The sequence below is a fragment of the Dreissena polymorpha genome, chromosome 13, assembly GCF_020536995.1.
Source record: "Dreissena polymorpha isolate Duluth1 chromosome 13, UMN_Dpol_1.0, whole genome shotgun sequence".
NCBI lineage: Eukaryota > Metazoa > Mollusca > Bivalvia > Myida > Dreissenidae > Dreissena > Dreissena polymorpha.
This window is the reverse complement of record NC_068367.1, coordinates 62,446,172-62,590,350: the sequence shown is the minus strand read 5'-3', so window position 1 is coordinate 62,590,350 and position 144,179 is coordinate 62,446,172. Positions and strand designations below refer to the sequence as shown.

Genomic DNA, 144,179 nt, shown 5'->3' with positions numbered 1-144,179 from the left:
TCGGCCTCTGAGAAAGCGGTGTATGTTTAGGTGTTGCTGGACTACTTCTTGGTTGGCCATAGCAGCAACATATTGCAGTTTCAGCGTTGTATATCTTCCAATTGACGAAGAAATAATGATACCTCAACATTATATATATGAAATATAGGCATATGTCTGCACAAACTACTAAAACAATCAGGAGCTCTATTATTCGGATGGATTCGCATAGATTCGCCTATCGTAGTTACCCTTCGGATTGATTCGTTTACGAGCGTATACCGTTCGTTTTCTGAACGTTAACTTATCGTTATAAATCGCTTAAATGCGTCGGATTCAATTCGCTACAATACGCAAACCCTCGCTATTGTTCACAAAAGTTCGCAAGCTATCGCAAAGATTTGTTTTCGGATCGTCCTCTTTCGCTTGATATGCAAATCAAGTACTCATGATATGCAAATAAGCTGAGAGCTGCGACCTCTAACGCCAGTTGACGAACGCTATGCGAAGACTCTCTGATCGGCTAACGTATTGGAACAAATTTTAAAAAACGATAGACGAAACTGTTATTCGCCAACAATTTTTGAACATGTTTAAAATTTTCCGACGAACAAAACTAATCGCAACGGACGCAAAAGCCCACAAACGCATCCATACGAACACCACCAACGATGTGCAACGTACATATACTAATTAGAACGAAGTTTGCTGAAGTCGTATTTGCCAGTACACGCAAGTTGACGTCGGGAGACTTTCGTCTATGTGTGAGGAAGCCTTTACCAGTCAACATCCAGAAAGACAGAAACCAGGAAAAATTCAAAACAGCTATATTCATGATTTAAAAAAGGTTAATCTTTTGATCCGAGAGACAACTTGCATTTCGTAATCAGTTATACCGACACACATGTCGCTTTAATGATTTGATGGTCGACGCGTGTATAGTGCATTTCTGTGTTTTGTTATGCGGAGTGTAGGTAAATTCAAACGAAACACTGTAACGCAATACAACTTGTGAGGAAACAGACTTGATTTTTTTTATTCGCATAAAAAAAAACATTAAATACTTGTTTTACCTCGTCCAGCCACCTGCTATCTGATTATCAAGAAATAATATATAGCGAAATAATTATTAAATGTCTGTAAAGTACATTTCAGAGGCATATCCGATCATGTCGCAATACATCGCGTGATAAATTGAACATTTTATACACCATTTAAAAATAAAGTTACCATCCGAAACGAGTTACGTGACATGTTTGTAAATAGATACGGAAAACTTAACAGACATGATCACTTCAAAGTGGTATAAACGTGGACACATCATCGATATGTTATGATTTACAGACGGAACCTGAACCTCAAAAGCTGTACTTAAGCACTTAATGATAAACTGATACATCGAGCGTTAGAGTTTCTTGATGTGACATATTGCAGTCATATATCATGGACAATAAATACCTTCGCCTAAATGAAAATGCATCGCAGTAAAATGTTGAATTGCTGCAAATCATCGCGGATGATTTTATAGCGACCAATACTTTAAAGTGAAGTAAATAAGTTCGACTTTAAACAGACATGAGAAGAACGTTGTTATGTAAAGTAAATAAACAAAGTTTTAACATTCGTAAAGTTGTGAATAATATTGTTTTGTGGTAGACACGGCCCCTAAATAAAACGTATTGCAGGGACATGTGAAATTGATTGACTAGCACCAAATAATAACCAGAAGTACAAAGTAAAACAGAAGTCAAGCCGTCAACATCAGAATAATTTTAGAGCTGTTGTGATTTATTTAAGAAAACCGTTTTTACTCAAAACTAATAACTAAAGATGAACCATTCTTAGACTTTTAAATGATATTTGTTCGTTTGTAGAGATGGCTCCAGAATATACATCTTTTACAGTAAAATGGGATATTGCCGCTAATAATTGCTGTTGATTTGATAGCGAAGAATATTCAATAGAAGTAAAACCATTAATGAGGCCGTTAACATAAGAATCATTGAAGTACTGCTTTGATTATTTTAAGAAATATGTTGTGTTTCATAGTCAATACTCTGCGTTGGACAATTCGTGATGTTGTAAACAGTACTATTTTGTTCAAGGGAATCGATGCTCATCAATATCGACCATACGGGCCAGCTGAATCATTTCGAAATCAAATAAAACGTGTAGCCGTGATCTTTACATTACTAAGTGTGGATTTATATACATTGTTGATAATATCAGAGACAGGGATTTACAGCATATTCGCTCTTGTCAACAAAGAGGTAATGTTCCCTCTTAAGTTTTATTACTTTATATAAATTTTAAAATATTATAATAATAGCGTCTGATAGACAATACATGTGTAATTATTCGGCGAAGCTACACTATATATAATTAAATTACAGAACTTTCACATAAACATATCGCATAGCATCCTAATAGATTGTAAAAATGTTATATATTAACCATGCAGTACTACGCCCCGTTTGAGAATCGGGTGTATATTGATTGTTTACGTCAGTCCCTATATGTCTCGGTCTGTAACTATACCAAATCATTCAAAGGTGGTCAATTACAAACCTTAGTTGAAGTATTAAATATGTTGTCTAGATCTCTACGACTTAAAAAGTGTGTACATGATCAACCATTTGGGGCAGTAAGTAATGAGCCGTTATATATAGTTCATGTTAAATGGTATGAGTTAAGATACTTAAAATATTTAACCATTTAAATCAGGATGCAAATTGAATGGTCAAGTCGATAAAACGTTAATGAACACTTATTCCGTCACACTTTTCGTTTATATAAGTGTATAAGTCGTAATTTAAATTTTAATGCCCATGTCTTTTCTTATGTTTCTCTTCATCTTTTTAGCTATTTATTTATTGTGTTACATATCCATAGCATATTCAATATTATTGTTTTTATGTAGTTATGAAATGTTGAAGCTTTAACGATAATTCGTTTAAGACTGTATTTCATACATTGATTCATTTATATTAAAAGTCTGGTACCCACTGGTCATCGATTTGTTAGTGTACAATGAGTTTAAGAATAGTTGTTACCCTACTAAAGTGTATGCACACGTGATTCGTATATTAACCTTTGATGCACTTAAACATGCATTAATGGTTTATATTATTACTACATCTAGAAAACCATAGTGAACTCTGGCGTTCTCTATGAGATGGGATATTGAAGAGGAGTTATGTCAAAATCGATTACACACGGTTAACGGATATTAAACAACTGCATCTTGTCAATGCAGCACTAGGAAGGCATTATTTTTATCACATCATGAGAACAATAATTGCAAACTCTGGAACGATGTTTTCAATAGATAAGCCAACCTAAAGGAGTCACAAAACAACTGTTATATTCACGCAAGGTGTTTGTAGCAATGGCAAGAACGATATGATTTCTATTTAAAACCAGCGGAGATATCAAATACATGAGTGGACAACATAATCAATCATTTACTACGTATTGTAAAACCGTTGTCCCGTTCTCCTTTTGTTCCATTATATATAAGTAAGCAAGTGTAGAATATTTATAAAACATAGATAAGTAGGAGCGTTGTTTTTTGTATATAATTAAGCGACGCTGACAAATAGTAGTGACTGACATTTTATTGTTGTTCGTTGAACAAAAAACATTGAGATGTGTCTTCTTATTAAGTTCAAGAGTGTACCATTGTGTAGCATGCAAAGCTTTCGGTATTTAAATGTAACAATTGCATTTCAATTTACCATTGAGCGTTGGCAATACTATGAATCATGGAAGTGATCATGCGTTTTTGTATAAAAATATTGTTTGTATTATACTAAAGTATAACAACAAAGGTTACAAGTTAAACCTCGATTAACTCGGTTAAAATAAATAAGTTGTATTTTTTTAACCATGCAAATATGTTAAACTTATAGTAGCACACTAGTTGCAAATAAACTTTATAACATCTTGGATACGGTTCTTCAGACATTCAAAATTGTTTACATACTGTGAGTCTCAACACTTAACACTTAACACTTTAATTTGAAATGCAAGCTTTAATTAAGTGATTATGCCAAAAAGCAATTCCGATATAACACACAAATATTTGAGAACTTGAAATTGTTGGTCAAACCAATCCTTATACACTTTAAAAAAGTGAAACACGTGTAAATATAGTAGATGTTTGTGTATCTACACCAGTTCCTTTACATAGACCACATGGTTTTTAATGAGCCCTGAATCTCGTAAAAGTCCATTATTTTGTGACTTAATGTGGATCATTTCTTTCTATCGAAATCGCCAGAACCAAATCTGAAACAGCAAGTTATTCTGATTACCAACGTCTCATTGTCGTCATACTTTTTAAGCTATCATGATTATCGCGATCATATGATCTGTCTATAACCCAGGCATCGTGTCTGCCTTACAAATTAAATGAATGTCAGATTAGCCATCGCAGTAAATTGACAAATTATCAATTATGTCGTCATGACATGACAGGAAATGGTAATTATTGGCAGATTTGACAGTTATCATTATATTCTGACGATATAGTCTTGCAATGCTATGTGGTGTATCCATAACTAGGTACAGCACTAATATCGACCTATATTTTTTATATCCAACGTAAATATAACGTCCAAATCATCATGCTTCCAAATTATCAATTATATATATGAGCAGCGCTCTGTGAAAAGGGGGTTCAAAGCATGTGCGTAAATTGTCGTCCTAGATTAGCCTGTGCACTCCGCACATGCTAATCAGGAGCGACAATTTCCGCTTTATTATATGTTCTGTTTAAAGCCACACACCCTGAAATGAAATACATGACATAGAAAATTTAAGTATAAATAAGAAACATATTTGATCTATGCCAATTAGAATATATCTGGTGGTAACAAGGTAATAATACGTCTCGTTTGCGCTTTAAAACTTAAAACTAATCGCGTTTGATGAAAATGGACGTATACGTCTAGAAATCCTAATTTCGGTTTTAAAAACGTACTGTTTGAAAAATAATAAATTACTTGCTAACTATGCTATAGATTTAATTTTATCTACGTCAATTAAAATATATCAGGTGGTTACAAGGTAGAAATTCGTCTTTTTTTGCGCTTTATAACTTAAAAATAATCGCGTTTGTCGAAATGGACGAATACGTACAGAAATCCTACTTTCGGTTTTAAAATTAAAAAAATAAATAAATTACTTGCTTACTATAGATTTAAGGACAATTTTGCACACTTTCAAATTACATCTATATGTATTCATTAACATGTACTTCATTTCAAGGTGTGTGGCTTTAAAGAATGTATCTTCTAAGCAAAAATCCAGTTTAGGCGGAAAGTGTTTAAAAAGGCTTTAGGCGAAAGGCGTTTAATAAAACCTGACGCGAATTCGAATGTTAATCTCTGATCTATTGTTGCTAATTACATACTTTTTTCAATCAATACATCTTATCAAGATAATGGAGATGGTTTTACAAAAACCTCCTTTTAGGTTGATAACGGTCATTTCCTCGTTTTTTTAAATTAATAAATTATTGTTATGTGTTTATTACCAGATTTGTATTTGAAGAAGTTCTTACACTTAAATATCGTGTCGCTTACATGCGTATTATTCTACTAACGTATGGGACAATTTACGAATGAGCAATACGGTATTTGTTATTTACAATGTGGGGATTAAACCAGGCTAGAAAAAGGCAAGGGAGAATTAACATGCCCAGTGTTGTCTTTTTTTCAGGCAAAATAGTGGTATGGTTCATTTTGTGAATTGCAATTGAATTAATTTATATTTATGTCTTATATTCAAGCATCCAACTATTTAAAAAGGTATGACATTGATGTAAAGAAATTTGATGCTCATATGAAATAATACTACACAAAATACTAATTAATAAAAATAATAACTAAATAAAATCATAACTTGCCAATAAAACAAAAATTGGTATGTATGTAATCAAAAGACGATTGCATATTTTCGTTGTAGTTATGTTTGTGTGTGTGTATGTGCAATGAATACGGAATAATTATCATGATCAAACACATCCATTATATGCATCTATAAATTCAATAACCTGGTCATTATAACACGTTACAAACGCGAAAAGATTACAAACTTTGGAACGGGTTTTGTTATCGTTGCATTTTGTGACAATGCGATCACTGCTTATACAGAGAATAAAGTACAAAAAATATATTGTAAGCACGGATGGTCGAGTGTTTTAAGCGCTATACGTTTATTCAAAGGGACAGTTGTTCGCGCCAATGATAACTTTTTTCTTTCTTTAATTTTATGTTTGTTTTATACAGGAACTCTTTAGTTCCGATATTTACATTTGTAAATTCAAAGCATTTCATGACAAACTTCAAATTATGTCAAAATCTGTGAAACTCTCCATTTAAAGTAGTCAAAATATTTATCTATATCAGTGTTTATAAGGTTATTGAAGTAGAATACACACCTGCCGCGTCCTAAATGCTTATAAATGTATATATGTAAAAGCTTATCAATTTTAAGGAATTTCTAGATCAAATAGACAACTTTTTATAACAAAAATGAATGCATAAACTGCATATTGTGTAAAGGTTGTTTGCCCATCAACGTTTATAAATTATTTAAATGTTCTCAAAACAAAAAAGCAGGTACTCAACAAAGTTACAAAAGTTTTAGTGCTAGTTTTGAATCACTAATCTGAGTTGTTTCAATACTAATTTGAGCCATTGTCCAGGAAAGATTATCGGTGTCTTTTATACACGTAGAGAGCATCATTTGCACTGTTCGTTTTTTTAAGATGTCAACATGTTTTGACGAATGCCTTATGTCTTTTCTACATCGTGAGTTTAAGTGTACGAACAACTCTAACTATTAACAAAGACTGCACCCATTTGTTGAATAAGAATAACGGCTTAATATAAGTTATGTCATTTTCCAAGTTTTCTCATCTTAAAGCAACATTTCAGGGTGTACTTTGAGAGCACAACACACTGTTAAAAGACCGTAAGTTTCCTTAAGCCATACATAGGTTTTTAAGACTTATTTGGGACTTTGTACTGTTAAGTTATTTGCAAATAAGTGTTCACTTATTTATGACACTAATTGTTATTCTCAACGTAAGCTTTAACGTTTGCAAACAAAATAGTCATGAATACATAACGTACTAATACGTTGAGTGGCAACAATACACATATATTCTAATAATTGTTGGTTTTACGTAAAATACGTGAAATTTTGATTAGGCTAATTACATTCAACAATAAATCAATAATATTGTATTTAGAACTTGTTAGGTTTAAATATAAACAATAATATATGATACTAATACTACTGTCTACATAACCAAAGTGACACAATTCATTGATGCTTGTGTTACGTGAATACAAAGCAGTATGTAGATGTTTTATAAATGTAGAACAAAGCTTCGAGTTTGAATTGCCGAACACCATGCAAGTTATATCTCACGCATATTACAATAGCATTAGCAAGAGCCATTGCTTGCTACCTAAAAAAATAATTACAATTCAGCATTAATTTTGAAATTTTAGATAAAAAGACGCAAAGCTTTATTTTGCTTTGACATTTTAAAACCAGCAATAAGATGTTCTGAAGTACTTTAGGGTGTACTTATAAATCATATGATACTGTGTTATCACTCGATACTGCTCTTTTGAACTATTCAAGTATTTTATCATGGACCATAAATATTTTGCTTCTGAATTAAACTCATTGTAGTGAAATGGGTTATGATTGTAAATCATAGCAGTTGATGGCATGGGTGACCTATTTTCCATATAAGTACAACCACAAATATTAAGATTTAACTGTCAACATAATAATAATTGTAAGTGTTTCAAAAATCACTGGCTTGAGGTATTATATATCGTCACAACTTTGATAATAAGCATCTCATTTCAATGACTGATAATTAACATTTCATTACAAAGTGAAAACATAACGTTATATATATATATATATATATATATATATATATATATATATATATATATATATATATATATATATTTATATAAAGATTTTATAGTCACGTAACATTATTATCTACTCGTATTTATATACTTGTAAACGTGTAAATGTGCAATTTTACGCAAACTAAATAATTAATATAAAGAACAAAGTAAATATATGTATAAAGCTTCTACGCTTGATACAGCCAAGCAATTTCTACTTATCATTACACACATCTACATGTACATGACAAATTAACAGATACAAATGTGTTTATTACATATTTGTAATAAAAAACTATTTAAAAAATAAATAAATTGTATTGTCCGTACACGATCTACGTGTGTGGCAATTCGATAAAAACGATATGAACTTACGGTTATCTGATGGTGGAAGCGAACTCTTGACTTGAATATCTGGGTGTTGTCGGTATAATACACCACATCTGCTAAATTACTTGCAACATGGCGTTTGAACTGTTAAACGGGTTTTAAACCATCACCGTAATGAGATAATACCATAATTTATGCAAACATATTATATTGTAGAATAATAGTTTTATCACAATGTCATTATAAAACATCATCAACTTACTGGATTGACTGGAGATCTGATTTGTGTTAAAGATGCCCATTGTAATTTTCCATTTTGTCGAAGTGAGTTCAAGGAAATCATTTGTATTGGGGTTATCGGAGTCACTGCGTGAAGAATGTGGACTTTGTTTTTGGCTGAAGGTGAGGATTTTAATTTAAGTAAACAAGGATAGGAATAAGTATATTTTGAAATCTATATGTGTGATCTAACAAAATCGCGTACGAGGAACGCTTACCATAAATATAAAAACAGACAACGCATATTAACACAGGACCATTCTGACATTACTTTGGTTTTAAAACAATATTTTACATTCTTGTTAACACATCAGACTTTCCATGTTGAAATCTCATATACATGGCGTGCGAACATGTCGAACAAGGCATTATATAATATCGCTCTCGCGGTTATCTAAAATTAAAACAAAGGGACACCCACCTACAGTACAGCCCTTAGAAATCATTCATTTTCCGCGGTGTCACCGCGAATGCGTTTTTGGTAGGTTCGCCGCGGACGTCGGAGATTCGACGGTCCGCGATGATCGTCATATCAATCCACGGCGGACGTAATTTACTTCGGAAAAAAACACAGCAGGCATTCGTCCACCGTGGTCCGCGGTGACGATCCGCGGCGTTACACCGTGACCGTAACTATTTAATATCAAAGTAGATTTTAACTATACAAACATGTATTTATCTTTTGAATATATACATGTAGATACATGTATCATAGCGCATGCTATTAATGATGATAATAATAACTATATTGTTATAATTATAATTATAAGCATGTAACATACAACTTATAGAGCCGGGATCAAATTTTGAAATGACAGCGTCGCTACATTCTGATTCCTGCTATATTGGCTTATATTAAATGGATTAAATAATTATCAGTGTTCAGGTTTGTAAAATGTAAACTGTGTTAATATATAAAATAAGTTGGTGTGGGTAGATTACCGATTTTACTTTAAGAGTGATCACAGAAAAATATTGTTCACTCGTGTCTTTGCAAATCGTAAAAATACTAATGTTGTATCACCCGTGAAATAAAATCCAAACAAGCAAATAACCTGTATATCCCTTTAAAGCGAGTATATACGATTTTGTCAAATATGTATTAATTAATATAAAATGTGTAAAAGATTTATTAAACATATTTTTTTTTATAAAATAAAATAAAAGTTAAGAAGAACGTGTGTCAAAAAGTGCTTAATTAACCAGATATTTAATTCTGATATCGAAAAGGGCTGTATAGTCGAATTCGCCAGCATGTAAATCATGCAAGTATGATTTGAATCTAAATTAAGTTTAACGATTATTTTTTAATTCCTGCATCGATATCTATTCATACGACACACGAACACTAACTAAAAAGACGAATGCTTCGGTTATTGTAGGAAAATATGTACGAAATATATTCGTCGCAATCGGCTCGGGGCACTAATTTGTCTTTGCTGAATGTTATGAAATTCGTCTTCAATGTATATTTTGTCTTGCCTATTTAGTGTTATTGTTCACATTTTATCAATATATTACACTTTAACACATATACAAAATCGTATCATCTCGCTTTAAATGTTTTTTTTATCGTTATACTTTTGTTATAATGAAAAACAGTGCTAGTTTTCTATAACATAACGATTGCTAAATTTACATTTTTTGTTGTCGTGAAATATTTCTATATCGACCTCTTTCTATTTTGAATTTTTGAAATGATATTCAAAATTTTGTGAGAGGTACGGGTATTCTATGTTTTGAAATTTTAATACTATCGAGATATGTATGATTGCGTAACATAGAAACACCGAATTACACTTATCACAAATTTACAACCGAATTCCTCATTAAAATGATCGTTGGTATTGATTAGATACGGGTTCTTCACATGACGCCGGGTTATTACCGAATACCGCCTTGACTTATCACTAATCTCTTTCAATTGTTTGCGATTTTTACAGTTTGTACAATTTTCCACCATCTTCATTAATTTTACGCGTCTTTAATCCGCTATTCACAAATTGTTGACACTAGGTCTGATTGGATAAAATAGATAATTGGCTATAAAAGATTACCCGATTTGTTTCATGGTTGTCCTTTTGATTAAATGAAAAACGGATGTTTTAACATTGTTTTTACTCATATGCTGATACTCATTACTTAGAATAAATTGTAATTGTGAGTGTTATTTTAATAAACTATCTAATCGTCTATTAAAGAGTCTAGATTTGTTTGATGATTATCCTTTGGATTTCATGAAAGTCGGATTTTTTAATCGCCTTTACCCGTGTGTTGCTCTCTGATTTATCTTGGTGAATGATTTATTTCGCTGTACCCGTGCTGTTTACAATTGGCAACAGAAGAGGGCAATTTATTCTATCATAGCATTAAGCATGATGTATACAAACACAATATATTTTTTTAACCTGACTTGAATATTTATTAACAATGCTATTGAGACGTTATTGGTAATGCTACTGAGAAAGAAGATGCAATAAATAGTTAGTTTTCCTTTATTTTAACCAAATTGAAATTTTGACTATTGTGTTATCGTTGCACCATTTAATGAGTCTTAAATAAAACTTTACATTTATTGTTTAGGGTTAATTTAATTAATTTATTTATTTGAATTTTCTTATTTCATGTTGTTCAGACGACATATGGCCATTTATTTTATGCTAATCAGGTGTTATATTAGCCCGTGGCAATGTGTGTCGCTAAGATAAGATATTGTCCAGATGGTAACTAACATGATAGTCGTTACAACAGAGACCATACACCACAGGCGGTAAACGATATCAGGATCAATAATATACTGTTTTAGTACCCAGTACATAACTAGTTGACGTGTCCTTTCGCATTTATAGACTTCATAATAGCTGACACGCGAAAGCAAGCTCGATAAAGATTAATAATCTGCAATGTTGTCGTGTGTGTTACTTTTCCCATCGTAATACTGTATTCGAAAAGTGAATCTTAAAGGGATCTTTTCACATTTTGATGAATTGACAAAATTGAAAAAAACTTGTTTCAGATTCGCACATTTTGATTTAGTTGAAATATTTTTTAGGAAACGGTAATACTGAATATGTACCATGGTTTAATATAGCAAGTATATGCATCTTTTGACGATTTTAAAAACTGAAAATTATAAAGCGTTGCAACGCGAAACGTTTGAATAATTTGTATAGTTCTTTTATTGTCGTTTAATTGTGTGAAACTACGAAGATTGCGTATATAAAGTATAAAATAAATCTATCATATATACTTGGCAGGATGGCCGAGCGGTCTTATTCGTTTTAACTCCATGACTCGGGGGGTTACTGCTTCGAGCCCTGCAGAAAGCTACTTTTTTCCCTTTTTTCAATTGTATTCCTGATTTTTTTACAGTGTTTACATTTATCAATATAAAGCATTTAATGACAAACTTTAAAACATCCAACATCTGTGAAAAGGCCCCTTTAACGCGAGTGATATATATATATATATATATATATATATCTTATGTTATATATGTTCGAGGGCGAAGAAAGCTGTCTTATAGTCATCTACAGTTTACTAATCCAAGCTAACATAAGTTGTAGTTTTCTGATCCAAGCCGAGGTAGTTCACAGTTTGCAACTTTGATGATACGCGTGTCACAGTAAATGTAATTACAATTAACGCAATTGCGGAGAGTACAAACCGATAACGCTCACACAAACTGAAATAGGCGTGAAAAATGCTAGTTTTGTACTGGCCATTTATGTGTTTTAAATTGATTGATTGGTGAAAGTGATATTATGGGCATCCAACAGTTTATAGGTGTCTAGCACAACTGTTGTTGTTTTTGGTGTTTTCACTTCATATAGACTTATATTTGTTAATAAAGCATCAACATACTAAAACAATATCTAGGAAAGAGAACAATAATCATGACGAAAAAAATGATTCGATTGACGATGTGAATCTAAATTAAGTTTTAATGCAGATTCATTCATACGAAACAAAGACACTTTTTTGTTTAACGGATAATTTCGGCTTAGAGGACTGGATCAGTCATGTAAAATATTGAATTATATATATATATATATTTTTTGTAAACAACTGGAAGCAAGATGATTTGCAGATAATTGGCCAGTAACCACATTTTAACTAGCTCTTTTGACCTGTAAATTATTTTCATTTCAATTAAACAGTGAAAAACGCCCAAAATATCACTTTAAAAGATTACGAGCTAATGTTAGGGACACGAGATGGCGTAAAACGTTACGCACACAAAGTTAACTATACACGAGTTATATTTTTTATTTGCTGGTATTTCATTGTGTATTCAATTATATTTCCTTATATTTATTATTTTTCACAGATATAGGAACATTTAATTAAGATTATCTTCGGGAATCTACGTAGCCATGCTTTAAATACTTTAAGTTTTACTTCATCATTATTGGGAAAAAGAAGTAAACAATTTTATATCATAGAGAGAATTATATATTTAATGGAATTTTTTTACTCACCACAAACAAAACAAAGGTACAATTTTAACATGTATGTTATATCTTTTTATAATGAACCTTTTCTCGAATGAAATTTTCTTATAACAAACCTCCACAGTGATCCGCCGGGCGTCCACCGCGGTCCGCGAAAAGTCCATGACGATCCGCGGTGGCTTTTAACTATGATAGTGTCCGCGGCGTTTTTGTGAGGACCGCCGAAAAAACACCGCTAACAAGAAACAATATCGCCGTGATTTTTCGCCCTGGAGCGAGTTTGTCCGCGGTGGCAGCGCGGATTTTGACAAATCCGCGCGAGCTGTACTGTATAAAGATTCGGCAGCTTCAATATAAAGAAGTGAAACTTCAGCTGCTGGAGCAGTATTGCATTCTCAATATAAACAAAAATAGTTGTTCCTTTTTTAAGGCAAGTGGCCACTTGCCAAAACAGTTCGAACCAGCACAATACGAAACAACATACACACATAGAAGAATAAAGATGGGGCACCGCCTTGGAACGGTCAATGCAAAGCATTGGGGGCTTACACCGATTTTAGAGCGCCCAACCTCACACTTGACCCAGCAATAAGCACGATACATACACTTGTAAATAAAATTGAACTTCATAGCACTCTCCTTAGGCGCATTCGGCGTCGAATGATTCATCGAGTATGGTTGCGCCGATCCGCATTTATTTTTTAAATATCATTTCAAGCAAAAGCATATTCGACGCTTTTCTAATTAAAAACTATAACATGCCCAGTGTTGTCTTTTTTTCAGGCAAAATAGTGGTATGGTTCATTTTGTGAATTGCAATTGAATTAATTTATATTTATGTCTTATATTCAAGCATCCAACTATTTAAAAAGGTATGACATTGATGTAAAGAAATTTGATGCTCATATGAAATAATACTACACAAAATACTAATTAATAAAAATAATAACTAAATAAAATCATAACTTGCCAATAAAACAAAAATTGGTATGTATGTAATCAAAAGACGATTGCATATTTTCGTTGTAGTTATGTTTGTGTGTGTGTATGTGCAATGAATACGGAATAATTATCATGATCAAACACATCCATTATATGCATCTATAAATTCAATAACCTGGTCATTATAACACGTTACAAACGCGAAAAGATTACAAACTTTGGAACGGGTTTTGTTATCGTTGCATTTTGTGACAATGCGATCACTGCTTATACAGAGAATAAAGTACAAAAAATATATTGTAAGCACGGATGGTCGAGTGTTTTAAGCGCTATACGTTTATTCAAAGGGACAGTTGTTCGCGCCAATGATAACTTTTTTCTTTCTTTAATTTTATGTTTGTTTTATACAGGAACTCTTTAGTTCCGATATTTACATTTGTAAATTCAAAGCATTTCATGACAAACTTCAAATTATGTCAAAATCTGTGAAACTCTCCATTTAAAGTAGTCAAAATATTTATCTATATCAGTGTTTATAAGGTTATTGAAGTAGAATACACACCTGCCGCGTCCTAAATGCTTATAAATGTATATATGTAAAAGCTTATCAATTTTAAGGAATTTCTAGATCAAATAGACAACTTTTTATAACAAAAATGAATGCATAAACTGCATATTGTGTAAAGGTTGTTTGCCCATCAACGTTTATAAATTATTTAAATGTTCTCAAAACAAAAAAGCAGGTACTCAACAAAGTTACAAAAGTTTTAGTGCTAGTTTTGAATCACTAATCTGAGTTGTTTCAATACTAATTTGAGCCATTGTCCAGGAAAGATTATCGGTGTCTTTTATACACGTAGAGAGCATCATTTGCACTGTTCGTTTTTTTAAGATGTCAACATGTTTTGACGAATGCCTTATGTCTTTTCTACATCGTGAGTTTAAGTGTACGAACAACTCTAACTATTAACAAAGACTGCACCCATTTGTTGAATAAGAATAACGGCTTAATATAAGTTATGTCATTTTCCAAGTTTTCTCATCTTAAAGCAACATTTCAGGGTGTACTTTGAGAGCACAACACACTGTTAAAAGACCGTAAGTTTCCTTAAGCCATACATAGGTTTTTAAGACTTATTTGGGACTTTGTACTGTTAAGTTATTTGCAAATAAGTGTTCACTTATTTATGACACTAATTGTTATTCTCAACGTAAGCTTTAACGTTTGCAAACAAAATAGTCATGAATACATAACGTACTAATACGTTGAGTGGCAACAATACACATATATTCTAATAATTGTTGGTTTTACGTAAAATACGTGAAATTTTGATTAGGCTAATTACATTCAACAATAAATCAATAATATTGTATTTAGAACTTGTTAGGTTTAAATATAAACAATAATATATGATACTAATACTACTGTCTACATAACCAAAGTGACACAATTCATTGATGCTTGTGTTACGTGAATACAAAGCAGTATGTAGATGTTTTATAAATGTAGAACAAAGCTTCGAGTTTGAATTGCCGAACACCATGCAAGTTATATCTCACGCATATTACAATAGCATTAGCAAGAGCCATTGCTTGCTACCTAAAAAAATAATTACAATTCAGCATTAATTTTGAAATTTTAGATAAAAAGACGCAAAGCTTTATTTTGCTTTGACATTTTAAAACCAGCAATAAGATGTTCTGAAGTACTTTAGGGTGTACTTATAAATCATATGATACTGTGTTATCACTCGATACTGCTCTTTTGAACTATTCAAGTATTTTATCATGGACCATAAATATTTTGCTTCTGAATTAAACTCATTGTAGTGAAATGGGTTATGATTGTAAATCATAGCAGTTGATGGCATGGGTGACCTATTTTCCATATAAGTACAACCACAAATATTAAGATTTAACTGTCAACATAATAATAATTGTAAGTGTTTCAAAAATCACTGGCTTGAGGTATTATATATCGTCACAACTTTGATAATAAGCATCTCATTTCAATGACTGATAATTAACATTTCATTACAAAGTGAAAACATAACGTTATATATATATATATATATATATATATATATATATATATATATATATATATATATATATATTTATATAAAGATTTTATAGTCACGTAACATTATTATCTACTCGTATTTATATACTTGTAAACGTGTAAATGTGCAATTTTACGCAAACTAAATAATTAATATAAAGAACAAAGTAAATATATGTATAAAGCTTCTACGCTTGATACAGCCAAGCAATTTCTACTTATCATTACACACATCTACATGTACATGACAAATTAACAGATACAAATGTGTTTATTACATATTTGTAATAAAAAACTATTTAAAAAATAAATAAATTGTATTGTCCGTACACGATCTACGTGTGTGGCAATTCGATAAAAACGATATGAACTTACGGTTATCTGATGGTGGAAGCGAACTCTTGACTTGAATATCTGGGTGTTGTCGGTATAATACACCACATCTGCTAAATTACTTGCAACATGGCGTTTGAACTGTTAAACGGGTTTTAAACCATCACCGTAATGAGATAATACCATAATTTATGCAAACATATTATATTGTAGAATAATAGTTTTATCACAATGTCATTATAAAACATCATCAACTTACTGGATTGACTGGAGATCTGATTTGTGTTAAAGATGCCCATTGTAATTTTCCATTTTGTCGAAGTGAGTTCAAGGAAATCATTTGTATTGGGGTTATCGGAGTCACTGCGTGAAGAATGTGGACTTTGTTTTTGGCTGAAGGTGAGGATTTTAATTTAAGTAAACAAGGATAGGAATAAGTATATTTTGAAATCTATATGTGTGATCTAACAAAATCGCGTACGAGGAACGCTTACCATAAATATAAAAACAGACAACGCATATTAACACAGGACCATTCTGACATTACTTTGGTTTTAAAACAATATTTTACATTCTTGTTAACACATCAGACTTTCCATGTTGAAATATCATATACATGGCGTGCGAACATGTCGAACAAGGCATTATATAATATCGCTCTCGCGGTTATCTAAAATTAAAACAAAGGGACACCCACCTACAGTACAGCCCTTAGAAATCATTCATTTTCCGCGGTGTCACCGCGAATGCGTTTTTGGTAGGTTCGCCGCGGACGTCGGAGATTCGACGGTCCGCGATGATCGTCATATCAATCCACGGCGGACGTAATTTACTTCGGAAAAAAACACAGCAGGCATTCGTCCACCGTGGTCCGCGGTGACGATCCGCGGCGTTACACCGTGACCGTAACTATTTAATATCAAAGTAGATTTTAACTATACAAACATGTATTTATCTTTTGAATATATACATGTAGATACATGTATCATAGCGCATGCTATTAATGATGATAATAATAACTATATTGTTATAATTATAATTATAAGCATGTAACATACAACTTATAGAGCCGGGATCAAATTTTGAAATGACAGCGTCGCTACATTCTGATTCCTGCTATATTGGCTTATATTAAATGGATTAAATAATTATCAGTGTTCAGGTTTGTAAAATGTAAACTGTGTTAATATATAAAATAAGTTGGTGTGGGTAGATTACCGATTTTACTTTAAGAGTGATCACAGAAAAATATTGTTCACTCGTGTCTTTGCAAATCGTAAAAATACTAATGTTGTATCACCCGTGAAATAAAATCCAAACAAGCAAATAACCTGTATATCCCTTTAAAGCGAGTATATACGATTTTGTCAAATATGTATTAATTAATATAAAATGTGTAAAAGATTTATTAAACATATTTTTTTTTATAAAATAAAATAAAAGTTAAGAAGAACGTGTGTCAAAAAGTGCTTAATTAACCAGATATTTAATTCTGATATCGAAAAGGGCTGTATAGTCGAATTCGCCAGCATGTAAATCATGCAAGTATGATTTGAATCTAAATTAAGTTTAACGATTATTTTTTAATTCCTGCATCGATATCTATTCATACGACACACGAACACTAACTAAAAAGACGAATGCTTCGGTTATTGTAGGAAAATATGTACGAAATATATTCGTCGCAATCGGCTCGGGGCACTAATTTGTCTTTGCTGAATGTTATGAAATTCGTCTTCAATGTATATTTTGTCTTGCCTATTTAGTGTTATTGTTCACATTTTATCAATATATTACACTTTAACACATATACAAAATCGTATCATCTCGCTTTAAATGTTTTTTTTATCGTTATACTTTTGTTATAATGAAAAACAGTGCTAGTTTTCTATAACATAACGATTGCTAAATTTACATTTTTTGTTGTCGTGAAATATTTCTATATCGACCTCTTTCTATTTTGAATTTTTGAAATGATATTCAAAATTTTGTGAGAGGTACGGGTATTCTATGTTTTGAAATTTTAATACTATCGAGATATGTATGATTGCGTAACATAGAAACACCGAATTACACTTATCACAAATTTACAACCGAATTCCTCATTAAAATGATCGTTGGTATTGATTAGATACGGGTTCTTCACATGACGCCGGGTTATTACCGAATACCGCCTTGACTTATCACTAATCTCTTTCAATTGTTTGCGATTTTTACAGTTTGTACAATTTTCCACCATCTTCATTAATTTTACGCGTCTTTAATCCGCTATTCACAAATTGTTGACACTAGGTCTGATTGGATAAAATAGATAATTGGCTATAAAAGATTACCCGATTTGTTTCATGGTTGTCCTTTTGATTAAATGAAAAACGGATGTTTTAACATTGTTTTTACTCATATGCTGATACTCATTACTTAGAATAAATTGTAATTGTGAGTGTTATTTTAATAAACTATCTAATCGTCTATTAAAGAGTCTAGATTTGTTTGATGATTATCCTTTGGATTTCATGAAAGTCGGATTTTTTAATCGCCTTTACCCGTGTGTTGCTCTCTGATTTATCTTGGTGAATGATTTATTTCGCTGTACCCGTGCTGTTTACAATTGGCAACAGAAGAGGGCAATTTATTCTATCATAGCATTAAGCATGATGTATACAAACACAATATATTTTTTTAACCTGACTTGAATATTTATTAACAATGCTATTGAGACGTTATTGGTAATGCTACTGAGAAAGAAGATGCAATAAATAGTTAGTTTTCCTTTATTTTAACCAAATTGAAATTTTGACTATTGTGTTATCGTTGCACCATTTAATGAGTCTTAAATAAAACTTTACATTTATTGTTTAGGGTTAATTTAATTAATTTATTTATTTGAATTTTCTTATTTCATGTTGTTCAGACGACATATGGCCATTTATTTTATGCTAATCAGGTGTTATATTAGCCCGTGGCAATGTGTGTCGCTAAGATAAGATATTGTCCAGATGGTAACTAACATGATAGTCGTTACAACAGAGACCATACACCACAGGCGGTAAACGATATCAGGATCAATAATATACTGTTTTAGTACCCAGTACATAACTAGTTGACGTGTCCTTTCGCATTTATAGACTTCATAATAGCTGACACGCGAAAGCAAGCTCGATAAAGATTAATAATCTGCAATGTTGTCGTGTGTGTTACTTTTCCCATCGTAATACTGTATTCGAAAAGTGAATCTTAAAGGGATCTTTTCACATTTTGATGAATTGACAAAATTGAAAAAAACTTGTTTCAGATTCGCACATTTTGATTTAGTTGAAATATTTTTTAGGAAACGGTAATACTGAATATGTACCATGGTTTAATATAGCAAGTATATGCATCTTTTGACGATTTTAAAAACTGAAAATTATAAAGCGTTGCAACGCGAAACGTTTGAATAATTTGTATAGTTCTTTTATTGTCGTTTAATTGTGTGAAACTACGAAGATTGCGTATATAAAGTATAAAATAAATCTATCATATATACTTGGCAGGATGGCCGAGCGGTCTTATTCGTTTTAACTCCATGACTCGGGGGGTTACTGCTTCGAGCCCTGCAGAAAGCTACTTTTTTCCCTTTTTTCAATTGTATTCCTGATTTTTTTACAGTGTTTACATTTATCAATATAAAGCATTTAATGACAAACTTTAAAACATCCAACATCTGTGAAAAGGCCCCTTTAACGCGAGTGATATATATATATATATATATATATATATATATCTTATGTTATATATGTTCGAGGGCGAAGAAAGCTGTCTTATAGTCATCTACAGTTTACTAATCCAAGCTAACATAAGTTGTAGTTTTCTGATCCAAGCCGAGGTAGTTCACAGTTTGCAACTTTGATGATACGCGTGTCACAGTAAATGTAATTACAATTAACGCAATTGCGGAGAGTACAAACCGATAACGCTCACACAAACTGAAATAGGCGTGAAAAATGCTAGTTTTGTACTGGCCATTTATGTGTTTTAAATTGATTGATTGGTGAAAGTGATATTATGGGCATCCAACAGTTTATAGGTGTCTAGCACAACTGTTGTTGTTTTTGGTGTTTTCACTTCATATAGACTTATATTTGTTAATAAAGCATCAACATACTAAAACAATATCTAGGAAAGAGAACAATAATCATGACGAAAAAAATGATTCGATTGACGATGTGAATCTAAATTAAGTTTTAATGCAGATTCATTCATACGAAACAAAGACACTTTTTTGTTTAACGGATAATTTCGGCTTAGAGGACTGGATCAGTCATGTAAAATATTGAATTATATATATATATATTTTTTGTAAACAACTGGAAGCAAGATGATTTGCAGATAATTGGCCAGTAACCACATTTTAACTAGCTCTTTTGACCTGTAAATTATTTTCATTTCAATTAAACAGTGAAAAACGCCCAAAATATCACTTTAAAAGATTACGAGCTAATGTTAGGGACACGAGATGGCGTAAAACGTTACGCACACAAAGTTAACTATACACGAGTTATATTTTTTATTTGCTGGTATTTCATTGTGTATTCAATTATATTTCCTTATATTTATTATTTTTCACAGATATAGGAACATTTAATTAAGATTATCTTCGGGAATCTACGTAGCCATGCTTTAAATACTTTAAGTTTTACTTCATCATTATTGGGAAAAAGAAGTAAACAATTTTATATCATAGAGAGAATTATATATTTAATGGAATTTTTTTACTCACCACAAACAAAACAAAGGTACAATTTTAACATGTATGTTATATCTTTTTATAATGAACCTTTTCTCGAATGAAATTTTCTTATAACAAACCTCCACAGTGATCCGCCGGGCGTCCACCGCGGTCCGCGAAAAGTCCATGACGATCCGCGGTGGCTTTTAACTATGATAGTGTCCGCGGCGTTTTTGTGAGGACCGCCGAAAAAACACCGCTAACAAGAAACAATATCGCCGTGATTTTTCGCCCTGGAGCGAGTTTGTCCGCGGTGGCAGCGCGGATTTTGACAAATCCGCGCGAGCTGTACTGTATAAAGATTCGGCAGCTTCAATATAAAGAAGTGAAACTTCAGCTGCTGGAGCAGTATTGCATTCTCAATATAAACAAAAATAGTTGTTCCTTTTTTAAGGCAAGTGGCCACTTGCCAAAACAGTTCGAACCAGCACAATACGAAACAACATACACACATAGAAGAATAAAGATGGGGCACCGCCTTGGAACGGTCAATGCAAAGCATTGGGGGCTTACACCGATTTTAGAGCGCCCAACCTCACACTTGACCCAGCAATAAGCACGATACATACACTTGTAAATAAAATTGAACTTCATAGCACTCTCCTTAGGCGCATTCGGCGTCGAATGATTCATCGAGTATGGTTGCGCCGATCCGCATTTATTTTTTAAATATCATTTCAAGCAAAAGCATATTCGACGCTTTTCTAATTAAAAACTATATGCCGAAACTTTTTAATTTCGAACAAACCGTGCATTTAAGAAAACTGAGTTAGTTTATCAAGAAAACAATTTCAAAATGCAAAAATGAAGACAACCTTATTATTTACATAACGAACATTTAGTAATTTTCGTTTATTATAGTTTGACGCTAAATATTATATAACAGTTAAATATCCTGAAAGACTTATTGGGAAAACCAGGCGAAACATATTTCGTTTGACGAAGCGTTCGTACGTTTCATGCAAACTTTGCAGTGTGTTTTTTTACCAGCCATCAACCAGAAAGACGGAAACCAGGAAGAATTCGAAACAGCCATACTGCTGTATTAAAAAAACGATAAATCTTTTGATCTGAGAGACAACTTACACTTCGTAATTATTTATAACAACACACGTCGATTTCATGATTTGATGGTCGACGCCTGTATGATGCATTTCTTTGTTTTGTTATGCGGAGTGTAGGTAAAGGCAAACGTAAATACAAACGAAACACTGTAACGCCATACATCTTGTGAGGAAACAGACTTGTTTTCAGGCTCCTCCTGAAATGTAACAGTAAATTAAACTGCACGGTTTACGTGAACATCCGACGATGTGTTATTCCGTCGCTGCAGTGTATTTAAGAGCACTTGTAATAATTATCTACCTTATTTTATACTGGACGCAATTTATAAACAATATCGTTCCAATATGTTTTACCAAGACGGTCTCATTGTTCTACATACTTTCCCTATGAAATGTTATACACTTAGAAATATACGCATTAAATGCATTTGGACGCATAGCTTGACGGTTATTAATACATCTTTGGTATACCAAATATGGACCAATAAACCGAACTCAAAAAGAACAATACAAAAAGCCATTCACCCATAAAACACTTACATAATGAACAATCAAACACAATGTGAAAATATGATGTGTACGAAAATTCGTTTCTCTTAAAAGTCGTGGTGCGATTCTACAAGCACTTACAGGACTGTTCAGTTTGATTGTCCAAATATTGTTGCGCTCCGTACAACCGAAGGATGCCAATCTGTAATTAACGAAAATAGCCTATGTTGCATAAATAATCTTTTGCGTTGCCTTTTTAATTTAACCAATGGCGGGTTCAATCGAAAAAATGGTCGTCTTCTAAACGTGTTGGTCACGGTCGAGCGGCTTTGGATTTTCTCTCATTCCGATATGGCAGATTTATATAGAATATATAGGAGGGTCACAAAGTGCATATTTAATTTCCTCCTAGCTTTGCCTCCTACAGTCTATTACGTTTGATTCTACATATGCGCACTGTAAACTTATGATAATATACATGATTACTGACACAATAACATTTTCATTACTTTGTTCGCATATACAACAAATTAAATACTTGTTTTACTTCGTCCAGCAACCTGTCTATCCGATAATATAGAAATACATCTCACAATTATATTTTTTGTATGTGTGCTTATTACATTAAGATACATATGCTTCCCCGTTTCACTGCATCACGTGACCAACTGGATATTTTTCCAACGTTAAAATCTCAATTCAATTCAAGAGAAGTAAAACTCAAAACAACAATGAGGCCGTTAACATAAGAATCATTTATGTAGTGCTGTGATTTATTTAAGAAAAACGTTTTATTTCAAAGTCAATAATCTACGTAGGAAAATTCGTGAAGTTGTAAATAATAGTATTGTGTTCAAAAGAATTGTTTCATCAATATCGACCATACGGGCATTGCTGAACCATTTCGGAATTAAATAAAACTTGTAGCCGTGATGTTTACATTATTTTTTGAGGATTTATATATATTGTTGATACTAGCATGGACGTGGATTTTCAGCATATTCGCTCATGTAAACAAAGAGGCTATGTTCCCTTTACGTTTTATTCCGTGATACAAATAATAGCGTTGGATGGACAATACATTAGTCGATAAACTATGTCCTAGCTTTTGCGTTGAAACAACCGTTTGCAGTATTCCCGCTAATGTCTTTATATGATTTGGCGAAATAGCACTAATTCAATAACAAAACTTCCATATAAACATATCATTTTGCATGCTTAAAGAATTTTAATAATGGTATATATTTATCATGCAGTTTGAGAATTGGCCGTATATTGCTTTTTTACGTTGGCCCCTTCATTGCTAGGTCTGTCACTGTACCAAATATTATAAAGGCAGTTTGGTAAAAACCTTAGTTTAAGTATTAAATATGTTATCTTGTCAAGATCTCTACGAATGAAAATGTGTGTACATGAGCAACCATTTCAGGCAGTACGTATGGATCCGTTGTACATAGGTTCTGGTTAAATGGAATGAATAAAGTGTTGCATGTGATCAGTAGTTAGGCGTAGACACTTTACATATTCAACTAATTCAATCAGTATGCAAATTGAATGGTCAAGTTGGTACAACGATAATAAACACTAACTTCGTTGCACTTCTCGTTCTTACAGGTTTGTTAATGAGTAATTTACATTTGAATGATCATGTTGTTCCTGTACATCATTCCAGCCATTTATTTATTGTGCTACATTACCTTAGCATACTCAATATGATTGCGTTTATAAAAATATGAAATGTTGAAGCTTTAACGATAATTCTTTCTGGGCTGTATTTTAAACATGAATTCATTTATATATTTAAAATATCTTTCAAACGTGAATTCTGTTACGCGCTGGTCATCGATTTTTTTCATTATACAAGGATTTTATGTATAGTTGGTATGCTACTTAATTGTATACACACTCTATTCGTTTGTTAAATATTAATGCAATCAAACATGCATTCGTTGTTTATGTCAGTAATACAGCGAACGAACCATACTGAACTCTGACATTCTCTAAGAGACGGAATATTGTAGAGGAGTTGTTTCAAAATCGATTACACACGGTTAACGAATATTAAACAACTGCATCTTGCCAATGCAGCACTAGAAAGGCAAGATTGTTAGCCCATGATGGGGACAATAATTGCATCCTCTGGAACGATGTTTCTAATATTTATGCCACCCGTAAGGATTCACAAAACACCTGTTATACTCACGCGAGGCTGTTGTAGCAATGGCAAGAACGATATGATTTCCATTAAAAACCAGCAGAGATATCAAATACATCAGTGGATAACATAAGCGATCATTGACTACGTATCGTAAAACCGTTGTTCCAGTCTTCTTGTGTTGCATTTCATATAAGTATATATAAGTAAGCAAGTGTATAATATTTATCAAAACATAATTTAGTACGAGCGTTGTTATTTGCTTAAGATTAAGCGACATTGGCGAAAAGTAGTTACTAACGTTCTATTGTTGTAAATTGAACAAAACATTGAGATGTATCTTCTTGCTAAGTTCAAGAGAGTACCATTGTGAAACATACAACGCGTCCGGTATTTTAATGTCACATTTTCAAATGAGTGCTGGCAAAACAATGAACTATGGAAGTGAGTATGTGTTTTTGTATATGAAACAAAAATTGTATACATTATACTTAAGCATAACAACAAAGGTTACAAGTTAAACCCCGATTTACTTGGTTTAAATAAATATGGTGTGCACATTCACATATATTCAAGCAATTGTAGCACAAAAGATTCAAATGAACTTTAGAAACACTTCGATATGGTTCTTAGGAATTTCAAGATTATTTGGTGCACGTTTTTATTACGTAATAATGTCGATAATGTCGTGTTTTTGTATATGAAACAAATATTGTATACATTATACTTAAGCATAACAACAAAGGTTACAAGTTAAACCCCGATTTACTTGGTTTTAATAAATATGGGGTGCACATTCAAATATATTCAAGCAATAGTAGCACAAAAGATTCAAATGAACTTTAGAAACACTTCGATATGGTTCTTAGGAATTTCAAGATTATTTGGTGCACGTTTTTATTAAGTGATATGGTCGATAATGTCGTGTGTTTGTATATGAAACAAATATTGTATACATTATACTTAAGCATAACAACAAAGGTTACAAGTTAAACCCCGATTTACTTGGTTTAAATAAATATGGTGTGCACATTCAAATATATTCAACCAATAGTAGCACAAAAGATTCATATGAACTTTAGAAACACTTCGATATGGTTCTTAGGAATTTCAAGATTATTTGGTGCACGTTTTTATTAAGTGATAATGTCGAAACGCAGTTCCGATATAACACACACACATATGAAAACTTGAAATCGTTGTCAAAAAGCAATCCTAATAGAATAAAAACAGAGTGAAACAGGTGTAACTATAGTAGATGTTTGTGTATCTACACCGGGATCTTTACATAGACCACACGGTTTTTAATGAGCACTGAATCTCGTTTAAGTCCACTATTTATGTGACCAAATGTGGATTATTTTTGCTCTAGAAATTACCAGAATCCCATCTAAAACAGCCAGTTACTCTGATTACCAACGTTTCCTTGTCGTCAAAGCTATCATGATTATCGCGATCATATGATCTTTCTATTCCCAGGGCATCGTGTCTGCTTTACCAATTAAGTGGAAGTACGATGTTTCATCGCAGTAAATTGACACATTATCTAAAATATCGTCATGACATCGCAGGAAACTGTAATCTTGTGCAGATTTGACAGTTATCATTCTATTCTGACAATATGATCTTGTAATCCTATGCGGTTTATCCATAAATAGTTACATCACTAACATCGCTCTATATGTTTATATCCAACGTAAATATAACGTCCAAGTCAGCATGCTTCCCAACTGTAAATCATATATATGAGTCGTGCTCTGTGAAAAAGGTGGTTAAATGCATGTGCGTAAAATGTCGTCCCAGATGAGCCTATGCGGTCCGTACAAACTAATCAGTGGCGACTATTTGCGCTGTTATAAAATGTTATGTTCAAAGAAAGTATCTTTTCAGCAAAAAATCCAGTTATGGCAAAAAGTGCCGTCCCTGATTAGCCTGTGCGGAATGCACAGGCTAATCTGGGACGACAATTTATGCACATGCACATAAGGTGTCATACCATTACAACCTATCCGCAATCTAGGCAGGGTTTCAAATCGGCAGGGTGTCAAGTTCGAAAAAGACAGTTTTGATTGCCACAACATGCCATATTAAGACTGTTGGAACGTTGATAATTTCTAAGTTGTTCATAATTTTCTGTTGGCGTCTACATTAAGGACAAGGTGTGCATGTTCGTTTGAAACACTTATACGATTTGTAAACGGTTTAACTATTGCGTAACGTACAATAACACATTTATATTTGTATACAAGTTTATATGCAATCCCACATAATTAGCTGCATCTTAGTTTTATGTTGTGCTAAAAGTTTTTGGTAGATATACACATACACTATTTGCCTTTTCTTATAGCATAATACATTGGAGCAATCTAAACAACAGTCTTTATAATAACATTATTAAAGTCAGTTCGTGTAAAATAATTCAAAACTGGTTGCTGAATGCTGTTCTACCATCGCTTTATTTGATAGGTGTTGCCAAACACCATGTCAATTATTACGCACGCATGTTTCAATAGCTTAAGCATGAGTCCTTGCTTGCTACCTAAATAAGAATCATAATTCAGCATTAATTTTGAAATTTTAAATAGGACGACGCAATGCTTTATTTTGCATAGACACTTTAAACAAGCAATACGATGTCACTCGATACTTTTCTTTTAAACTATGCAAGTATTTCATTATGAACCATATATAGTGCGCTTCTGAATTAAAACTAATTGTTGAAAAGGGAAATGGTTGTAAATCATTGCTGTTGATGACTAAATAATTAATTTAAAGAATCAAAGAAAATAAATGTATAAAGTTATAAAGCTTCTAAGTTTGATACAGTGAAACAATTTCTGCTTATCATTACAAACATCTGCATTTGCATGACAAATTAACAGATACAAATGTGTTTATTAAAGGGACCTTTTCACAGATTTTGGCATGTATTGAAGCTTGTCATTAAATGCTTTATATCGATAAATGTGAACATTGGGTCTAAAACTATTCAGTAAAAAAACAACAAGAATACAATCAAAGAATAGAAAAGTAACCCTAAACAGGGCTCGAACCACTGACCCCTGGATACATGGAGCAAAAGTCTACCGCTCTATCCACTAGACCACCCGCTCTCCTGCCATGACGCAATACTTTTTCACTTTAAATATGCAATCCTCGTAGTATCAAAAAAATACAACGACAACAGAATTCTCCAAATTATTCAATCGTTTCGCGTTGCAACGCTTTATAATTTTCAGGTTTTTAAATCGTCGAAAGATGCACATAATGGATATTTCAGAGCATGGTACATGTTCAGTATTATTGTTTCCTCACAAATATCATAACTTCAAGAACAATTTGCGAATCTGAAACATTTATTCAATTTAAATTTGTCAATTCAGCAAATCGTGACAAGGCCCCTTTAAATATGTGAAATAAAAAAGACAATTAACACAAATAAATTGTATTGCATACACGATCAACGTGTGTGGCAATTCGTTTACAACGATATGAACTTTACGGTTATCAGATGGTTTGACATCTGACTTGAATATCTTAGTGTTTTCTATATAATACACCACATCTGCCACATTACTTGCAACATGGCATTTGAACTGTTAAGCGATTTTTAAGCCATCACCCTAATGAGATAATACCATGACTAATGCACACGTATTATATTATATATTATATTATAGTACATGTATTAGCAAAAAGCAAATATAAAACATCATCAACTGACTGGATTGACTGGAGACCTGATTTGCGTGGAAGATAATCATGGTAAATTTCCATTTTGTCGAAGTGAGTCATTTTATTTGGGTTATAGAAGTCACTGCTTGTAGACTGTCTATTTTATTTTTTGCTGAAGTTGAAGATTTTAATCTAAGTAAACAAGGATAGGAATAAGACGAGTTTAAAATATATATGTGATCTATCAAAATCGCGTACGTGGAACACTAATCATAAATATAAAAACAGAAAACGCATATAAACAAAGGATACTTCTGACATGACATTGGTTTGATGACATTAATTTTACATTCTTGTAAAAAGATCGGACTTTCCATGTTGAAATCCTATATACACGGCGTGCAAACATGTTATATGTCGCACAAGGCATTATTTAATGTCACTCTCGCAGTTAGCTAATCAACGGGACACCCACAATTAAAGATAGGGAAGCTTAAATAATTATATCACTCCTTAGGCGCATTTTGCGTCCCATTATTTGGCGTGTATGATAACGTCGATCAGCTTTTATTTTCAAATAATATTCCAGAAAGAAGCATATTACCGCTTTTCTGATGAAAAACTACATTTATTTTTATTTCGAACGAACCGTTCATCTCAGAAAACCGAGTCATTGTTATCAAGAAAACAAAGTCAACAAAAAAATATGAAGACACAATTAGTATTGACATGCTGCACAGTTAGTAAATTTCGTGAAACGGAGGATCTATCTTAAGCTACAGATTTTATAACATTGTATTCAGTTGGAATACTTATCGCGAAAAAAAGCGAAACATACCTTTTTTTGACGGAACGTACACATGCATGAGGCGAACATTTGTAGTGTGCTGTTTTACCAGTCGACTACCAGACAGACAGAAACCGGGAAGAATTCGAAACGGCCATACTGCTGCATTTAAAAACGATTAATCTTTTGATCTTAGACACAACTTGTATTTCGTAATTGATTATAAAGACACATAAGTCGTTTAAATGATTTGATGGTCGATGCGTGCATGATGCATTGCTTTGTTTTAATTTGCGGGGTGCAGGTAAAGGAAGACATACAAAAACATTGTAAAACAACGCATCATGAGACAAAACAGGCATGTATTCCGGCTCTTCCTCGTGGTATAACAATTTCCGTAAATTAAACTGCACCCATTTGCTGTATGTGAGCTATGGGTATACGACGACGTGCTATTTCGTCGTTGCACTGTATTTACCAGCACGTATTATATCTATCTAACTTATTTTATATTGTGTGCAATTTATCAACTTGAAAACCTTAAATATTCTAATATAGTACTTTCATTGGCGTTTTGGACAGTGGCATAAAAAATCACTTCAGTATGTTTTACCAAAACGGTCTTGTTGTTTTATATACTTTTCCTATGAAATGTATTAAACTGTGAAATATATGTATAAAGCGCCATTGTACGCGTAAATTTATGGTAATTAAAACATGTTTAATACCATTAATTGTACAACAAACCGAACTTAAAGAGACAAATATAAAAGCCATTGACCAATAAAACAGATTTATAATCAACAGTTTTAAACAAAATGTGTACATATGATGTGTAGGAAAATCCGTTTCTAATGAAAGACTTGTGATTCTACAATAATTTATAGGGCTGATTAGTTTGTTCGTCCAGTTATTGCTGCGCCCTGTACAAGAACACAAAAGTTGGAAATCTGTAAATAAGAACAAATAGCATCTGCTGCATAAACAAGTATGACAGTGCCCTTTCAACGTAACAAATGGCGGGTTCACTAAAAACGGTCGTCTGCCAGACGCGTTGATCGCGGTCGAGAGGCTTTGGAATTTTATTCCTTCCAAGATAGCGGATCTATACAAAATATATAGGCTGGTCACAGAGTGCATATTGTCTATACTTCTAGCGTTGACTACTACACTCTTTCACGTTTGACATTAAATATTCGTACTGAAAACACATGAGTATGTTCATCTTTCCTGACACAATAACCTTATTATTAAGTTGTTCACATATAAAAATCAATAAATACTTGTTTACTTCGTCCATCCATCTATCTTACCGATAATCATCAAGAAGAAATATATCGTGAAATTATTCAAATGTCTGTTAATTACATTTTAGATACTTATTTTACCATGTTTTTCTGCATCGCGTAATAAAAGCGAAAACAGAACGAGTTACATGACATACTTGCAAATATATACGGAAAACTTAACAGACATGATCATATTAAAATGGTATAAAAATGGAAACAGCATTGATATGTTATGATTCACAGACATAACATAAAGCAAATAATAGTACTTAAGCACTTAATGATAATCTGATAAATCTAGCGTTACAGTTGCTTGAGAGATATCCTGTTTGACCTATCGCAGCCATATATAATGACCAAACAATATATTCGCATTAATGATAACGCATTGCAGTTAAATGCTGATTTGCTGCAATTTATCGCGGTTGATTTTATAGCGACCAATATTTAATAGAAGACCAACTCAAAACATAAATGAAGCCGTTGACAACATAATAAATGTAGTGGAGCTTTAATTTATTTAAGAAGAACGTTGCTAGCAAAGTAAATAGTTAACGTTTAAACATTTTTAAAGTTGTGCATAATATTATTTTGTGGTAGACACGGCTCCTGAATAAACACCTATTGTAGGGTAATGTAAAATTGTTGAATATAATAGCGGTAGATTTTCTAGCAACACATACTAAACAGTAGTACAATGTAAAACATAAATGAAGCCATCAACATTAGATTTAAGAGGTGCTGTGGTTTACAAAAACAACAACAACGCTGTTAAGCAAAACTACTAAATAAAATTGAACAATTCGTAGACTTGTGAATTATATTTATTGGTTTGTAGAGATGGCTCCTGAATATAAAAATTAATACAGTCGAATGGGATATTGTCAAAAAATTCGCCATGGATTGTATAGCGTCTAATGTTCAAAAGAAGTACGACTAAAAACAGCAATGAAGCCGTAAACATAAGAATCATTTAACTAGTTTTGTGATTTACTTTAGAATAACTTTTTCTCAAAGTCAATTATCGACGCTGGACATTTCGAAGTTGAAAATATTAGTATTGTGTTCAAGAGAATTGTATTCACCAATACTACCTTACGAGCATTGCTGATTCATTTCGGAATTGAGTACAACCTGTAATCGTGATGTTTACATTACTTAGTATAGATTTATAAATTGTTGATATTTTCATGGACAAGGATTTTCAGCATAATCGCTATTGTAAACACAGAGGTAAAAATCCCTCACTTTGTATTAATTATCACCACTATTTTCGGAGAAAGCGTGGGTTTTATGCGGTTATCTCCGCCGTCTGTCCGTTCGTCCTGACCACTATATCCTCTTTCACTATTATCAATAGAACTTGGGGACTTACACACATGGTAGCTATGGGCATGTGTGAGACAGTGCATTATTCGGAATTTTGATCTGACCCCTGGGTCAAAAGTTATGGTGTTTGGGGTGCGGCCGGTCAGAGATATTCACTCATTTTACTAACAACATGCGGCGAGGGGATACGCGTCGGCCCCTACCGCGCGAATTCTGGTTGATATTGATATAAAAACATTATAATAAGGTAATCTATACTCAACGCTCGACGTAAATGTAATATAAAAGACTTGAACAAATGATGATTGTAATATGAAGTAATATGTAACAATATCTAGTTTTCCGTGTATTTCACTGCAAATTATATAGACCGCGGAAGTCCACTGCGTTCCACATTTGTTCACGGTGTATCGCGGTGAAGAAAGTGTACGTTACACTGAGCTGATTCACGGTGATGCGTGGCGAAAGACAGAAATCGCGCTGGCCGTAGTGTATAGTCTGCTAAGCAGTGCATTTGTCGATAAACTATGCTCTATGTAGCTGTGTCTTGCTACCATTTTGCTACATTACACTATATATTATTCCGTTACAAAACCTCCACATAAACATATCACATGGTTAAATAGTTTTAAAATGTTATATATTAATCATGAATTAATACGCCCCTTCGGAGAACCGAGTGTATCTTGCTTGTTTACGTCAGTCCCTATATTTCTCGGTATGTCATTGAACCAAAGCATTCAAAGGCGGAAAGTCACATACCGTATTTAAAGTATTAAACATATTATATTGCCCAGACTTCTACAAATTAAAGTGTGTGTAAATGACCAAACATTTCAAGCGGTTAGTATGGAACCGGTGTACATTGGTTCATGTTCAATGGGTTTTAGCAAGTGATACACATAATTGGTAGTTTGACGTAGATACTTTACATATTCAACCAATTCAATCAGTATATAAATTAAATGGTCAAGTTGATAAAACGTTTATGGCCACTAATTCGTTGCTCTGTTCGTTCTTCAAGTTCGCATTATGCGTACTCTACATCTGAATGTCAATGTCTGTGTTTAAGTACCTTCGTCGTCATGTCAGTCATTAATTGGGTGTTGCGGTACCATAGCATATTCGACATTAGTGCTTTCAGGTGTAAAATTATTAATGTAACGTTGAACTTTAAACAATAACTCTATCCATACTATATTTCAAACATGATTTCGTCTGCAAACCATTAAAGCACTCAAACAATCATGAATGCTTTTTGTCATTAATACAGCGAAATAAATGTACTGAATTGTAGAAGAGTTACTTCGACCTCGCTCTAACACGGTTAACGGATATTAAACAACTGCATCTCGCTTACGTAGCACTAGGAAAGCATGATTGCATTCCTATTATGATAGCAATAATGTCATAATCTGAAGCGATGTTTCCAACACTTAAGCAACCTTGAAGGAATCGCATAAACCTGTTAAACTTACGCGATGCATGTATAGCAAAGGCAAAAATGATATGATTTCTTATTTCAGTTTTATTCCAGCGAAGAAATCGAATACATGCACATGAGTGTAAAACATAAGCGACCGGTGCCTATATGATGTAAAACAGTGTATATTTGCTCTTTTTGTTGAATAATATACATGTATTGATAAACATGAGTTTAATATTTATTACATTTAATTTAATACGAGCGCTGTAATATCCCGAGGTGTGTCGACTACTGCTAATAGCGCGAGCGGCGAATAGTACTGGCATACTTTTCATAAATGTTAGAATTAACACAGGACAAACTGAGTCCTGAGTATTTTCTTGTTAAGTACTCAATTGTACCATTTTTTATATAAATTATTTTTTATTATTTCAGAAAGCAGCTCAATACCCCATTTGTTAACCAAGATCCGTTTCATTCATCTGGTTTGAGTTATTTGAATAATTACTACAAAATACAACTTTGTCAATAACATTTGTATTACAATTCTTAAATGTGTTACATGACGTTAACACAATTTGATATTCTATTGTTGAACCATACAATATATCACAGGAACAATACAAAAAGATAAATGGAATTTATTGGCAAAATGGCGGAATATAATTTACACCAGACTAGCACTAAAGTAAATAACATCTCAGCTATAGACTAGCACTACAACTGAGGCATGTCGCGGAGACAACCGGAAGTACTGCCCTAAAGGTAACCCCCAACCCAGTTGCACTATTAATTTAGCTTTTCGTTTATGCAATCACCGCCACCAGACAATGCACCGCATTCTATGCTATTTTGCATGAGCTCCGTAACGTGCTCACATTTATTTATGCAATTCCTATTTCATCGAACACCTGACTGTTACGGAAACATATATCATTATACACGCGCAATTGCTAAGGCCAACGCAACCGGTCAACTAAATTCTATGTACGCAGTACCTGCGATTGTCAAGTGCAACATATAATACAATATTCTTAATGCGACAATTTCCAAAGCCAAAAAGAGCTATTCCAAGTACGCCTAAGCACGCAGTGCCATCGAGCGAGTATCAGAACACTCTTACTATCCCGAAAATAATTTTAAAAGCATTCCTGCCATCCTCACACAGACTTGCACTACGTGATGGATGACGACAGCATGCACACTTTACCTCCTCTAGACATATGTATGTTATCCTATATTCAATTATTTATACCTTTAATACTGCCGATCACCTCCAAGACATAGACTTTTTGCCACAAAAATACATTTATATATTTTCCCCCTAATTCAGTGACGTATTTGAGACTAAGCTTAATAGACACTCGCGGATTGAATCTATGTACATGGCGAGCCCAACGTCAGACAAATGAACGCCACCATTAAAAAAAAAAACCAGGTGTTTTTAAATATATGTCAATTTTTAACTCATGCCCTTCCACAACGCGCATCATTTTATGGCCAAATTGATTTACGCGTTTCCGTTTTCTGTCAATTTGCTTGTTTTCTGTTTCTGGAGCCCTCCAATTAAATCTTGGCAAAATGTTTGCCCAGACTATAATGCTCGCCGGAAATGCCCGATGTAAATATTCAATCGAATCTTAAAGAGAAAAGAAAAGAAAAACAGAATAATAGTTATGAAAAATGATGAGTTGTATAAAGTCGGAAGAAAGCATACTGGATTTGTGTGTTTTGTTGTTGATTCACAATGATCTTATAAGATTGAAAAAAATATACAAAAATAATTTAGAAACATAAACTAACATTAGAGTGAAATATATATATATTCAATCGAATCTTGAATGTGTTTAAAACAGACCTGAAGGTTATGCCGGACCGAATCATTACCCCCCAGGTGGACTACAAGTACCTTCGGTGGCATCCGGAATAGAGCGGGGAGCTGCATGTGGTGTAGGGCGTCTGCCCACCTCATACCGGAAATGCCCATCCTTACCACTCGTGTCCCACCGGGAGGTTAAGGTCCGGCATCCCTTGCAACTCCGCCCGCTGACCGGCCAAATAGGGGATCGAATCTCCCATAATCCAAACTTCTAAAATAATATTTATACAGGAGCAGTTACCTAATATTTGACATATACGCATTCGAGTTCCACCTGCCCATCCGCATTATTTGATCGTTTGGCACCCCTGTACTTGCTACATGTGTCTCTCTGCCTATTCTAAAACTGTGTGATTTAAAGACATTGCAATCAAAGCCAGACTGAATTAAACATTTTTAAGCACTGCTAAAAATTGATAACGCGTAAATGGTCTATAGTTATTGTGCACAAAAAGCCGACTCGATGTTACGGGCCGAATGCCAAAGTATAGTTTGAGGTTGCAAACTGGGCATATTAATTTATTTGTTTCACAAGAAAGTCTTAAAATAATAGGATTTCCAAACTGATTAGTTTTCGACTGTCTTAAACATTTCAAAACCTGCTGATGACCGGCGTCCATCAGTGAGCCCCTCGTGATAGGGGCTTTTTTATCCACGACAGGCCTTTGCCTGCGACAACCCTGGAGTATTTTGCTAACAACAAATATGTCCGAAATGCAGTACCAACCATTAATCCTATGATAAAATGACAACCCAGATATGTATGTTGTTATAGAAGACGGTGAATAACGCTTCTCGAAACAATACGTAACAAACATAATTACATGGCTACATGGAGCTGGCCATACTACAGCTAATCTATACAACTCCCTGAATTTATTAAATGAACATATCGCCGTTTTATATGCTAATTGCGTGTTTTTAGAAATGCCTGCGAGTACCAATTCGTTAGTTCTATATTGAATATATTCCAGAGATAGGCCGGCATTGGAGTTGCTGTCGTGTCCGCCAACGGGGCCAGTCTCCGAAAGCGCTCTTTCTGAAACTGTGATAATGCATCTGCAACATCGTTTTTGCTACCGGGAATATGGTCCGCTTTAAATACACAATTGTGAAAAATTCCTTGCATGGTCAATACTCTCAATAAAGCAAGAACGCGAACCGACTTGGGCGACATAGTATTCAAAATGTAAACAGCGGCCTTATTGTCACAATGAAAGCGAATTTTCTTGTTAGTCATATGTTTACCGAACACGACCGTGGCTACCACTATAGGAAACAATTCCAGCAAAGTTATATCTTTAGTTAGCTCTTTCCGAACCCAATCTGCATGCCACTTTTCTTGACACCAGTGGCCATTAAAACAGATACCAACACATATACCACCCGAACTATCAGTAAATAACAGGATGTCGTTATTTGATGGCCAATATCGATCGTGAAAAACGGAAACCCCGTTAACATGTTCAAAGAAATCCAGCCACATAATTAAGTCACGCCTCATGGCGTTTGTGATTCTAACCTGATGGTGTGATTGTTTTATACCGCATGTAGCGTTAATCAAACGTCTGCAAAATGGTCTTCCAATAACAACAAAAATTTAATGAGCCGATGAGAGACTGCATTACTTTCAACTTAACCTTTTTGCTGTGAAGAACAACGTGAATTTTTTCGACAACCTCTTTTATTTTATAAGCGGGAATCCTAACAACCATATTAACAGTGTCAAATTCGAGCCCTAAAAAATACTAAAACGTGCGTCGGTCCATCCGACTTCGCGTTAGCTAATGGAACGCCTATTTCTTGCATGGCTTCAGTAAATATTTCCATATTCCGAAGACAACCCTGTTCTGATATGTGCCCAGAAAGGAAGTCATCCAAATAATGCAAAAGCTTCCAGTTTGTTAAACGGGCCTTGATAACATAGTCTAGAAATGTCGAAAACGTTTCAAACAATTTAGGTGAAATACTGCAACCAAAAGCCGTACATTTATCAAAATGGTATTTCTCATTAAAATAAAATCCAAGCAATTCAAAGTCACAAGGATGGATTGGCAACAATCTAAATGCACTCTTTATGTCCATTTTAAACAAAAAGCAATTTTTACCCAGATCCTGAACCAAATTGCTTCGTCAAAATTCAAAAAATTAACTGAACATCAATATAATCATTTACTGAATTACCAGATGGATATGACAAATGATAGATTAATCTGTACTCGCCCGGTGATTTTTTCGGTACTATTCCTATTGGATAAACTTGAAGATATTTTAGTGGCACTTCAAAAAATGGACCTGCGACACGACCCGCCCGAATTTCCTTATCAATTTTTGTTGTACTTCTGATGAATATTGAGCCGCAGATTTAAGGTTTTTGGAAAATCTGGCCTTTCGTTCGCCTTCATAGCTTAGCCTAAAGCCATCTTTGAATACTGACAATAGTACATGTTTATCAACTGAATTATAATTCTTTAGCCATGACTCTAAAACTTCTTATTCGATTGGCGATCGAGCTAATGAAAAGGCCCGGCTATTAGCGACCAAAGCCGCCCCTTCCGTGCCTATGAAACGGCATTGACCTTGGGGCACCACGTGGTTGACCGCGAAGGCGACTGACCTCTAGACTTTGAACGTTTGGCTGGCGATATATATTGGACAAATTTACAACTATGACCAAATCGACATGAACTTTTGAGAAAATCCCGACAAAAGTACCGCCCCGTTTTCATTTGTGCGACACCCGTTTCTCTAAATGACATGCATCTAAGCCACAAATCCTGATTGAGCGCCGACCATGAAGAAGGCATGACCGCCTGTCTAGACCGAAACTGGTGGTCATATTCCCTCCAAGACATTCCCCCCTGCCGTGCTGCACACTCTCTTATTGTATAGAAATAGTGTAACAATTCGTGAAGCCTCTGAGGTTGCGCAGATAAATATATATCCATGAACATAATAAATGCATCTGACCAACGTTCGATTGAACTAATAACATCTTTGCACTCCTTTGGACGACTTTCTAACGACCCATTATTCAAAACGAAAACAGAACTCCCGTTTGTGTAGTCCGCTAGTTCAACTGGTCCCTTAAGCAATAATGCAAGATTTATGTATTCTCCACGACAAATACGCTGTTTAAGCGACGCAGGCACGTGGATTGAAACATCGTCATTAGCTTGTCTAGGCAGTATAGAAATGCTCTGAAAGTTATTTATTCGAGACAGACATAAATTATCGTTTGCATTGAACGTCGCCTCGTGCTCATCCACGTTGTGGCCACGTGGTTGACCATCGGCTGTGCTAAAAATGTCGCAAAAATCAATTATCTCACCATTTCCGGCGCTCTCGTCTGCGCGTAGACGCTTTGCAGGTGGCGCTGCTGCGGTTGCCGCCTCTGGTTCTGGCCCAGGAACCGGGGTTGGTGCCGGATCTCGTACCGGCGCCGTTTCCGCTGCAGCCCTTCTACGCCGTCTGGCCATTGGTTCCACCGTCGGTGCCGGATTGACCGCCGCTCGCATCCCCCGTTCCCCTGTTCGTCCCCGTCCCGCTATGAACTTTCCTGTCCGTCTCCGCACGCCTTTGCCTCTACCCGACATTGTAGATATATGAATGTGTATACACAAGTTGTTTCAGCGACAGCTATTTCGAAAAGAATGAGAAGGCATAGTGCTCTGGTTTATATACCTATGAGTGACGTCAGAAAGTCACTGAGTGACGTCAGAATGTAACTATTAAATCGATTTCGTCATGGATTATTATCATCTGCTAGTATCTTATAATCGCACGAGATTTAAACATTTCTTACCGAAGACATGTATTCGCTACTTCAAATAAATTAAATTAATTTTTTATATAAATTAATTTTTATTTGTTAAATGCACATCTTTTTACACGAACAGGTCCATAGGGGAATTACAATTTACAATTTAGTGTTACTCATACAGTCGATTATGGAAAATGAGTATGCGTTTTTATATGTGAAAAACACACCGTTTCAATTATTATAAAACATAACCACAAAGATTTAAATATTAAACCTGACTTACTTCGTTTGAAAATATATATGATTGTTTACAAATGCGAATAAATTCAACTTACTTGCAGCCGGTATTCACATAGTTGCAAATCAACTTCATACAAACTTGTAATCGATTTCTTAAGAAATTCGAGATAGTTTACACACTGTGAACTTCTGTTAAACATGCATGTACTACTCAAGTCATTATGTCGAAACACATTTCTGAAATTTCAAAGAAAATAAAATCGTTGCCAAACACAATTCTGCATGTTAACGTGGAAAATATTAACATAGTTAAACACGAGTGATTGCAACATCATGGGATTATTTTATCAACACCAGGCCTTTTACGTAGACACATGCTGCTTTAACATAGCAGTTACCGTCTTACTGTCCTTACTGACCATAATTTAAGTTATTTGACGGTTTCATTTCTAGCTATCGGAATGACAAAAACAACATCCAAAACATTCAGTTACTTTGAACAATCAAGTTTTATTTGTCTTCATTAAGGTTTTAATAGCTTTCATGATTATCGCGATCATTTGATTGTTTTATTTCCATAGCCTCGTGTCTGCCTAACTCATTAAGGGAAGTTCAGATTCGCCATCGCAGAAAATTGACACATTATCAATTATGTCGTCATGACATGAAAGGAAGTGATTATTTTATTGGCATCGTGTACGTTTTATCCGTGACAAGTAACAATATAAACGTCCAAACAAATCTTATATTTACAACCATGATGATATGTGAGTAGTAACCTTGTGTTTTGAATGTGATAAGGATATGTCATTATTACACACTAGCATAAACTGTTAATTGGTAATGAAAAGGCAGGTGGAAAAGTGTTTTGTGCGAACTAGAACGTGTTAATAATCATTAAGAAAAGAGACTTTTAAAATGTGGTCTCTGTTCTGCTAATGTACAGTATTTATTATCGTGAGTCTGTATTACACCATTTTAAGAGTATTCTCGGGAACAATAAAATGCTGCTTATTTCATAGCACACTATTCACACAATCAGTCCCTAACATGTTGAACATGGATGGTTTTCGTTTAGCTTCTTGCCAAGAGTTCAGTAACGTATTACTGCCTTCTTTGATAATCGAATAAAGCAACTGCAATGTACGTGATTTCTTGACAAATAAGACATTTATTTTTATTTTGAATTGGGTATTGCTCATTTAAAGTAGCTAAGAATTATATATCGGTTTGTAAAACATATAAACACTTAATGTAGTTGTTTATCAAGTTCTTTTTAAAATGATCACGTTTGTATTGGCTGACATCAAATCATCTTTGAATAATTTTAAAGAAAAGAGTTGTTATTGGGGTTCTTTCGTCCTAAATGTGTACTTTTTTCGCCTTACGTTGAGCATTTAATATTACATTATAACAGGCTCTCGCAATAAGTGTAATTAGACCTAAACATACGCTTAACGATGGGTATAGACAGGAACAACTAAGGCAAACTCACACTTTAAATGGATTTGACATTGATTTAAACTACTTGTAAAACATCTGAATGGTGTATTTCACTTGTAAGTTGAACATTCTGTTGGTAAAATAGCACAATTTATCGAAATCACAGAGAATGATGTAAAAACGTTAATTATGATATATAGGTGTTAAATATTGAAATTGATCGGTATTCCATTCTACATGAACAGTTACTGATATTTCGACCAATTTGTGAAATGAATTTTTTTTCCGCGAAAATTACTTGTAAAGCACGAACGACAAATGAGTTGTTGTAATTTTCATACAAAACTTTCATTAAAAAAACTGTTTTTGCAAAATCTACTTTAACGAGTAATTTACAAAATGTTGCAAATTATAATCGTCATTTAAAGCATAAACAAAATATTTTTTCTTGAAAATATTTCAATAAGTTATCACACATCTGTGTCGTGTTTTAAGTAATCATTAATAAACACACGAAGACTTACCTGTGCTCTAAATGAATAAGATGATTTATTTGATATCCTCACAGCATCTGTTATTTTAATTGCGCCTGGTATTCCTGCTAGTTTTATTTCGTTTGCGTTTTTACTGATTACAATGTAAATGCTTTTAAGGTCAGTAAGTACATAACCCTAGGCGTATTGTATTTCAAAAGGTTATCGTTTTTATATGAATACCAATATAAATTATTATATATTAATTAATATGATATTATCTTTGTTATTATTGGTTCAATGAAACAATGAAACCCTTTAGCCTTGTCTAATTGTTAGTACAATGTGGTTGTCTATTGATCAACATCAAGCGATAATTGATTGTGATCACTAGGAATATATATGGGAAAAACTTAAAATATAACATACAGTTTTCAATTTAATTATGACTTTAACGTTTTGCTTGAAAGGTAGCTCTGTCTCTTTATTGCCCATATCCGTTCAACATACATTTAATTATTGGTCATTCATCGGTTACACATCGGTCCATTTAGTTTCGATGTACAAATTACTGTAACACATGCTCGTTAGCCATTATATAACGATAAATCATAATTGCTGAATTTTACTATTTTCCCTTTTAAATTCCAAATGACATTTGGAATGCTGAATTCAAATGATTTATGAGGCTTAAAGTCAATGAAAAAAGTTAAATACAATAATATATACCATTTAACATGTACACGTCCTGCTGTTTAAGAAACATATTGGTATTTAGGACACACCTTTTATCCTGAGTCGGACTTCAGTAGGAAGAAGATAAACCATACACACGCATGATTCATCTGTATGCATTAAACCTTTTTATAACCACATGGAGAGGATTTTTTTTACATTTCGAGGGTCTTTTACATCAGGAAAGTGCCTTTAATTTGGTCAAGCAGAACATTACAAAATAACAACATGTAGGAACAACTGTTGCAAACAATCATTTTATGATAAACATTGCAGATTTAACCAGGTTAAACGCAAGCCGTTACTTATACGTAACGTTTATTCACTCATGATTGTTTTGCTTAACCCCTGTTTAATTCCTTTTCGATTATAACATTTTTCACCGTCAATAAACTTATGATTCATGTTTTGAATCACTCTATTGTGAAATTGCCGCCTTAACATTGACATTCCGCTGTTTATGAGATATTAAAGAAAACGTATTGCAAAATCGATTACGAACACTTTACGGATATTAAATTCGTGCTTCCTTCTGATGCACCGCCAAAACGGCTTCATATGCAGGCCGATTGCAGTACTCGCATCCTCAGAATATTATTATATAGAACGTGAGCACCAGTAAGAGTTCGGGCAGCTTCTTTAACACATAAACAGGAACGATGTTTATTATTATTTACATGTTAAAGCTCGAGGCGTATTATTTGTTGGTTGCGCCATAACGGCCATTATAAACGAGTTTTATTGAAAAACCAATGGTATAATGGTCTTTATTGTTTTTAAAAAGAGTGTTGTTTTTTTGGTTATAAATTTGAGCCACACGAAGAAATTCGAGTTCGATTTCAGTTTAACACATTCGCATGAACGCTTAAATTAGATAACATCGTTTAAATATGAATGAGTTAATTTTAAATAACATGTCTTTAGTTACACAAACATTAGAGATTTAACATACCACGTATACGTGTACGGTTGTCCTGTCAGATATTTCTCTTTAGTGCAGGTTATTTTATGCATAACATTTATTATGTCGTCGTTTGATTTGCTTCATCGAATGAATTTAGAGAACATTCCTAGATAAATACCTAAAGACATTCGAACAAGATTGTTATAAAGCAATAACAAAATCTTTAACCTATTAAGTACTGCCACCGTACACTGTTGTGAATGAGACTTGTTCATCAGTTGAATGATGGGTATTTCAGAATAAACGAATCTAAAATAGTATGTACTTGATTGACGAAACAGTTATCCGTAGTTTTAAAACACAGGTATTTATACAAGAGGATATCAGATACGGAATAAGTCATACATTTAATACATATTGTATTTTCAATGTTGTAAGTTAAACATGTTGAAATGAAATTATGCTTTAAGGTATTGAAATCTTTCTGTTTATATTATAATCATTTAATTTGTCTTTAATTTTAGAATGTTAAGATAAGCTATCACCTTGTTAAAAATCTAAGTAATGCATGTTACGTGCCTCTTTTTCATTCAAAGTTTCTTTAGTAAATAAACCCGTTTTGATGGAGTTTTGATGTCTTTACTAAAACCTCTGTGTAGCAATTTAAGAGAACTAAACATATCATTGATTAGTAAGAATGTTCAATTTTGACGGAGGGGAATAAATGAGGCTTTCAGTTCTACCTTTGTATTCCTCTTAGAACAACATTTTATGGTCTATTTTGTTGGCTAATATACATTTTTATTACAGCGTATTGTTGCATTGAGACCTGTTAATCCAGTCATTTTTGTAATGATTCCTAGACTGTCATCAATCGTTAACAAAATGAATTAATTGCATATGGTAACTTGTTACAAACTGTATATTCCTACCACGATGTGTTGATACAAACTTGATTGTATAATAAGCTTTGAGAAACATGCCATGTTCGTCAGTTTCGATCGTCATACAACGCAAATTATTATGTCTCTTTTTAGATAGCAATATGTAACTAATTAAATGATAAATTGCAATCACAAGCGATATATTCACGAAATATAATCGTATTAAATTGCACTACATTTAATGCTGTTGATTCGGTTTTTCATAGTTGATATCATTGTTTAATACAACCATATAATCTAAAAATAAACTGGTGCCTTGGAATAAGTAAATGCCAATATTCTATAATAACGTCTCTTTCCTGCTGGTATAGTTTCCGCTTCAATTATCCGCTAATGCTGATAACTTCATTATCTTAACTTAAAAGACAAACAAGTCAACCTCACAACGTCTATATAATAAATAAGAAAACACTAAACAAAACGTTTACTATTAAATTTTATCCAATTTTCAACGCGACATTGACGGTATAACACCTTATGGAATATACTAGCCTGTATTCAACACTGTGGAATATACCTGTCACGTGCTTGGACTACTTTTTACTTTACCACTGAATGATTTTCATAATTAATAAAGTCGAGAAATCTTTAGCTTCAAAATTATACGACCTTCAACTTTTAAATCTAGTCATATGACATAATTTTTCGCCATCCGTATAATGAATCAGCTTATTGATGGCGTCATAAAATGACACTTATTTCCCAAAAAATATTGACGATTTATTATAAACGCGACTTATTACACATGTACATGTACTGTATATCGACATACGGTATTTGAATTGTCAATTAATCACATTTTCCTTATTTCGTGTAATGTGCATTGTTTATAATCCATGCATATACTTTTGACATTTAAGAATGTACAACAAGCCATACAAATATCGCACAATTCATAAATAATCTGCAATGTTTGCTTTGCGATTTAATTCACGTTTAGCATAGAGCTGTGTTAAGTATAAGATGGTAAAAGTAGCACCACACTGGAATTCGGAACGTCCCATTTCGTACACGGGTATTATCCACTGATTAATCTGTTGTGTACTGGAATGTTTTCCATTCTTTGTGTATTTATATATTAAGTTATTTTCTTGTACACAAAAAGTGCATTTATCATAGACAAATAATCTTGTGCAAGTTTAAACATAATTATGTTTGTATGCAGAAATCTGCAAATGCATCAGAGCTTACCAACGGCTATTATTTGATAAACTGCTCCGGTTCATTTTAACAGCAGTAATGTACATAGAGTACATGACGTAGCGTTTGACGAATAAGAAAGTTTATCGAGTTCATAAATTCATTTGAAAATAGTGATAGGATGGCATAAGGGTCTTTATTTAACTATGCTAAAATAATTATTAAAGACCATAGATGCAAAATCGCCAAGTATTGAGTTAAATGGATTATTAGCTGAATTTTAAAGGATAATTAAAGGTAAGATACTATTCGAACGTGTTTTGGTTTTTGTTTGTACTTTTGTCGTTCCCTGTTCTCGGGGGAATGATTTTAACATGGGTTCATTGGGTCACACACGGCATACCCATAACATTATATAAAAAATACGTTATGCGCGTCCTTAAATTCGTCGTCCGAATTCGGAAAACGTATTGCCCTGCATATTAAGTCAAATAAAGTGTCAGTCGCTGCAATTGTCTGTTTACTCGTCGATAGTGTACATGTATAATCTATGTTGACATCGACATCATTTTGTCAGGAACAATCGCCGCCATATTGGATTTTGATAATTTTCTTTCGATAATAAAATTAATTATAGTAAAGTAAAATCTTCTTTTCGCGGTCGTAATGTGTTACAATTCGCATGCTGCGTAAAATTTAATCGAGGCATATGGTGATATTTTTACTAGTTTTACAGTTTGTGTGTGAATTTTTTAAAGACTATTTTGCGTACCAGAACAAATACATTTATATCACTACGCATGGTAATATTCGTTAGATTTTAAGCGATTTTTAAGAATGAATTAAAATAATTGTTAGGCTAAGGTTATTAGATCTAGTTATGTTAAATGTCACGTTGAAAAAAATCAAATGGAATAAATAGAATACTAGGATTAACGTTGAATACAGAGAAGGCTCGCGCTCCCGGCGTTCTAAGCCTCGCAACATAAACTTCTTTGTATTCAACGCTAACCTAGTATTCTCTATGTATATGCTAAGTGTGTGGCTTACGTATTACTTGAATAGTTTTGTTATCAAAATGAATACAATTTTTCTATAACCCTCTTTGATATTATGAACGGAGTTGTTGTTGTTGTTACATTTGCCAACATTGTGTTCAAATGTTAATATGAGCACTGGCGTTTTAGCTAAACCATTTTGTGACACATTATCTGTTTTGTAAATCACAACATACCTACGTTGGTGCTTTATTTAGCCGATAAAGTTACTACCATATTTATGTTTATGCTAAAACGTTTTAACTCCCTATTTGTAGGGACGCACAGTGTCTAATCTAAATATAATAATTGTACTGACTGCGCTTTCCGATAACCGCCTTTTAGTAACTGTGATTTCACAGTCGGTCAGTGAAACCGCCTTGAATATACCAATAACCTTCGGCGAGTACTTTTATCATCTTGCTGGTATACCTCACTTCACTTTTCATGTTGAATTTCCATATACATGCGTGCGAGGCATGTTATATGTCACCTGAATCATTATATCAGGTCACCCTCGCTTGGAACTCAAAATAAGACGAGACACCCAAAATGAAATATTGGGAGACTTCAATTTTACTCCTTAGACAAATTTGGCGTCTGATGATTTTGCAGGGATAGTTACGTCGATCCACTTATCCACTTTTGGTATCAAATAATATTCCAGGAAGAAGCATAGTGGGCGTTTTTTCTAATTTAAAACTATATGCCAAAACGTTTTCATTTCGAACGAATCATGCATCTGAAAAACCGAGTCAGTGTTTTTAAGAAAACAAGCTAAAATGTAAAAATAAAGACATTTTATTGCCATGACAAACGGTTAGTATTTTTCGTGTAATATAGGAAATATCAGAAGCTACATATTAGTTTACAGTTTATTTCTTGAAATACTTAATGCGGAAAACCAGCGAAACATACTTGTATTGAACGAACGTACTTAAGTATGATGCGAACTTTGCAGTGTATTGTTTTACCAGTCAACAACCAGACATACAGAAACCGAGAAGACTTCGAAACGACCATACTGCTGAATTAAAAAACGACTAGTCTTTTGATCTGAGAGATAACTTGCATTTCGCAATTATTTATAACGACAGACATGTCGTGTCAATGATTTAATGGTCAACGCATGTATGTTGCATTTCTTTGGTTTGTTATGCGGAGTGTAGGTAAATGCAATCGTAAATTGAAACGAAACACTGTAACGCAATAGATCTTATGAGGAAACAGACTTGTTTTCAGGCTCTTCCAGGGGGTATAAAAGTAACAGTAAACTAATCTGTTGACCTGAACATCCGACGAAGCGTTATTTTGTCGTTGCAGTGTATTTTGGAGGACATTAAATAATTAATCTACCTAATTTTATTTGGGTGCAAATTATAAACTTGAAAACCTTCAAAATACTAATATAGTACTTGTGTAGGCATTTTGGAGAGTGATTAAAATTTCGCTCTAATATGTTTGATAAAGACGGACTTGATGCGCTATATACTTTCCTTATACAATGTGATATAAATAGGAATATACGCGTTAAATTCCGTTGTACGCGTTACCTAATGACTAGTAATAAATCTTTGAGATACCAAGTATTGTACAATAAACCGAACAAAAGTTAAATAAAAAAAAAATCCAGTGACCCATAACAGTTTTATTATCAATAATATAGAAAAAAGGTGTAAATATGAGGCATGGGAAAATCCGTTTCTATGAAAGGTCGTGTTGTAATTCTACAATAACTTGTAGGACTGTTCAGTTTGGTCGTTAAGTTATGGTTTGGCTCTGTACAACCGACGGTTGCCAATCTGTAATTAACTTAAGGTTCATAACCTCTGTTGCATTAATAAATTTGGCGTTGCCCTTTCCATTGAATCAACGGCGGGTTCAATCGAAAATTGTTCGAGAGGCTTTTGGATTGCCCTCATCCCAAGATGGCGGACTTATATAGAATATATAGGAGGGTAACATAGTTATAGTGACTATCCATCTAGCCTTTCCTACTTAAATCTATTACGTTTGATATAACATATTCTCACTGTCAACGTATGATAAGGTACATTATTCCTGACGAAATAACCTTTTCATTACATTGTTTTCGCATTTAAAACATATTCAATGGTTTACTTCGTCCAGCCACCTGTCTATCGGATTATCATCAAGAAATAATATATCGCGAAATTATTATTAAATGTATGTTAATTACATTTAAGATACAAATTCTACCATGTGTCTCTGAATCGCGTGATAAACTGTATCTTTTTCCAACATAAAAATCTCAGTTTAACAGGTGAAACAAAACGAGTTACAGAACATGTTTGCAAATAGATACGGAAAACTTAACACTCGTGATCCCATTCAAAATGGTATACAAGTGGTCACAGCATTGATATTGTATGATTTACAGACAGAACCTGAAGCAAAAAAAGATGTACTTAAGTACTTAATGATAAACTGATGAATAGCGTTACATTTTCCTGAGAGGTTTCTGGTTTTACCTATTCAAGTCATATATCATTGGCAATAAATACCTTAGCCTGAATGAAAACTGCAGTATGGTGTTAAGATGCTTACAATCATCGCGATTGATTTTATAGCGAATACTACTTAATAGAAGTACATCAGCAGAATACTGTTAGAGGTTCTGTAATTTATTTAAGAAGAAAGTTGTAATTCAATGTAAATTAATTTAAGTTTAAAAAAAAATCGTAAAGATGTGAATATTATTATTTTGTGGTAGACACGGATCGTTAGAATAAAACGTATTGCAGGGAAATGTGAAATTGCTGAATATCATTACGATTGATTTTCTAGCAACATCTAATAAACAGACGTACAAAATAAACAGAAGTGAAGCCGTCAACATAAGAATCATTTTAGAGGTGATGTGATTTATTTAAGAAAATCGTTGTTACGCTAAACTCATAGCTGAAGTTGAACCACTCTTACATGTAGAATTGTTAATTATATTTGTTCGTTTGTCGAGATGGCTCCTGAATATAAACATATAACAGTGAAATGGGATATTGCTGAAACATTATCGCTTCTCATTGTATAGCGACTAATACTCAATAGAAATAAAACTCAAACCAGCAATGAGTTTGATAACATAATAATCATTTAAGTAGTGCTGTGATTTATTTAAGAAACAAGTTGTTTTTCAAAGTCAATAAACTACGTTGAACAATTCGTGTATTGTAAATAGTATTCTTTTGTTTAAGAGAATCGTATACATCAATATCGAGCAAACGGCCTGGCAGAATCATTTCGGTAGTAAATACAACGTGTAGCCGTGATGTGTACAAAACTTCGTGTGGATTTATATATACTGTTGATAATATCATGGACGGGGAATTTCAGCATATTCGCTCATGTAAACAAAGAGGTAATTTTCTATTTACGTTTTATTACTGTATATACATATTAAAATATTTTAATAATACCGTCTGATAGACAGAGCATTTGTCGATAAACCATGCCCAAGCTTTAGCTTTTTCTGAAACAATCGTTCAGAGTATTCCTACTTGTATCTTATATAATTTCGCCAAATTACACTATATATTATTCCATTAAAAATCTTTCATATAAACATATCACATAGGGTGCTTAATTTTGTTTTAAAAATGTTCTATATTAAGCATGCAGTAATACGCCCCTTTGGAGAATTGAGCTTGTATTGCTTGTTTACGTTTGTCCCTATATTTCTTGGTCCATCATTATACAAAATCATTCAAAGGTGGTTAGTTATATACCTTAGTTCAAGTATTAAATATGCTATCTTGCCCATATCTCTACGAATTAAAATGTGTGTACATGATAAACCATTTCAGGCAGTAGGTATGTAGCCTTTGTACATAGGTTCATGCTCAATAGTTGAATTGAGTGCTACATGTGGTAAGTAACTTGGCGTAGTTACTTAAAATATTCAACTAATTCAATCAGTATGGAAATTGAATGGTCAAGTTGATACAAAGTTAATTAACACTAATTCCGTTGCACATTTCGTTCTAACAAGTGTGTGTAATGAGTTATGTACATTTCAATGGCCTTGTTTGTTCTCTTCATCTTTTCAGCCATGCATTTATTGTGTAACATTACCCAAGCATATTTAATATTATTCCGTTCATGAAGTTATGAAATATTTAAGCTTTAACGGTAATTCTTTCCAGGCTGTATTTACACCATGATTTCATTTATATTAAAATTACATTTGAAACTTGTCTTCAGTTACTAAATTGTCATCGAATTGTTCAGTGTACAAGGATTTTATGTATAGTGGTTATGCGAACTAAATTGTATGCAAACGCGATTCGTATGTAAAATAATATTGCACTCAAACATTCATTCATGGTTTATATCATGTATACAGAAAACGAAATTACTTGTATTTTCAAAGAGATTGGTTATTTTAGTAAAATTATTTAAAAATCAATTACACGCGGTATACGGATATTAAACAACTGCATCTTACCAATGCAGCACTAGGAAGGCATTATAATGTTATCACACGATGAGAACAATAATTGCATCCTCTGGAACGATGTTTCAATTATGAACGCCACCTTAAGGATTATAAAAACAACTGTTATACTCACGCAAGGCTTGTGTAGCAATGGCAAAACGGTATGATTTCTTTTTAAAACCAGCGGAGATATCAAATGCATGAGTGGATAACATCAGCGATCATTGCCTACGTTTTGTAAAACCGTTGCTCCATTCTTCGTTTCTGGCATTGTATATAAGTAAGCAAGAGTATAATATTTAAAAATAAAATAATTAAGTACGAGCGTTGTTGTTTGTATTATTTTAAGCGACATAAGCGAATAGTAGTTACTTTAATTGTTGGTCTTTGAACAAACACACACTGAGTTGTATGCTATTGTTAAGTTCAAGAGTGTACCAGTGTGTAACATGCAATGCTCTTGGTATTCAAATTTAACATTTGCATTTCAATTGACTATTCTGTGCTGGCATTACGATGAATTATGTAAACAAGTATGTGTTCTAATTAATATGTTGTTGTTGTTTAAACATGCAGCGATGTTAAACCAATGGTAGCACAATAGATGCAAATCAACATAATAAAAACTTCCATACGTTTTTTCAGACATTTCAGATAGTGTACACACTGTGCATCTTATTTTAACACTTTTATTTGAAATGCACTTTTATCCAAAGTATTATGCCGAATAGCAATTCCGATATAACACATACATATATTTGAAAACTTTGTTGAAATTGTTGGCCAAACCAATCCTTATAAATATTAACAGAGTGAAACACTTGTAACTAGGGCTGCAACGAATCCAAAAAAATTGTTCGGATCCGAATCCGAATCCAAATATGGTTTCTTGCAGTTTTTCGGATCCTGATCCCTCAGATAAGAGAAAATTAGAATTTTCTGTCTAAATTAAAGTAACCAATGTTTTAGAAGTATAATTTGACTAAAAAACATTAAACATTTATTAACAAAAAACATAACACATTTCTCGCTTAACATTGTAGTGATGTCCAAATAAAACGAAACCTTAACACTTATTTTCTGAATAGTTTGCTCGTTAAAATACATTTTTCACTGTCCAAAATTTTGATGTTTGTTTTCATAAAATTTAACATATAAACATTGCCCGGGTCCAGGCAAGCCCTATGAGCACTGACAGGGTCTCCTGCTCTGGAGAAGATTCCCTCACTGGGCACTGAGGTTCCTTGCATCACAAGATAGCATTCAAACTTAGTATATGACGAATTATGCTTTCAAGACAATACATTATGCAGGAACACAATTTGACAGGTCGCGAAATTATGCAAAATTTACCTGAATTACCTTCTAGTCGCACTGGATCCACTACCGTTGTTTTTAATACAACTCAGAAAGACAATAAGGATTGAAAACTAAATAACTTATTGCCATTAGGAATTTCATTTGTAATGTGTAGATCCTCCATGATTTCAAATTAGTTTTGCTTTCGGGGCTCATTACGGAATGCCCAATGAAAATAAAAGCCGAAGGATCTCGAATGATCTGCTATTTGATTGTCACTCGTCAATAAATATTGACTATTACACGTATATTTTTTCTTTTAAACAGAACCAGTCTGTATAAAAAACAATACTTGTGAAAACAGCGCTAGGATACATACAACTATGAAAATAAATATCCGGAACCGAAATTTTCAGTGGTGGATCCGTAACCGCGAATCTGAAGTTGGATCCGATATCATCGGATATTTCGGGTACCCGTTGCAGCACTACTTGTAACTATATTGGTTTGTGTATATCTACAGGACCATAACATAGACCATATGGTGTTTAAGAGCACTGCAACTCGAAAAAGCGAACTATTTTTGTGACTTAATGTGGATCATTACTTGCTTTCGAAATAACCTTAACCCCATCTTCAACAGCCAGTTACTCTGATAACCAACGTTTCCTTGTCGTGATTTTTTGTAAGCTATCATGATTATCTCGGTCACATGATCGTTCTTTTCCCGGGCATCGTGTCTGCCTTACAAATTAAATGAAAGTCCGATTTGCAATCGCAGTAAATTTATAAATTATCAAATGTGTCGTAATGACATGGCTGGAAAAGGTAATCTTGGGCAGAGTTGAAAGTTATTATATTCTGACAATATGTTTTTGCAATCCTAAGCGGTGTATCCATAGCTAGTTACAGCATTAACATCGACCTATATTGTTTTATATCTAACGTTAATATAAAGTCCACATTATCATGCTTCCCAACTGTAAAATATATAGATGAGTCGTGCTCTCTGAAAAAAGGGTTAGATGTCGACGCATATGTGTATGATATGCTCTGTTTAAAGCAAGTCTCTTCTTTGCAAAAATCCGGTTAAGGCGGAAAGTTTCGTCCCTGATAAGCATGTGCGGGCTGCACAGGATAATCTGGGACGAAACTTTACGCACATGCATTAAACCCAATTTTCATAGATCATGGCCTATATATAAACTTGCGCACATCATGTCTCATACCATTACTACCTATCCGTTATCTAGGTAGGGTTTCAAATTTGCAGGGTTTCAAGTTCGAAAGGGACAGTTTTGAGTCTCACAAAATACCATATAAAAACTACTGAAGCGTTGTAAATTATCAACTTAAAGTTGTTTATTATTTTCTGTTGGCATTTATATTACAAATCAAGTTTGCATGTTTTATTTAAACACTGATAATACAAGCTTATAGGCAATGCCACATACTTGCATCTTAGTTTTATATCTTGTTAAAGTTTTTGGTACATATATACATATATTGTTTCCTCTTGTTATATCACAATACACTCAGGCCAATCTAAACAACCGTCTTTATAATAGCATAACTTAAGTTCTTTTCGTGTAAAATCATTCAAATCTTATTGCTGAATGCTGGTCCACCATCGCTTTTTTGAGAGGCAATACCTAGTATTGATATTATAATGGGATGTGTAGGAAAATATGTAATAATGAGACTGAAACAAACTCGGTAATATATAGGTCGCTTAGTAGTTCTGTATTTACATGGTCACAACTCAAAGCTATAATAGCCGGTGATATATGAGTGTTTACATTGCAATGTTATATCGACATATTGATGATTGGCTAGTGTTTGTTTGTTAAAAACGCATGTTTCTTCCACTACACACATTGCGTTTATTAAAACCTGACGCAAATGTAAATGTCATATCACATCGTATTACGATCATAAAGATGATTTCACGAAAACCCTCTTTAGGTTGATCTCGGTCCTTACTGCTTTTCTCAAAAGTTATAAATCCTTCTTTTCTTAAAATTAATTAGACTTTGTTATGAGTCTATAACCCGACTTGTATTTGAAGAAGTTCTAATATTTGAATATCGTGTCGCACACATTCTTTATGTCCTACTAACGTATGGGACATTTAACGAATGAGCAACACGCTATTTGTTATTTACCAAGTAGGGATTGAGCCAGACTAAAATGGCAAAGGAGGTAGAAAATGCACAATGTTACCTCTTTCATGCAAAATAGTCGTATGGTTATTTTTGCGAATTGCAACTGATATAATGTATAGTTTCGTCTTATATTCAGGCATTCAACTATCTTAAAAGCTATTACATAACTGAAAAGTAATTGAATGCATCTAACGAATAATACTGAGTTTAACTATATAAAATCATAAATAGCCAATGAAAACAAAAATTTGGTGTGTATGTAATCGAAAGAACATTGACATATTAACAAGCGACAAAGCGGTGGGATATATGCAATGGTGGGTGCATTAAACAAGATTTGCAATATTCGTTTTTTAAGACATCAACATGCTTTGACGAATACATTATACCGTTTCTACTTCGAGTGTTGAAAGTGCACGAACAACTATGTCACTATTAACACAGACTGCACGCACTAGTTGAAGAGAATAACGGCTGCTGTCATTGTCCAGGTTTACTCATCTTTAAGAAACATTGCAAGGTGTAATTTTGAGGACACAAAACATTTTAAAAGTCCGTATTTTTCATTAAGCCACACAAGTTACCCTATACGTATAAAACACTTAGCATTTGATACTGCTCGTTTGAAATATTCAAGTATTTTATTGTGGACCATTAATATGTCGCTTCTGAATGGTGAACTTTAGTGGATTATCTTCCCCTGTCTTGCAGGTGCCCGTAAAGGTGGCGCTGTTGTCGAATAGGTCCATTGTTCTTTCCCATTGTTTACTTCCGCATATTTTGACAGGCGATTAACCGAGTTACACACAATCTTTTACGATAAGTTTATGACAGTTTATACGATAAGAATTTAACTATGGCTTCACAATTTAGCAGCTTATCTTTAGGACAACTTCGAACAGAATTACGAAAGAGAAATGCAAAGTTATCTGGACGAAAAAAAGAATTAATCGAGAGGTAAAGTGAAACCATTTTTTAATTTGATTCATTTTGCGAAAAATTCCTGCGCGGTCTTTTGTAAAAGGCAAATCAGCTTAAAGGATTTGAAAACAAACATACAGCATTCATTCTTTTATAATTTACATCACTGTTTAAAAGGTTTATTGTTTAATATGTTATTTACAAGTTAATGTAAATTCTGGTGAAAGGTTGGGTTGGGAAAAATACATGTATACATCTGTTGTTTTTTAGAAGACAAAACTTTTTACAACAACGCCCACCCTTGTTCTAAATTAAATTTAGGGGACTCTACAAATGTGTAGGGTCTTTGCTGACTATGTATTACTTATTGTTCTGACACATATTTTTTTACTTATCCAAGATTTTTATGGTTACTTAAAAAATATTGTATGTTCATATTTGATCTTTCAGACTTGCATAATTGTTTCAGGCTAGAGGCCTATGACCGAAACCAGAATTTCAACAACTGTGAGGACCTATAATTTAGAATGAGCCTCCCAGTGACCAGTGAATACAAGGACATTAACAGTGACATGAAGATGGCCCCCATTGACCACCAGAAAGCCACTGAATATCGCAACGCTTTTAAGTTGAGTTTGATGAGACTGTAACTGCCCTGTATAATGACAAATTTTTAATGTATCTTCGACTGATTTCCTCCGAAAGTCTTGACTTTGTAAAAATGGCATGCAGGGCAGAAATGAAAAAAAAGATAAATTATTTGGTAGACATTTCATTTACAAAACATGGAATAGTGCACGAGGCTCAGTGTGAATATGGAGCAGGCGAGGGTCCCTTTGGACATTGCAAACATATAAGAACTGTTCTGTATGCATGCCTGAAATTTGTTAAAACAGGAGATGTGAAGGCGGAGTCTTCGTGTACCGAGCCACTACAGGCATTCCATAGAGCCAAGAAACGTACAGGGTCCCCTCTGAAGGCCAGAGATCTGAACATGGTTGGGGCAGAAAATTGTGACATTAAGGACTTTTACACCCGACCTGTTCATTTTCGAAATGCCCCTAATTATCAGGACCACTTTTACAACACGTGCATGAAATTTAAAGGAATTTAAAAAACGCCAATTTTTCAGACCTTTGTACCAGCCAATATGTATGCAGTAAACAATGATCACGATTATTTTGAAAATACCCATGAAGAAAACTTTCTCAAGCGGACTAAAATAACTGAAATAACAACAGAAGAGTGCTCTGAACTGGAAGTTTTGACTAGGGGACAAAACACAAATGATCGCTGGTTTGAGGAACGTGGCAAAAGAATCCAGTCGTCCAACTACCACATTATATGTAGTGCAACAGAAAAAAGCCAATTTACCCGCACTGACATCAACAATGATCTCGGGACAAGTTAGCAAACAAAATGAATCAATGCGCCATGGTTGCAAATTTGAAAAAACTGCAATTCACATATATGAAAGTGCACGAAACGTTAAAGTTCAAGCGTGCGGCATCACTGTTTCAAGGACTCATCCATTCTTAGGAGCATCTCCTGATGGAATTGTCAGCAAGGACTTGATTATCGAGGTGAAATGTCCTTTCAGTGCCAAAAATAAACTCATAAATTCAGTTACTGTGCCATATTTGAAAGAAGTCAATGGAAAACTTGTCCCTAGTAAAAAATTATCCATATTATTATCAAATCCAGGGACAGTTGTTCTGCTCTGGGCGGAAATATTGTGATTTAAATGTGTATACTTTTACTGACATTGTGGACATCAGAGTAACAAGAAATGAGGATTTTATTTCTGAGATTGTGTGCAAATTGGAGTTCTTTTTTATATTTCAAATCAGCACTTTTGGACAAGTTGTTTTATAAAAAAGTGTAAATAAATGTTCCAAAAAAATATAAAAAATAGTTATTACCTGGTATTCAAATTGTGTAAATAAATGCATTTTGTAATGAATGAAATATCATGATCTGTGTTTTTTATTATATGTGTCGTGTTCTGAGAAAATTGGGCATAACATATGTGCGTAAAGTGTCGTCCCATATTAGCCTGTGCAGTCCGCATAGGCTAATCAGGGACAACACTTTCCGCTTAAACTAGATTTTCAGTAAAAAGGGACTTCCTTTAATCAAAAAATGCCACTAAAGCTGAAAGTGTCGTCCTGATAAGCCTATATGTGACACATATATGTATATGTCATTATGTGCGTCCAAATTAATTGTTTTATTAAAAATTGTGTTGTTTGAAAAGACCTGCATGAGTATAAAGTTTGTTGTTTCTGGTAAGCGTTCATACATAACCTCAAGAATAATTAAAATTTAATCAGAAGTCTTTTGCTTTTTGTCTACAGATGACTTTTTGTTTAACATTTAATTTAGTTTTAGTATTTTGGCATGATAACTTTTTTTCAGTCTTCGCAAAAGATTTGAATCATATTCCAAGAAACAAAGCAAAAAGGGTGAAATTAAATTAGTAGTTTTCTTGTAATGTTTTAAACACAGCTGAAAACTTCATGTCAGGTACCTGTTGTAATTGAGACTGGAATAACAAGATAAGCATACAGTGTGTGGGTGACCAGAAATCATTTAAGGTCAAATCTAGTCTTGGCCATGAAAGTTCAAATACATATTGGCGTTATAACAGCTGTGAAAGTAACAAAACAATATTTTAGAACTGGTGTAATACACCAACTTCAGCATAATAAATTACCACTAAAAACAGATTACCAAACACATGTCCATAAGCTCTATTACTGTCATTAAATGTAATTCTTAACACTCATAACCAGAGTGCACATCTGACATAGTTAAATAAGAATGGTTATTTACAATACAAAATTGGCAATTTAATACTCTTAATAGCTACATATAAATTTACTGTAGCAAATATTTATGCATATGTTGACACAATGCCATTTCTGAAATTGCATAGCATGAAACAAACAAATATGATCTCAGATGACAACTTAGTCTCTGTGGCAGTCAGATGTTCAGTTAAAATTCTGTATGTTTTTCCTGAATCAATAATTCTTTCTACATGAACACGTTTACTTGTTTTTTTTGCTATCTTTAATAACAGTTTCATTCGACATTCTGTTCTGCTTCTTTAAAAGGTTGGTATATTAATATGCACATCATGTGGAGCAAAAACGTCCTGCACATTGAAACCTTTTATAGCCATTATGCTGTCATTTTTGGAACAAAGCCTTGTCAGTGAACTCCATTCAACTATTTGCCTATCACTTGTAGCACCTCCAGAGGCTGGAGACACATAAGAAATAAGACCTCCAAGGGTACTGACAACCGAAACCTTAAATGTATTTCGGTTCGTGTAAGTCGAAAAAGTGGCTTGTTGAGCTGTTGGATTTTTGGGCTTTTTAATTGAGCACTCAGTACCATCAATTATAACCTGTGTTTTGGGGTACAGTCTTTTGAAGCTGCTTGGGGCTAACTAGTGGACTTAAGTTTGAGATGGCCATATGTTTATTTATTTCTACTGTTTTTCCATGAACAAGACTCATGTAATAAAAATGCTTGACACAACACTTTTTGAAGTATAATATTAATCGCGACAGATCAAAGTTTGTCATGTATCGCCTTAATTTAATCAATGTAATAAAAATTGATCGGCAACACTTATACTCGAAACATAATGATACACATAATTAAGATGATATGCTGCTGGTCCAAGTGTGTTCAAAATGAAAAAGAACTTCATGTAATTTTCGAGTCCAGTGTAGAAATGGACAGCTGGTTCATCATCGTCAAAATTGTGGATGCTAATTGCACGAGTAGTTGTTGTCTGGATCGCCGCATCTTCCATTTCACACTATGTTTGTACAAATAAATCCATGAATGTCACCTTTCCATCTGCGATTGAGATTATTTGCTCGACACATTCCTGCTGGATCACAACTTCTTCGCTTGCACCCGCATCAATATCAGAGGCAACAACGTCGATTTTGGTGGCAATGAACTCCGGTTCAAAGCTTGTGTTTTCACCAAACTGTTCCATATTTGTAAGATCTTCAAACAGCTTACGTTTCCGGTTTTCTCTTTCTAGACGACGTTCTTTTCTCTCCTGGTTCTAAGCAACAGTCGCCTTGTTCGTCCAGGAAAAAATACAAGGAACAGCTGTTTTTCGCAGGGCCCGCTTACGTTGTTTATTGCCTGAAAAAAATAATGAAAAAATAAGTATGCTAGAAACAAATGCATATATTAGTTTGCTGCAGTTGTAATGTTTAATGGATCACAGAATAAGTAAAAACAAATGACAGAAAGAAACTCTGAATGATTGATACTTATTGGTTTCAATAAAGTAAGTTTTAGAAACACCAAAATATAGTGTTAAGTTAATAAACTCAATATGTCAATATCACATAATTCATATTCAATAAATCTACAAAAACTATATATTTTGTAGAAGAACTGTCATTGTTGATACAGAATATATGGAAGGAAAAATAAGCCAAGAAACAAATGAATTTAGTATATCCATGTACACATTAACCATATCCATACACGGAAAAATGATACATGTGTAACGATTACCTAAATGAGAGAAAACACAAATTCAGCATTACAAGCGCATGGTTTTATATTTATGACGTTTTTCAACTTGAATAGAAAAACAAACAACCTACCAGCATGTGTAAGTATGTGGTAATCATCTTCGGTGAAGTGGTTTTCACGCACGTACGAGTATTCGGATGGAGTCCAGATTTCGAACTTTGTTTTCACCCGTCGAATAGCTTGTACCCATGCTGCTTGACGTTGTTTGTCTTTTGGGAACTTGTGTCAACCTTTTCGTGAACAAAATGTAACGCAACACGTGGTTTGAGGCATTTTATTTTATGTTTCAATTGTCAAGCTGTCAAACGCATCGATGAATAACAATGGCGTCAATCTAATGATAAAATCCGAACATATCCGCATAGAAGGAACTACTCGACCAGAGCGCCACCTATATTGGAAACAGGGGACATTACTCACTAAAGTCGCTCAGTAAAACTCTTTGTAGTGGAAAGGGCTGACCTATGTTCAATAGAAGTAGAAATAGAACTTTATTTGGGTATTAATTATCGAAGACATATATAGAGATATAGAGATATATATATATAGAGATATATATATAGAGTATATAATATAGTATATATAGCTGATATATATATATATATATATATAGTATCTATATATATATATATATATGTTAATTACTATAAAATAATATATCCTATATATCTATCTATATTATAATATAGCTATTATATATATATCTATATATATCTATATATAATATATATATATATATATGTATATGTATATATATTCTATTTTATAGTAATGTAACCTTATAATCAACTGTAATTTATATACTTCAAAATGAGTAAACACCTTAATTGTAAATGAACGGATACAAATGTGTTTATTAAATATTTGTAATAGAAAACAATAAAAAATAATATATAAATTACATTGTCCATAGACGATCAACGAGTGTGTCAATTTGTACACAGCGATATGAACTTACGTTTATCAGATGGTGGGAGCGAACTCTGATTTGAATATATAGGTGTTGTCTGTATAATACACCACATCTGCTAAAGTACTTTCAACATGGCAAATGAACTGTAAAGCGGTTTATAAAGCCATCACCTTAATGAGATACTACCATGACTTATGCACACATATTATATTGTATAATAATAGTATCAGCAAAAAGCCAATATAAAACATCATCAACTGACTGAATTGACTGGAGTCTGATTTGTGTGAAGATACTCATTGTAAATTTTCATTTTGTCGAAGTGAGTTCATGGAAATCATTTGTATTGGGGTTATCGGAGTCACTTATGAATAATTTAGATTTTAATTTTGGCTAAAGTTAAGTATTTTAAAATATACAAGGATAGGATTAAGTATATTTTGGCCACTGTATGGGCACTCACAAAATCGCATACGCGGAATGCATATAATTTATATAAAGAAAGAAAACACATATTAACAAAGGCAAAGGCAACATTAATTTACACTCTTTTAAAAACATCGGAAAGTGTTCTGAAACCTTTAAATTTATCTCTGTATTCATTAAATTGCCTAATGTATTGAAATCATGGGTAATCATGGAAACGGGTTTAGTATAATACATATTTGTATTGTACTGATATTGATAGGCAAGTTATTCGACATGAACCGTCATAAGAACCAATTCTTTGAAATGAATTGTCCCTTTCAGTGAAATTTCTTGCGTTTTAATAATTTTCATAAAATAATGTTCTTGCACATCCTAAATAAATCTAGTTTAAGTTTTAATATATACACATGAATCAAGTTTAATTATTGTTGAAGACATTTTGAAATATTATCACAAAACGCTGCTGTTTTGCAAGAAACAAACAAAATCGTTCTTGTGCTCTGAATTTAATATATGTTTTCCTTGATATCTTCACTGCATTTGTTAACTTTATTGTGCCTTCATTGTCATTTTTTTTTCAAATGGTCTCCGATTTTACTGATTTATATTCAACATCTTGTGAAAACAGGAAATTAAAACCCTAGTCGTATTACAATTTCAAAAGCTCATCGGTTTCATATGAAGATCAATGGAAAGTATCTGTGATATTATTGTGTCAATTAAAACCGTACACATTGGGTAATTGTTCGCATACTGTGGTACACTATTGAAATCATGCAACGAACTTTCATTGTGATCATTGTGCACATGTATAGGACAAACGCATCAAATAAATAATTGTTTTACTTTCAGATTGAACGTTTTGCATGGATATTGCTCAGCCTCTGGAAGCCCATATCATTCCATCACACATCTTCTTGATAACTTATCTGGAACAAATCGTTCCATTAAAGTTTGTTTACAAATGTATGTAACACATGCAGGTTAGCTGTTATATAATCGTATACCATCATTTATATATCGAACTATTTTTAATTCCAAATTCCACTGGGATCGCTGAATTTATATGATTTGTAAGGCTATAATGTCAATGAAAAAAATTCAATACAAACACTGTATGATTTAACACTCACCGGTGCTGCTGTTTAAAGCAATCTTTCGGTGTTTGGGTTAAACCTTTCTTTCTGAGATGGACTTCGGGATGGATGTGCTTCTTAACCATATTAACATATTGATTTCAGATGAAGACTAGTCATTCAATAAATATAATCAATTATTTAATTTTTTATTATCCAAGTCATTTAATTCAGAAAAGCGACCAAAATCTGTTCAGAACCGAACCTTACAAACACTCAACATTAAATGGGAAAGTGATTGCAGAACGACTTTGATACAAAAAGGGAGTTTAAACCACTTCTAAGGCTAGTCGAACATCATATATAAACATTTAGACGTGCATAATTGGCTTAAAGATTTTTAACAATATTCATCGTTAAAGAGAGTTCATTCATACAGCGAATCCGTATCATGTACAAATGCCAACCTAATTCTTACATTCCGTCATTTATAAGATATTGTTAAAGAAGCAAAGTTATTGCACAATCGAGTACGAACATTTGACGGATATAATAACCATGCCTCCTTCTGATCCAACTGTCAACACGGCTTCATCAGCAGGACGAGGGCAGTATCTGCATCCTTTGAAACAATATGTCTAGTACTTGAGCACCCATAAGAGATTACGCAGCTTGTTTTAAACATATTAAGCAGGAAAAATGTTGAGTATTACTTAAAGGTAAAAGCGCAATTGCCAGTATATGCTTTGTTTGTCATTATGGCCAGTATAAACGGTGTTACTTTTTAAATTCCATGTGTCGCATTATTATGTTTTAGCATAATTTAGTTTATCTAAAACGCAACTGAATGCAACCTGATTAAATCTTCATGTCAGACTTCTTTTTGTAATGTTTACCAAGCCGCAAGAGTTTTCGCAGTTTGCGATGTTGATTGTTATTAAGAAGCAGATACGGCGCCGGTGTGAAATCGACCCATACAGACACATTTGATCAATCATCGCCCGATGGCTCTATCCCATCCCTTGGGAAGTTACTTGTAAGATGTGCAATCATGTCTATTATCGGCGTATTTTAGCACGTGCATTAAAAAAATTCATGTTTTTCATGGGAATATTGTAACAAACCTTTACGTTGAAATCGGTCTTATACAAAGTTGCATACTATTTTAATCAAACAAGTACATATAGACGGTTATATCATTCAGTGTTTGTAGATATAACAATTATGAAATAATCATTTTCTGTGAATATGAATCAGATTGAATAATTTGATACCATGAATTATTATATTCTAGATACAAAATGCAGTAATACAGCAAAACACGTATTTGCAAATATTGAGCGAAATTTATCAAACCGCTATTATTAATACGTAAGACTTCATACAACATATTTTGTCCCCTTACAAATATATCGTTACATATATAGTTTATGATTTCATAGAAAATGCATGCACGAAAATATCATATACAGAAAAAGGCAGATTTATGCCATATCGGTTTGTAATATAGCGGGCTCGGCAAGAATACGTAAATTACTCGGCACGCATCGCAGTTATTTTATTTTAAGCCCCCGTTTATTAATACAACACAGCGATAAGGGAATGAACTTGTTGTTATTCATGTATCCATCTGATAATGCTAATTAATTTCGAAGAAGAGTCAATAACATGATGGTAAGCTAACGCTTAATTTATTTCTGAATAAGTATAAATCCATTATATGAAACAGTCAAACCCAACAAACACAATCAGAAGAGAATATTTCGTACACATCACATGGTTCGTTATCAAACGCATGTGACCATTTGCCTTTGTAATACATAACATGATAAACACATCAATAATACACATACAGTGCCTGAAGAAAGTTATTTTAAGAGAATAAATGCATATACAAATTAAATTGAAATTGATAATTATTCAAATAAATCTTGGAAAAATGTGCAGATATGACTTGCGATACGAGACACATATTTTGTCTAATCAACAAACACTACACAATCTAACAGGAAAGCCTACGCCAACTACATACACAAGTGTATTATCAATGTGACTTTATTGTTGAAATATTATTTGGAATCATATCACGACTCATAAATGGATCGTTATAACAAAATGACGTTGTTTATATGTTTATCAAGTGTGATGCAATATTGCAGTTACTGATGAAAGACACAACATATCTAACATTAGTAGGACAGTATTATTACTTATTAAGCCAGTAAGCCAGTATCGTTCGAAGCCTTAGTTTGTGTTGCCCTGACGTTTGTCTTAACAAAATGTATTACAACGAAGTCGGTTTATCCCAAACTTTAATGGTTCAATGGCAACACAACATCTCGGCGCCCATGATTTGAAACAGTTAAAAACCTAGATAAATAGTAGACCACTTGACCCATATCTAGAAATAGGTCTTATCATATCTTGTGCATTGCAGGTGCTTGGTAAAATAATTAAGTAAACATGGTTATAAATGATGTTCATGATAAAAAACATTAATCAAGATATACTTCGCGATGAAAAGCATTTAAACGGTTAGTTCAACGCGTTGGAGTGTTAACAATGACTTTATGTAGCTCTGTTACAACCTGAATTTTTATAACGACGTGAATTGTAATAAACTTTATTGCATTATTACAATTGCGTGACAACCTGAATTGACATACCGCCCGAAAGTGTAATAAACTTTTTGTTGGTTTAATATTGCATCTGATCGCATTTTTAAACACAAATTATTGCAAAATATAATATATATATATATGTATATAAAATGTATGTTAATAGGGCAAAACGACCTATGAATGACAAAAAAGCTGGTCTCATACAACCTCAATTGTAATAAAGTTATTACATTATTACAATTGCTTTACAAATTGAATTGTAATAACGCCCGAAAGTGTAATAAACATTTTTCTTGGTTTAACATTGCATCTGATCGCATTTTCAAACACAAATTATGCAAAATGTAGTGTATACATGTATACACAATTGTATCTGAATTGGGTAATACGACCTATAAATTACAAAAAAGGCGTTCTCATACAAACTCAATTGTTATAAAGTTGTTACATTATTACAATTGCTTGTCGCCCTGAATTTTGATAGCACCCGAAAGTGTAATAAACTCATTTCTTGGTTTAAAATTGCATCTGATCGCATTTTCAAAAACAGATTATTGCAAAATATAATGCAGACATGTATATAAAAAAAATATTAGTATGACAATACGACCTTTGAATGACAAAAAATTAGTTTTTATACAAACTAAATTGTAATAAAGTTATTACAATATTATAATCGCGTGTCGCCCTTAATTTTGATAACACCCGAAAGTGTAATAAACTTATGTCTTGGTTAAAAATTGCATCTGATCGCATTTTCAAACACGGATTATTGCAAAATATAATGCATACACGTATATTAAATGTATCTTAACAGAGCAATACGACATATGAATGACAAAAAAATTGGTATCATACAACCCCAATTGTAATAAAGTTATAACATTATTACAATTACTTCACAACTTGAATTGCAATAACGCCCGAAAGTGTAATAAACTTATTTATTGGTTTAAAATTTCATCTGATCGCATTTTAAGCACGGATTATTGCAAAATATAATGCATACATGTATATAAAAGTGTATCTTAATAAGGTAATACGACCTATAAATGACAAAAAAAATGTGTTCTCATACAAACTCAATTGTTATAAAGTTATTACATTATTGGAAATCGCTTGTCGCCCTGAATTTTGATAGCACCCAAAGTGTAATAAACTCATTTGTTGGTTTAAAATTGTATCTTATCTCTGTTTCGAATAGAAATGATTGAAGCATATAATGCATACGTGTATATAAAATGCATCTTAAAGGGAGATTATACGATTTTTATATGTGTTAAATTGTAATATATTGATTAAAAATATGTAACAATAACACACAATAGGCAAGAAAAAGTATACATTGAAGACGAATTTCATAAAATGCAACAAAGACAAATTAGCGCACCGAGCTTGTGAATAGGATATTTCGTACATATTTTCCTACAATAACCGAAGCATTCGTCTTTTTATTAGGATCGGAGTTAGTGTTCGTGTGTCGTATGAATATATATCGTTGCAGGAATTCAAATGATCCGCAAAAATAAATTTAGATTCACAACGTACATGCATGATATATATGCAGGCGAATTCGACTGTACAGACATTTTCGATTTCAAAATTAAATATCGGGCTTATTTCGGAATGAGTTTATTACACTTTCGGGTGCTATCAAAATTCAGGGCGACAAGCAATGTTATAATGTAATATATTTATTACAGGATCAGAATCAGAATCACAATCGTTTATTCAGACTTAGGCGGTACAAGCTCATCGTCATTTACAATCGTATACAATAACAGCATGAAGTAAATACAAACAAAAATATACTCATTTCGAAGAAACATCAATTTACAATATAAGGAGTAAACATGTTAATGTGTTTTCGTGAGAATGTTATAACATAATTTCAAACGTAGTTTAATAATTGCGGCACTAATTGTATTATTCTGCAACAAGTTGCACTGGTGAATAGAATTATTGTTTCAATCTTCATATGGAAGATATTACTCGTTTTGTGTATGCCATTAAACCTGTGAGTCTTTTTAACAAGGAAAATACATGAATATGAATTAGTATGATGGGCATATATAACCGCATAATCCAACTTTATGTTTGAATGCTATTTTTCATTCGTAGTTAAATGAAATTTATACTTATCGGATAGAAATGCTGATAACTTTAAAGCTGTTTGTAATGAAAATCATATGTCGAAATGTGTTACGCTTACTTGTAGTTAAGAAATGAATTAGTATTAATAATAGTTATTTCCCCTTTGTCGACCACCTATACGAAAAACGAAACTATAGTTTGACTATAGGGAAATTGCTCCTTAGTAATTTTAAAATAGTATCAGTTAGAGGGCAATCTTAGTTTTAAAAGTAAACTCTCCATCTATATACACTAGTCAATTAAATTTAAAATGTATCATACCCCAGCGTCGACCATCCATGCGAAAAAAGAAATATAGATGATCTAGGAGTATGTATGCGACAAAATTACTTTCGTAGCAGTTACACAAAGCTTAAAATATTTGATAAACAAATAAAAATACAAACAGCACACAAACATGCACAAACATGATACAGGGGTATGTATGCGGCATGGTTACTTTCGTAACAATTACATTGTGGTTGTATGAGACCAACTTTTTTGTGATTCATATGTCGTATTGCCCTGTTAAGATACATTTTATATAAATTTATGCGTTATATTTTGAAATAATCTGTGTTTGAATCCGATCAGATGCAATTTTAAACCAAGAAATAAGTTTAATACACTTTCGGGCGTTATTACAATTCAGGATGTCACGCAATTGTAATCATTTAAAAAAGTTTATTACAATTCAGGTTGTTATTACAATTCAGGTTGTAACCCTGCACAGGCTAATCTGGGATGACATTTAACGCACATGCATTATGCCCAGTTTTCTCAGAACGCGACTCATATATGAGTTGTCGTTCCAACCTGATGATTTCTCGTTCTGACGTGTCGTCATTGTGATGTCTTTCAAAAGGCCAATCCTTTAACAACAAAAACAAATTCAAGATATTTGATGAATCGGCGCGCTTAGTGTCGTTCAGACATGTTGTTTATTTAGCAATCTTCATGCCTGATAGAATGACAGACAAGAGGCGCCATCACGAAAAAAAATACAACCATAACACATATTTTGAGGTTCGGTGTTGTCGTTTCTGCGTAAACAGTGTTAAAATATGTAGAAATAAACACTTTTTAGGCTGTTATATTTACTTGTTAATCAATTGTTTGATAAGGGTTATTTTCCAGAGACCTGGAAATGTATTTTAAACGATAATGCAATATATGTGAACAAGTGCATTAATTATTTTTATATTAAAGGTGTCAATAGTATGACGCACGAACAAATTTTGGTTCTAACATTAGGAATTGGTTTAAACACTTAGTAGACAGAATAAGCACACGCTGTTTGTCAGAGGCAAGATTGTTTTCTAACGCAATACTTGTCAATAATATAGGCACCAATTTTATATTTGTAAGTGACATATCTTTTGCTGTGAAAATTCGCTATTATTCTGCGTGTAAAACAATTTACATCTTTTCAATTCGTATGTGATTTAAAGTGTAAGAATTGTATTTCTCTGTAAAGCTATCCGACCAAATTTAGCACCCAATATGAGTTTGCTTCGAAAATTGTAAAGTGTTGATCCAAGAATAAATTATTTTGGTACGAAATCGTGACACAATATTGCGAACAAAATATGCGAACTTACAGATACACGTTAAACAATTATTAGCCGTCTATCCTCATAGCCACGTATAACAAAACAGTGTAATATATATAATTCTTTGTTTTCCAAAACGCCTCAAGCTATCAATGTGATATATGTGGTTTCCTCGTGCAAAATGTGCAAATTAAAATAGGCGAATACTTTTGATTATCGCATAAAAAGTTTGTTAACACATTCATTTCAAAAATAGCGGGTTTGAATTAAGACGTAATCAGGCTTTGCTATCGTTCAAAAAGCCATGTGTTTGAACATCAGCTATTACCGAACACAACAACACATTCGAATTACAAGTATCACAGCACAAACATTTGATCTGCCAACAGCATCACCCATTCTTATATCATTGAATTGTTTTGTAACAAATTGCGATTTGCTACAAACATGAAGCCCAGTGGACCCTAGGAAAAAGAGAGCAGATCCATATTCCGGATGGATGATTATTCCACGGGTTTCATCAGGTACATTTGGTTTTTAATGAGATGACTGCGCGATCTTGTCATCGAAGCGAAACGTTGACATACAAAAAAAAAACATAAACAAATACTTATTTTGTGCAAATTCAATTTTAATTAACTGTTAAATTCAGATGTTTCCATGATGTAACTTTAATTTTAAAGTGATAAATGCCTGTTTAATGATTTTACAGAGCACTTTATGACACCATCACCACCATCATCACAAACATCACCACCACCAACACCAGCACCAACACCTCAATCAACACCACTACAATAACCACATCACAACTATCACCACCACCGTCACAACTATCAACATAACCATCAACACTACCATCACAAACACCATCAACACCATCATCGCCTCCACCATAACATTCACCGCCATCATCACCGCCATCATCAAAATTACCAGCACCATCATCACAGCCATCACCATCACCACTACAATAACCACAAGCACCATGTATTTTGGATGCTTTTTGGCGGCGCATTAATAATTCATTGATGTGATCTTCCCATGGTAGATATTTATCAAATGTCATCCCCTGGAAAGTAATTTTGTTAAGGTATGGAAGAGGAGTACCGCATAACGTTAATTGTGGGAGGTCTGCAATTTTCTTACATGGGGTTGCTTTACATGCTTTGTCGAAAAAACGATTGCGTGTGTTTTTGCAGGATTAGTTTGGACACCATATGATGTACTCCAGTTCTATATAGCAGTTAGGGCTTTTTTGAATTTTATATATTGCTTATTTAGGTGATTTTGAAGTGGTCCATATTGACCTTTAATCTACAAAAAGAGATATGTTAATTTGATAATTGTCATTTTGAGAATTATGGACGTTAATCGTTCGATCTAGGGTGTTCGTTGTAGCGGAAAATAATAGTAAATTTCTTTGAAGGCCGCCGTTTATAGTATCGCAGTGTCGGATGTCGCGTCATGAAGTCTCACTTGTATGCATTATATTTTGCAATAATCTGGGTTTGAAAATGCGATCAGATGCAATTTTAAACCAAGACATAAGTTTATTACACACTTTCAGGTGCTTTCAAAATTCAGGGCGACAAGCGATTGCAATAATGTAATAACTTTATAACAATTGAGTTTGTATGAGAACACTTTTTTTGTAATTTATAAATCGTATTACCCTATGAAGATACTCTTTTGTATACATGTATACACTATATTTTGCAATAAAATGTTTTTGAAATTGCGATCAGATCAATGTTAAACTAAGAAATAAGTTTATTACACTTTCGGGCGTTATTACAATGCAGGTTGTCAAGCAATTGTAATAATGTAATAACTTTATTACAATGGAGGTTGTATGATACCAACTCTTTTGTCATTCATGAGTCGTATTGTCCTATTAAGATACATTTTATATACATTTATGAATTATAATTGGCAATAATCTGTGTTTGAAAATGAGATCAGATGCAATTTCAAACCAAGAAATGAGTTTATTACACTTTCGGGTGTTATCAAAATTCAGAGCGACACGCGATTGTAATATTGTAATAACTTTATTACAATTAAGTTTGTATGAAAAAACATTTTTGTCATTCATAGGTCGTATTGCCATATTAATAAATATTTTTTTATTTATATTTATGCATGATATTTTGTAATAATCTGTGTTTGAAAATGCGATCAGATGCAATGTTAAACCAAGAAATGATTTTATTACACTTTCGGGTGATATCAAAATTTAGGGCGACACGCGATTGTAATAATGTAATAACTTTATTACAATTGAGTTTGTATAAAAAACACATTTTCGTCATTCAAAGATCGTATTGCCATATTAATAAAATATTTATATACATGCATGCATTATATGTTGTAATAATCTGTGTTTGAAAATGCGTTGAGATGCAATTTCAAACCAAGAAATGAGTTTATTACACTTTCGGGTGCTATCAAAATTCAGGCGGCAAGCGATTGTAATAATGTAATAACTTTATAACAATTGAGTTTGTATTAGAACACCTTATTGTAATTTATAAGTCGTATTATCCTATTAAGATACACTTTTATATACATGTATACACTATATTTTGCAATAATGTGTGTTTGAAAATGCGATCAGATGTAAGGTTAAACCAAGATATGAGTTTATAACACTTTCGGGCGTTATTACAATTTAAGTTGTCAAGCAATTGTAATAATGTAATAACTTTATTACAATTTAGGTTGTATGAGACCAAATTGTGTCATTCATATGTCGTATTGCCCTATTAACATACATTTAATATACATGTATGAATTATATTTTGCAATAATCTGTGTTTGAAAATACGATCAGATGCAATTTTAAACCAAGAAATGAGTTTATTACACTTTCGGGTGTTATCAAAATTCAGGGCGACACGCGATTGTAATATTGAAATAACTTTATTACTATTGAGTTTGTATGAAAACACATTTTTTGTCATTCAAAGGTCGTATTGCCATATTAATAAAAAAAAATATATATACATGTATTCATTATATTTTGCAATAATCTGTGTTTGATAATGCGATCAGATGCAATTTTAAACCAATAAATAAGTTTATCACACTTTCGGGCGTTATTACAATTCAGGTTGTCAAGCAATTGTAATAATGTTATAACTTTATTACAATTGGGGTAGTATACAAGACCACTTTTTTGTCATTCATAGGTCGTATCGCCCTGTTAAGATGCATTTTATATACATATATGCATTATATTTTGCAATAATATGTGTGTGAAAAATGCGATCAGATGCAATATTAAACCACCAAAAAACTCTATTACACTTTCGGGCGTTATTACAATTCAGGTTGTCACGCAATTGTTATAATGTAATAAAGTTTATTACAATTCATGTCGTTATAACAATTCACGCTGTAACAGAGCTCCGTAGCTCAAACTTATACATATATAAGATAATTTGAGATGAAAGGGAAACTTTATAAACATTTACAGTGTTTCAACTCTTGCTTAAGAAACCAGTACGCTGAATATCCGAGTGTTCCAATCTCGTAAAGTGATTATTTACTATCATAGTCATCGACATTATAGGACTTTATATTCATTCATATTTCGCCTGCCTTTTAAATTAAGTGTTTGCAAGCAAACGAATGATATGTTCATGTCATGGCATGTTAATGGCAATATTGTGCACATTTTACAAGTGGTAATATATGTTGATCATATTTCATTTTCTGGCAATGTTACACAATTATCCATTACGTGTAACATGATCAACTACTGTATATTGATACTAATACATGTATATGGATATTCACTAGCCTTACTGCTGCCAAAGAGTAAAATCCTTTATCTATATAACACGGTGCAACGGCTTTTTATTAACGTTATTCAATAATTCAATATTAATACTTACAGGAAAGTCGCGAATGACTTAGCTTTTTGCTATTTCTTGAATGCTATGCTTAGAAAATCAGGCGTGGATATGTTTGCAATCAACAATGAGACATTGTTTAGCTTCAAACACTACAAAATATGCAATAACCGTTAGTCATTTTAATTGAAATAACTTTTGGCCATGTTATTTGAAAAAGAAAAATAGATATATCCATTCAGACTCAGTTGCATTGAAATTTTATTTAGTTACCATTAAAAACGGCAGATATAGAACTATAATGTCAATATTTAATGAGGTTAGTGAAATATGTATGCTGATTATTCAACAAACACACTATTAAAACTTAGAGCTGATATTTTATACAGGTTAAGTGTTGTTTTATCAACAAAATAAACGGTCGTTAACTTGTTATATGAAAGGTCGGATCGACTGTACTTGAAGTCGGAAGGCAAAAATCAAAAGTTTGTTTCCAATAACATCTAAATAGAATGGATCGATTATACCTTTTTTTATTAACCTTTTTGTATTACAAATGCTTTTTCCATTTAAATAAGAATAGGTTCAAAGTCGTAAAATAAACAACAGGAGGGAATATTTTTACAACACGTGATTCTTTCTTAACGACAATGAGAAACGGTAAATTAGTGATACTCAAATCACATATTTTGGTTGATGAAAAGTAGAACAAAATAAAAAAAAACTCAACTTGTACTAAAACAAGTTAATGATCGGCACTAACACATGACGTTTGGTCTGATTAGTTTGACAAAAACTATTTAAGGCGTTATATTCAGTGATGTATATATACAGGTCAGGGTGTAACTTAATTCTTATTGAATGCCATTATACTGTCAACTTAAAAAAATAAATATTAATTGATGTAAAGTAGAATAAAAATGATAAAAAGCTTAACATGTTGTTCCAAAATAAGGTATGATCGGCACCAAAACATGAGGTTTGGTCTGATAAGTTGGAATCAAACAACTATTTTAAGCATTTTATCCAGTGATACATGAGTAGAAGGCATAACTTTACAGTGAATGACATAATACTGTCAACTTTAAGAATAATGTATGGTTGACATTATCTTCTTTTAGCTCTCGTCTAATTAAAGTTACACATTGAATTTAAAGAATCTTGTGTTGATGAAAATATATGCATTAAGTTGAGTTTAATAATAATAATATAGTCAAGAAGTCATTTTGCATTTTACTTCTTTTTTAGTAATGTTATTAATTCCGTGCTGATTGTTGATTGTTTTTGTATACATCTCGGCATTGTTTGAAACCATTGATAGTTTAGAGCGCCTTGTATCAGAAGAAGTGTTTTTTTTAAACATCATATATATACATGACTGATCAATACTTTCTAATAAGATTGTCTAATGTTGCGAATAAGTCAGGTTTGCTATCGTATACGATATTATCTGGTTTCTCCAGTAATCACCTTACATACTTTACAAAACTAATTAATAGTTTTCCCTGAATTTACTTAAACACCCTTGAATCTTCTTTTTTCTTAAAGAGTTATAACAGATGAGATAAATTTCTACAATGCCAGCTTTAAGGTTAATGGGATACTAGCATTAAGCACTATATAATGCGTACATTACTTCGGGGAATCATACTAACAAAGCACATAGTTTAAATGATATTAGCTGATACGTATAAGGAATGCATCATTATGTATAACATCTAAATACCTAAAAAGTATGTTTGAAGCATTATCTAACTAATGACATGTTTACCATATTAAAAGAAGCAAACGTGTATTTACTACCGAAAAACGTTTTAAAGTAACATAATAACCGGAATAAAAAATTCCTCCTGTATAGAGTTTATTTTGAAGACCTGCATGCGTAATTATTTTTGAAATAACACAGTTTTCTGTGTTTATGTTTTTACAATAGAAAAGATAGCGTGGCGATTCGTTTAATTTTACAATCCGTCGTTAGGAGAACAAATGTTGTGTTGAGTCCCTGTTGTTTAATATTCTTGTTGTACGAGTCAGAAGTACTTGTGTTGGAAAAACCGTTTAAGCCAAAAATATATGGTACTTATTGCAAGTACGATTAAACATGTAAAACAAAACCGTGCCGCACGAGTTTAATATATTCAAATGCACATCACGCCATGCAAAATAGAAACAATAATCACACAAGTGATGTTATGTGTACATACACTGCAAATTATACAAGATTGCGTTGTTTTTGATTTCATTTAATGTCTCCTTGTTTTGTACTCATCATATGGTCTGGACATTACCTTTTATTATGCTGTTCAATTCGTCAATCAAACTGTTAGTAAACATTAGATTATTTTAGCGGAATTCCCATTTCAATGAAATTAATAATGTTGGTATACCGTTTTCACAAGCCCGGATCCGTAAAATAATGCCAGCAGCAAAAAAAAAATAAACCAAATTTCTATTACACGAACCTTATTTGTCACTGAACTAGTTTGTCCTATTTGTAATTTTAAAAAAGGTATTTTCGTTTCTCTCTAAAAATTATGTTTTTATATTATTATTTGAAGAACAGCATATTGGTTTTATTGGTGCTGAACGCCCAGTAATATGTGGTATCAAGGCACATTACTTTCAGTGGCATCATGGTGTATTACTATCAGCCGGGGAGAGATATTGGTATTTATGAGCACAGAAGAGAAGCTGCCAGCTTCAACTCATCATTTCCATTAACTTATTGTGCTATACTTCGACATGGAGTTTTACGTTGTATGGAAGTAATATCACTTCTGTGCTGGCCAGGAGAAATAAAATATGCTTGTAAAATGGCTTAATATATAAAAATAGTCTTGTTTTAAATTGTGTTAATGTATATTTATTGAATCTTTGAAAATCTACTATGGAAATAAAATATAAATCTTTAATTAACATAAGTTGCAAACACTGTGGCAAGAATGTATTTCTTACAATTGATTAACTTCTTTGTTAAAATCGGACATTTGTTTTAACCAGACCGAAAGATCATGTCATGGATATAGTTAACAATTCACAATGGATAAGTGCTATCATAAAAACGTCTTGAATAAGTAGTACTAAACATTGTTAAAATGATTGCATATCGCCAACCGATTAATACTGGTGTCATGACCAAACTTACAAAATGTTTGAAGTTGTAATTTACAATGAAGTGTAAACAATTCTTTAGAGGTTACGGGTTGATAAGCGGATGGATTTTAGTTTTTAAGTTAAGTGTCACAACAGGCTTTGTCACCGAAACGGTAAGAATATCAATTATTGTATATTGATTAGTCAAATGCTACGTTTATTATGTAAAGAAGAAAATAATTTTCTTACTTTATTCTGACTTGTACGGCCTCTATTGATACGAACCATCATATAGTTTAGTTCATTTAATTGGATGTCAATGAGCTAATTAAGTGAAGATATCTTATAAATAAAATCACGCGTCATATACTGTTCATTGCATGAATTGTTTATTATATGTTAAAATACGATTTAGATTTACATTGACTTCAGACGAAAACCAGTTCGGTAAATGGTTAACATAATCAGCACATGTCATAGACTGATGACGAGCTAAACTTACATTTACTTTTATTTTATAACATTTCGGCACATGATTAAAATGCGTAAACTTCTTTATCACATTTGGTGCATTAAATTATTATCTCTCGATAAGACCAATATGCAAATGATAAGGCTGCATTAACAACTTAAATACTAGTTTCAAAAGCGATTAAATATCTGATCTTTATCAAAACGTTCTAAGATGTTTACTACAAAGTAAACCTACATCAAACACAGCATTTTGGTTCAAAATAAGTCTCTCATAAATTGTTTAACCTGTTTATGTTTTTGAAACCAAATATTCAATGAATAATAAATAAATAAATATATATATATATATATCATCATGAACTTGATATTTCCCTTTTGAAAGAAGCATACTTATTCCTTTGGGGGTTTGTGGACTCGTGATAATGGTATGCTGACGTTACCCTTGTTTCTGTTTTGTCTCTGTTTTGTCTTGCTGATCATTTTACTCTATGGTTACTGTGAATGTTTTTTACGTAGTACTTATAGTTTAAGTTTTATATTTTATTGCTTCTTTAATTGTCTTATAGCTATACACATAGGGTAGTTTTATAGTGTCTTGTTGATCTTTCTAATCTATGGTTACTGTGCATGATTTTACATAGTACTTACAGTATAGGTACAATAGAGTAGTTTTATAGAATAATTGAGTAGCTTTGATCGATTTCTTTTGAAACAGTGATGCAAAATTTATTCGTATCTCCGATACGTCAAATGTTCTTAAGTAAAGCGCCCTTGAACGTGCACTCTTGCATGAAAAGGGCGCTATATAAATCCGGAAATAATAATAATATATTTAGTTTTAGTTTTCAAAAATGCAATTTAAACAGGTCAAACTATCTAGTGATAATGAGTTCACACATTCTTTTTAATTCAAAGCTTGATACTTTGTGAATACCATTCGGCCAATAAGCAATTTGGACGTAAATAAAATCGGTTAAAACGGAAAATTATTTGCCTTCAACGCTCCCATGATGGCAATGACCCCTTTTTTATACATTTTAGTTTGGGATTGTTTCTTTTTGCAAGTCGAGTTCAAACTGTGAGACTCACAGTCTGGCATTTATACCCTACGTGTTTATATGTTCAATATAAATCAAGCGAAAAAGAGTTAGATCTGTTACTAAAGGATAAAACGCATACTTGGTCACAAAACTGTAAAAAGCATGCAGTTAAAAAAGTCGTGTTTTTTATTATTAAAAGTAGTCATTAACCAGTTTAAACCCCGAACGAGTTGACTGCGTACATGTTTTGACGCCAGCTATAATAAATGTAGTGGTCTTTTGTTTGACTATTTGACTATCAAATGTTATTTTGATTATATAATGTGCAAAACGTGTTCGGTTCTTCTGGACTTAAACCGATATAAACCACTATTGTTTTGAATTGACCGTTCCTTTGCGATGATCCCAGTTTTAATCAGATTATTTTTAAAGTTGGAGTCGTTTTGTACAGGTAAATTATAACAACAAGTATCTCTTGATAAAATTCCTGTACGAAAGTGTATGCATGTACGTGCGCAATATTATATAAAAATGGCCTTAATCAATTTAATTGTCTGTTGATATTTTATAAGTGAAATGGTTTGATACTCAAATAATTGACTGGAATATTGAAAAATAAAATGTATTTAAAGGGGCCGTTTCACGGTTTTGTAAATTGACAAAATTGATAAAAGTTGTTTCATATTCTCAAATTTTCGTTTTAGTTATGATATTTGTACGGAAACCGTAATACTGAACATTTACCATTCTCTAAAGTAGCCTTTATATGCATCTTTTGACGATTTACAAAACTGAAAATTATAAAGCGTTGCAACGCTCAACGATTGAATAATTTGGAGAGTTCCGTTGTTGTCGTGATATTTTGCGAAACTACGAGGATCGCTTATATGAATTATAAAAAGCTTCGCTTATTGTAATTGGAAGGATGGCCAAGTGGTAAAATGCGCAGACTTTTTACTCCAGTACTCCAGGGGTTAGTGGTTCGAGTCCTGCTGAGGGTTTCCTTTTTATTCGTTTTTCAAATTTTATTCTTGATTTTTTACTGGAGGTTTTTAGATACGATGTTTACATTAATCGATATAAAGCATTAAATGCCAAACTTCAAAACATGCCAAAATCTGTGAAAAGGCCCCTTTAAAGTGTAAACTCATTCTAAGGAATTCCATTATAGCAAACAATTTAGAGCAATATTATACTAAATTTAATTATTACGAGACAAGGCATTTGGGGCAACTGGCGGTAGTTGTAATGAGTTTATGTTCGGTGGTGTGTTCTTTGTTTTGACCTCTATTGTACTGGCAAGTGGTCGATGGCCTGACTGGCGGATTGTAACAAGAATTGCTCCATTGGCAATTCATCAAGAAATTTAGTGTATTCTAGTATTTGGAAGGGCAAACATTCCACATGAGGTTAAACAGATACAAGGAAGTTAAAGTGTAGCAAATGAGTAAAAGAAATGCTCAACAAATAGCCTTTCTAAAAGTCATGACATTGTCTCAACATTAATCTTGGCGTGTTATCGCTACCATGGGGTTCATTTAAACGGCTTGACAATGTTGAATGTTTACATTTGGAGACCACGTAAGTCTAAGAAAAGTCTAATAGTTTAAAAAATGTATAGAGATTAATCTTTAATAAAAAAATATATGTGTTAAAATGTCGGAGGCAACTTAATGTGTGTACACGCTTTTTATGGTATTCGTCAGTGCAAATCACTTTACCAAATCACTTACCAAATCACTCGGCTTACCAAATCACTCGGCTTACCAAATCACTCGGTAATACGTATCCGATCATTATTCATACAATGTTCACTCAAAACTGCATGCAACGAGTTCGACAGCCATGATCCTAAGGCAAGTATTTTAAATTTAACGAGACATCAAAATGACTGAAAGAACACATGTTTTCTGTATATGTATGTTGATAAGGCGAATTTGTTTCACACAAGTTGTTCATAAGCTTCATTTTATTAAAACACAGACTTAGGAGTCGTTCAACTAGAATCATCTAAATAAGTATGCTTTTATATATTGTGTTTAGGAAAACCCTTATATGGTTACAAACATCAATTGTTTTAAAGTATAAACAAAACCATTGAATGAGAGATTTGCTTCTGAAGGTCTTAATATTACGCGACACATACGTAAGTGTTGATGTTGTTGGTGATGTTGTGCTACATTTTAAGTTATCGTTTGCCTGTAACACTCATTTTAGTGTGAACGGGATATGAGTTCACGAAAAGAAGGTTTTTCCACATTCTTCGAAATATGTTCTACAAATTCAGTAACACATCAATAAATGATTACGCTACAATTAAAATAAAAGATTTGCCTGTAATATTTGAACTTAGTATGTTCTACATTATGCTGCTGATTGATAACATCATTTACATTCCTCTTTTAAATAATAAACCACTTGAAAACATTTGATGTTTTTGTTTTTACAAATGGAAGCTATGCACTGAGATAAAGCATGCACATATCAATATCGAATTATCTAACATAAACGTCAAAGCTTAAAAACACTGTTGACTGATATTTACGTTTAGTTTGCCTGTTAATTAGATTCCTACCGTTTCGCGTTTTCAATGATAAAAATATAACCTTCTAAAACACAAAAAATGGAAACTTACTTCCTGACATTAACTTAGCGTCAAATATCGAGATAGTAAGTGGCTAAGAATAAATGTATGAGTTTTTGTTGCCTATTCACAATCGACGAGCGCTTTATTTTATAAAACAAAAAGACGGAAATATATTTCCGACCTCTAGGAAAATCACTCTTTCAAACGCAATGATTTTTATAACAACTATTGTTCGTGAGCAATGTGGCTTTTTATACAAAGCTGCATAATAGTTTCCACTTAAAGCGATACGTATCCAATATCTAGTGCAACAAGGACGCATTTGCAATCTTAGTTTTTCCTTTCATTTGTTCAGAATGATACATTTTTTAAGTGGGGATTTATGATCTTTAAACTTCTTAAAGGTGCAATGAAAAACAACAACACGTGCGTGAGTGGTTAAAGGTATGCGTTGAAAAACAACGACACGTGCGTGAATTGTTATATATATGTATGTTTAAACAGTTTCCATATTACCAATAATTGTTTGTTTTATAACTACACTTATATGTGTAGTGTTCAGCAGATACCGACACTAAAATGTGTTTGTAAGATTAATTTATATATGTTTAAAGTATCTGGCACATTCTATCATTGATTTCACAGTATCTACATATGATATGTAATGTATTTTGTACGGAGAGGTATTTGGAATGTTATCAACATACCATATTCAAAAATGTAGCTTTTACCGGTATATAGAGAATACTAGGTTAGCGTTGAATACAGAGAAGTTTATGTTGCGAGGCTTAGAACGCCGGAAGCGCGAGCCTTGGCGAGTGCTTTCGGTGTTCGAGCCGAGCAACATAAACTTCTCTGTATTCAACGCTAATCCTAGTATTTTATTTATCCCATTTGATTTTTTCAACGTGACATTTAACATAAATAGATCTAATAACCTTAAAAATAATTTTAATTCAGTCATAAAAGCGCTTAAAATCTAACAAATGTAACCATGCGTAGTGATAAACATGTATTTGTTCTGGTACGCAAAATAGACTTTAAAAAATTCACACACAAATTGTAGAACAAGTAAAAATATCACCATATACCTCGATTGAATTTTACGCAGTATGCGAATTTTAACACATTACGACCGCGAAAAGAAAATTTTACTTTACTATAATTCATTTTATTTTCAAAAGAAAATGATCAAAATCCAATATGGCGGCGATTGCTCCTGACAAAATGCTGTCGATGTCAACATACATGTACACCATCGACATCCTAGTTCTAGCTACCATAACTTTAAATGTCGCTTTTTAAGATTTTTGACTGGCGCTACTTTGTACAGGTCTGTCAATACTATATAAACTGTACGCTGAAGTTTCTTTAGCTATCGACGACCTTGACAATTTTGACGAGTAAACAGACAATTGCAGCGACTGACACTTTATTTGACAAAATATTCAGGGCAATACGTTTTCCGACTTCGGACGACGAATTTAAGGAAGCGCAGAATGTGTTTTTTATATAATGTTATGGGTATGCCGTGTGTGATCCGATGCATCAATTGCGCCCATGTTAAAATCATTTCCCCGAGAACAGGGAACGACAAAAGTACAAAAAAAAAATCAAAACACGTAAGAACTAGTATCTTACCTTTAATTATCCTTTAAAATCAATCTAATGATCCATTTAACTCAATAATTGACGATTTTGCATCTAGGGTCTTTAATAATTATTTTAGCATAGTTAAATAAAGACCCTTATGCCATTCTATCACTTTATTCAAATGAGCTTATGAACTCAATAAACTTTCTTCTTCGTCACATGCTACGTCATGTACCCTACATTACTGCTGTTCAAATGAACCGGAGCAGTTTATCTAATAATAGCCGTTGGTAAACTCGGTTGCATTTGCAGATTTCTGCATACAAACATAATTATGTTTAAACTTGCATAATGTTTTATTTATCTATGGTAAATGCCCTTATTGTACGAGAAAATAATTTAATATATAAATACACAAAGAATGGAAAACATTCCAGTACACAACAGATAAATGAGTAGAAAATACCCGTGTACAAAATGGGACGTTCCCAATTCCAGTGTGGTGCTATTTTTACCATCTTATACTTTACACAGCTCTATGCCTAGCGTGAATTAAATAGGAAAGCAAACATAGCAGATTATTCATGAACTGTGCGATATGTGTATGGCTTGTTGTACATTCTTAATTTTTAAGTTAAATATCAAAAGTACATGCATTGGTTATAAACAATGCACATTACACGAAATAAGGAAAATGTGATCAATTGACAATTCAGATATGTCGACATACAGTACATGTAGAAAACATGTGAAATAAGTCGCGTTTATAATAAATCGTCAAAAAAATGGGGAAAATGACGCAATAAGTATGTCATTTTATGACGCCATCAATCAGATGATTCAGTATACGGATGGCGAAAAAATTATGTCATATGACTAGATGTAAAGGTTGAAGGTCGTATAATTTTGAAGCTTAAGTTTTGTCGACTTTGTTTCTTATGAAAAATCATTCAGTGGTAAAGTAAATATAAATAAAAAATAACTAAACAAAAATCGTGTAATTTTATATTTTATTTCAACATTTCTTTTAGTGAATATGTCATATATATATTTTTCTGCAAAATATGCACACTTTCTTCCAATGGGCGACCTTAAAATTCGATCAATGAACCAAACAATATCGACCTAATTTTAGCGCATATCGCATGACGTCATTTAAAAAGTTGTCCGTGCACGCGACAGGTATATTCCACAGTGTTGAATACAAGCAAGTATATTCCACAACGTGTTATACCGTCAATGTCGCGGTGAAAATGGGATAAAAATATACCCGAACAGTTTCGTATGATTTAACTACAGCTAAATAATATGTAGAATGTGTGTTCACACAATCAATGTAACAACCATACACTTATTTAAAATTAAGTGCATGAAAATACACCAATACTTATCCGTGTAAATCGGAGTTTAACTTATCACTTGCAAATACAATCCGTAATTTATAGGTCAATTTATCTTCATGTCAATGATATAAATATATTGCTTAATTTGAACCACATATTGTTTTGGTAAATGGCATTTCTTGTGACACGGTTGTTAATCACTGACGCCAACTTGTGTTTGCCATGTATTTGAGCAAATGCTGCTTTTGAGGTGCCACTTAGGACCAGTTGTTTTGAATTTCACGGATAATTCTACAGGGTGAGTAGTTTAAAACAAAACATATTTTGCATTATTTTAAACATCGGATAGTGCTTTTCAGCGAAGATTTATTAATCCACAATTTTACAGAAACATGTAATGACTGTAACAACCGATTCGGAAACTTGATTACCTGTATTAGTTTTGGCATGGTGAAGTTTTTAGAAGTCAATTGATGTATTTTGCCTATTTGACCAATTTTCACCCAATGCAACTGCTAAAGATATCAAACAATTGCTTTGAAGATTTATCAGTATTGTCCTCAATATCTAGCAGAGCGTATTACCAGATCGCTTGTCAAAACTTTAGTATTATGTTACCGTAATCGCCAATGGCTAAAAATGATCTTATTCTCAAGTACCAACATTCGCGCGTCGGCCTCCAGCATACATTAATGTAAATAAACTAAATATTTGTTTGAATATGTCATGGACGAATTAACTTTATTTTGAACGAAGAATAATATTACTACATTACAATGTTTGCCTACATGTATTGGAGTATTTTGTCTTTTACGTACGGAAACATATACTATGTTCGGAATAAATATGGATCTTCAATCTGTTCAAACATAACACATTTGCTATAGTTCTACGTATGTGTTGTATACAAATATTGTAAGAATATTTAATATAGGTCGTTGTACTGCGTTTGAATATCGCAGATCGCTTTAGTATATAACAGGACAGGATACGTCTCAATGCAAGGATGTGTTATATATAAAAGCGAAAATAACGTTAACACAATACTATGAGTGCTACGGGCGGATAACTGGGTTGATATACGTGTGCTAGTTTGGCTTATCCACTGGATTAGTGAAGGGAAGTGGTAAGATATACATAATTTAATAACCTTCGCTATGCCATTATGCATTCTAAACGACTTCTACTTAGGTATACATACATGTTTTCAGATAAAAAAATATACAATAATTTAAAAATAGGTTGTTAACCTGTTTATAGTTAAACATACGAAAGTATGTATACAAAACTTGTAACAACGTTTTCAATATTGTTAAACGGTCTATATCCTCATATATCAAATTACCACGAAACTCTGATGATTCGTGTCAATACCGGAGGCGTATTACAGTCATGCAGGCACACGGGCAAAGGCCATAGCACACCAGCTTTTATTGGCTGTCTACGAAAACAAGTTCATGCTTATATAAGGTACTTGGCATTATACTCTTAAAATTAACACATTGAAAAATATTAATACGATCATTAATATTAATTGCATATATTATATTACACTTACTATTTTCGATGTAAGCTTTTGAAATGCGAAAACTTAATTTTGTTCATGCTCATTCAACGCCATAAAACATTTGAATTTACATCCAGATTGATAACGACTGAGACAAGTTGTTGAATATATCCCCAGATTATGTTTATGGATTTTTATTTAAGTTGTTCGATGGTGAGCAACTTTTGTTTCCAGACAATTTAAACAAGGTCGAACTGCTGAATAATTTATGTCAGACATTTCTGTTATATAACATACCGCGAGATGTACAGCTTTTTCACATCTCGAGGTTTGCAAGAGGCATGCTATGAAAACCATACTATGTTCACATTCTTTAAAGATGCAAATGTACTGAACACTAAGTAAAATATAATAAACTAATAAAGGAACAAAATATGATTTCTTTATACATTATATTAAAGATATATTATTAGTTACACTGTTAGTAACTGATGGTGTATGGGATACACAACCTCAGTTATTTCATACCATACGAGAGCGAAGCTCGATTACTGAGGGTGTATTTCCCATTCAGCAACAATTACTAACTGTGTAACGATTATATCTCAACCGACTACTCGATTACTCGGGGAGTATGGAAATTACTCGGGGTGTTTGGAAATACACCATGGACACGTGACCGCTCTAAGTCAATCGGATTTGGTAATTTTTGTAGGAGGTGTCATATCAATGCATACTGTTTTTCTTTTAAATAACGCTTTTTTCTGTGTTGTTTTTTTCCATTCGACACTCTAGCGTCGTGATTCAAGTACAGAAACTTTGAATGCCGTTGTCGATACAGTTGCGTACTAGAATAAATATATGTGTGCTGTAATTAATTTGTATTGTTTGTGCGATTAAGAGTTTCCTATACAGGAACAAACAAACAAATAAAAGCCCATTCGATGAATAATATACCGGACAGAATACAAGTATACTAAATATGATGTATTGGGGCTAAACTACATAGGACATCATGACATTAGTATATTCACAAGCGAATCACGAAAATCATAACAAATATAATCATTTAATGTTTGGGGCATTTATACTTATTAAACTATACACCATTTGTTTGATTGTAATATACTTTTCGCGATGAAACGCATTGGAACGGTTAGTTCAACAAATTGCAGTGTTAACAATGATTTTTTTTAGCTGCATACCTCAAACGTATACTAACATAGTTAAGATATTTTGAGATGAAAGGAAAACTTTATAAACATTAACCTTTTTTCAATTGTTGCTTCATAAACTAGTTTGCTGAATATCCCAGTTTTGTTATATCGTAAAATGATTATTTACTATCATAGTCATCGCCATTATATGACCGTTATGCTCAATCATATTTCGTCTGCCTTTTAAATTAAGTGTTTGCAAGCAAAATAATGATATGTCTATGTCATGACATGTTACTGGCAATATTGTGAACATTTTTAAAAGTGGTTATATATTTTAATTATAATTCATTTTTGGCAATGTTACACATTTTTTCCATTACGTATAACATGATTAACCTCTGTATATTGATATTAAAAATAAACATATTGCACCAGTCTAACTGCTTCCAAAGAGAAAAATCATAAGTTTAAACAATACGAAGTAAACGGTGTTCGAATAACGTTATCACAACGTTAACTAATTCGATATAAATACTTACGGGTAAGTCGCAAGTGACATAGCTGTTTGCTTTTTCTTGAAAGCTAGGCTTAGAAAATCAGGTGTGGATATGTTAGCAATAAAAATGAGGCATTTTGTGAGTTACAAACACTACAAAATATACACTAACGGTTGGTCATTTTATTTGAAAAAGAAAAATAGATATATCCAGTCCGATTCAGTTGCACTGAAAGTGTATATCTGCTTCAAACTAAACACGGCATATATAGATATATAATGTCAATATTTGATGAAGTTAGTGACATGTGTATGCTGTTTCAACAAACACATTATTAAAAACTAGAGCTGATATTCTATACATGTTAAGTATTATTTTATCAATACAATAGAAGGTCGTTGACTTGTTATATGAAAGAATCCGACTGTACTTGAAGTCGGAAGGCAAAAATCAAAAGTTTGTTTACAATACTATCAAAATAGAATGGATCGAATATACCTTTTTTCATTAACCTTGTTGAATTACAAATACTTTTTACACTTTATAAGAATGCTCTCGGTTGAATGAGATACACCGTCGTAAAAAACAGCAGGAAGGAAATATTTTTACAAAACGTGATTCTTTCTAAACGACAATGAGAAACGGCAAATTAGTGATACTCAAATAGAATATTTTGGTTGATGTAAAGTAGAACCGAAAAAGAAGAAACTTGTACCAAATAAGTAAATGATCGGTGCCATCACATGACGTTTGGTCTGATTAGTTTGACAAAAAACTATTTATGGTTATGTTCAATGATGTATAGATATAAGGCATGTTTTAAATTAACTTCTCATTTAATGCCATTACACTGTCAACTTTTGAAAATTATTTTTTGATGTAAAGTAGAACAAATATGATCAAAAAAAGCTTAAATTGTTGTTCCGAAATAAGTTTATGATCGGCACCAAAACATGAGGTTTGGTCTGATTAGTTGAAAACAAAAAAAAACTATGTTAGGCATTTTATCCAGTGATATATGAGTTAAAGTCATAACTTTACATTGCACGTCATAATAATGTCAACTTTAAGAATAATTTACGCTTGACATTATCTTCTTATAGCTCTCGTATAATTAAAGTTACACATTGAATATAAAGAATCTTGTGTTGATGAAAAGATATGCATTACGTTGAGTTTATATAATAAACATTGTAATAAAGAAGTAATTTTACTGTTTACTATTTTATTATTAAAAATGTAATTAATTCAGTGATGATTGTTTTTTTTGTATACATCTCGGCATTTTTTGAAACCGAAGAACTGTGAACATTGTGAAAGATTGTATTCATGCCTAATTATGTCTGTCTAATAAGATATTGTGCTGTTGCGAATAAGTCGGCTGTATTTTATCTTGTTTCTCCAGTAATCATCTTACATACCTTACACAATTAATTTATATTCAGTGAATTTCCAGATGAATCTACTTTTCTCTTAAAGATGTAAAACAGATGTGTTGTACATACACAGCAAGTTTTAAGGTTAATGGTATATAGGCATTAAGCATTATATAATGCGTACATTACTTCTTTAAATCATATTAACAAAGCACATAGTTTTAAATGACATAAGCTGATACGTATTTGGAATGCATCATTATTTATAGCATCTACATACCTTAAAGTATGTTTGAAGCATTATCTAACTATTGACATGTTTACCACATTAAAAGAAGCACACCGTGTGTTTACTACCGAAAAACGTGTTAAACATTATAAGAGGAATAAAACACTACTCCTGTATACAGTTTATTTTTAAGACCTGCATACCTAATTCTTTTTTTAAAAGTTACAATAGAAAATATCGCGTGGCGATTCGTTTAATTTTATAATCCGTTGTTAGGAGAATAAATGTCATATTGAGTTCCTGTTGTTTATTGTTAATGTTATTGTTGAACGATTCAGGAATTTGTGTACTGGAAAAAAAAACTGCGCAGCAAGCCATGCACAACTGAAATAATAATCACACTTTAGAGAATATATGCATACACTTCATATTATACACGATTTTTTTTTATTTTTTTTTAAACCTCATTTAAAGTTTTCTTTTTGTGTATTCAATGTATTGTCTGGACATAGCAAGTGTTATGCAGTTCATTTCGTCAATTAAACTGTAAGTTAACATCGAATATTGTTACGGAATTCCGCTTTTAAGTGAAATTAATAATGATGGCATACCGTTTTCACAAGCCCGGATCCGTGAAAAAATACCAGCAGCAAATTATTATATCGAGCGAAATTTCTATTTCACAAACCTAGTTCGTCACTGAACTAGTTTGTCCTATTTGTAATGTAAAAAATGTATTTTCGTTTCTCTAAAAATGACTTTTTAATCTTATTATTTGAAGAACAGCATACGGGTTTTGTTGGTGCTGAACGACCAGTTTGATGTGGTATCAAGGCGCATTACTTTCAGTGGTATCATGGTGTATTACTATCAGCCGTGGAGAGATATTGGTATTTATGGGCACAGAAGAGAAGCTGCCAGCTTCAACCAATCATTTCCATTAACACATTGTGCTATCATACGACATGGAGTTTTACGTTGTATTGATGTAATATCATTTCTGTGCTGGCCACGAGAAATAAAATGTGTTTGTAAAATGACTTTATTTATTAAAAATAGTATTGTTTTAAATTTGGTTAATGTATGTATATTGAAACTTTGAAAATCTACTTCGGGAAAAAAAGATAACATTTAAAACACTTACATTTAGAGTATCTGTTGGATACCACTATTACAAACACTGTGGCAAAATATATTTATTGCAATTGATAAACACCTGTGTTAAAATTATACATTCTTTTTGACAATACCGAAAGATTATATCATGGATATAGTAAACAATTCATGAAGGATAATTGTCATAAAAAGGCTTAAATAAGTAGTGCAAAACATTATTAAATTGATTGCATATCGCCAACCGATTGATACTTGTGTAATGACAAAACTTATAGAATGTTCGAAGTCATAATTTACAATGAGGTGTGAACTATTCTTTAGAGGTTACGGGTTGATAAGCGGATGGATTTTAGTGTTTAAATTAAGTGTCACAACAGGTTTTGTCACCGAAACGGTAAGAATATCCATTGTTGCATATTTATTCATCACATGTTCAGTTTATTCTAAATTTTAAGTAACTTAAGGTTAATATTAAACCACGTTTGTCTTACAATAGATTGACAACGAGTCATTTAATACAATTAGGCAAAATAAACATAATCTAAGAACTATAAATATGTTTTTATGTTAAAATATTATTAAATATACAATACTTATGTATCAACTGTCTGTAAAACACATATATTTACTAATCAACATGTGTGTTTATGGACATTCATTCAACTACGAAATTTATATCTAAAGCTTTACATAAATCTTATAATAAGCTAATAAAGTGAACTACTGTTTTGTAAAATGAGGTTATGTTTATAGTCAGAGTCCTTTTATAAACGTAAAGCATGACAACAAAAAGTATCTCTTGATAAAATTCCTGATTTTGGGATAAATTAATTAAACGTATTACAGGAAGGTTTCTGTTATACAACGATGCGATTTGCCTTTTGTGGCTCGATGTAATCTCTAAAATGGTTAACATTATTGTTGTACAGTAGAAAATAAGTGTAGTATTAGTGTTAAATAGTTTTGGTTGCATTTATTTTATACTTTTGTAAAATATATATGTATTGGAATTAGGCTCCAACAACATAACCACAAGAGAAAATAATTGTTTGATAAGTTCAACCAACCGCGCGACTTTTATTTATGATAAATGTAAACAGCAATATGTAGTAGATGTATTTAAATGCACAAAATAGTATACCGATTATAATATACGTAAGTTTATGCATGTACATGCGTGATATTATAAAGATATTTCCTAAATGAATGCAATTGCTTTGTTGATATTTTATGATTTATATGGTTTGATACTCAAATAATGGTCTGGAAAATTGAACAGAAAAATGCATTAAAAGCATTAAACGTATTCTAAGAAATTCCATTATAGCAAACAAATTAGAGCAATATTATGCCAAATTCACTTTACACTTCACTTCACAAAGACACTTTATTTTGGGCAACTGGCGATGTGTTCTTTATTTTGACCTCTATTGTACTGGCAAGTGGTCGATGGCCTTACAATAAAGACTGGGGGATGGCAACAAGAATTGCTCCATTGGCAAATTATCTAGAAATTTAGTGTATTCTTGTATTCGGAAGGACAAACATTCCCCATCAAGTTAAATAGGTACAATGACGTTAAAGAGTAGCAAATGAGTAAAATTAATGCCCAACAAATAGCCTTCCTAGAAGGCATGACATTGCTTCAACATTAATCTTGGCGTGTTATCGCTACCATGGGGTTCATTTGAACGACTTGAAAATGTTGAATGTTCAAATTTGGAGACCACGTAAGCCAAAGGCATGCTTAATAGTTTAAACATTTTTAGAGGTATTTTCAATAAAAAATATATATGTTACTATTTTGGAGGCAACTAGTGGTGTGTACGCTTTTTATGGTACCTGTCAAATTCGACATACTAAAATGCTCAGTAATACGTATGGATCCAATCGTTAATCATAAAAAATGATCTCCCAAAACTAAATGCAATAATCTCGACAACCATAATCTTAAGAAATGTAAAGTATTTTCACATTTAATGAGACATTTAAAGAACTAGAAGAACGCATGTTTTCTGAATGTATGTTGAATAGGCGAACTCATTACACGCAGGTTGTTCATAAGCTTCATTTTTATTAAAACAATTACTTAGAAGACTTTAAACTAGAATCATTTAATAATAAGTATGCTTTTATATCCTGTGTTTAAGAAAACCCTTATATATTTACAAACATCACTTGTTTTAAAGTATCAACACACCATTGAATGAGAGATTTGCTTTGGAAGGTTTTAATTTTATGCGACACATACGTAAATGTTGATGTTGTTGGTGATGCTGTGCTACATTTTAATATAATTTACAAATTCAGTTACACATCAATAAATGATTGCGCTTCAATTAATATAAAACATTTCCATTAAATATTTGTTTGCTCTACATAATGCTGCTGATGGATACCATCGTTTTTTTCCTAATATTGCAAAGAAACCACTTGAAACCACTCGATGCTTTTGATAAGGCAAATTGAAGCTACGCACTAAGATAAAGCATGCAAACATCAATATCGAGTTATGTAACATAAAACGCAAAGCTTAAATGTGCTGTTGACTGATGTTTCTATTTACGTTTAGTTTGTCTGATTATTAGATTCCTACAGTTTCGCTTTTTCAATAGCCTTCCAAAACACACAAATGGAAACTTGCTTCTTGACATTAACTTATCGTCAAATATCGAGAGTGTAAGTGGCTGAGAATCATTGTATTAACTTTTTGTGCATATTCACAATCAACGAGCGCCGTATTTTATAGAACAAAACAGACGGAAATATATTTCCGACCTCTGGGACAATCACTCTTTCAAACGCAACGAATTTCATAAGAATTATGTTTTGTAAGAAAAGTGGCTTTTTATACAAAAATGTATATTAGTTTCCACTTTAAGCGAAACGTATCCAATATCTAGGGCAACTACGTATGCATTGCACGCACGCAGGTTGCAACCCTAGGTTTTCCTTTTATTTGTTCATAAGTTGATACTATTAAGTGGGGATTTATGATGTTTACACTTCTTTTAGGTGCGTTGAAAAACTACAATCCGTGCATGAGTGGTTAAATATATGAATATATAACCAGTTTCCAATGTTGGTTTGTTTTATAACTACACTTATATGTGTGGTGTTCAGCAGATACCGCCACTAAAATGTGTGTGTAAGAGCAATTTATATTAGTGTTATGTATCTGGCTCATACTATCAGTGATTTCACTGTATGTACATATTATTTTAAATGCATTTGGTACGGATAGGTATTTTGAATGTTTTCAACATACCATAGTCAAAAATCAAGCTCTTACCGTTATAAATATACCCGACCAGTTTCGTATGATTTAACTACAGCTAAATAATATGTAGAATGCGTGTTAACACAATCAATGAAACAACCATACACTCATTTAAGTGCATGGATATACACCACCACTTATCCGTGAAAATCGGAGTATAACTTATCACTTGTAATGTAAGAGCAATCCGTAATTTACATGTAAATTTATCTTAATTTCAATGATATAAACATATTGCTTAATTTGAACCCCATATTGTTTTGGTAAATGAAAGTTCTTGCGACACGGTCGTTAATCACGTCGCCAACTATTTTTGTGATGTATTACTAATTGAGCCAATGCTACTACTGAGGTGCCTCTAAAGACCAGTTGTTTTGAATTTCACAGATAATTCTACAGGGTGAGAAGGGTTTTTTTTACAGATATTTTGCATTACTTAAAACATCGGACAATATATAGCGATTCAGCGAAGATTTATTTATCCACAATTTTAAAGAAACATATATTGAATGTTACAACCGATTTGGAAACTTGAAACCTGTATAAGTTGTTGCATTGCGAGGTTTTTAAAAGTCAATCGATGTTTTTCGCCTGTGTTACCAATTTTAACCCAATGAAACTGCTAACGACATCAAACCATCGCTATGAACATGCAGAAAAACATTGGTTTCTTGTCAATCTTATAGATAATTTTGCGATGGTTGTATTTATTTATTAATGCATCGCAAAAAAGGGGTGGCGCCCGTGTTTAATGTCCGTGTGGGATGTATGCCTTCGTCAGACCAATGGTATTGGCCTGAATGTCTAGCAGAGCTTATTACCAGGCCAATGGTCGCTTTTCACAACTTAGTATTATGTCATTCTAAAATCCAATGGTCAAGAATGATCTTATTTGCAAGTACCAACATTCACGCTACAGCTTCAAGCATACATTACTGTAAATAAACTCAATATTTGTTTGGATATATAATGTACGTGTTAACTTATTTTTGAACGAGGAATATTATAACTAAATTAAAACTGTGTGGCTGCATACAAGTGTTGGAGTCGTTTGTCTTTTACGTACGGCACCATATGAAATGTTCGAAATAAATATGGATCTTCAATCTGTTCAAACATTATAAATGTAGTATATTCCGACGTCTGTGTTGAATACAAATCTCGCATTAATATTCAGTATTGGCAATTGTAACACGTGTGAATATCGCACACCGCTACATAAATTACAACGAAGGATTGGAGAGAATGTAAACATGTGTTATATATAAAAGCGACAGTTACGTTTATACAATTATATGGGTGCTATGGGATGATTACTGGGTGGATAAAAGTGTGCACGTTTGGATTAGTAACGGACATGGTAAGATACACATAATGTAATAACCTTAGGCAAGACATAATGCATTCTAAACGACTTCTGCTAAGGTATACACACACTTTTTACACATCCCGCAGTTTAAAAGAGGCATCCTATGAAACACATACGATGCTTACTTTCTTTAAAGATGCAAAGCGAGTGAACACCCCCATAAAACGTTTTATAGAAAACTTATAAATGAACAAAGTATCACTTCTTTATACAGTATATTTAAGAGATACCAAATCATACATGTTTTCTTGTAAAAATCGCTGTTTTATTTTTTATTTACATCTGATACTCTTGTGTAGTTATTTAAGTACAGAACCTTTGAATGTTGTTGTTGATACAGTTTCGTACTAGAATGAATTGTTTTGTTTGTTATTGATTTATTTGTACGATTAAGATGATTTTATTTAGGACAAAACAAACAATTTAAATCCTGTTCGATCCAGAAATATACAGGTACATATTGCAAGTATTATAAATATGATATATTGAGGCTAACATACAAAGTGTATCATTACAGAAATATATGCACTATCGAATCACGAAATCCATAACGAAAATGATCATTTTTTATTATTTTTGTTTGGGGGAACGAATTTATACTATTTAAAATATACACAATTTGTTTGATTTTAATGCTATTTAATGTGTTCTTGTTTAATTTTTATAGTATGGTCTGTTCAATCAAAGGTATAATGCTTTTCAATTTTAACAAGGGTTACCTTGTTTAGCCCTTAGCCACTTGACATAAATAAAGGACATTTGGGTTACTGTATGTTTTCTTAACTGCTCTTTGAGCTTTATTTAGTTTTAGTCTGTGTATATATGATCATTATCAAAATGTTCAGCTCTCTTTGAAAGCAGCAACGAAGATGCAAACATTCATTATGAATATCTACAAAAATATAAGCGTACGATGATGCCAATTTATCGATGGTGATTTTGACTTGTAATTTAAGGACAATTATTGGTCACACAACTGTTACGAAATTGTGAGCGTGTTTTGTTAAAGCCATGCGCTGTGTGTTTAGATATAGAAGTAGTAAATTACTAGTTTGTACCAAATCTGAACTACATCGCTTGGTGCATGGCGGATAATTATACCAGATGTGCTGCTCTTAATGGCATTTGATTAACTATCAAAAAGTGAAGTCGTATTTTACGATTCTTTGTTTTACAACATTTTGTTGCGTTCATTTCTTCATTTTTACGTCTGCATTGATGGTAATTATTACACAGGTATTCATCCTTTTTTCTTTCGTGCTTAGATCAATATAACGAACTCTACTGTAATGAATATACTGTTCGTCCGTCGACTCGACGATGACAACTCTAATCAGTAATAATGTGTCTAGAGTTTCAGTGTATTAATTTATTGGATAGGCCATACGTGTAACATTAAGTACAGCTGGTGCAGTTGAATTAATAAATGCATAACATTTGTTGACTAGACCTTTTCATCGAATAAGGCGTGAACTACTATCATGGGGTTAATTCGAAGATATAACTGCTCTTTTTACCGCCTTATACAATGGCACGACCAGTTTTGTTGCTTACCGCTCATGCGAAATGCAGCAATATCGAGACAACGTAAGTCTCAGGCATGCACTTTATTGTTTACATTGTATATCTGATTGATCTATATTTTAATCAATAGCATTCTAACGCGACGACTGTCGATGAAATGAGGTATCTGCCAATTATTAACCGTGAACAAAGAGATGTTTTATTTAGAAGTGGAATGATTGCACTGGTAAAATCAAAAATATATGCGTGATTTTTTAAACAATAAATGGATAACCAATGTCCATATTTACAATGTTCTTTGGAATATAACTGCAATTATTTTCAAAGTGATGCGCAGATATTGTCAATTTATTTATTTGAAAAATTGATATTGTGTTTTTCACAGAATATCGGAAAGTTTGTTTTATTTTAGTGTATTTATTTGACTTTGTTTTCGACTTTACAACGGCAAGTATTTTGAATGCAAAACAAACCCAAACTCCGAGTTTTTGTATGATACCAGTTATTCTTAACTAGTCAATTTTGATTTTTGACTGTTTTGCCAGTACGTTTAAATTCTATGAGATTGTACATGGTCATTATACAACTGATTTTCCATTGTTTATTTAATTTTAGTTACTCAGACATATTCCCACCTGGTCTGCAATTTCCGGGTTGAAACAAAACAGTTACAAAGCAAGAATCAAAATTCTTTCGAAACCTTAAATTATAGTTCTATATGTTTAATAAGGTGTTTGATGTATTCTCTTAAATTCCGGTATAAACAAAATACGTTCGTTTATTATTCCCACGTTTTTCGGAGAAAAAGTGCGGATATTGTGGTGATGTGCAGTCTTGCCGTTCGTGCGTCCTGGCGACCTGCTCCTCTTACACTATTAGCACTAGAACCTTGAACCTTACATGCATAGTAGCTATGAGCATATGTGCGACGGTGACAGTGACGGAATTTTGATCTGACTCCTGTGTCAAAAGTTATGGGGCTTGGGGCGGGGCCAGGTCAGAGATTTTCACTCATTTTCTTATGTAATTTTACATAAACTTTTTCATTTCTGCACCGATTTACTTCAAATTGATACAGAGCCTCTCTTATGAAAATACGGTCAATCTCAATTATGCATGGCCCCATTACCAACACTGGGGCGCCCCGGCCACATAGGCCACGCTCACCAAAAATTTCCTTTTACTATAATTTCTTCATTTCTACACCGATTCACTTCATATTGATACTGAACCTCTCTTATGACAATACGGTCAATCTCAGCTATGCATGTCCCGATTACCCACCCTAGAGCTGCCCGCCCACATAGGCCACGCCCACATAGGCCACGCCCACAAAGGCCACGCCAACGCAAAATTGCCTTTTACTATAATTTCTTCATTTCTACACCGATTCACTTCAAATTGATACTGAACCTCCCTTATTACAATACGGTCAATTTCAGCTATACATGGCCCCATTACAAACCCTGGGGCGCCCCGCCCACATAGGCCACGCCCACCCAAAATTGCCTTTTACTATAATTTCTTCATTTCTACACCGATTCACTTCAAATTGATACTGAACCTCTCTTATGACAATGCAGTTAATCTCAACTATGCATGGCCCCATTACCAAGTATGGGGCGCCCCGCCCACATAGGCCACGCCCACCCAACATTGCCTTTTACTATAATTTCTTCATTTCTACACCGATTTACTTCAAATTGATACTGGACATCTCTTATGACAATACAATCAATCTCAACTATGTATGGCCCCATTACCAACCCTGGGGCGCCCCGCCAATAAAAGTCGACACCCACCCAAAATTATCTTTTACTATAATTTCTTCATTTCTACGCCGGTTCACTTCTAATTGATACTGAACGTCTCTTAAGACAATACGGACAATCTCAACTATGCATGGCCCCATTACCAACACTGGGGCGCCCCTGGGTCAAACACGCGGCGTGGTGATTCGCGTCGGCCTCTGCCGCGCCATTTCTAGTTAAATATTACGCTTTGTTTAGTTAATACATATTTACTTGTTTTAGAGGGTAAAATCGACTGTATTTTCTCAAAATCTAAACGAGTTACTAATTTTTTTTAAATGCGCATAAGTATAGAGGTACCCGCTATGCATGTACTTGTAGTACTATATACATTCAGATGTATTTTATTTTTAAAAATACGATTCTTTTTTAAAAGAGAGGTTTAAAAACTTAATTGAATGTCTTGGTTACATAACGTTTTGATTTTCATTATAGGTTTCATTTTGTTCAATGAGTACATAAAGTATCTTCAAATTTGTATCTCTCAAGTGTCTTACTATTTGTTTTTCAGTTCTTATTATGTGTTATAATGAATGTTATCTCTTACATGTAACTAATAACTTTGCATGTACAAACTTCATATTTACATGCAAATTCATCTCTTTGTTACCATTAACCAACCAGTCATAAATTAGAACCAATGACAGTTCTTTTGATGTATTCCTTCGTCGGCTTATCGATATTGGTCTCAATTCGAACCAAACACTCCTGTTGGTCAATAACGGTTCTTTTGATTTATTCTCTCGTCCGGTTAGCGTTATTGGTCCAAATAGGAAGCAGGGCTTAGTGCCAGATCAAAGTTTTCCTTGCACAAATTGAGTATCATGTCATCCAAATGGTCAATAACTATGCGATCTGTTTAGTAACAACATTTTTGCGCTTGCTTCGAATAAACAGTACTATAACTTTACGAAATATGTATTTTTGTAAACCATGGTAAATAAAAATTATAATTTTAATGTTGTACTGCATTCAGAAATTATAACTGTTTGACAACCAACGTTATATATTTATTTCATACTTTTGCCTTTAAAATACGTAACGAAAACATCCGTAATAGATAATAATCTACTTAAATCTGTTCTAACATTACACATAAAGTCTTTTTCTATGGCTCTTTAGGGTTAAAATTGCGTTTAAATAACCATTATTGAAAATGATAATAGCAAATGCGAATATCGCACACCGTTTTATAACAACAAAGGATTTGAGAGAATGGAATGTTTGGTTATACATAAATGCGACAAAGATGTTCACACAATTCTAAGGTCGCTTATGGATGATCAGCGGGTGAATGCTAGAGTGTTAATTGTGCTTTTAAACTGGCTTCGTGACGGACACGGTACGGTATACATAATTAAAATGTCCCAGTAAAGACATACTGTACTTTGTACGACTTCTACGTAGGTGTTCTTAATTGTGTTCAGTTAAAACATATGTGTTCATGCTCCTTATAGTGAACTATATGAAATGTTGTGTGCAAAATAGTAACTCCATTTATAATATTAATATACGGTCAACTATAATCTATCAAATCACAACGAAATTGTGATGATCTGTATTAATACCAAAAGCGTTTTAAAACCATGTAACAGATTCTAAATAGCACAGCAGTCAAGATACATATCATCATTCATATTCAAAGCAGAAGAGTACGTATTTTCAGAATAAGAAATACTGCACGATGCTACTTCATCGGCGTATGGTATTACCGCGCAACCTAGGTAGTCTTTAAGAATCTGAGGCTGTACAATATGTCAGTTAAATTTGCACTTCTGTCAGCCAGTACAAACCGCGTTAGAATATAAGTAACGAGTGTTATTATAATTTGTTGAATGTGTCAACAAACATGTCCAAGTTTTAGCGGTTGATTATTGAATTGTATTTTGTGGCATCTCACATTGGTGTCAGCTCATTATTGTCGATAAGGCCAAACACGTTACCATTTGAACGGACTTTACTGTAAACCAGTCCTTGATATTGAACACCTTGCAGTGTGTTCTATGTTTGTTGTAAGTGATCAAAGCATTAAAGCGGATTACAGTGGTACAATATCCTTTTCATAGCCTAATTTTTTTATTCTGAATCGTCCTCATCATCAGCTGCAGAACTGCACCAGCATCATCAACAACATCCACAAAAAAAGAAACTAACATCGCGGATTTTGTTCTTGTATCACTAGCAACAAAAACAACAACAACATGCTACCAAATCCGCCATACCCGCCATTGTCTTCGCCATCGATATTGTATCGTTTTAAACTTTTGACCGTCAACATATCGTTTTCATGTTATCGCTATTCTCAGCATAAACATCACGATGCATACATCATCATTATGAAAATATTAATCAAAAGTTTTAAAGCAATAATTCAGTCATCGGACACGCGTATTCCTGATGTATTCATATCAAAGCGAATTGGAATTGACCGATGATTGCAATATTGATATTCTGTTGATGACAAAAATCCTGAGTTTTATGTTTCGGTTAAAAATTACGTTGATGATGACATTGGATAAACTAACTCCACGACAATAGTTCATATGGCAAAAGTTTTATATGCATACTTTGACACATACATTACATTGTCCCTACTTTATTCTGATTAGCGTACCATGGTTGTTACATACTTTTGCCAGACAGGACATTGGTCAACATACTGTATTGACACCTCGAACAAACATTATTGCTGCGCCGGATATTCGTTTGTTAGTGAAATGTGTTTGTATTATTATTGCAGATTATTTAGTGAAATACCATATGATAACAGAATAAGGAGTTGATGTGCTTAACTTCATTTAACTGTTTTAGCTCATCTATTTTTTGAAAATAATGAGCTATTGTCATCACCTTGGCGTCGGCGTCTGCGTCGGCGTCAGGGTCTTAGAAAATTGAAAATTTGGTTAAGTTTTGTGTTTAGGTCCACTTTATTCCTAAAGTATCAAAGCTATTGCGTTCATACTTGCGAAACTATCATAAGAGGACTGTGCAGGCATTTTTGACAGAATTATGGCCCCTTTATACTTAGACAATTGAAAATTGCGATACGTTTTGTGTTTTGAGCCGCTTTACTAATAAGGTATCATAGTTATAGCTTTCAGACTTGGAACACTCACAAACTATCATAAGGGGACTATTCGGAACAAGTTGCATATATCTGGTTGTCATTTTGACGGAATTATTGCCCTTTTTTGACTTAGTAACGTTGAATATATGGTTAAATTTTGTGTTTACATCCACTTTACTTCTAAAGTATCAAAGCTAATACTTTCATACTATGATGAGGGTACTGTATCTGGCAACTTGAATGTTACCTTGACATTTGAATGACCTTGACTCTCAAGGTCAAATAATTATATATTATAATTATATTTGCAAAAATTGCCATGACTTCGTTATTTATGATCAGATTGGATTGATACTTTGAAAAAAAAATACACTCTTACATGACATACTAAAATAGACTCCACCCAAACCATCCCCCATCCCCCCCCCCCCCCGAATCCCCCCCCCCCGCAAAAAAAAACTAATTTTATTTTCATTTTTTATTAAGATAATCCTATAAATAACCACACCCTCACACTATTCCCCCCGACCCCCATTTTTTTTTGGAAACATGGTTTAAAAACAAAAATATTTATTTTTATCTTTTTTTTTTGAAAGACCGTCCAACTATCCCACCCAAGAATCCCCCCCCCCCCCCCAAAAAAAAATATATAATGTTTTTGCATTTTTATTTCTTATTTTTGGAAGATAATGTAATAAATGGCCACACCCCACACTATACACACCTCTGCAGTCCCACCCATCCATCTTTTTTATTGAAGTATTGAGATAGTTCCCTTCACCTTTAAAAAGAAAAATAGATGAGCGGTTTGCACCCGCAATGCGGTGCTCTTGTTTTTTAATATACAAGAACGTACAGTAACGCAAAAAACACTTTCATTTACTTACATATACACACAATTAAGTATGCACATACAATAAAAAACACGAGAAGCAATAAAGTAAATATATCTACCTGAAATAATTATGACACAACAATTTTTATCAACACATTCTAGTGATGAAAATATAATCAACTTTATGGTGAAAGCAATGTTACTTATTTTGTAAAAGTTTAATTCAATTAGTGTTTCTGGCTAATTAAGTAGCCGAATTGAAACTTAATACTTCGTTTAATTTATCGGCTAATTGTGAGGCAATATATTTTGATAGGCGTTAATTGTGTGGTTAAGTTTGATATCTTACAATAGGACCAAAATGTCCAGGTTATCATTGTATTGTAGCATCAAATATCCGGGTTGTCATCATAACAATTGGAACCAATGTACAGCTATCATATGCAAAATCGTGGGAGCAGTTGTCTAATGGTAGAACGCTGGCGTAGGGATCGAGAGATCCCGGGTTCGAATCCCGCCCCGACCACTGGAATATCCTTGAGCAAGAAATTTATCCCACATCTGCTCCTCTCCACCCAGGTGTATAAATGGGTAGCTGTGAGGGAAAAGCCAATGTGCCGTGGCTGCATACTGCGCCAAGATGTTAACGGACGACTTATGATTCAGTGATCAGGGAAAAACTGTAAAGCGCCTTTGAACGCACATCTCGAGTATGAAAAAGGGCGCTATATAAATGTGGTATAAAACAATCAATCAGAAGGGATTTATTTAGACCTAGTCAACATATGTTTAAATAGCATTGTCCGCTGACGTCATTGATATCATAAATCGTGGGATTGATTACAAAACGTATCTTATCTTAATTAAAATTTAATACATTATTCAATTTTATTTAGTTTAAAAAATTAAAGTCGAACTATTTGCAATCTATCATTCAATCAATCGATCAACAAACTAACCAATCACTTAATGAATAAATCTATCAATACCTAATTATTAAGGCAGGTACATACATCTAAATACACACCGAGTTATTTGCATATCGTCAATGCTTAATGAAACATTGAAGAAAATTTAAATAATGCTACAGATGTGTATGGTATGTAACCCTATATGTTTCCACATGTTCATAAAAGGTTTGTATCGGTTTTTATAAGTTTTATACAGAATTGTGATCCGAATATGTAACTCATTGGTTTGAATGGTGCTTCTCCTTGTTAAAATGGTTAAAACGCTGTTTCAAGCACGACGTTCTTTTCTTTTATAAATGTCGTATAAAGATCTAATTATTGAAGTAAAAAAAAACTTTAATAAAATGTTTAAATGGTGTTCTAGGCATTACCTGTATATTAGCATAATATGGTAACTATAGTTCAATCATATTCTTGTTGTTATGTTACTGTTTTCCGTTTGAAAATAAGTTCGATACATATAATTGGAAAATATCTGTATTTGACGTTTGAGGCTATTTTACAGGTTGCATCACGATGCATTGCAATGACAGGTACACGGTAAATATAACGCATATACTGTTCAATAGTATTTAGTTTGATTATTAGCATTTGTCATGTGTCTCGGTGTTTTATTTGATCACTTGCTTACTTGCTTGAAGCAAAGAATAGCGTGCAGCCATTAAGTATTTCTAACGGGACAACGGCTGGCATTTATTCAAATAGTTTGTTCTCAATTATATTTCTTTTATGTGTTTAATAAAAAAGTCAGTATTGCTATTACTGCAACTGTCCAAGTGACCCTTTGACAGATGTTATGGGCATGCGGTTACTTGACTTCAATAAAATGGCTGAACGATGATAATGTCTTCTTGTAAAGTGTTCATGGTTACACAATTCTTAAATTGATAATTCATAACTTTGATGATTTCTTGTTATAAATAAACCTATGTTTACCAGGGAATTCCTTTGAATGTCCATGCACATATGAAATCTATTTCAATTGTGTTCATATAATTATATGAAATCTTATATGGGGACGTTGTTCAATTGAATGAGATGTGCTTTGATATTCCTTTATTGTCTGGAGCTTGCTACATTGAATCACCCTTTGAAAAAAAGAGAAAAAAGAGAATATATTCGTGAGAAAGAAGCAATGCTCTATAAAGCTTAGTTTATATCAAATGGGGACTTTGGCAGCTTTGTCGTCGTCTGGTTATATGCAGTTCGGCCGATCGGCTTATGGTGAAGATTTATAATACTGACACTTATTATTTAAATCCTAAATATTTAGATTTTCCATTTATAGTTTTGGCCTGCATAGGACAGCAAATCAAACACAATATGTATGTGTAGTTAAGATTGCAACAACTACGGTTTTTGGTAGATTGAAAGGTCGATTATAACAATATGTTAAGCTTTATATGCTGCAGTGACGTCATGGTCAAACATATTAAAAAAGCAAACGGAAAACTTTGTATAACCGAACTTTTGCATACTCTAGTACCCTTTGTCATGCAAATGTTATTATTAGGTATGCGATTATCGTCTTATGTTTTAATTAATATTTGATTATTTTTGCTTAAAAACAAAAAGTTTATCCAAAGAGATTTTCAAAAACAGGTATGTTTATGCTAAGTAATCTTATTCTAAGCATTGTAAATGCATGTGTGCTGATTTTCGTTAAATTTTCTTTGATAGAAAAAACACACTCGTACCGTAGTAAATACAATTGCATTGTTTTCTTATTTAAAATCCAGCAGCAAAAGAGAACTTAAAACTATAATTATTCATATGTGCTTAGATAAAACATACCCTTTGCTTAATATGTGGTACAGAATGCACCGAACTATAGCCTCTCACTATTCAGATACAATTACTTTAAAATAAATGCACGGAGTCCCGTCAACATAAGTATGCTCAAAATGAGATTTCAATTGATACGGCTACACTTTCCGAAATAAAAATAACGGTCATTATTAACTAAAGCGTTAATTCTAACAAGCAAGTTTGCTCTCATACATACTTTTCACAGTCAACCGCTGTTATTTTGAAAAGCATGACTTAGAGCCTGTATTAAGTTGAACACCAGTTGTTTTTGCAGCGCATGCTTTGTAGAATCGTGATGATCTTAATGAAATACTATTTCTTTAATGATTTTATTTTCTTGATGTGTCCTCGGTAAAACATAATTAAAAGGAAATATGGAAGTGTTTCATCATGGACTGCAGACAGTTAATCAGAATATCAGTCACAAAAACGTGTTAAAATAATCCGTCATTTCCATAATCATTTACATTAATTTTACCTTTAAAAATAATTTTCCCCTGAACACACGTTATTGTTTCTGAATGTCCGCTAATATGATGAATGACTGCAGTAAGAAAGCGATATTGAGATCGACGATTATCCGTAGACGAGTAACAGTGCGTAGACGGGTAACAGTGCTTAGACGAGTAGCAGAAAAGATATCACGACCAAGTCTTGTCGTGCATATAATGCTTATTGCGTTGTCTGAAATATAAATCAAAATGATGTTTGTTGTTTGTTTGTACAACAAATACGTGCTTGAACCATACAGTGATAATACAAACTAATAAACCATGGGTCTTCGTTATGTATTAAATTACAATAAAGTGGTATATTCAACGCTTATTTCTTTGCATTATTTTGGTATGTTTTAATATGTTATTGACTATGAAATAGTAAAGAGAACATTGTGCATTTTACAACATATAAGTCATTTACATGATCTTTTTTAGATTTTGTCATGATGCTATATAGCGATGTATAACAATAACGAATTCAAATTTGACGTTTATCGTGGACAGTCGATGTAATGGATTGTTGTCTGGATTGGTTTTAAAGTCAATATGAGTGATAATGACCAGATAAGTAATAGAAACATGAAGATCCATATCGTTTTACTATTTTTATATATAAAACGGTATAAATGACTCTATGCAGACTGGAACCGGATATTTTGTTTTGCAAATAGTACGCATTATTATCCATTACTTTTAAAGCTTCCCGTTTACTTTTGTTTTCATAGTTTATTTTTCATTATTTTAATTTAAACTGTTATACTTGTTAAGTGTAAAAGAGAAACGCAATTTATATAATTACTGAAACTGACATTTCATTAAATTCCCACAGCGTTGCGAAATGGAGTGTTGCTGTAGGAAAGCCGCTGTCAGTCTGTCCGTCGGTATGTCACTAACATGTTATTGAACTATCAATATCTCATATACACGTTTTCATTAAATATAAAAAGGCACAGCGGCAAGGCAGAGAGGAAGTCGGTAAGTACGTAAGGGGGATTCCCAATAAGATTGTATAGTCATTGTGATGCAGAAAACACGTGAAGGTCAAATGTTCGTGTCTTCAATTTCTCTCCGATCCATACCAACTGTGTCATTGAAAAGATTACAATAAAGAATGAATATTTAGGACGTTCCGTGTGTTTTCGGCATGTCAATACATTTACTGCAGACTGCGATTAATTTTCTGTATATTAATAATTTTGGTTTGAAACTGAAAAATATTTGAAGACGCTGATGCTGCATTATTTTGTTGTTTTCCACAACAAATGTATTTGACTGATTTAAATGTCTGTTTTCCATAACATTACTTGTAAACACTCAACCAAACTACGCATTATTTGTGTGCATTTCACTTAATTATAATAATAATTCCTATTTCTGTATGACAACGTGATGATATTTACTGAAGTCATTAGACATGAAATACCTGGTAGTTCAGTCATCTAGTTTACTGAAAAACCATTGCAAGAATTTCAAACCCACCAATATAATAACTTGAAATAAATTCCGAGGTACGAAGTATTTTCTTAGTATGAATTGGTTTTATAATTTTGGTTTCACTCTCTGCGGAAGCCCTTAATGGTTGATAGTGATTTTCTACGTATCCTGTTGTTTCCTTTGATTAAGGTTGACCATCTTTTGACATTTTTTTGTTTTTATAAACGTTTTGTAAAGAAAATTGTAGTGTATGTTTGATACTCGTTCAAATATATACAAACTTTAGTAGGAATATAATTGCCTGCTAATATAATTCCGAAGTTCTTTATTTATGACCATGGACCTTTCGATAACAACAAGACTCATTCCGAATATATGAGCGTAAAACACAACTCACAATAATGAAAATTGTGGTTGCCGCCCTGGGTTGGCAAATGCAAAACATTATATTTTTGAATCCGTTTAGACTAAATGGTAAATATTTCTTTATTTGATTAAAATATTACCATATGGGCTTAATCAGAAAATCCTAATAATTGAATTGAATGTGTGAAAATGTGACGTATCTGTTCAACATTAGGACGAACGTTGAATTTGTAGTGACTTATAATCAGTTTTAGCTTACGTGTGCATACATGTAACAGCTACAATTAATAAAACGCTTAAAAGAAACATCAACAACAAAATAAATAAAACGTCAAACCTTTGCTTTTGAAGTTTAGTCGTTCATGCAATTTTCAATAATTGCGTAATAAAATATATTGACAATATTTATTCTACGAAGTCTACTTTACATGATGATTGTCGCTTAAAATATGATTTCATTAACTATTTTTGTTTTAAGTTGAAGATAATTTTGACTTAGTTTCTTAAGCTGTTAATAACCACCATACCATTTAGTTGTTCGATAGCAGTGTTTATACTACATCAATAAACTACATATTTTTTTGCTAATTTATCAATGTTGACGTTCCCTTTCGTTTCTGTGCCTTTTATTATAAACCAGTTATATTGTCTTCCAGATAAACCATCCCGTGTGTTTGCTCAGTCCATTTCATCAAATGCACTAAGACGAATCATACAAATACCCCCAATCGAATCTGTCCTTATGCACATAGAAGGTCATAGCATTTTGGAAAGATAGTAATTTGTTCTTGACAGGCATTACATAAACAGATGTCCTAATATTGAGTGTTCACGTTTAAGACGCTACCAAATTAAACACATACCCTTTCGAAAAGACCTCGAAGGTGTTTTGTCAGATTTATCTAGAAATTTGGAGTTCGAATGTGCGTAAGAATTGATGCATTGACGTTTTGGCTTCTATGTAAAGTGCGCGTCGTTAACAGGTCGAGGAACAATTCACAACAAACTATATTTTCGATCTGTTTGACAAAACTGCTTCTCTAAGCGACACTTTTATGAAAGTGTGGGTTTCAAAGCTCCGTCCTTTTTATTAAAACCGGAAACGAGGCGTACAAAAGAGTGTAACTGTTGTTTCTCTTTGTTTAAGTACTAAAGACGTTCGATTGTTACAAACATGATTGTGCATTCACTTGTTAAGCGCAAAAAATGTATCGCTATTCGTGAGTTGGTTGTTTTTTACGAGTATATGAATAGCTCATTCGTAATATTTCCAAACTATCAAATGAATAGCTCAATCGTTATGATTCCAAACTATCGACACTGGCGCCGTTGCAATTACGTCATTTATACGACGTCCGTTTGTGAAGATTAGGGCTGCAACGGGTACCCGAAATATCCGATGATCTCGGATCCAACTTCAGATTCGCGGGAACGGATCCACCCCTGGACATTTCGGTTCCGAATATTTATTTTCATAGTTGTATGTAACCAGGCGCTGTATTCACGAGTATTGTTTTTGTACAGTCTGGTTCTGTTTAAAAGATAAAATTTACGTATAATAGTCGATATTTATTGACGTGTGAAAGTCAAATAGTAGATCATTCGAGATCCTTCGGCTTTTATTGTCTTAGAGTGTCATTGGACATTCCGTAATGAGCGCAAAAAGCAAAACTAAGTCAAAATCATGGAGGATTTACACATTACAAATGCAATTCCTAATTGCAATACATAATTTTTAATCCTTATTGTCTTTCTGAGTTGTTTTAAAAACAACGGTAGTGGATCTAGTGTGGCTTGAATGTTATTCAGGTAAATTTTGCATAATTTCGCGACCGGTCAAATTGCGTTCTTGAATCATGTATTGTCTTGAAAGCATCTTTCGTCATATACTTAGTGTTTAAATGCTATCTTGTGATGCAAATAACCTAAATCCCCAGTGAGAGAATCTTCTCCGCAGCAGGAGACCTCGTCAGTGCTCATAGGGCTAGCCTGGACCCGGAAAATCGAAAATGTTGATGTGTTAATTTTTGTGAAAACAAAGATCAACTGCATGAACAGTGAAATGTTAACGAGCAAACTATTGAGTGAATAAGTGTTGAGGTCTCGTTTTATTCTGTTAACAATGCTAAACGAGAAATTTGTTATGTTTTTTTGTTAAATAATGTTTAATGTTTTTAGTCAAATAATACTTCTAAAAAACTGATTTCTTTAATTTAGACAGAATTGCTAATTTCCTCTTATCTGAGGGATCCGGATCCGAAAAAATATCCGAAGAAACCTTATTTGGATTCGGATTCGAATCCGAACATTTTTTTTGGATTCGTTGCAGCCCTAGTGAAGATACACTCGATCGCAATTTGTTTCATTTTCTTTTGTTAAGGATTGTATGTGATCACCATCATTTAAATTGCAAGTTTCAACAAAACACCCAGAGTCTTGTTTAGTTTAACTTTTAAAACACGTTTTCAAAATAATCAACTTGGAAATTACTGACACTAATTATTGGTTGTATACTTTCAGGATCAAGTTCAAATTTCCGAATTAAATCAAACGAATGCTGTTGCCGCAGAGAAGAAGAAATGCCTAGAATATCAGCCTGCTGTGTCTCGTTTAACGGGTAAATAAGACACCTTGTTTGTTTAAATTATATTTTGCCTGTTTTTTTCGATTTCCACACACCTATATTACCGCGTTGTTACTTTACAACCGAAAGATCAAGGGTTTGATGTTTGCTTTCTTTCTTTCAAAGCGTTAGAAACTGCATGAGCCTGTTTCGATAAACATGTTTTTTTTTCAGTCCTATGTATTTACGAAAACACTTGGTTATCTTTCGGTGATGAAATTGATGGCTCAGAAATTTCTAGATGTTTTGAACATCTGAAGTATATAACATGCTTATCTATATATTTTTTAATTATTATTATAAAAATTATGTTAACATTCTTAAATCAAGTTTTAAAACATGTGGATTTAACAAACATTTTGACATAAATCTTTCGAATTATCCAATCGATGTATACCATACATACACATACGCCCGCGTGCTCAGGCAAGTACAGTCACAATCTATGAACCTTCTACACGATATACCACTTAATGGTGTTCGTGAAGGAGCAATTGCGAATGAATGTGTTTGCACAAGGGTCTCGTTTTTTTTCTTATTGTCGCTTGCATATTTGTTATGCTTTTTGTCATCATTGGCTATCTATCATGTTTTATTGTTCTTGTCCGTTACATGTATGTTACGTCTTTGTAATCGATTGCTATCTGATTTTTTTTGTTCTTTTCCTTTACATTTATGTTATGTCTTTGTGATCGATATCTTTCTTGTTTTCTTGTTGTCTCTTATATGTGTGTTACATTTCTTTCGTCATCAGCTTTTGTGTGTGTTTTTGTCTCTTGAATTTATGTTTCTGTCATCCATAACACACATGTTTCATTCTTCTTGTCTTTTGCATTTATTTAATAGCTTTCTCATAGACACATATCACGTGTTCGCCTATTATCTATTACATTAGTGTACTCATTTTTGCCATCGGTAGCTGTCTCTTTTATTGTCTCTTAAATGTATGCATTTTTGACATCGATAGATTTCATGTTATTTTCTTGTTTCGAACATTTGTGTTATCGTTCTTGTTCACAAAAGCAATCATGATGCTTATTGTCATTAACATTTTTCAAATGGTTGTAAATTGTTGCCAAGTGTTTTCCTTTATATTACTTACCTCTTACTGATTTGTTCCCTTACATTTATGATAACTGTTTTGTCATCGATTGAAATCATTTCTTTATATTTCTGTTACCTTTATGTGGTGTTTTTTAGTCATCGATTGCCTTTGGTTTTGTAAAAGGTACTATTTGCTATATATTTATTGAATGGTTAGGATTATACAATATATGCTTTTATTAGACACGTTGTTTTGTAGACATATCCTAACATTTAAAACCAATCTTTTGGTGTTTGGTGTTTTTAAAAAAAAACACTGGATAATAACATGAATATCTCTTCTGATATAGTTTCTGGAGATTAATTGTTCTCTTTACTAATTACTACACAATTTTAATTTGTGTAATGTGGATGAATCGATGTTGTCATATTTCAGTATTAAGGGGCTGTTGGCTGTGGATCTATATCTGGAGTAATGTGGATTAACTTCACGATTTTTATAACACCTAATTTGATCTACATTTTAATAGTCAATAGTGTAATATAGTTTATATATGGGCAATATTTTCCTGCATAGTGAAAACGTAAAAACATATAACCTTATATATATTCTAGCAAACACAGACACGCTCCAGTTCGAGGGTAGGACAAGTTTGTTCTCGGTCGGGTTCAAGTTGTTTCACATTTGATCATGATAGTTGTGTTTATGATACAATGTGCCAGGAAGTAAGCTTTGTACATCTTTGAGGCACACGATACATATATTCTGTATTCCTATGTAACGAATTTTAAATATTATTGTTAGCAACTGTGTATGTACACCTGTTTATTTGATCGGGAACGGTTGATCTTTTTCAATACTTCTATAATGAAAGAATTTAAATGCATTCATTCTTAACATTTAAGTCTCAGTTCTGTTGAAAGATCCATCGAGCATACTGTTCTGAAATTGTGTCGAAATAATAATCTACAATATACTTTAATCCGACGAGAGAAAAAAAGTAAGTATTTTAACAATATAATACATTCATTAAAACTTTATTTACTTGAGAAAACATGCTAAAGATACAAAGTCCTGGCAGTGGTATCCAAGCCACACATAAACCATGATTTTTATTGACATTTACTATCTGATGTCCGCAATACTAAATTTGTTTTATCTGCGGTCCGCACTACTAAGTGTCTTGATCTTTAAAATACAATGACCAGTTACCTTACACCATTATTGTTTACCAACACATGTTTTGACAGTTAATATTGATAATATTGGCTGAACTATAGAAACATAACCAGATTGTGTTTTTTTTTAATACGCCCATCTGTTATTTAATGCAAGACCGATCATACATGTGTTTAAACGTTTACTTACCTAACGGGTATGCACATAATATATAACTGTTATTGAAACCACCACATCTATACTGACTAAATCGACTGGTACAGCTAGCTCATCGAGTAGTAAAAACAGTCGTAAACTAATTAATTAATTCTTTGACTTCTTATTGTGAGCTAGTGGTTTATACATGTTTTTGGCCGTTGAATGGCATTGCCCACTTGTAATTATGTGTTTCAATAAAAGTGCAGTATTCTTGATTATAGTGACCTTTATTGTACAGACTATAGGCTATACCTTAAACAAAGGTCTATCTGCATGTAATCTCTTGACATGCAATATACAAGTGTACTTTACCATACATATATTCCGCATATTTGATTTACGCAATATGTTCGTTTCATAAATACCTTAAGACTGTGGCTGTTTCATACCTTTTTAACAGTTTCGTGCTTTAAATAAATAAGTATGACTTGTTTGAAGTATTTGCATTGTGCACACGCAAATTCGCCAAATTCATTTTGGACATTACGTTTTCAAACACCATAACATTACATGAAAAAAGGATTCTCACAATACAACGTTGGTGATATACACTTCATTAAGTTAAATACAATTGTTTATTTCAAACAGCAGCTCAGTACCCGATTCGTTAACCAAGATTTGATTCATTCATAGGGTCGAGTTATTCGGATTACAAAGTGTAACCGTCCTTTACCTTTTGTCTATATCATGCACGTTCGTTTAGTGTAGCCTACTTATCAAATTGATCCCCGATCCTTTGGCGACATCCACTTTTCTACGCGAATTTATTAACAAGAGCAATGGCTGATGAATAGTTACACGAAACGCCAGTTTTGTTAGTTAAATATGTATTATAATGTTTTAATGTGATACCGTACGTAAACACATTTTATTTTCTATATTTGAACAATAGAAAAACATATGAGAAGAACAATACAAAAATATAAATGGAATTAAATGGCCAAATGGCGGAATATAATTTACACCAGACTAGCACTAGAGTAAATAAACCTCAGCTATAGACTATCACTATAAATGAGCCATGTCGAGGAGGCGACCGGAAGTACTGCCCTAAATTTAGCCCCAACACCAGATGCACTATTGATTTAGCTTCTCTTGTATGCAATAATCGCCAACAGACAATCCACACCATTCTATGCTATTTCGCAAATGTATGTAATTCCTATTTCAACGAATACGTTGCTGGTTCGGAAATAGATATTATACAAGCGCAAACGCTAAGGCCACTGCAACAGGCCAAATAAATTCTCGGTACGCCGTACCGTGCAACATTGTATACATCCGCAATCGCTAAGTGCAGAATAACATACATGCGCCATCTATAAGGCCAACGCAACCGGCCAAATAAATCCTCGGTACGCTGTACCGTAGGTTTTCAAGCCAAAAAAGCTATTCCAGGTACGCCTAAGCACACCGTGACATCGAGCGAGTACTAGAACACTCATACTATCCCGAAAATAGTTTTGAAAGCATTTCTGCCATCCTCACACATACGAAAACTACGTGATAGGACTGGTGACAACAAAATGCTATTTTCCTCCCCCGGACGTATGTACTTCATTATATAGTTACCTATTTATACTTTTAATGTTTCCGATCACCTCAAAGACATATCATTTCCGCCTAAATAACATATTTGAATGAAGTATGAAACAAATAAAATGAGTTAGTAATGACATATAAGCTGTTGTACAGATAGTCATAGATCTAAACAATTTACTGCCGTGATAAAAACAATATCTCCCACAATTTTGCAGCAACAAAATTACCTAATAATACGCTTTCATTTAATTTCAAGAAGACACATGTCACATAAATTCTACATGGCGCGTTTTGTAGCCGAAACACTCCAACACACTGGGTGACACTGTGTTTCCCATAATGGCTTCACACAACTAAGCTAAAACCATAACTCGTTTTGCATTGGACAAGACTTGCGATCAGTTAAGTGGCATCATACATCTACGAATATTACATATTCGTAATATATCACAAGCAAGTATAATCGTATGATAACATGACAATACAGCTTTGATATATAAAGTTATTACACAATACAACTATGATTTGTATACATCAATTCTATTATTTTTCCTTAAATGTTGTTTTCACGGCCAGATTGAAAACCAGAGATAAAACTTCATCCGAAATCATCAGATGCTCAATGTTAAAAAAACTCTGGAAACTGTACCAGAAAATAACCAATATTAACATGCTACTGTTAACATTGTGTAACTCATACATAACGGGTCATTTTAACAAAGTTATAAATGCGGTTCGAGTTTTAAAAGTAAAAGGTTTTTTATCGAGGTATAGCGTAAAGCTGACCAAACAATGAAAACCCCGTGCACAGTACCCCTATGTTCGCCTGAGAGACATCTGACAACCATACGCATGAACGAACCGCACATATACCTGTTGTGTGCATTGTGTTATTTTTAGACCTGCGTTCTGTGCTATACTCCATACCGCACAGAACTAAAAATTCCATTGACTGATGTTGCGTCTCAGCGACAACCTGGATATTGACCTAGTTCTGGACAATAGCTATGTATCCATGCAATGGCCGCTTTCTACGGTTTGAGGCCCGACGATTAAACCGACGTCTTACCGACGAGTCGTGTACAATTGGTGAATGTAACCAGAAAATTTTCCGTTGTCGCCCGCAACAGATTAACAGGCCTTTTAAAAATACACATTCATATCGTTGCAAGAAGGCACACGTCACAGCACTTTTACACGGTACGTAAGTAGCAGAACCACTCAAACACATTAGTTGACACTTTGTTTCCGGTAATCTCCATTCACTGATGTTGCGTCTCAGCAATATACTGGATATGGACTTAGTTCTTGACGATTGCGATGTATCCAGACCATTGCGCTGCCGCTATCCACGGTTTGAGGTCCCGACGATTTAACCAACGAGTCGTGTATAGTTGGTGAATGTAACCCGAACGTTTTCCGTGGTCTCCCGCAACAGATCAACAGCCATTCTGTAATAAATAACTCGGCAGTGCATTTGAACATACAAAAAGGTTTAATATAATTACTAACAATCTCTTTGAGCGGGTAGGAGGGGTTTCTCATTCAAAGCTATTTCTAAAAAGGCACGAGATACGTGAAACTCGAGCTTATCTGCCGAATTAGTGACGTCAGACAGCCACTACTGAAATCGATATCACGCATGGTTTACTGTCGTCTGCTTGTATCTAATGCTTTATACGAGATTTAAACCTTTATCTATCGGAGACATGTATTCGCTACTTCACATGAAATAAATTAATTTTTAAAGAAACTAATTGTTATTATATTGATTGATACTCATTTCCAGAATAATATCACTCTTTGAAATATTTAAATACATCACACGTAATCAAGTTCGCGTAAAATATGTTTTTAATTTGTGAAATAAGGGAAAACCTCGGAATTTAATGAACACTTTTTGTTTTTGCCCTTCCCGAAAATAATTTTGCGTTCGAAGTTCCATAAGATAACCACATCAACGTTTAAATCGCCAAATAATTTTTAAAATATCTGATTATTTCCGTCCAACAAAACAAAGAAGGAAATAAAATGCACTCAAAATAATGTGTTTTTTTCATGTATAAACTATTTGTTTCATGCATACAATATCGCGCACGCGTATCTTATTTTGCCAAATTTCTTTTCTTCATGCGATGTTTCTAAGAGCATAAATTATGTGGTTGTTAAACTATAACTGTTAGTGCATGTTTTTTCGTACGTATTTTGGTATGACCTAATTCCATGCAAACACAATTTATTATCAAATAAGAAACGTTTTACTGTATATTATATTTTATACATTATACTATTTAAGCTCGAACTAAGCTTTGAGATAAAGAAGCATCAACATGTTTTCAAAAAGTTTTCATATGTTCATAATATTTTTTCTATAATGTGGTTTTCTCGATAACGATGTGTTCTTTTGTGAGAAGGAACTTGTATACATGTTACATTAATCATCCTCTAAATTAATCATTCATGTTAAATTAATCATTTTCTAAATTAATCATTTATGCGTAATTAATCATTCTCTAAATTAATCATTCATGTTAAATTAATCATTCCCTAAATTAATCATTCATGTTAAATTAATCATACTCTAAATTAATCATTCATGTAAAATAAATCATTCTCTAAATTAATCATTCATGTTAAATTAATCATCCTCTTGCCTCCTACATGAAGCTCCATGTGCAAAACTATGCAAACTTGATCGAAAAAGAAACGCATACGTTGATGAAATCATATCTGTTAAGTGTTTGTGTCTTATTGAATAATGACCATATAACTGCCGCTGATAGTGGCAACGGAAAACAAGATTGACTAAACAATCTGTAGAGCATTTTATCTTTAACCTTGCATTTAAACAAACATTTATTAAAAAATGGCCAGTGCCTTGTACAATGGAAATACATTTTATACGACAACCTTTTGGATCGTGTCAATGTAACGACGCTGCAGCGTGTCAAAAGACTTAAAACTATTTGTGCACCGGTAAAACAATATCGCGACATTGTATTATATGTAAGAGAAATATACGCATTTTATGTCAGGCATTGTGATAGAAAAACACATTTGCGAACTCATGTCATTCAACGTCTAATTCTCATCTAAATATCTATTGACCGATAAGTGATCGATACATATTAGAGACGGTTGAAATTTGGAAACTTAATTTCGAGGGTTCCCATTATTATTCAACGAGTTTTGTTTGATTTCTTCATACAAAAGCGTCAATGAAATATGAATTAACGATGTCAATGTCGTTTATACTCGGACAGTATGTATCTAGAACTATTAGTAGGAAGCGTTGAACTGATACCATTTCCAACGCCGAAACGTGATATCAAATAGTGATAGTGGAAGCTTCAATATGTAGAATTACCAACATATATGTAAATAACAATAATGTATTTCAGAAATGAACTTATTTTGAGCAACACTTTCCACCATACAACTTGGCAAAGGGCATGTCATCAAACAAATATCAAAATGGTTGTTATCGACTTTATAGGTAATAACATCGGGTATTTTGTAACCTGCTAGGCGTTACCAAAATTCCAGTTATAAATGTCTAGTATGTGTAAAAAAAAACAAGTGAAAACACTGTCGTGTTTATTTTTTCATCAATTTAATCAGAAAAGTTAATTTTTCAAGTGCTATTTATAACTTACACAACCATTACAAGTAGCAACATTGGGCATGTCGGTACCCTATATTCAGTATGTATAAACACCAACTTTTCCATTATAGAACATTCATTTGTTTCAGAAAAGCACCACGCTGATTAAGTTGTGTTTGAATTTTCATTACAATCAATATTATATGTAATATGAGCAATGTTTTATGTTATTAATATCATCTTTCCATGTAATTACATGGGGGATTGCAGTACCCACGCTTAGCGAAACCCAAGTTATAAATCGCTATATACTGTTAAATACAAGTAAAAACAATGTAATGGTAATATTTCCATTGATAACATCGGTGAATACTTTTGTGGAAATATTAAATTTTACCAATAAAATCATTTCAAGAAGTATTTATGAGGATTTCGGTGCACGTGCATGCCTATGATGGCGTGTTTAACTTAATGTTAAAGATGGCTAATAGTATTTATCAACTAATTGGTTTTCCATTTTCGTAACCAATAAACGATAAATAAACCTATCGCCAGTATAACAGAGGATAAAGCACTGAAAAATGATACCAAAATCATTCGGAATATAAAATAATCTAGAAGTAAAGACAACACTTTCGGTAGCTTTTCGAGGTTTCCCAAGCCCTTGTCCACGTGATTAAGTGGATTGACCAAGTGTCATCCAGGCGAGATGCTATTTTATACAATAAACTGCTGTGGATGTTTTCGGCCATATTCAATATCATTATGTAATTTTAAACTTGAAGCATTTTTGTCTACCAGCCTACTCTACTTTGTTAGGAGAGTATTAAATTGTATATTGTTTTTTTTAATCGAATGTTAACTGTTATATTGATTTTTTTTTCAAATATTTAATTAGAAGCACTTTGATTAACTTATTGTTAATAATTTTAAGCGATAGGTATACATATACATGTTTTTTATCTGATTATCTCTATATGCAAACTCATGATTTGGCAACTAATTTAGAAAATTAATAATAAATTTAACAGTAATTAATAAAATCAGAAGTCCTTCTTTATAAATTAGTTTCAAATATCGGATGACAGTGTAATTAAATTTAAGAATGTCATAATTATATAGAAAATATTATATCAGAACAACAAAATGCTTTGATTCAAAAAAGACCTTTGATGAGTTTGCAATTCCCTGAATCTAATACGTTCATTTACTTAATAACCCCTAGAAATAATAGTCTGCCTTTGATGCTGCTGAACTTACTAGAGGGTAATGACATGATCATAGTAATAAACATATGTGTAATGAAAGATAAATACAGCGGCCATGACACTGCTCCAAAATAGGACAGACAATGACACATAATAAACATAGAAGTAAGCATGCGTCATTAATTAAAACAATAATTTATTATGATAAAACAGTACACATAATTCATGCATTACAACAATACAATTCAAGCTTAAATACAAAGGGTTGCTACACTGGCAAAACAATCAAGCAAAACGTTATTTTATAATGATTATAATGCTTCTTAATATCATACATATAACATATCGTTAATGTTGTGTTTGCTTCATATATTTTCAATTTGCATAGTTTATGTCGCATATTATATTAGTGATTAAGTACTCTCAAATTTAAGTATATTACATTCATGGTATGTATATTGCAATGTATTAATGTAAATTATATGAGGAAAGGCTAATGTTGACGTAAACAATTTTTGGTATCTCTTGGTTGGTCCGAAATACATATCTGCACTAGCTGTAAGTTGACAATCATATGCATAAGCCGATTGCATTTAGCAATTCGCCTCCATCTATGACCATGCGATAACATGTCATCATTATCAAATTTATAATTTGAATAAACAAATAAGCTTGCTTTCTAACAATACCATGCCCTGACATACTGGTAATGCCAGTGATTGTGCGCATCCAATTTGCTCATTTAAAAGCATGTGATAAAAGTCTGGCACTCGTTGTCATTTCATACCATATTTTATTAAACTCGTCCAGGAAATTCGTTAGTAAGCTCGCCAAAGGCTCGCTTACTAACAAAATTCCTGAACTCGTTTAATAAAATATGGTATGATATGACAACTCGTGCCAGATCCTATATGTATGCTATATATGGGACGAGTAAACAATGTCGACACGTCTATGGTCAACATGGCTTAACATGACATGAATGAATCTAGCATTATTCTACACAATCCCGTCACAAAGAAATTCACTTGAAAGCGATACGTATCGATTTTGATTGAATTTGAATTTGCTTAAGATATTATGTAAAGTCATTAATTTCCGTTGGCACGACATTGCATCTATTGATAAAATCTGGCTCTTTCGACTGAGCTTGATATTGTTTTACTTGTTCATAATGTCTGATATATGACTGTATACTTGAACTTTCGTTGTACATTTAGTTTTGTAGTTGAAAGGTCTCACGAAAATCCACTGAAAATTAGGTTTCGATTGAACGTTTTGGTATCACAGTTTTCCTCAAAACAGAAATGGGTGAATGGATATAAATGGATATTAGAGCAATTTGATTTAACCTGATTTTGCTGTATAGACTTTGACATTTGTTTTAACAACACATCGGTTGCTTTTCTTTATTTGCATCTATACATTTATATTTTATGATTGAAAAAAGTCCACATATATACATTTATCGTATTTAATTCGGTGCGATGTATCGTGATAATCAATTATTGGGTGTAATGAGTTACAAATATTAAAATCAGAAAAACTAGCATATACATCGTCTATATTATAAAACAGTTTGCGAAGTCAAATTGTTTTTGCAAAAATGAGCTATTTTAAATTATTAAGTTAGTTTATTTGTTAAATATACCCATTTCAGATATTGTTTCATATCCATACATAATTAACAACATGCAATCACAATTTAAACCGACACAGCGTGGTTCTCGAAGCTACATTAAACGGAAAACTATAAAGACTGGTAATTCCATATATTAATTATATATTAAAAATATTTTTTCTAATAACCTTTATGCGTGTTTTTTATGACTGCTTAAAGTTGGAAGCATTCAGAACAGATGATACTTTGTTTAATAAAGTAAATATCAACTGTCGGCTTTTGTTTCAATCGCAACATTATTGTTGCAATAAAAGAGATTATATTTGTTTAATCAAGAAAATGTCAAGCTTCTGAAGCATAGTCAGGCAGAAACCGAAACAGGGTGGTTCACGAACTAAATTAAACGGAAAGCTATACAGACTGGTAATTTCACATATTAATATGTTCAAGATGTATTTCTAATAACCTGTATGCATTTTTTTATTTATTCGTGCTTAAATGTTGGAAGCATTCAGAACATTATACAGAATACTTTAAAAAAGTAAATGTCACATTCCGGCTTTTGTTTCAACCGCAACATTATTATTGCAATAAAATAGATTACATTTTAAATCAAAGAAATGTCAAGTGGGATGAATCGTCTGACTGAGTTTCATGAAAATCAGACTATAAATGTGGCCTCTAGAGTGTTAACAAGATTTTACTAAAGCCTTATATAGCCATATAAGGAAAAATGCCCCGCCCCTTGGCGGCCATGTTATTCATGCAAACGTAACAATTTTCGAACTCATCTAAGATATCAATAAGACAAATCTTCTGACCATATTTTATCAATAGATTACATTTTAAATCAAGATAATGCCAAGCTCCTTAAGTATAGTCAGGATGAAATCTTGTGTTACCATCCGCTAGTCCTTACGCCGATGAAACACCATCGAACAATACTGTAACGTCACAAAATACACTACGTTACTAAATGTATGTCTAAGCGCACTTCTCGAATGTGCATACACTAGGATATTGTCCATGAAATAATTAAATTGTCCCATATGCAGTGTTATCGATAATTGTTCCCAAAAGGGAAGGCTAAAACACGAAACTTTCCCAAATACTGAAAACGCCCAGTAATTCGATAAAGCGTATAATTCGAAACAAATAACTATTTATTCAATATACTCATTAAAATTTCCCGGCGTGGTTGCCTAGATCTGGCAAATAGTGCTGATTCATCATATTGCATCCATAGGCAAACATGTGGACGCAACGAAGTGAAACATTGAATGAATACAAAGACAACTGTTTTAAAGAAGCTAATGCAAATGACAACATCTTTCTCAACTGCAAATCACCTAAAATAATGTTTACTCCTTCACGAATACAGATAATAGACCAACAAAAACTGCTTTGCGTGTTAAATGATGTTTACCTGTTTGTCATTTGAGATAAATTACCTATGTTATAATGGAGGGAATTTTATTACAACTGCATTTCTGTCACATTTAATATCGTTTTCAATATCCTTTTCTGTTGTGTCATTATTATCATTAAATTAATAAGTTGGTGCTTTTTTATTACGATGTTTAAAGTGGATACATAAGTACAAGTACTTACTTTTGTCAGTGCGATTGTCGTCAAAAATTATAATACTCATTCCTAGACGGAAATACGTAAGGTTTTGTATCTGTGATTTACCTTATTTTGTTTGATAACTTTAAAAAAATATTACATCAAACATTGTATCTGTATAATGATGGCACATTTCATAATACCATTATACTAATTTGAAACTAAATTTCCATTCTAAGAACAAAATGGCATGACATAATATCGCAGAAGGCGACCGAGTTTCCTTCGAAATTTCCTGACTCTAGATACGGTATCAACACAACGATAGATATCTGCATTTAAATCAGATGATCATTTTTCTAAGGACACAACTAGCGATCCTAACTCTAGGATCGAAACCGTTGTATCATGGACCGACTATAACCTTGTGTGTGTTAGAAATGTAATAGCCTAATTCTTTCCACATGTGATTTATATTAAAGTCTATTCTTAGTATCGGAATTAGAAATCGCTCAATAATTGCTTACTTAAATTATCGATGTGAGGCAGTTTGACCAACAAAATGAATAGGTTTTGATTGTCGATTAATATAATTGGGAAAAAATATATTCAAAGATATGCGTTAATTAACAATTTCACATACTTAACATAATTATCAATATTCGCGCCGCGGTTTTCCGCAAAATCACATTGCTTATGTTTCCCTTTTTTTAATTGAGTGAATGTTTTACACGGGTGATAAGCGGAAAGCAGCTCCTTAATACCGATTTAAACAACGAGTGATTGTTATTGACAGTTTCAAAATTGTAACTCCAAGTTCACGCTTTTGTGTCTGTCATTTACGTGTGAATTTGATGCTTAATTTATTGTGGATGTTGCGTCGTTGTTTGTTTCCTTTATACCTTTTACAGATAGCATGTAAATCTTGCAATTTATCAAATTTTGCAGGCCTGTACTGTAACCAAACATTTGATACCATCGCCTGTTGGCCTATTACTCCAGCCGGGACAACTCAATATCTACCTTGTCCGAACTATATACAAGGGTTTTACACAAGAGGTAAGAACATAATATACAAATATGTAATATTGTTTCCAGTGATAGACAAATGATAAATATATTACATGTTCGAAATGATAATACACAAGTGGCTGATTACACAATCCAAAGATTTGAAGAAATCCCATACATGCATAACGAATACGAAATAGATCATGTTAAAGAATAAATAATTCACCTTAGGGTAATACTATTTATTATGGCCATTATTTTTACAGAAAGATATACTAACATACCATATTCAAAATTTATGTAAACGGTGATGCGCAAAAACAATTTACGGTGTTACCATTCTTGTTTTATCGTAAGGTATATACAATAGTCGTGATCACCAAACAACATTCTTGCAAAACCTAATCCTAAAACGTGTTTCTGTGTTAAATTGTTACTTTTCGTGATTTATAGAATAAAAGCTCAAACGATCGTTGTGCAATATCTCAGACTTATGCCGTCTTTTTTGCAGGAAATGCCACACGACAGTGCATGCCTGAAGGGAGATGGTTCTTTAACCCTGATACAAACAACACGTGGACTGATTATAGACAGTGCTTTAAACCCATACCTACCCAACAAACGATTTCTCCCTTATATACGGTAGTACATCTATTCCAATAGTACACATGATGTTTGTGATATTGTGCTAGTTTAAAAGAACAATGCAATAAACGGCCATTAAATTATTTCAAGAGTCAAATATAGTGACTTATTTTAATGCACATTACACGAATATTACTCAGTGCACGACATGAGTATATTGGCGTTTCACAAAGCGAGACGTCTTATTTACTAGTTTCATCTTAACGCCAGTTTCCTGGCTGGCCATGCCCCTTTCTGATTTCCGAGTGCAAAATATTTATAATTTAAACACGAAAGAGTCATGCATTGCAAAGGTTGCTTTACTTAAAAAATCGAAATGAATTATTTGATTGTATCAAATAAACTGATAAGTTACAAACACACTTCTAACATTTGGTTTTTGCAAGATTTGTAAGCGTAGAGTCAGTTATTGCATTAAAACATACGTGCATACGTATGTTCCTTCTGTTATAACGTTTAGTACATGCATTAATAAATGAAATATTTATCTTTGCTTAAGCAAATACGTCAGTCACTGGCAGGCGAACATAATTTAAGTTAAATTTAAAAAACACATTCGAAATATTATTTGTATATTTTGTAAATGCAAAATGGTACGTAGCACGTGAATTGAAAAATGTGCCTGTAATTATGACAATAGTCAAGTAAATTTGACAATGTTGGGATAATAATGATAATGAAGAATTGTACTTACAGGTGTTGTGCAGTGTATATATCGAAAGATAACCTTGTTAAATGATTGCATAAATAGTTCAAGAAACGTATTGTAGTACGACTTATATGATATTAAAGAGAACTTGCTCTACATTTTATACATGTATTAAGAAAATGTAACAACTTTGTTAATGGGTTATTCATAGGCCGTTTTACATTAACATATATGGGTATAATCAGACCTTGGCTAATAAAAAATAATAAAGACATGACATATCTTACGATTACTTCCGGGCTAAGTGTTTGTTTAAGCTAGCTATCATACCGGTTTAATACGGTGATCCGGCATAAATTAGTTTAATGTTACACGTTGTGTTTACGTTTTACTGTCATGAATTGTATAAGTATTTGTTCACTTGTCTTAAAAAAAAGATTACTGGAGGTTCATACAAATTCAGCTCCTGAAAATGACTCTGGGTACTTTTTTTTGCTAATATTCAATAATAACAAGGCTAAAATATACACAATTCTCCTTAATATCATTCACGCTTAAATTAAAATTTTCAGAGTTTCTAAATTTCATTTTGAAATATATTGTGATAAATCCGTTTCAAGAGTTGGTTTGTCTTCGACATTATTTGAATGTTTATTTTTTTGGATTGACGTATTCATTGCTAAGACTCTCAATCCTATGAATATATGGTTTAATTTTGGATGTTATCGTTACATTTCATGAATCAGCTTTGCACATCCTGGGTTACGAAATACTCATGCGTATTTGAAAACCTGTAATATTTGTAATTTGTCTATATTATAGCACTTAGATATGTTATAAAAAAACATTTTAAGCAGCTACCGGATCATGATTTTAATGACTTTTCTCGTAAATACTGACCAAACACGTTTGATTTGGTTTATAACGTGGCTATAGAGATTATCAAATGGACAGACGAGAAGAAAATAATAACGCTCACAGATTTGGCGTGCACGTTTGATAGTATAAGGAGTATATGTATTTTTTTCAGGTTCACATAACCCACATTCGTGTGATGTCTACCACAGGGTATGGGATTTCTTTCTGCTCCCTCTTACTTGCCGTATTCATCATGCTTTATTTCAAGTAGGTATTGGTTTGATTGCAGTAACAAACATCACAAATAATATCCATTGATATTTCTGAAAGGACATTTCTTAAATGTAATTCTTAATGAAACATCTGAACTAATGAGTACAGTTTAAGTATGACATATGCTTTCGCATAGGCGCCAACTAGTACATTAGCTTTACAGTCAGTAATATCAACAACATATAACTTGTACACCTAAATACTTTAATTCAGATACATTACCAGGACAAAAACAATAGTATCATAATGTAGTAGACTTTTTTATTTAAGCACTAGGTCTGATCATTTAAGAATTACATTATTTATCACAACACTTAACACAAACAACAATACAGCTTGTCACACCGAATAGGAACAGTCAATGCGATGCATTGGGGATTCAACCGGATCAAAAACTCACATCAGTTATGTGAAAATGACAAACGTGTTTTTTCTTTACTTACAGACGTCTTCATTGTCCTCGCAATACGGTTCATTTGAATATGTTCTTCTCGTTCATTCTGCGGGCGATACTGACTTTTCTAAAGGACATTCTTTGGGTTCAAGGACTTGGGTTCCCTTTTGACCTTGAGACCACGGCGAATAATGAGATTGTCTTCAGAGAAGACCGAGTGGTATGTACCTTGTCTAATAAATGGTGTGTGTTTTCTATTTCGGTTATAGTAATTTGTGTCGTCCGTAAGCGTTCGATTGTTCATTGATATACATGTAGCAAGCTTAGCAGTTCTTAGTTGCGAGCAGTATTAATATATATTGAACTTGCATGCAATAGTAACTTTAAAAAGCCCTACTTGAAACTGAAATAGATTGAACGGTCGCAGACATAATTCATGGAAATATTCATACGCGGTATGCAAATAGGCTTATGGATAGGTTTAGTTGATTTTAACTACTATTATGTGTTGATTCATGAGTAACTACAATTTAGATTAGATCCAGTCTGTGCACTGGTCGTTTAAAAAGAACATTTCCTATTTTACTTTAGTATATAATGTTTGAGGCGTTTGGTTATCTTAGTGACGCATTACCAGGAAATCGGCAATGACATTTTACAGGAAAATACAACTTCTTTAAATGTGTATATCATGTAATTAAATGCATAAGCATGCTATAAAGTATACATTTCTTCGAATCGTAACTAAACACAATTTAATATTTGAGATTTTATGCTGTCGTTTTATATTTTCAAAATAGTGTTCCTCATAATCACAATCAACAATATATTGAAACAAAACCTATTTATGCGAAAAACGTAGTCAGATTAGTTTTACAAAATAATAGGGCTGTAAATTTAACCAAATGTTTATTTCGACATAATGTGACATGAAACTGTCAATTAGCTTAGATCATATTTCTCACAAAGCTCTTACCGTTTAAAGAATAATACAATTATATTACTTACTTGACTTGTATGTAATCGTTAAAAAATCTGTCTAGGAAATAACGTGAATTATTATTAGCCATACATTTAACCGAATATTTATTTCGACAAATTGTGACATGATGTAAATGTATTTTTAATGTTTATTGCTCGCATCGTTCGTACAATGGTATAAAATAATATAATCATATTGCTCATTTTACTTCCATGTAGTCAAAAAACGCTCCGTCTAGGAAACTACATGAATCACTACAAGCTTGAAATTTTACCAACTATTTATTTCGACAAATTGTGACGTGATAATGTCAATGTATTTTTAAAGTGTGTTGCTCACCGCGTTCTAACAATTTCACAAAATAATACAAATTATATTGCTTATTTCACAACTTGGTAAACATAACAAGTTTCCGTTTAACAAAATACGTGCTGCATTTTGTATTTTTCTTTTCATTACAGGTTTGTTCCTTAACATAAGCATGACCACCCATCTCAATTAAGAGGACATAAGCATGACCACCTATCTTAATTAAGAGATTCAAAATAACAATCAAACACGCGAATGTTTCCTTACAATACTTTGCCTCCATGGTGTTTACGACAAAAAATTACAAATGCCACAGGAAAAAGTGCCGTATGGCATAATGGGAAGCATGACGTATATACCTGTTAACTCTGTATTGCTATTTACTGACAAAAAGGGTTGACGTAATATGCAATGGTTGTGCACGCGCCATTTGTGATCACAACAGCTTAATGAATACGTTGTTTCAGATATTCAGATCCATGAAGTGTTTCGAGAAATGCTCCGTTAAAAAAACTAAAAGTGTTAAATAAATAGTAGATTCTTGATTAATGTTATATTTACAGAAACATTTCTCCATACTGAACTTTTTTTAACGTTACATAGTTTCGGAATATTTACCGAATACTCAAATAATACAATTAATTAGTTTTTAATTGTTGAAAAACATTAACTATTATTAGAAATAAAATGAACAGCGAAAGTTGACAATACTGTAGCAGTTTTAGTATGGTATGAGCTCTTCTTTAAATAGCCGATGTATCAACGTTTGTTACACTATACTTCACCATTCAGATAACCACTGCTTGTGTCGGAAAAGTCAGGCAATAGCAATTGTCCGTCACGGAAGAAAGTATATGTTTTTACTATTGCAACACGTAAAAACGTCATCAAACATGTATGTTTTTGCCACATGTGACAACATTTATCGGCTTTAAACCATACATTTTCCGACAAATATGAGTTATAGGCCTAGGTTACTTAATATATTTTTTTCAAACAGGGTTCAGTAATGATGTGATGTGATTTTGTGGATAACCTGTCAAAATCATTATGAGAGCCACTTTGCTTTAAAGCATATGATCATGTTGCAATTGACACATTGTCCGATACAAATACCTGAATTATTTTAGTTCATGTGAGCAACAGTACACTATCGCTTCATAGACAAAGAGTTAAGGTGAAATAACACAATTTTACATACCGTCCATGTGTGTTTTGATTGGTTACCTTTCTTATGGAAGGAGACGTGAGGCTTGAATAAATAGCTCACATCCCAGAAAAGTTGATATGTACATTTAATAAATGGTCGCGAAATACCTGTGCGTGTCGAAATCACGTATGTTTTGTATTACTTTGAATTATTAATACATGAAAATAATTATGTCTGTATATATGTTTAGTTCATATATATCTTTACTGTATCAACCAGGTTTTATAAATGTTTTGTGGATAATTACAGACAATGTTGACTTTGTAAATTTTAAATATTTAATTATTAAGAAATTAAGACATCGCAACAGTGCCATGAAGCAGTTTGAAAAACTTTGGATATCGTGATTTGTTAATCACAATTTTGTAGACCGTGAACAAAAGTACTTGTATGTACATGTAATATTACACCGATAGACAACAAATCAAATATGAATCACACATCGCATCAAAGTGACATCATCAGAAAAGTTGGCTTTCCACAAGCTTCTCACCTATGCAATTATGCTTGAATTTGTGGGTACGGTTCAACATTTATGAAGTTTTTCACGGTATTGGTCTCTTAATGGAAACATAGCTCTTGAAATTCGATCACGAAACAATACTTTATATGTAATCATAATGATTGAGTTTACGTATTCTGTAATATAACATCTGCAATAAAGTGGTCAATTAATGCAAAGCGCCAATGAGTTACTATAGGTGTATAGATTCGTGAAACATAACGTTGGTATTGTTTTAATAAATGACAGTACATTTTAAATTCCATGTCAGTGCTTCTTAAAGGCTGAGTTTAATAATAGCTGGTCCACTCAGTGTATTTGTCTACCATGAAATGTTTGATCCGTATATTTAATCAGGTCTATGTTGAATGAGCAGTAACGTTTTGTAATTTGGCTCTACTGCAGTGTATTGATTACAAGCTGGTATGGGTCCGCTACTATTTTACCAATAGCAGGTTGCCAATAGACACTGATATTATATTCCAGATTGGCTGCGAGTCAAACAAGGAAAGATAAGACCTTAAAACAGCACAATCCTCAACATTGATAATGCAATAATGCAACCTAGCTTAACACGCATATTGAAATGCGTATATCAATGTTGTTAACGTTTTGTGTGTTATTTCCGCGCTGCTATTAAAAGCACGGGTATGAAATCGGCATATCAGACATGACTTGACACAATGGTAACACAACCATTGATCATGAACTTAATTAATGGAAACTTATTATACTATAAATTGTTTTGATCCTATAAAAGCTACATGGTTAGACAATTTGTTGCATTTGAAAAAGCAAATTCAATATAAAATATTAAGCAAAACTAACACTCTGATACTAAGTCGTTTCTCCTCTTCGTTTGTGTCATTTCGTTTCATAAAGCATGTCTCTAGTTTTAAGTTCGATGTGGTTTCGAGGCTGTCCTTGTTTTGTTTTTTGCATTTAGCTGGGAGTAAGAGTTAACATTACACAATCATGATTGTATTTTTCTTCCTCTAGCATTGGGAATGCAAGCTTCTTATTACTCTATTCCACTACGTCCTTTCGGCGAACTACATGTGGATCTTGGTGGAAGGCCTGTATCTACACACCCTCGTCTACGTGTCTGTCTTTTCCGAGAGGGGTAACGTTAAGTGGTACTACGTGCTCGGATGGGGTTAGTTGTTAGTTATTGGCGTGAAGCCTTCGTACAAACCCGCTCAGTCCTTCATGATATTTTATAATAATATTCAGCAAATTTGTATATTGAGCAATTGGTAATAAATTTCAAAACCTCGCTGCGTGCATTTGGTTAAACATTTAACAGCTGTTCAAATGATAATACCCGAGAGAAAAAACGCTGTATATAGTGGACGGCGTATACGATACTAAATCGTTAACCTTTTTCGAATTGAACTATTTAATTTTATTTAAATATATTGTTTAACACTTAATGTCGGACATATCATAAGGTTCCATGCAGGATTGTTCATGATCGCAGCTTTTATGAGACACGTTAGTTAGAAGAACTACCTGAATATTGTGTTCTTAGAATTACATCAAGTAACCGATAGCTTTGTCAGTAGCTTGACAATTTATTCTTGAATACAAGCTTACACGCTATGTCACGAAAAAGACCGAGATGAGGGTCTTATCTTGAAATGAGTTCTTTAAAGGCATTGCTGGGGTATTGTTTGTTTTCATCGGAAGTATCTAAACAACAAGCATCGCATGATATAAAGCCACATAAATTGATTTTTAACATTGAACGGTATATGTAAATTGGAATCGTTCGAAGACCTTGGTAAATATATATGGAAAGCGAAACTCTAGGAACAGTGTCAATACACGCATTTCCCCTATCATACGTTTGATTTTAAGGAAAGTTACCAATCGTCTATGCAATTAAGTCCAGTACATACATTAGAATACCTTACAATATAATCATTGATATAGTGATACATGATTATAAACAAGTTTGTCTTTTTTCAGGAACACCATTGCTCAGTATACTGCCTTGGGTGGTAGTGCGTCTAGTGTTAGAAAATATATTGTAAGTAGTGTCAAGTGTGATGATTTATGCACAACATAATTGCACTACAATTATATCTTGTGTTGTTCTTTTAACCGACAGCAGATGCTTGCGATTCGTGAACCAAAGGAAACTCTTTTTTTCATCACTTAAGTAACTTATAACAATGATGAGTTTTATATACAAGAAGTGAATTCGATAGAGTCCAATGTAGACAAGCCTGCTTAGTTCTTCTTTGAAAAATTATTAACACTCTCGAAAAAGGCCTCCGTAAGGTATTGTTTGCTGTAGTGTGCATACATATCTAAAATAAAATGTAACAGAATAATTACATTTACAAATTAATAAGCTTAATATAAATGTCTTAAAAGTATCACCAAATATTTATCATCGTTCAAGAGACGCATTACGTGATTAAATTTTTAATTAAACATAACATCTTTCATTAAACAAAACATAAAAACATGCCTTTATTTATGTTGGAAAAACGCAAAATGGTTAATGTATTCTGTACTTGCATGCAAAGCTATCTTGTTTAATCAGCTGTGTTTCATTGTCGCCTTCCTTATGATGAAAAACACAATTTGATCCAATTAAATGCTTTCTAAGGCATTACAATATATGTTTAAAATATCATGTTATGGCCTATTCTTAGGTAATATTATTAACTTGATGTATGCTGAGGCCGGTAATGGAGAGCTGGTTTAAATAGTTTTTTTGGTACAAAACGAAATTAAGTGGTTTTTTTTTAAATCCAATCCATTTAAGAGGATGGTTACTTACAAATCGTTGTTTCAATTGTTAATGCTTGTGAAGTTTGCATGCTAAAGTTTGAAAAGTGTTTGAATCGTATAATACACTCAAACAAGGTTATAGCACAAAGATGCACAGAGATGACACTTTGAATTGTGCATATGAAAGGTTATTTTTTTGTTCAAATGCTAAATTGTGTTAGGTAATCTCTAACCTCCAAAACCATTTATAAACTCATACTCGTATATAATAGACCATAGCATCGATTGCTTTTGCAAACAATTTAAATTTGCAAAATATTGTTAAAAATCAGAAAAAAAAACAATAACATTAATTCGTTTGTTCAACAAACTTAAACATGAACAACAATAATGTAATGATAAAAATAATACCTTAAACATCCATTTTTTAATTTTTGAGTTGTGATCACTTCAAAACAAGTTTAAGTTATTAATCTTCCTTTCGCTCATAGCACATAGGTACACACAACTTGCTCCCTGGAACAAATAATATGGGTGTAAGAAGATATCCTAACAGGGGACGGACACAAAATAAATATGTTTGTGATTAAAACTCAAGGGATTGATTTGTTTTATTTAATTTACAAATTCATTCTTTGTGTTATTTTGCTTATTATTTCATTACTTACTGTTCACAACTTTAAGTTTAAGGAAAAAATAAAGCTTGATACCGAAATATTCGACGTATTTTAAATATGCATTAATATGTTATAGTCAGTAATTTAACCTTATTGATCATAACATGTACATGATTGTACAGATCAGAGAATCTCCATGCATATTGCCCATTTGATGTCATTTCATACGAACAACTACGTACGTGCGATCAGTTAAAGCAAACTTTTGCGATCCACTGCGAACGACCTCGGAAGGTAGTTTGCTTTCTAAACAAAACTGGCGGACAGATATAGTGGAGCACATACACTTACTGTTTTACAATACTTCATTTTAAATTGCAACATCCTCGTTAAAAATCTCTGTTATTTATGACCACTCCAATATTAAATTTCCTTTTCAAAGTTCACGTTATTTCACACTTTCTCGATAATTATCGCGTTTTCTTTTATGGAGACCACCGTCTTGAAACCTTTGTGGCCACGTATCTGTCAATAAAGCTTAATTCGAAACGAGCGGTCATTTGCGAACGTTCACCTTTACTGAATCCATCACATAACTGTTTAGTTCGTGGTCCGTGATAACTTTTGCACAGTGTTTACGCACATTTATATCCCATAGAAGTGTACAACAAGGAAAGAAACGTTATTGTCTGAACGAACACCAGTTAACTTATACATTTATATTTATATACTATCCGACTTTTCTTGCTAATGTTAAAAACATTTATCGAACGCAATTAGGTTTACACTTTATTTTTCCCCACTTTTCTTTCAGATGTTGGAATACGAATCCAACTCAAGGGTATTTCTGGATATTAAAGGGACCAATATGGCTCAGCATTGTGGTGCGTATTTTTGGTTTTACAGTTTAATGACTATGACGAACTTCCTTATCTTGTTTGTGTCAAAAAAGACGCTGTGTTTTGAAATAATCCGTTCTTTTAAAAATATTGATGAACTATCTGACAATTCTCTTCTTGTAAATAAGGATGCCAGGACATATATTGCTGTTTAAGTCATAAAGTTGTAGTTGTTTTTAATTTAGATGTTATTTACAAGATTATTTGTTTGATGGTTTGTTTTAGTTTTCACGAAAACGATTACGTTTGGACAGGAAATTATTAACTGCATACCTTAAACCATATATTTAATATGGACATGCCAACACTAGATATATACTTTGATTTATATGATGCTCCATAGTTTTAGAAAACAACATGAAACCTTCACCAACCTATTAAATGAACTAATTTTACTAAATCTAGACATAATTTACCGCATATAGATTTGAAATAGGTATATTTTCTCAGATCATTATAAATAGTGTATACTGGTTAACACGTGTTTTATCGCAGTTATTATTGACCCATAGGCCATTTGACAATACATCGATTTCTTTTCAGATAAATTTCATCTTTTTCATTAACATATTACGGGCGTTGTTCTACAAGCTACATAAGCTTAGCACATCATCAGCACGACGAAACAGATATCGGTATGTACACACATTTAGCCTCTCGCGATATAAAACAATCAGAAATGTTTAAGACCAGTTGACCATTTTGTTTTAATTGGAACAGAGCTTTGCAAATATGGAAAATATTATTCCAAATGACTTCAACATAAATTAACTTATGTAATAAGCTCATCTTTTTCCGATATAATACAACACCTTAAATACACACACAATATTGCAACGCCAGCGAACTATTAACTAAGATAGGTATTCAACTAAAAATGTTTCTCTGTTTCAGGCGTTTAGCAAAGGCTACGTTGATACTGATACCGCTGTTTGGTGTCCATTACATTGTGTTCATGGGCGTTAACGAAAATGTGAACCCCGCAGCAGAAGTAGTCAAATTATATATAGAAATGTTCTTCAACTCTTTTCAGGTATACATTTTTTAGTTGTTCTGCAAAGCACAATACCTCGTTAAGCAAATTCAATATAATATATTTCACGCTCGTTATATTCCGGTTGGATAAAAACGGAAAATAGTCAAATTCAGTACCCCAGCCATGCCCCACACGGATTTGTTATCCAAGAAATACAGTAATTATATATTTTAAATTAATGTTTATAATTGTGTTTTCTAATACCTATTCCCCATGATGTCGAGACAATCCATGTGCAAACATGTTTGACTTAAGTTGAACGGTCTTTCTGAGTACATTATTTATCTTTTTTTTCAGGGATTTCTTGTAGCAGTTCTATTCTGCTTTTTAAATAAAGAGGTAAGTCATCGACAAGTGTCTGTATCAATTGCATCCATTTCAATTAACGTCTGTGACGTTACTGTTTCCTTAATCATAGTTTTGGCATTTTACCGGCAAAGATTCAACGGGCTCCGTGAAATACCTTCGTGAATGTCTACAATCCCTTATTAAGGCAATAAATAATATAATGAAGGTTGAAGAATATATATCTTATACATATTTGTTTTTGTTTTGTTTTGGGAAAATACCCGATTAAAAGAAAAAACTTGATGTTTTTAATCATTTTAAAATGACATAAAATCATAAAAACCTAGATCATTTATTTTACAAGCGGTGCGGTGTAGACATATAAATATTTACAATATATCTTTTTAATTTTATGAACAAACTACAGAAAATCTCTAACATGAGGCTTACTAATAATGCATATAATATTAATATACTAATATGTGCAATCTACAATAACGAACACTGGATGAAGGTTGAAGAATGTAGATCTCATCAGATCTTTAAATAAATCGACAAGAATGCCTTACATATGAAAAACATGTTTCCCAGGGCCCATATTCGTAAAGACCCTAAGGATTAATCTTTTGAAATTCCTTAAATTCTTGAAATCCTTGCTATCTCAAATCTCATGTTTTAAATAAGTACACATTTCTACAGTGATTCGATTTGAAACGTTTTGAAAGCAGAAAACATCATTTTTATAATTAAAAAAAAATGATTTGACGATTAATGGTTAACCGTTTAATGATTATACAAATTAACACCTGTGGAGATTCGCCTGAGAAACTGCAAATCAGTGGTTTAAGACTCAAGACCCCTTTTTGTGGCTGCGTGTGATGTTGCAGACGAAGACAAATGTTTCAGACGAGGTCTAGATATTGCTGAAAATAGTATATGAAAGATAAAGTCTTTGCGGTTACATCCGTTTATTAATTAATATATACAATCGATGTAATATTTGACCCTGGAACATTATTTGGATAATATTCAAAGGATTCCTTGATTGAACCAATTTGAACAAATTCAAAAGCCATTTAAAAGGGAAAAGATTTGAAAAAAAAGTAAGACGGCCATTCTATGAGGTCACATACAAAATATAAAGATGAGAAACTCCAGCTGCTGGAGCAGTATTGAATTATCATTATATACATTTCGTTGGTCCTTTATTAAAGGCAAGTGACCAGTTGTTAAAACCGTACAAAACAGCACAAAACAGCACAATACAAAACAACATAAACACATATTAGAATTAAGCTGGGGACAACACCTCGGAACGGTCAATGCAAAGTATTGGGGATTTAAACCGGTTTTAGAGCGATCAAAATCACACGTGGCCGAGCAATATTCATGCCACATTTCAGTGTAAATACAATTCAACCTCATAGCATTGCAACTCAAATTAAACAATACTAAAAGTGAATAAACGTATTCAATTTAAATACCATTTAATTACTCAATGGTATGAAAAATACCATAGCAACAGAGTTAAAATTGTTTGAGAAACGATAAAATGAAACTACGAACAAGTGTCATCTACTTTCTTCTTTTTATAAACAGATTTAAGAATATAGCATCATGAAGTTAATATTTCAGATCATCATGGCGAATATACATGAATAAGCAGCAATAATGGATGTAAAATATCCATATAACATAGCTTGGTTGTTTATGTGACTGCTAAAAAATAAATCAAACAAGAAACGCCTGTCAGAGAGAAAATATAATATAAATTGAACGCTTTAATCCCAATGACCTATGCATGTAAATTAAAATAGTAAAGTGTGTCGTATGAAGAAATATAGAAGCGATGACGTAAAAGAGTATCGAATGACGTAATTGAGAAGCGAAGACACAATGAAGTGAACAAAATCCGGGGGCAGTACTGTAAAATTAAAAAAAATATATTTAGGGGGCGGTCCTGGGAAATTGAATTACCAATAAAACCAGCTTAGTTGATTAAATATTTAAGAATCAAAGGTATTAAATGGTAATTACAATTAGTACCCATTGGAACGCCGGTAATTTGTTTAAATATTGTACCATTTAATTCAACGGACAAGTTATCCAGAAAAAAAGGAAGTGCTGCACAAAAGTGAAGACAAGTACAAATGATGTAATTATCTAATAACTGATAAAAAGCGCTGTTTTAGTGTTTAAAGCAAGATATCAACATTTCTCTCTAGCAAATGTTTTTCAATCAAAGAAACAAGTTTGGATAGTATTAAAGTGTGAGGAAGCGTTGTTTATAGTGTAGACAAATCATAAGTGCTTACTTGTGACACCTTATTTGGTTTCTTTTCAATTTTATCAATTACATCTAAGGAGGTTTTTTATTGACCAAAATAGGTTTCGATCGTAATCTAATATTAACAAAAAGATGCTAAAACAAGGCTTTTTGTATCATAACCTAATAAGTAAATTCGCTAAACTTTACTCTATGTATGGTGATTTAATTTCAAAATATAATGTTTCTTTAAAATGGCATTTACATAATGGAATCATTTTATGGACATGTTTTGAAGCGTGTCCGCAAATTAAAATATGTTAAACCAAATGTTCTTATTAAACTTTTCAATTTAATTAACTTATATTTATCAAAAGGATACGATGCTTATGTACTTAAAAACAGGTGTTTGATGGTTTTCGATTCACTATATCTTTCTTCTCTTATAATTTGGAATCATTAGTGATAGTATAGGCATTTTTCACTGTTGAACAAAATTGTGTCTTTGTGTCGTATGCACAAATCTGCATGAAAACATTTGGACTCACATCGTACATCAAATCATTTCTGTCGTCAGTTGTCAAAACATCTATATACTGGTTGATTCCAATAATGTCGCTTTAATGGAATTACTACTTGTATATATTTGATTCTTAATAATTAATCAACTAAACTTGTTTTATTAGTAGTACAATTTTGCAGTAGCCCCCCATTAATAGTTTTATTATTACTTTACAGTACAGCCCCTGGATTGTGTTCACGTTATTGTGTCTTTGCTTGTCAAATACGTCATAGCTTTTTCTCTGTTCCTGTGTACATGGATTTTTTGACGTCATACGATCAACTTTCAAGTTGTTAGCTACATGCATAGGTCATTGGGTTTATAATGTTCAATGATATTTATATTTTCCCTCTGATAGGCGTTGTTTTATATTTAATTATTATTAATTTATTTTTGTGCAGTCACATAAACAACCAAGCAATGCAATATGGAATTTGTACACTCATTATTGCTGCTTCTTCCTGTATTTGCGCCATGATTATCTGAAATATTTACTTAATGACGCTATATTCTTAAATCTTATTCTATAAAGAAGGAATGTAGTTGACACTTGTTTGTAGTTTCCTTTTATCGTTCGTCAAAAAGTTGTAACTCTGTTGCTCTGGTATCTTCAATACCATTGAGTAATTAAATTGAATGCGTATTAATTCCCTTTTATTAATGTTTGATTTTAGTTACAATGCTATGACGTTCAATTTTATTTACACTTAAATGTATTATAAATATTGCTGGGCCAAGTGTGAGGTTGAGCGCTCTATAACCGGTTTAAACCCCCAATGCTTTTCATTGACCGTTCCAAGGCAGTGACCCCAGCTTTATTCATATTTTGTGTTTATGTTGGTTTGTATTGTGCTGTTTTGTACTGTTTTGGCGATCGGTCACTTGCCTTAAATAAAACACCAACTAATTGTTTTAATGAGAATTCAATACTGGTCAAGCAGCTGGAGTTTCACTTCTTTATATTGTAATACTATTTTCATAAACTTTATTACAATACTTTGCTATATGATATCTAATAGCACTAAATGCAGATGTAAGATACACTCATACTTGCTTAGTGGTACAAGGCACTGAATTAGCGATTAAACGACTTTAGTATGGCGTTTTATGTAATGTAGGTATCCAGTAAAGTGATAGAATTTTCAATATGATATAGTTTGTGAAAGTTCTTGTAGTTTAAACATAAAACACTCGTAATATTAGTATAACATTATTAGCAGCCTTATCTGCAGGAACTATGACGACTTTAGATTTTAAATATGCAAGCAATTAACAAAGATTGTGTTTATAAAATTTAGATGAATGTGGTATGGCCAAAGGATTTGTATAATAAACATATATCTTATTCATGGCCATACATAATACTTGTTATGCATTCATAAGGTGCAGTAATGTCAGCATTATCCTTCCTGCACCATTTAGTACAATATTCCTGTATGGATATTTCGATTTTCTTAATGCAGTCATCAAAATCAACAGGAACAGGCAGTCTATACTTAAAGCTTCTGCGTAGTAAATTTCTTAGGTTTTTATTTTGAATGAAATTAAGGTCCCATATATATTTTCAACAAGAACAGTCACATGATGAAGAATAATTTCTTATTACATTACTATGTGTGGAAATAGAATTATAATTAAAAACGATACGTCTAACAGAATTACTATATTTGTAGCAAATAAGTGGTGATTGCGGAAATAAGAGGTTATCAACCGACGCACATTTTTATTATTGAATAGTTTGTGAAGGTCAATTAAATCAGGACCTTTGTTACAAAACTCAATTCGATACGATTTCTAGTTTTGTTATGTACACTTTCAATAAAATGTTTAAGATAATAGTCAGTGAAATATTGAATAATACATACAAACACATTCATACATTGGGCCAGATTGAAGTAAAATAAGTTTACATTCCTTCTCATTATGCGCCAAAGAAGAAACAGAAAAAGAGAGCAAATAGCACTTAGTAATTTATGTTTACCCCATTTTGTAAGAATGGGTAGCATTCATTTAAAGAAAGCAGTCGTTTAAATTTACGCCTTATGTTGCCCTATGTTGAAAAAGCCTAACCACTGGGTTATATATTTTCAAAGCAGTAGATTTAATTCAATGGTCATTAGTTTTTTTACTATTTAACAACAAGGTGCAAGCGTTGACATCTTGCATGATGATATGAACAAATATTTAAGAGGACTACCATACGACGTTACACGCCTAATAGTAAACTTCTGAGTCATGCGGTTTGAGATATACATTTCGATGTTTCATTTGTTTAAACCCACGTATAAAACCCGTGCCTATTCTGTATGTCAATTGTAGGTAGGAGGTATTTGATTTAAACATTAACCTCAATTTCTCGAAGTACAAAAAGATGCATTAGTATGCTTATTTGCTGGTCAGAGTTACGTGAATCGGTATTTTACCTTGTATGGTGATTCAGACGACATGTTTGAAATTTCAGTTGAACATTTGAAGTAGTTACAGAAATATATAATTAATGCTTGCAATCTTAACTTTAATTTCAGCTTGCACACAAACCTTGACCTGACTTTACTTACCACAAAAATACTCATAATCATGCTGTTGAATGCTATAGGTCTTGGCCAGTCAATGTTTGGAAAGACCAGGAATCATGTGTAACATTTTCTTCCAATATACATGTATGTAGAAAATAAACATACAATGAGATAAGTTCTAAATAAACGTGTACAAGCGTCTTCTTGGTACAGACATAATTCTGCTAAATTACAGGTCATCATTTTAAAAAGTGGTTGATGACCTCGTGAACAATGGCCCCGAGCATATGGTTTTAAGTGATACAAGAAAGAGTGATATTGAATGATTGCATGGACCTCTTTTTTAAGAATAAAAAAGGGCAAAATGATACCAAAGTAAATAGTAGATTTCTGAAACTTGGCCGTGACCTCTTACGGATACCCCGAACACTTGCAAAGTTTCAATTAAATACCTGTAGTAGAAACTTTGATTTTTATAACTTGTACGTTTACTTTCACAAGTTTTCAAAGTACAGAGGCAGGGCATATTTCTGCTTAATATCAGGGCAAAAATATGAATCTTGAGTAGTGACCTTTGGCAATTATCAAAAACCAATGTGTTAAGTTTGGTTTGAATACATACAGTAGAAACAGGGAGAAGGAAAAGTTTCATATCAAGTTTTGTTAGAGAGTTGTGAAGAAATGTTAGTCATTGCAAATTGGATATAGCAGAATAATTCTGGCGACATTTGTGTGTGTAAAGGTCTGACAAATCGGCTTATAGTCACGCTCAAAAGGATATGTTTAACAATTCAACACAATGGACTTATCAGTTTCCAGTTTCGCAATCGTTTTGATGAGTGTCAAAAGAGTTTTAAAAAATGGAACGATGCATGTCACTCAAGAATATGGTGTGGAATTGTGTCTTTTAATATCAATACATCGTGTAACGTAAGTATGCCCGTATGTTAAAGGAACTGTCAACCACGACGACGAAGAAAAGAAAAGAATACCGTAGTTTTACAATTAATAGTTTATTGATTAAAATATCACGACTGGTTTATTACATTACTTGAAAAAAGTTGTTAAGTTTTCATATTTTCAGTCTATTTGGTAATAAATTTTACTGGGTATCTACCAGTAACTACCAGGTAACCAACAGTTAACTATAGATTACGCCAGTAGATTGATCATCATCGTCACGTGGTAAACCCAGGAATGTCATTTGTGCATGCGTAGTGAATTGTATATATTTTATATTTAAATGATCAATCTACTTGCGTTATTTATAGTGTGTAAATCGTTGTGTCACCTATTTTCGCGATGTACTTTTTATTTAACATCGCGAAATTGTATTACCGAATATAATGAAAATATGAACTTTTTTTTCAAGTAATGAAATATACCAATCGTGATATTTTAATCAATATAAACTAATAATTGTAAAAATTAATACGGTATTTAAAAAAAAATTATTTTTCGTCATTCGTTGTTGACAGTCCTTTTAATACTTGCGTACGGATATGTTATTTTCAAGCAGAAGTACATTATTCTCGCATGTATGCAACAGTGTTTCAATATCTGCATTTTAATTATCGTAATTATCCATATTCGGTTCATACAATGTATTATCCATATTCGGTTCATACAATTTGTCTATTTTATATTGGGTTAATTAAAAAAAATAACTAAAGGTTGTTTATTGATCGAATAACTTCGAATACTGTCGAACCATAACAGTTAAGTTTCTTAATTTATTTTTATCTAAGCAGTCATGAAAAAACATGCCACATCTGGTCCACTGCAATCAATATAACGTAATGCGTGGAACCAGATGTCTTACAGACTCTCTTCGTTAAGTCGTTAAGGTTTTCTTTTGTTTTATTGAGTTCATTATTGCAAGCTGTCAGCTTTTTTTTTCCGCGGTCTTTATCCTTTATAGCTTTTATATCTTTACCATTCATCTATAATCTGCAGTCAACTATACCTTAGCGAAATACCTCACTTTTCTCTAAATAAAGTATCTCTAAATGTGGTCAAACTCGATTATAACGTTAAAGTTTGTTAGTTCAACCCATCTACACAGCATTTGTATTATATTAAACATGTGTTATTGTGTTTGATGTTGTTTCATATGTGTGGTTAGTATTTCATGATTGCTAAGTGTTCAAAAACAAAAGCAGTAGGAAACGAAAAAGCGAAATAATTATCAATTAAGTACTACCAGTAGAAGTAAGAGAAAACTCTTTAAGACGTTGTAATGATGGTACTCCATGATATGTAGTTATTACATTGAAAACCGTTTAAATGAAATAACAAAAGGTTAATTATTACGCAACATTATGGCATTAAATGTGAGCTATTTACAGAATACATGTATATACTCTAATTTTAACATGTTTTTTAGTGTTTGTATCTAATACATGCTCACGGGAAGGAATTGTTGTTTCAGTATTTCGATACAATAAAACTATTCACAAAGCTTTCAAAACAGAGGTTTTTGCAAATACAGAAATATCTTTTACTTTATCTTTAGTACTCTTACTATGCATATCAGTATGCTATTTACACTGGTAACGTTTATGGTTTCCTTTGGCATATTATTTAAAACGAAAAAGTATTTTAGGTTACACAAATTAATTGTCAGAAAATAAATATCACGTATAAGTATGGCTTTATATTTAGAATTCAATGTAGTGATGGACGTGTATTCCGGACTTGAGGTAGAATAGTTTCTTTCTATATGTATTCGGTTCGAAACAAGTCAAAGATAATTTTCGGACATGAAGGCAACAGATGAAACTCATTCACATTATGGTACCGGACCCGTGGTAGTATTTGTATATATTTCGTTATACAATATATTACGTAAGGGAAAAGGAAACTCATGAGCGAATATTTTTTTTTAATTTAAGGTGCAGATAAAAGTCCTGAAAAATCTAAACATCGATTGCGCGATGGTATTATATATTTTCAGCTGTATATTGATAAGCAACACGAGTATGCTTTACAATCGGAGACATTTGTTTAGGAATAGATGAAACTTTGTTTCAAGCCTGTTATCGAATAAGTGCTAGATTTTGTTTTTAAAATAAATAGATTTACTGTAAAGAGAAAATGCTTCAATACCAGGTACAGACTGAGCTCAGAACGACCTGTTAGCTGGTTTGTCAAAAGACACCAAGAACTGGTTCTACCCAGGCGAAGGATTCGAGAGCGTATCAATAAATCTTAGCTATTCGATGTAATCGATTTAAATTATTCAGCTATAGAGGGAAATGCTTCAATTTCAGGTCCAGATGGAGCTCAGAAAGACCTGGTACCGATTGTGCCAACGGCCGGACCCAGTCTATATCCAACAGAGGCAGTATTTAGTGGACGCTAATTGGCAGCGGCGGCAAATAAACTCCCGGAACTCCCTGAACACCAGGAGCCGCGTGTCTGAGAATCAGCCGCCGTCGTCGGATGGTTCAACTGACACCGCCGGCTGTCTATGTAAATGGACGCTCAATAAGAACGGCAAATTAACGCGCACGGTTGTGAACGCGAGTTCATTAAAACGGAACAAGTCGAAACATGTTCAGAAAAATAACAATGAATCGCGGCTATAATTGTAATACAGCAAAGTGTAACTTGGTTTTGATGGCGGTTACCATAGGAGGAGTCGGTTGTTGATATCTTGACGGGGTCCGAGAGCAAGTCAAGAAAGATAACGGTAAACAAGATATATCAACGTGTCTTTAATAGAGAATACGTGGCCATCGTTAATCTAAAAAGTGGATCCTGATGAATGGGATGTTTATTTCATAAGCAGCTCAAAACAGAGTACATAAGTGAGAGGAAGTTTTTTACACATAATTAATTTCTTACTGACTTTTATTGGGATCTGTATGAGAAGTGACTTTAGAAAATGTCAGGATGTTTAAAGAACGTCGTCAATGTAGATTTTATTATAAAAAATACTGCGTTTGTTTACTATGATTTCTTATAAACGTAGAGTTGAATGTAAGTACCTTAAAAATAACGTTATTCCACAGGTAGATAAGTGTTACTTAAACATGTATATCGAAAGTTTTTAGTTTAATTAGCGGAAAAATATCCAACAGAATGCATAACAAGTTTGATGAAAACTACAATATCTATGTATGTTTTGTTATATTTGAAACGCAGTTTAGTTTTGCGCATGATATAAATGATAAACCCAAGCTCAAGCGATTCCAACACTTAATATAAACTGTATTGTATGAAAAGTCCAATGTGTTTACCGCTCATGTTTGTATCTCCATTTATATATATAACTATTGTTTTCAAAAACGGGTATAAAGTTTTGGTTTATCCTGTAAATATTGCTCATATGTTTATGCTATTGAAAATCGTTGAACATTAGAAAAGTCGGCAATTTTATGTAAATTCCATTTTTAAATGTTTAATATGTAAAACACAATCATTATTCTATTTATGACAAATACTCACGTCTCGAAGACGTCTAAAACACGTGAACATCCTTCTGCACAAATATAATTTGTGTAAGGCACCATGCAAGTCATGTAGTATTACCTTGACGTTAAACTTGTTACTTAAACGTGTAGCTATGACGCAGAGTTTGTCATATATTCAAATGACTTTCTTCCCTCTACTCCCCCTACTCTACTTTATTCTTAAGTTTCAACGTCTAAAATGTATATTTCTTATTGAAAGTAATTGTATTGATTTTTAGAATAAAATGCTCCGCATTGCTTATATTTTGCTTTACATGCACAATACATGTCACAACAGAAGTGCAAACAAAACAGCATAGCAGTGAAACGTTTGGACGACATATGTTGCAATGTCATTCACCATTAAACAGCCTTGTTTTAAAGGGACGTATTACATGTATAGGTATATAACAGTTTTCTAAATATTGCCGTATCTCAACCATGTATACTTTAAATTCAAACGATTTCAACGCATTAGAAACTTATGAAAATATGAGTAGTGCAAATAAAATTTGCTAAATTTAGTTCTTAAGTCTGAGTGGCCCATTTATAGTGCCTTAGTAAGGACAATTGTTAAAATTCTGGTGAAAGAAAAACAAATATTAATCATTTTTCTCGTAAGTATACATTTTAGATTAAAAAAACTTAAAATACACAACAATCTATGAACAGGTCCCACTTAGTAATTCTTTTTTGTATCGATTGTTATAAAGCGATTCTGTGATTCATAAACATAACTTTGTTGTCCACTTGAAGGCGGCGGTAAACCGAATTATATTATATTATATATTTATCTATCGCTACGTCAAAAACATAATCATCTGGTTTACCTACCATTTAAGAATGTGCTGTCAATTATGTTGTTTTCGTACGAAGAAAATAAAACAATGACATTCGGATTGTGTGTTTTTACTTTGTTACCATATCAAAAGAGACACATTATACGGATTCAAATAAAATTGCGAAATGCATTTCGTTTGAACCACATATTTTAATATTTATTATATTTATATAGATTCATTGCGTTGTTTCCACACAATATTTAAATGCATACATCGTTAACATGTTTGTAAATACTGCACATTTTTGGTGTAACAGCAAAAAAAAGAAACAATATATCAATATAACAAGGAAACCTTAACATTAAACATGTTTCCTGAAACTCCTTTAATGAAACAAACACGCTGTTCATGGCAAAATTTGATCTTTTTCCTCTATATGTGACCTTCCCCTTTGGAGTAATGAAACGGATTACATTAAGTATTCTTACAGTAGATGTGTGTGGTAAGCTATTTTACGAAGTACGAAATGACTCCAAAATGTAAAGCCTGAATAGGCTGTTTAATGGCAAAATGTGACCTTGGACCGCTGATTGTGTCATTGTTACTCTGAGATGGAATCTCAGAAAACACAAAAAACACAAACAGGCATATACATGGTTGTTATTATAGGTAAGTTAATTTACAATATAATGATACATTTATCATTAACAGCAATTAAAAAAATATTCAGATGTATTGATTTATGGGCAATTTGACCTTTGAGCTCTGAGTAAGAACCTGATTATTAAGGTATGTATACAATTGTAAAATGAGACATGTAGTATTTTAGATTGCATTTGTCAATGTTTGTATCCATCAATACATGGCAGCGTTACTACTGAGGTGAACAATTCAAGTTGAGCTGTACAAATAACCCTGACCTTTCCGATTAGGATACGGGTGTTAAACGAGACATGTCGTCTTCTGATGGTCTACATTTGTACCAATAAATTTTAGATCCATCAATATATGGTTTAGTTATGCCTAGTACGGGAATTGTGTACATGTTTTATGTTCGTCTTTGATATTTGTATCGAATGGTTACCGTTTTCTTTAAAGTAGGAAAACGGTTTAAAACCTCCGTCTAATGTACCCTCTTCCAGTGATTCAATTAAAAAATTTAGATTCAGAAACTCACAGAGAATTACAAATACTCCTTTAAAAATGTTTTAAACTTAAAAAAACTGCCAAAAATCCGAACATAAATGCAAATCAAACAAACTACAGTTCGTTTGTAATAACAATTATTTCACAATATCTCTGCCAAAATTTTTTGCAATAAGTTGGTCTGTTAAAACTCAATAAACGAAGCAGCCTAGCATGACGATATTTGCTTAAACAATAATAGATTTGTTCCTCTTCGAATAATCCATTGGCTTGGAGACGACATTTCATTTGGTTTGCTTCTTGTGTCAGTTTCATAGACTAGGTCGAGAGCAGTCCTGTGAGGTAAGTTTTCTGGCAGCTAGACACCAAGCATTTCCGCATTCTTGAACAGTTGTTACCTATCTTCACCCCCTGTACGTCGATAATCCAAACTGAGTAGGATAATTCAAACTGAAGAATCAAATGGCGACAATAATAAAGACTTCAGTCATTTATTTATAAGAACACGTTTATTTATGTTTAGTTGTGACATGATAAACATGTCTTTTTCTAAAATGTTATTTGCCGGATAAAATGCGCTAATAAACCCATAACAA

At 32.8% G+C, this 144,179-nt stretch overlaps 1 protein-coding gene across 1 annotated transcript; it reads left to right on the top strand.

Moving 5' to 3' along the window:
* The first annotated feature begins 75,008 nt into the window (after positions 1-75,008).
* On the top strand, positions 75,009-141,186 carry LOC127856602 (secretin receptor-like). The gene is made up of 13 exons (XM_052392912.1): positions 75,009-75,138; positions 107,371-107,467; positions 120,385-120,495; positions 120,959-121,089; positions 122,772-122,866; positions 123,318-123,486; positions 127,269-127,425; positions 128,241-128,301; positions 130,446-130,515; positions 131,074-131,165; positions 131,425-131,563; positions 131,864-131,905; positions 140,471-141,186. Exons 1-13 carry the CDS (start codon positions 75,043-75,045, stop codon positions 140,786-140,788), a joined length of 1,578 nt encoding a protein of 525 aa, XP_052248872.1. The 5' UTR covers positions 75,009-75,042; the 3' UTR covers positions 140,789-141,186.
* Positions 141,187-144,179: the final 2,993 nt, after the last annotated feature.

Coding starts and splice junctions, on each gene's coding strand:
- LOC127856602 (XM_052392912.1), top strand. CDS start 75,043: ATGAAGTGTAAACAATTCTTTAGAGGTTACGGGTTGATAAGCGGATGG. Junction 123,487..127,268: donor TCTTCAGAGAAGACCGAGTG/GTATGTACCTTG, acceptor TTCTTCCTCTAG/CATTGGGAATGCAAGCTTCT. Junction 128,302..130,445: donor CTAGTGTTAGAAAATATATT/GTAAGTAGTGTC, acceptor CTTTTCTTTCAG/ATGTTGGAATACGAATCCAA.